At 42.0% G+C, this 144,179-nt stretch overlaps 6 protein-coding genes and 3 long non-coding RNA genes across 11 annotated transcripts; 1 reads left to right on the top strand and 8 right to left on the bottom strand.

The window, feature by feature from the left end:
• Positions 1–15,014: 15,014 nt before the first annotated feature.
• On the bottom strand, positions 15,015–19,172 carry LOC115182201 (piggyBac transposable element-derived protein 4). Of its 2 annotated transcripts, none has more exons than XM_029743813.1 (4): positions 18,951–19,172; positions 18,404–18,442; positions 17,746–17,860; positions 15,015–17,025 (listed from the first exon to the last, which is right to left on the bottom strand). In XM_029743813.1, exons 1-4 carry the CDS (start codon positions 19,093–19,095, stop codon positions 15,228–15,230), a joined length of 2,097 nt encoding a protein of 698 aa, XP_029599673.1. In that variant the 5' UTR covers positions 19,096–19,172; the 3' UTR covers positions 15,015–15,227. The 2 variants fall into 2 exon arrangements, with proteins under 2 accessions (XP_029599673.1, XP_029599674.1); XM_029743814.1 differs by having other exon boundaries at positions 18,963–19,172.
• Positions 19,173–31,001: 11,829 nt separating this feature from the next.
• LOC115182206 (uncharacterized) lies at positions 31,002–42,483 on the bottom strand. 2 transcript variants are annotated; one of them, XR_003873679.1, is made up of 4 exons: positions 42,443–42,483; positions 41,158–41,332; positions 40,260–40,888; positions 31,002–31,038 (listed from the first exon to the last, which is right to left on the bottom strand). It is a non-coding gene; the product is annotated as an uncharacterized LOC115182206 (long non-coding RNA). The 2 variants fall into 2 exon arrangements; XR_003873678.1 differs by lacking the exon at positions 42,443–42,483 and having other exon boundaries at positions 41,158–41,860.
• A 4,979-nt stretch (positions 42,484–47,462) lies between these two features.
• LOC115182204 (zinc finger protein 239-like) lies at positions 47,463–56,326 on the bottom strand (the record flags this gene model as incomplete). Its single annotated transcript, XM_029743816.1, has 2 exons — positions 47,463–49,024; positions 56,305–56,326. Coding segments are annotated over 2 exons (813 nt in total), but the record flags the coding sequence as incomplete, so codon positions are not given.
• Positions 56,327–61,658: 5,332 nt separating this feature from the next.
• On the bottom strand, positions 61,659–65,539 carry LOC115182203 (gastrula zinc finger protein XlCGF17.1). Its single transcript, XM_029743815.1, has 2 exons — positions 65,331–65,539; positions 61,659–62,620 (listed from the first exon to the last, which is right to left on the bottom strand). The coding sequence occupies exons 1-2, from the start codon at positions 65,470–65,472 to the stop codon at positions 61,659–61,661; spliced, it is 1,104 nt and encodes a 367-aa protein (XP_029599675.1). The 5' UTR covers positions 65,473–65,539.
• Positions 65,540–76,099: 10,560 nt separating this feature from the next.
• LOC115182205 (uncharacterized) lies at positions 76,100–76,676 on the bottom strand. Its single transcript, XR_003873677.1, has 2 exons — positions 76,501–76,676; positions 76,100–76,470 (listed from the first exon to the last, which is right to left on the bottom strand). It is a non-coding gene; the product is annotated as an uncharacterized LOC115182205 (long non-coding RNA).
• Positions 76,677–77,931: 1,255 nt separating this feature from the next.
• On the bottom strand, positions 77,932–105,440 carry LOC115182217 (zinc finger protein 2 homolog; the record flags this gene model as incomplete). Its single annotated transcript, XM_029743842.1, has 3 exons — positions 104,722–105,440; positions 103,953–103,965; positions 77,932–79,089 (listed from the first exon to the last, which is right to left on the bottom strand). Coding segments are annotated over exons 1-3 (1,890 nt in total), but the record flags the coding sequence as incomplete, so codon positions are not given.
• Positions 105,441–105,685: 245 nt separating this feature from the next.
• Positions 105,686–111,823, top strand: LOC115182229 (uncharacterized). The gene is made up of 9 exons (XM_029743853.1): positions 105,686–105,882; positions 106,616–107,067; positions 107,153–107,474; positions 107,577–108,381; positions 108,460–108,672; positions 108,776–109,113; positions 109,709–109,968; positions 110,118–110,366; positions 110,458–111,823. Exons 2-9 carry the CDS (start codon positions 106,823–106,825, stop codon positions 111,005–111,007), a joined length of 2,982 nt encoding a protein of 993 aa, XP_029599713.1. The 5' UTR covers positions 105,686–105,882; positions 106,616–106,822; the 3' UTR covers positions 111,008–111,823.
• A 3,694-nt stretch (positions 111,824–115,517) lies between these two features.
• LOC115182216 (zinc finger protein 2 homolog) lies at positions 115,518–116,402 on the bottom strand (the record flags this gene model as incomplete). The annotated part of the gene is made up of 1 exon (XM_029743841.1): positions 115,518–116,402. A coding segment is annotated over one exon (885 nt), but the record flags the coding sequence as incomplete, so codon positions are not given.
• A 14,320-nt stretch (positions 116,403–130,722) lies between these two features.
• Positions 130,723–135,862, bottom strand: LOC115182230 (uncharacterized). Its single transcript, XR_003873683.1, has 2 exons — positions 135,320–135,862; positions 130,723–130,869 (listed from the first exon to the last, which is right to left on the bottom strand). It is a non-coding gene; the product is annotated as an uncharacterized LOC115182230 (long non-coding RNA).
• Positions 135,863–144,179: the final 8,317 nt, after the last annotated feature.

Genomic DNA, 144,179 nt, shown 5'->3' with positions numbered 1-144,179 from the left:
CAATAGCGGCCTACACCGGCCAAGCCCGGACAACGCTGGGCCAATTGTGCGCCGCCCTATGGGACTCCCAATCACAGCCGGTTGTGATATGCCTGGATTCAAACCAGGGTGTCTGTAGTGATGCCTCTAGCACTGTGATGCAATGTCTTAGACCGCTGCGCCTCTAGGGGGCTAGAGAAATGTAACTACTCTCAAATTCATAGACAGACCTATGGATGCAAGGACTAACCATCCATGATATCAACATTATAGTTTTAACATGTTGAGGCTACAGTGTTGGTTTACATTTAGATTGTTCCTAAACATTGGAGTAAAAAAAAGCTTATTTGGGGTTCTGATGGGGTACAACAGTTGAACTAAGCTCATGAGGCATGTGTTATATTCTTCAAGAATCAATAGCTACAAATAAACTATTTAAAAGTCCAAATATGAATGTAGCAATGGCATATTTCCCCTTTAACACCACACATCAGTTCAACAACTGCAGAGGTTGTGCCTCTGTATTTAAGACAGTACTTACTAGTGTTAATCAGGGCCCGGTTTTTCAAAACCATCTTACGGCTGAGTTCATCGTTAGAACCATTGGACGCCTTAAGATGCGTTTGGGAAACCGGGCTCAGATATCCAGTTTCCTCCTCTTCTTCCTCCTCCTTTTTCGATGTGACAGTCATCTCCCCCTCCTCCTCTTTCACTCCAAAAACTGCATCTGCCTCTTCTTTTACTGTAACATCCTCCTCCTCCTCCTTCACTCTGAACGCGTCTTCCTCTTCTTTCACTGAAACGTCTTTCTCTTCTTCTTTCACGGTAACAGCCTCACTCTCTACTTGTTGTTGTATTGTAACATCTTTCTCTTCCTCCTCCTCTTTAACGAGAGTTTCTTTCTCCGTCCAGCAGACCTGCTCTTCTTTAGCAGGAGGAGAGTAGCTTAGTGAACTCATGGTCGGGGATGTTAGCTAGCTAGGCTACTGCTAACTTAACCAGCCCGCTAGTTGACTAATAACAACAACACTGTAAATATGAAATTAAATCTGATAACTAACTAGACGAAAGGAGTGTGTTTAAAACACAGTTGCTAATATACACTAAAGCGTCTAAAGAGCTTTCTTGGTTCGACTATTTTGTGTAGCAAGATACCGAGGTGTCTGACTAACTGTTGTTGCTGTTGAAAGAAGCGTTCCGTCCACTAGATTATACGTCACACCAACAGCATCGCCTTAAAGCCTCAGATCGCCATCTGCTGACTGGAGTGGGTAAAATATCACAGTAAAATATTGTTGTAGCGCCCTCCAGTAACCAGGAGCACAACCCTTCCTTGGTTTTAACTGGCGGCTTTATTCTGTAGTTTAGTCAGAATTATCACCTTCCGTGAGAACTATAAAGTAAATGAAAATACAGTTTAAGCACACTTTTACACCTTCTTGTCTTATGAGTGACTTATTAGCTTGGTATAACTCTGAAGTGCTTACATACATAAACAGTGACTTATTAGCTTGGTATAACTCTGAAGTAATTACATACATAAACAGTTTAGCCGGAGCTATAACAGTATCAGATTGAACACACGAATAAAGGAAAAATACCTCATTGGCTGCTTATTACAGAAGGGAGGAAATCAAAACTTCACACTTATTATTCCTGGCATGAATTCACGCTTCATCTTAACATACACATATCAACCTTTACGAACTACACCCGGTAACATGAAAACGTAACACCATGCGGGAATGCCTTCACCCCCAAAGGTGTGTTGCTACGATAATGATCCCCGTTACAACAGTTATTAGCCACGTAGTTCCACTTGTCTTGTCATTTCCTCCGCATAGCGAACACGTAAACAATTCAAACAAAAAACAACGACATAGACTTACAGATTAATTGTCAGTTACAATTGTTATGATGACTATAACATTTGTTGCTACCTTAAATAATTGCACATTTTCTCATAAAAAGTATATTTCAACACTCTGTCTGCTCAGGCAAATTTGCCGAACTCCTAAACTTGGAACCAATCAGAAGTCCCGTACATACCCCTGGTGATGTAGCCAGCCAATGTCCTGCTATTATCTACGATTTAACTACAGCCTCTTGTGAAACGTGAGTTGCTGTCTGATGAAAAGAAACATATATCTAGTTCCCAAAGACTGAAATAAGATAAATATATGTTTGAGAGTGCATTTAAAATATTCAGCATGCAATAAGAATTCTCTTGATAGTATGAAGAGGTAACTCCACCATTTATCCAATGTATTGAAAGCTAGCCAATGTTACAGTTTGAATAGCCTAGCCAGCTACTGTAAATGTCCATTTGTGTTTCATTAGCTAGCTATCCATGTCAGTTAATTGTATTTTTCATGTTTTGGCCTGATTATATGTCTCATTTCAGGTAACAAGCTGCAGGCTTAAAGATACATTCCAATCATATACTTTCCACAGAAACCCAAATAAAAGCATGTATATAGAAAGAAATGTTTGTGTAATGTATCCTAGAATGGAGGTTTAAAGATGACTGCTGCATATTAGCCAATACATATAGTCTAGCCTACACATATAGCATAGCCAATACATATAGTCTAGCCTACACATATAGCATAGCCAATACATATAGTCTAGCCTACACATACAGCATAGTCTACACATATAGCATACCTTGCAGTACAATCTTCTCTATAAACAGTTGTACAACGACTCCAAAGTGACGCAGCGGTCTAAGGTACTGCATCTACAGACACCCTGGTTCGAATCCAGGTTGTATCACAACCGGCTGTGATTGGGAGTCCCATACGGCGGCGCACAATTGTCCCAGCGTCGTCCGGGTTTGGCAGATGTAGAGCGTCATTGTAAATGAGAATTTGTTTAACTGACTTGCCAAGTTAAATAAAAAAAATATGCTGTGCAATAAGAGTTTTATGTCTAAACCAGATGAGTTCTCAAATAGCAGCTGGCCAGTACCACGGTGGACATGCATAATGCTGGATGGCCAGTACCACGGTGGACATGCATAATGCTGGATGGCCAGTACCACGGTGGACATGCATAATGCTGGAAGGCCAGTACCACGGTGGACATGCATAATGCTGGATGGCCAGTACCACGGTGGACATGCATAATGCTGGAAGGCCAGTACCACGGTGGACATGCATAATGCTGGAAGGCCAGTACCACGGTGGACATGCATAATGCTGGAAGGCCAATACCACGGTGGACATGCATAATGCTGGAAGGCCAATACCACGGTGGACATGCATAATGCTGGATGGCCAGTACCACGGTGGACATGCATAATGCTGGAAGGCCAATACCACGGTGGACATGCATAATGCTGGAAGGCCAATACCACGGTGGACATGCATAATGCTGGATGGCCAGTACCACGGTGGACATGCATAATGCTGGATGGCCAGTACCACGGTGGACATGCATAATGTCGGATGGCCAGTACCACGGTGGACATGCATAATGCTGGATGGCCAGTACGTGCTGGATGGCCAGTACCACGGTGGACATGCATAATGCTGGATGGCCAGTACCATGGTGGACATGCATAATGTCGGATGGCCAGTACCACGGCCAGTACCACGGTGGACATGCATAATGCTGGATGGCCAGTACGTGCTGGATGGCCAATACCACGGTGGACATGCTGGATGGCCAGTACGTGCTGGATGGCCAGTACCATGGTGGACATGCATACTGTCGGATGGCCAGTACCATGGTGGACATGCATACTGTCGGATGGCCAGTACCATGGTGGACATGCATACTGTCGGATGGCCAGTACCATGGTGGACATGCATACTGTCGGATGGCCAGTACCATGGTGGACATGCATACTGTCGGATGGCCAGTACCATGGTGGACATGCATACTGTCGGATGGCCAGTACCATGGTGGACATGCATAATGTCGGATGGCCAGTACCATGGTGGACATGCATAATGTCGGATGGCCAGTACCATGGTGGACATGCATAATGTCGGATGGCCAGTACCATGGTGGACATGCATAATGTCGGATGGCCAGTACCATGGTGGACATGCATAATGTCGGATGGCCAGTACCATGGTGGTCATGCATAATGCTGGATGGCCAGTTCCTAAATCCAGCAGACTGAAAACTCCAAACAGCTGCTCTGAGGCGTCTGCATGGTCCTAAAGCACACCATTGACGCTTGTTGTATCACATTGCAATGATAAAACTGGGGTGGACAAAAGTGCAATTTCAGAATTTGGAAGAAACAGGATATTAAAGTTAATTTCAGGATCTCGTCACGGAATTTCTGTGCATTCAAATTGTCCATAGCGTCTGCCTGCCCATACCATAACCCTACCGCCACCATGGGGTGCTCTGTTCACAACCTTGACATCAGCAAACCGCTCGCCCACATAATGTCATACACGTGGTCTGTGGTTGTGAGGCCAGTTGGACGTACTGCTAAATTCTTAAAAACAACGTTGGAGGCGGCTTGTGGTAAAGAAATGAACATTGAATTCTCTGGCAACAGCTCTGATGGAGATTCCTGCAGTCAGCATGCCAATTGCACGCTCCCTCAAAACTTGACACATCTGTGGCATTGTGTTGTGTGACAAAACTACATTTTAGAGTGGCCTTTTATTGTCCCCAGCACAAGGTGCACCTGTGTAATGATCATGCTGTTTAATCAGCTTCTTGATATGCCACACCTGTCAGGTGGATGGATTATCTGGGCAAAGGAGAAATGCAGGGATGTAAATAAATTTGTGCACAAAATGTGAGAGAAATCAGGTTTTTGTGCGTATGGAACATTTCTGGGATCTTTTATTTCAGCTCATGAAACATGGGACAAACGCTTTACATGTTGCGTTTATATTTTTGTTCAGTGTAGAATGTTCAAATTCCAAACACAATGCCCATCCCGGCAGATCTAAACCTAATTTGAGCACATTGTGACTTTTCTGCATCCAGACCTAATGCAACTTGATCAGATGACAGAAGTCACATTTAAGTGCCAGGTGTAACTGAGGCCGTAGATGCTCCATATCCATTACTTTGAGTGTTTTATATAATATGACTAAATGTGTTTCTTTCTGTGTTGCAGGGACAGACAAGAAATGAAACAGCAAGGCCACAGAACATGACATAAGCAGAGCTGTGGGAGACCACCTCAAGCCCCTGGTAGAGCCGGGGGTGGTGTTTACCACTCCACCACGCCTTCAAAAAGTGGTAGAGATACATCAGTGTTTGTCAGACCATGAGACATCCTGAGAATCAGTCATCCCACAAAAAACATCTGAACAGTTTGAACTAATATGATCCCACTGTGGAAAGGTAAGTCTCTCACCAACACCTACATGTGGATGCCCAGAAGCCTACCCCTTTTTCTCCCTAATACTGACTGTTGGGTCGAAGCGGCTGACTGTTGGGTCGAAGGTGTTGACTGTTGGGTCGAAGGTGTTGACTGTTGGGTCGAAGCGGCTGACTGTTGGGTCGAAGCGGCTGACTGTTGGGTCGAAGCGGCTGACTGTTGGGTCGAAGCGGCTGACTGTTGGGTCGAAGATGCTGCCTGTTGGGTCGAAGATGCTGACTGTTGGGTCGAAGATGCTGACTGTTGGGTCGAAGCGGCTGACTGTTGGGTCGAAGCGGCTGACTGTTGGGTCGAAGCGACTGACTGTTGGGTCGAAGCGGCTGACTGTTGGGTCGAAGATGCTGCCTGTTGGGTCGAAGATGCTGACTGTTGGGTCGAAGATGCTGACTGTTGGGTCGAAGATGCTGCCTGTTGGGTCGAAGATGCTGCCTGTTGGGTCGAAGATGCTGCCTGTTGGGTCGAAGATGCTGCCTGTTGGGTCGAAGATGCTGACTGTTGGGTTGAAGCTGCTGACCTGAAAGCTTGGCTCTCTCACTCCTCCCAGGCTTTTGGGAAGGAAGGTAGCCAATGAGCTTGTCATAGCGGATTTAAGCATCATCCCCATGCTCTCTGGCAGTTTTCATAGCTGGGTTAAGTTATTTTGTCTCTGGCGCACAGCTTCAGAGAAGTCCTTGTTGAGGAATATGTTGAATCCCCTTTAGTTCTTGTCTCTCTCCAAAACAGCCATCTTGTCCTTTAACCTCAGGAACTTGACCACTAATCGTCCTGGTTCTGTCGCCTGGGCTGGTTACAGGTTTTCCAGACCTGTGTGGGTGTGGCTCCACCTCAATCTTTCTATGATCCATCTGCAGATTTTCTGTGATGATACTTTCTCCTCAGACTCCATCCAGGTCTTATGTGAAGACTGATATGACATCCACAACAATGTTATTCCTCCTGGATTGTCCCTCTACATCTGGGGTTGTCAAACTCAAATCAGCAGACGGGCCATATTGATAAAACAACTCATTTTCAGTCATAGACTATGATGTTTGTTATAACAGAAAAACGTGCCTATAACTGGCCAAAACTGGCCATTGATTTATTAGAAAAACTATGGCCCTTTTATAATGTCCACAAATGTACATAGGATGCGGAATATAGACGGTTTCTGACAGTTTGTGCAGAAATTCTTCGTTTGTGCAAATCCACAGTTTCATCAACTGTCCGGGTGGTTGGTCTCAAACACTCCCAGAGGTGAAGAAGCCGGATGGTGTGGTTAAACAAAGTCTGCAGTTGTGAGGCCGGTTGGACATACTGCCAAATTCTCTAAAACGACATTGGAGGCAGTTTATGGTAGAGAAATTAACATTAAATGATCTGTTCTGGTGGACATTCCTGCAGTCAGCATGCCAATTGCATGCTCTGGTGGCTCCCTCAAAACTTAAGACATCTGTTGCATTGTGTTGTGTGACAAAACTGCACATTTTAGAGTTGGCTTTTGTTGTCCCCTTCATAAGGTGCACCTATATAATGATCATGCTGTTTAATCAGCTTCTTGATATGCCACACCTGTCAAATTAAGCACTGGTAGCAACATAGGCTAACACTGGTACTCCACGCAACACTAGCCTGCCCAGCTCGTAAGGCCGATGGAAACTGCAAAAAACAGCAGGAATTTAAATATCCACAAGCACAGGACTAACTGAGGCTAACCGCGTCACGGGATCCAAATTAAACAGGCTAGTATAAACAAAAATATTTTAAAATAAAAACTTTTTCAGAAAGTTTCAAAACTTTCCAAATGCCTAACGCCCGTACAACAGACTATTGACCAATCGAGTTCACGTTTTCATGCTGCGTCACGTGGTTGCTAAGATAGCCAAGAAACCTGCCTATTTTCCTCGAAAGTACATCATGTCACGATTTCAAAACTATATTTCAGATAAGTTAATTATCTCACATCTCTGAAAATATGTTGTGCTTCTTGTTCACGTAGGTTAATTCATGCTAATGTTATTTAGAATGTTATTTAAAATGCTATCTAGAATGTTATTTAGAATGTTACCTAGAATGCTCTTTAGAATGTTATCTAGAATGTTATTTAGAATGTTATCTAGAATGTTATCTAGAATGTTATTTAGAATGTTACCTAGAATGCTCTTTAGAATGTTATCTAGAATGTTATTTATAATGTTATCTAGAATGTTATTTAGAATGTTATCTAGAATGGCGCTGCATTGGAAAGTAGACGTTTTATGGGCTCCTGACCAATTGTGTATTTTGTTTATGCTAATCATAACTTTTTTTGTAAAAATCAAATCAAATTTTATTTGTCACATGTGCCAAATACAACATTTACATTTACATTTAAGTCATTTAGCAGACGCTCTTATCCAGAGCGACTTACAACCTCACTGCAAAATGCTAACTTAAGAGCCCTTAACCAACAATGCAGTATAAGAAAGATATTTACTAAATAATATAAAAGGTAACGTAATAAAATAACAATAATGAGGCTTTATACAGGGGGTACCGGAACCGAGTCAATGTGCGGGGCTACAGGTTAGTCGAGGTAATTTGTACATGTACCAGGCGGTGATGCAACCAGTCAGGATGCTCTCGATGGTGAAGCTGTATAACTTTTAGAAGCTCTGGAGACCCATGCCAAATCTTTTCAGTCTCCTGAGGGGGGAAAGGTGTAATTGTACCCTCTTTACGACTGTCTTGGTGTGTTTGGACCATGATGGTTTGTTTCGTGATGTGGACACCAAGGAACTTGAAATTCTCGGCGCACAATTGGCCCAGCGTCGTTAGGGGAGGGTTTGGCCGTGGTAGGCCGTCATTGTAAAATAGGAATTTGTTCTTAACTGACTTGCCTAGTTAAATAAAGGTTAAATAAGTAAAATAAACATTAAGAATTTTAATTTACTAATATAATATAGCTGCTTCTCAGAGTCGTGGCTGAACAAGGATAATATACGTCTAGCTGGTTTTTCTATATATTAACAGGACAGAACAGCAGTCTGGTAAGATCAAGGGGGACTAGAGAGAAAAACTAGATCAGAACAGCAGAATCTGGTAAGATCAGGGGGGACTAGAGGAAAAAACTAGATCAGAACAGCAGAGTCTGGTAAGATCAGGGGGGACTAGAGGGAAAAACTAGATCAGAACAGCAGAATCTGTTAAGATCAGGGGGGACTAGAGGAAAAAACTAGATCAGAACAGCAGAGTCTGGTAAGATCAGGGGGGACTAGAGGGAAAAACTAGATCAGAACAGCAGAATCTGGTAAGATCAGGGGGGACTAGAGGGAAAAACTAGATCAGAACAGCAGAATCTGTTAAGATCAGCGGGGACTAGAGGGAAAAACTAGATCAGAACAGCAGAGTCTGGTAAGATCAGGGGGGACTAGAGGGAAAAAACTAGATCAGAACAGCAGAATCTGGTAAGATCAGGGGGGACTAGAGGGAAAAAACTAGATCAGAACAGCAGAATCTGTTAAGATCAGGGGGGACTAGAGGGAAAAACTAGATCAGAACAGCAGAATCTGGTAAGATCAGGGGGGACTAGAGGGAAAAACTAGATCAGAACAGCAGAGTCTGGTAAGATCAGGGGGGACTAGAGGGAAAACTAGATCAGAACAGCAGAATCTGGTAAGATCAGGGGGGACTAGAGGGGAAAAACTAGATCAGAACAGCAGAATCTGGTAAGATCAGGGGGGACAAGAGGGAAAAACTAGATCAGAACAGCAGAATCTGGTAAGATCAGGGGGGACTAGAGGGAAAAAACTAGATCAGAACAGCAGAGTCTGGTAAGATCAGGGGGGACTAGAGGGGAAAACTAGATCAGAACAGCAGAATCTGGTAAGATCAGGGGGGACTAGAGGGAAAAACTAGATCAGAACAGCAGAATCTGGTAAGATCAGGGGGGACTAGAGGGAAAACTAGATCAGAACAGCAGAATCTGGTAAGATCAGGGGGGACTAGAGGGAAAAACTAGATCAGAACAGCAGAATCTGGTAAGATCAGGGGGGACTAGAGGGAAAAACTAGATCAGAACAGCAGAATCTGGTAAGATCAGGGGGGACTAGAGGGGAAAACTAGATCAGAACAGCAGAGTCTGGTAAGATCAGGGGGGACTAGAGGGGAAAACTAGATCAGAACAGCAGAGTCTGGTAAGATCAGGGGGGACTAGAGGGAAAAACTAGATCAGAACAGCAGAATCTGGTAAGATCAGGGGGGACTAGAGGGAAAAAACTAGATCAGAACAGCAGAGTCTGGTAAGATCAGGGGGGACTAGAGGGAAAAACTAGATCAGAACAGCAGAATCTGGTAAGATCAGGGGGGACTAGAGGGGAAAACTAGATCAGAACAGCAGAGTCTGGTAAGATCAGGGGGGACTAGAGGGGAAAACTAGATCAGAACAGCAGAATCTGGTAAGATCAGGGGGGACTAGAGGGAAAAACTAGATCAGAACAGCAGAATCTGGTAAGATCAGGGGGGACTGGAGGGAAAAACTAGATCAGAACAGCAGAATCTGGTAAGATCAGGGGGGACTAGAGGGGAAAACTAGATCAGAACAGCAGAATCTGGTAAGATCAGGGGGGACTAGAGGGAAAAACTAGATCAGAACAGCAGAATCTGGTAAGATCAGGGGGGACTAGAGGGGAAAACTAGATCAGAACAGCAGAATCTGGTAAGATCAGGGGGACTAGAGGGGAAAACTAGATCAGAACAGCAGAGTCTGGTAAGATCAGGGGGGACTAGAGGGAAAAACTAGATCAGAACAGCAGAATCTGGTAAGATCAGGGGGGACTAGAGGGAAAACTAGATCAGAACAGCAGAATCTGGTAAGATCAGGGGGGACTAGAGGGAAAACTAGATCAGAACAGCAGAATCTGGTAAGATCAGGGGGGACTAGAGGGGAAAACTAGATCAGAACAGCAGAATCTGGTAAGATCAGGGGGACTAGAGGGAAAACTAGATCAGAACAGCAGAATCTGGTAAGATCAGGGGGACTAGAGGGAAAAACTAGATCAGAACAGCAGAATCTGGTAAGATCAGGGGGGACTAGAGGGAAAACTAGATCAGAACAGCAGAATCTGGTAAGATCAGGGGGACTAGAGGGAAAAACTAGATCAGAACAGCAGAATCTGGTAAGATCAGGGGGGACTAGAGGGAAAAACTAGATCAGAACAGCAGAATCTGGTAAGATCAGGGGGGACTAGAGGGAAAAACTAGATCAGAACAGCAGAATCTGGTAAGATCAGGGGGACTAGAGGGGAAAACTAGATCAGAACAGCAGAGTCTGGTAAGATCAGGGGGGACTAGAGGGAAAAACTAGATCAGAACAGCAGAATCTGGTAAGATCAGGGGGGACTAGAGGGAAAAACTAGATCAGAACAGCAGAGTCTGGTAAGATCAGGGGGGACTAGAGGGGAAAACTAGATCAGAACAGCAGAATCTGGTAAGATCAGGGGGGACTAGAGGGAAAAAACTAGATCAGAACAGCAGAATCTGGTAAGATCAGGGGGGACTAGAGGGAAAAAACTAGATCAGAACAGCAGAATCTGGTAAGATCAGGGGGGGACTAGAGGGAAAAACTAGATCAGAACAGCAGAGTCTGGTAAGATCAGGGGGGACTAGAGGGAAAAACTAGATCAGAACAGCAGAATCTGGTAAGATCAGGGGGGACTAGAGGGGAAAACTAGATCAGAACAGCAGAATCTGGTAAGATCAGGGGGGACTAGAGGGAAAACTAGATCAGAACAGCAGAATCTGGTAAGATCAGGGGGGACTAGAGGAAAAACTAGATCAGAACAGCAGAATCTGGTAAGATCAGGGGGGACTAGAGGGAAAAACTAGATCAGAACAGCAGAATCTGTTAAGATCAGGGGGGACTAGAGGGAAAACTAGATCAGAACAGCAGAATCTGGTAAGATCAGGGGGACTAGAGGGAAAAACTAGATCAGAACAGCAGAATCTGGTAAGATCAGGGGGGACTAGAGGGAAAAACTAGATCAGAACAGCAGAATCTGGTAAGATCAGGGGGGACTAGAGGGAAAAACTAGATCAGAACAGCAGAATCTGGTAAGATCAGGGGGACTAGAGGGGAAAACTAGATCAGAACAGCAGAGTCTGGTAAGATCAGGGGGGACTAGAGGGAAAAACTAGATCAGAACAGCAGAATCTGGTAAGATCAGGGGGGACTAGAGGGAAAAACTAGATCAGAACAGCAGAGTCTGGTAAGATCAGGGGGGACTAGAGGGGAAAACTAGATCAGAACAGCAGAATCTGGTAAGATCAGGGGGGACTAGAGGGAAAAACTAGATCAGAACAGCAGAATCTGGTAAGATCAGGGGGGACTAGAGGGAAAAACTAGATCAGAACAGCAGAATCTGGTAAGATCAGGGGGGGACTAGAGGGAAAAACTAGATCAGAACAGCAGAGTCTGGTAAGATCAGGGGGGACTAGAGGGAAAAACTAGATCAGAACAGCAGAATCTGGTAAGATCAGGGGGGACTAGAGGGGAAAACTAGATCAGAACAGCAGAATCTGGTAAGATCAGGGGGGACTAGAGGGAAAACTAGATCAGAACAGCAGAATCTGGTAAGATCAGGGGGGACTAGAGGAAAAACTAGATCAGAACAGCAGAATCTGGTAAGATCAGGGGGGACTAGAGGGAAAAAACTAGATCAGAACAGCAGAATCTGGTAAGATCAGGGGGGACTAGAGGGAAAAACTAGATCAGAACAGCAGAATCTGGTAAGATCAGGGGGGACTAGAGGGAAAAACTAGATCAGAACAGCAGTTTGATAAGATCAGGGGGGACTAGAGGGAAAAACTAGATCAGAACAGCAGAATCTGGTAAGATCAGGGGGACTAGAGGGAAAAACTAGATCAGAACAGCAGAATCTGGTAAGATCAGGGGGACTAGAGGGAAAAACTAGATCAGAACAGCAGAGTCTGGTAAGATCAGGGGGGACTAGAGGGAAAAACTAGATCAGAACAGCAGAATCTGGTAAGATCAGGGGGACTAGAGGGAAAAACTAGATCAGAACAGCAGTTGGTAAGATCAGGGGGGACTAGAGGGAAAACTAGATCAGAACAGCAGAATCTGGTAAGATCAGGGGGGACTAGAGGGAAAAACTAGATCAGAACAGCAGAATCTGGTAAGATCAGGGGGGACTAGAGGGGAAAACTAGATCACTTTTAGTCCACACACAGAGACACATACAAAGCTCTCCCTCACCCTCCATCTGGTAAATATCAACATTCCTCTATCCTCCTGATTCCTGCTACAAGCAAAACCTGAAACAGGAAGTACCAGCTCAATAAGGAAGTGGTCCGATGAAGCGGATGCTCAGCTACAGGACTGTTTCACTAAAACAGACTGGAATATGTTCAGGGATTCATCCGGTGGCATTGAGGAGTTTACCACATCAGTCAACGCCTTCATTAATAAGGGCATGGATGACATCGTCGCTACAGTGACCGTACGTACATACGTATATCTTTGAGACTGTTTGACAAAAACAATCTTGGTCGACCAACAGCCTGTCGACCAAACAATCGACCAGCTGACTAAATGGGGTCAGCCCTTATAGCCATTGACTCTTGAAGAATTTAACTAAAAATGCCTCAAATGTTTCAACTGTATTACCCCCATCAGAAACCAAAACATAAGCTTGTTTAACGCCACTGTTGGTAAACTAAACACTGTATAGCCTCAATCTGGTTAAAACTATAATTTTGACCTTATGGATGGATTCTAGAAACCTGGTTAAACTATCAATATGACATCATGGATGAATTCTAGAATATACTATATATCCTAGAAATCTGGTTAAACTATTATTATGACATCATGGATTAATTCTAGAATATACTATATATCCTAGAAACCTGGTTAAACTATCATTATGACATCATGGATGAATTCTATAATATACTATATATCCTAGAAACCTGGTTAAACTATCATTATGACCTCATGGGTGGATTCTAGAATATACTACATAGCCTAGAAACCTGGTTAAACTATCAGTATGACATCATGGATGAATTCTAGAATATACTATATAGCCTAGAAACCTGGTTAAACTATCATTATGACCTCATGGGTGGATTCTAGAATATACTACATAGCCTAGAAACCTGGTTAAACTATCATTATGACATCATGGATGAATTCTAGAATATACTATATAGCCTAGAAACCTGGTTAAACTAGCATTATGACATCATGGATGAATTCTAGAATATACTATATAGCCTAGAAACCTGGTTAAACTATCATTATGACCTCATGGATGGCCAGTCTTTGTATTCATAGTGTAGTGAATTCAGGGGGTAGCCCTGAGCTGAACTCAAACCTGGGTCCAGTGACTGTCAAGCCAACACCTTATAACTGTTACGCCAAGATGTCTGAACTTCTTGACGAGGTCGCTAGGTGTTGGGTTACAGTTGCTACAATAGCTTTCTCTATGAATTTGAGAGTGGTTACATTTCTCCTTCCCCCATCCCTCAGCTGTTTACCAAACCAAGTCTCTGGGCAGCCATTTTGTTTCTGTTTAAAACCTAGGTTGTCCGTTTAACCTCTTCTGGATGGGACCCTTCATCTCATCTTAATTTCCACCTAAAATGACCCAAATCTAACTGCCTGTAGCTCAGGACCTGAAGCAAGGATATTGTTACGAATCCCTTTGGCCCTGCAGTCTAGGGGAGATGGAACTGAGACCCGTAACATAAATCATGCAAATTATAATAGTGAAAAGTAACAGTGAGAACAAAAACCATAGACAACTGAAATCTACCGTCAAACACTAAAGGTTTATTGTTTAAACACACGGTAAGGGGGGGGTGTGAGAAAAGGGGCTGAGCGAGACCCAAGCAAAGAAACAATAATCCAAAAACACCCCTAAGCTAGACTAGCCTATTTCCACCACAGCTAGCTAACTAACCAAAAATACAGAGGGTGGTCCACCCAGTTCTAACTAGGGTACTTAGACACAGTATTCCTACGGGTAATGTATGCCCATGGGCGACTTGTCTTGGTACCCCCTTTTCCCACCAAACAAACAAACAGTCAAACAACAAAACTCACAGGATTACCGGACAAATGTGACATGTAGTTGCAAAAACAAAATAGATCAATACAGAGCTAGAGCTGGGGACACAGAGAGAGAGATTGAGAGAGAATGAACACAAAGATTGATCACAGAGTGAGAATGAGCTAGCGAGAAATTGATCTGGGGAGAAAACAACTGACTGGGTTTTTAAACCAAGGGAAAGGGACTGTGATAGGTTGAGGGAAAAAGAACAGGTGTCTTCTGATTGATGACTGATTGGGGAGTGATGATTGTCACCTGTGAGGAGGAGAAGGAGAGAAAAGAAACACACACAGGATCCGTAACAGATATGCATATTCTTGATACCATTTGAAAATAAGTTTGTGAAAATGTGAAATTAATGTAGGAGAATATAACAATATTTTATTTAACCAGGCAAGTCAGTTAAGAATAAATTGTTATTTACAATGACGGCCTACCCCGGCCAAACCCGGACAACGCTGGGCCAATTGTGCGCCACCCAATGGGACTCCCAATCACGGCCGGATGTGATGCAGCCTGGATTCGAACCAGGGACTGCAGTGACGCCTCTTGCACTGAGATGCAGTGCCTTAGACCGCTGTGATACAGCCTGGATTGGAACCAGGGTCTGTAGTACTTCAGACCACTGTGATATAGCCTGGAATCGAACCATGGTCTGTAGTACCTTAGATAAGGGTCAAGTTAGCAGCCAACACTGAACTAATGTCATAAATGCACCACAAGCCACACACAAAGTGAGAAGAGAAAAAAAACTATTTACAATTAGATTATTATTTTTTTAAACCCACAGTCCTCTACACCAGGTTGTGCTGCTGATGCCAAGTCCCATAGCAGTCTCTTTCTGCTGTGAAGCAGAGGGTAACAGAACAAGTAGTGCAGGTGATGGGAGATTTCTTGTGGCACAGAATACAACGACGCCTCCCTGCTTTGCTCTTTTGGCCCTGAGGCACATTCAGGTCTGCAGTGATGTATTTTGGCAGGTGAACACCTCTGGTGACAGGAGTAGAGGGGACAGATGTAGAGCGGACAGAAGGTGCTGCTGTGGACTTTGTGCCGTAGCCAGAAAGCTCCTGGATGAGCAGCTCTCTGAAGGCTAGCTGTGTCATGGGGGTCTGTTCACAGCTCTTAGCCATTTCCTTATGAAGGATGAATGCATTCACCACAGCAATGTCAACGAAGTGATAGAACAATGTCCTGTACCATTTCATTGTCTTGTGGAGAACACTGTTGTAGCCTATCAGAGCGTCTGACAGGTCCACACCTTCCATGCTCTTGTTGTAGTCCTTCACAGCAGCAGGAATGGGGACATCATTTGTGGTCCATGCCCCATTAGCGTCCTTCACACGCCTGACGACGTGATCGCCACTGAAGGATTTGTGGAAGCTGGAGCACATGGCCACCTGTCTGGTATCCATCCACTTTACAAAGAGCAGGTCATCTTTACGAATCCATCGCATGGTACCCCTATCAGCCCTCTTAGGCATGTCATTTACTTTTGTTTTGGGAAAACCTACTCTGTTGGGACAAATGGTGCCACAAGACCATACATTCAGCTTCTTCAGGTCTGTAAACAGGGTAGGGCTTGTGTAAAAGTTGTCCACAAACAGTTTGTAGCCCGTCCCAAGCAATGGAAAATCCAATAATTCCATAACGGAATCATAACTAAGTCCCTTACCAGTGGCTGAGATGGATTTACCCTCATAAACAAAAAAATTCCAAGTGTAGGCACACACAGAATCGGCCAATAAAAACAGTTTGTAAGCCCATTTTGTTGGCTTGTTACGCATATATTGTTTGAGACCAATTCTAGCCTTTGAGGCTACCATCCTGTCATCTATGGACAGGTTCTGGTTGGGCTGAAAATGGGTCTTGCAGGCCTCAACCATGCTGGGGTAGAGAGGTTTGATTTTGCAGAGCCTATCAAAGCTTGCTGTGCCTCTCTTCTTGTCATTGTCCTCATCAACTTGTGGGTCACTGATATGAAGCGCCCGCGAGATAGTTAGAAACCTGTTAGAAGACATGACAGTGGTGGGGAAAGGCAGTTGGTAGAGTGTTGACGATCTCCAGTAGTCCTTCAGGTTTTTCAACTTCACAAGCCCCATGTAAATAACCAGTGAGATGTAACAGTATAGGTCTTGGATGGAAATGGGCTTCCATGCCTCTTTCTTGCCTGCTTGTTTCTTAGCCCCATACTTGTTGGTGTTAGACACCAGCGAATCCAGAACTGACAAGGAGAAAAACATCTGGAAAAGATGAAGGGGGCTGTACTTTGCAGTCATGTCCAGCTGAGGTCCTGGCTGCCTTTTAGGTTGAAATGATGGTGGAAGTGGCTCCACGTCATCCTCTAGCACAGTGTGCCAACGGTCCTCTGCCTCGCTGGTAGTTACCGCTGGTTCACTGGCCCTCCTCCGCCTCTGGGCTGACCTTATCACACCTCTAGATGGCCGGGCCGGGATGGGTGTGGAGCCAGAGACAGCAGCAGCAGGGGTCATACCGGAGGAACCAGTTCCTACGTTTGAATGAGTTGGGGATGGAGGACTGTGGTCTCTTTGGAGTGGCACCCAGAGGTCATCAGAGTCAGAGTCTCTACCACTATTGAGGATTAAAACACATTCAGTTAGATCTCAAATTTACTGTTATTTATTTATTTTAGTAGAGGTGAGCCCTGCATCAATACATTACGGGTGAGCCCTGCATCAATACATCAAATACACATCTATAAACATATATATTATATAGAGTATAAGGAACATACACATATCTATAAACATATATATTATATAGAGTATAAGGAACACAATCACCATGTATAAGGAACACAATCACTAATGAAATATGTTGACCAATAAGACAGTCAAAAAGCCACAGCATGTCATAGCCAACATAACATACAATGTATTAGCATAGCCTATGTGTATACCTCAACAAGGTTGAACAAGGCACACCTGTTAACTGAAATGCATTCCAGGTGACTACCTCATGAAGCTGGTTGAGAGAATGCCAAGAGTGTGCAAAGCTCTCATCAAGGCAAAGGGTGGCTACTTTGAAGAGTCTAAAATATAAATATATTTTTATGTGTTTAACACTTTTTTGGTTACTACATGATTCCATATGTGTTATTTCATAGTTTAGATGTCTTCACTATTATTCTACATACATACATACATACATACATACATACATACATACATACATACATACATACATACATACATTACATACATTACATACATACATAAAAATCTCTCAAATTAATATGCAACCATTTAAACAAATGCATTAGCACGAGAAGCAAAAATCTATTTTACTTACTGATCTAAAAGTGGATCTTTTCCTTCCAAAAACATTTCTTCCGCGCTGGAATCATAACTGTGGTCACTCACAGATTCGTCATCCATTCCATCTGTGTCACTCTCCCGGTCAATTTCTGTAATAATATCATCAAAATGTTTATACTTGGATTTAGTAGCCATGTTTAACTTTTTCAGCTTTGAGAAAAGTTTGTAGAAGAGAACGAACTGCTGCGTAACGTAAACTACCGTACGTCCTGTTTCCGTTCACATACTGCTGGAAAGCCCAGCTTATTGGCTATCTAGCTAGCTATGTTTCAAAACGATAGGTGGTCATTGGACCAAGACACTGTCAATCAAGTGAACACAGCTCGTCTCATTGGTGCGTAATGGTGGTTGACCTTCATGGGATAATTGACATGTTGTGTAGCCAATATGTAATGTAGAATGATGAAACAAGTTTGGTTGTCTTCTAGAGTGTCTGGGCACAGAAACCGGACTTGACCGGGTTAAACAACGTTTTGCAGATTAGATTTTCATAAATTGTTTTGTTGCAAGTTGAAAGAGTCAGGAATTCATGCAAAATGCTGTATACAACATGGATTTTATCAAACAAAACTACTGGGACCCTCAGGATGACAAATCAGAGCAAGATTACTGAATGTAAGTACATTACTTACCGTCAGAGCAGCAACTGTCCAGACTTCGAGACACTGATCCTGTAGAAGTTAAAAAAGCCACAATCAATCAATCTGCAGTTGAAACAATAACAAAGCTGTAATTCCACCACTGTTTTGGTAATAAGATGATGATGGGTCTGGAGAAATGTAACTACTCTCAAATTCATAGACAGACCTATGGACGCAAGGACTGACCATCCATGATATCAACATTATAGTTTTAATCATGTTGAGGCTATACTGTGTTGGTTTACATTTAGATTGTTTCTAAACATTGGAGTAAAAAAAGCTTATTTTGGATTCTGACAGTTTAACTCATGAGACATGTGTTATAGGCATGTGTTATATTTAAGCAATAAGGTACGGGGGGTGTGGTATATGGCCAATATACCACGGCTACGGGCTGTTCTTAGGCACGACGCATCGCGGACACAGCCCTTAGCCGTGGTATATTGGCCATTTACTACAAACCCCCGAGGTGCCTTATTGCTATTATAAACTGTTTACCAACGTAGTTAGAGCAGTAAAAAAATATATTTTATCATACCCGTGGCCTCACCCTCTACTTGTTTTTGTATAGTGACATCCTCCTCTTCCTTTTCCTCTTTCACAACAACGTTCAGCCACAGACCCTCTTTCTCCGTCCAGCAGATCTCCTCTTTAGCAGAAGGTGAGTAGCTTAGTGAGCTCATGGTCGGGGATGTTAGCTAGCTAGGCTAATGCTAACTTAACCAGCCAGCTAGATGACTAATAACAACACCGTAAATGGGATAACTAACTAGACGACAGAAGTGTGTTTAAAACACAGTGGCTAATATACACGAAAGTGTCTAAAGAGCTTTATTGGTTAAGCTATTTTGTCTAGCAAGCTACGGAGGTGGCTGACTAACTGTTGTTGCTGTTGAAAGAAGAGTTCCGTCCACTACATTATACGTCACACTAGCAGCATCGCCTTAAATTCTCACACCGCCATCTGCTGACTGGAGTGGGTAACGCAGTTGAGTAAAACGTATATTATAATTTTCAGACAAGTTAAAGTGTAGGAAGCATGAGTTTTTACCCACCAATGTAACAACAGTGTGGTTAAAGACTTAGTAACGTAGTTGCAGTCACGATCTGGTTTCCTATATGTACAAAAGTACAAATGTTTTGTTACATATTTATTAACTTATTTCCGGCTATCTTCTATTCTACCCACAATGCAATATTTTGCAACGTCATATTGATCTACTCTGTTGGTTTGCAGTTATAATACTGAGAAAGTTCCAGTGAAACTCTCTGCTTTATATCAGGAGCTTTTCTTTTCGTGCTCCTTCATTTATAAGCATAATTTTTCTCCACACATATATTATATATGGAATAATCGGGACATATTATATAAAAATACTTCTTGGTTTTTAGAATATTGTTTCCTAAATAATATCCTATTGGTGAGCCAACTGGTAAATGCAGAGGATCTTTTACTTCATTGTAAGGAATTCTGATCACTTCACCTAAACATTTTGCAATCATTTTAGATGTCATTCCCTCAGGTGTTGCTTTATTATTCAGGAACGTGTCAAGACCTGACCCTTAGAGCCTACCTTCCATTGACCGTGTTGACTCATCAGTAGGATAGATTTGTTTTTCTTTTGGTCCATTCAACAACAATAGATCTATACATGCCTTGTTTCAACAGGATGTTGTGTCTATTCCTTATGTCATGTTGGTCTATTCAACAACAATAGATCTATAGGAACCTTGTTTCAACAGGATGTTGTGTCTGTGCCTTGTCATACCAGTCCATTCAACAACAATAGATCTATACATGCCTTGTTTCAACAGGATGTTGTATCTATTCCTTATGTCATGCCTTATTGGAATGCTTTTATTGATAATATCTGTTGGACAAAGTTTGAATGTTGCCACACACAATCCAACTTATGAACAAAATTAAGGAAGTTTATTTTAAAATTATTCATAAATATTATCCTGCCAACCACTATATGAAGTAAAAAAAAAAAAAAACATTAATTCAAATTGTTGCATCTTTTTTGCATTTTTGGCCTTATATTCATGATGGAATCTGTGGCAAGACACCAGTAGATTCATAATTGACAGTGGTGGAAAAAGTACTCAATTGTCATACTTGAGTAAAAGTAAAGATACCTTAATAGAAAAAGTAAAAGTGAAAGTGACCCAGTAAAATACTACTTGAGTAAAAGTCTAAAAGTATTTGGTTTTAAATATACTTAAGTATCAAAAGTAAAAAGAATTGCTAAAGTGTACTTAAGTATCTAAAGTAAAAGTTTAAACCATTTCAAATTCCTTATATTAAGTAAACCAGACTGCACGATTATTTTAAATGTTTATATTTACGGATAGCCAGGGACACACTCCAACACTCAGAAATAACTTTCAAATGAAGCATTTGTGTTTAGTGAGCCCGCCAGATCAGAGGCAGTAGGGATGACCAGGGATGTTCTCTGTTTAGTGAGCCCACCAGATCAGAGGCAGTAGGGATGACCAGGGATGTTCTCTGTTTAGTGAGTCCTCCAGATCAGAGGCAGTAGGGATGACCAGGGATGTTCTCTTTTTAGTGAGTCCTCCAGATCAGAGGCAGTAGGGAGGACCAGGGATGTTCTCTGTTTAGTGAGCCCACCAGATCAGAGGCAGTAGGGATGACCAGGGATGTTCTCTGTTTAGTGAGCCCGCCAGATCAGAGGCAGTAGGGACGACCAGGGATGTTCTCTGTTTAGTGAGTCCTCCAGATCAGAGGCAGTAGGGATGACCAGGGATGTTCTCTGTTTAGTGAGCCCGCCAGATCAGAGGCAGTAGGGACGACCAGGGATGTTCTCTGTTTAGTGAGTCCTCCAGATCAGAGGCAGTAGGGACGACCAGGGATGTTCTCTGTTTAGTGAGCCCGCCAGATCAGAGGCAGTAGGGATGACCAGGGATGTTCTCTGTTTAGTGAGCCCGCCAGATCAGAGGCAGTAGGGATGACCAGGGATGTTCTCTGTTTAGTGAATCCTCCAGATCAGAGGCAGTAGGGATGACCAGGGATGTTCTCTGTTTAGTGAGTCCTCCAGATCAGAGGCAGTAGGGATGACCAGGGATGTACTCTGTTTAGTGAATCCTCCAGATCAGAGGCAGTAGGGATGACCAGGGATGTTCTCTGTTTAGTGAGTCCTCCAGATCAGAGGCAGTAGGGATGACCAGGGATGTTCTCTGTTTAGTGAGTCCTCCAGATCAGAGGCAGTAGGGATGACCAGGGATGTTCTCTGTTTAGTGAGCCCACCAGATCAGAGGCAGTAGGGATGACCAGGGATGTTCTCTGTTTAGTGAGTCCTCCAGATCAGAGGCAGTAGGGATGACCAGGGATGTAATCTGTTTAGTGAGCCCACCAGATCAGAGGCAGTAGGGATGACCAGGGATGTTCTCTGTTTAGTGAGTCCTCCAGATCAGAGGCAGTAGGGATGACCAGGGATGTTCTCTGTTTAGTGAGCCCACCAGATCAGAGGCAGTAGGGATGACCAGGGATGTTCTCTTGATAAGTGTGTGAATTGGACCATTTTCCTGTCAAAATGTAACGAGTAAAAATTACATAATTTTCTTTAGGAATGAAGTGAAGTAAAAGTAAAAGTTGGCTTAAATAGAAATAGTAAAGTACGGATACCCCAAAAAACGACTTAAGTAGTACTTTACACCACTGATAATTGAACACATTTATGAAGATTTTACACTATTATGGAGAGATGTACTGCTGGGATTCTTTACTTACGATAGAAATAAGTTGATTACAATTTTATGTAAATAATTCAATCATTATTTTGGCCAAATTTCAAATTCACAAATGTAAATGTACAAACAAAACACCACATTTTATTACCTTACAAAAATAAATGTAACTATATTTTAATTAAGACAATGAAATACTTTCCCAACAAAAATCTGTTAGAATTATAACTCTGTGCATGTCCCTTTTAAGGTCCTTGTGTAATGTGATATTGCCCCGCCCATATCCCCCCTAGCCTAAATGTCCTTTGTATATACTTATATATACCATGTACTTTTAATATTGATTTGTTGTTAATAAAAAATAAAGTTTGTATGCTAGCTCGGTAGCTAGCTCAAGATGGCTAATGCCAGCCACACCTCATGCCCTTCACAGACCGTGTGGCCAAATATTTGTATAATTTACCCAAGATAGAAAAGGGCCTGTTGTTTCCAATGTGAGCAAATTAATCATAGTGGACAGAACAAGCAGGGAAGTGGGCAGAGCCAAGCAGGAGCTAGCGAGATCCTATTGGCGCGTTCTACAATTTATTTGCATATTTCCGTTAGGGAACGCCTACTGTGTGAAGTGCGCGTGTCCAACAACTCAATATGTCCTCACACTCCTTCTAAACAACGCAATTTTTAGAAACTTTGGCAAAGGGAAAAGTCTACAACGTAGTCCACTCTGTTTGTTACAGATTCTAGTTATGGAAACAGAAAACTGTATTGAGAGCAAACGTTTCATCGATGAGAAAATGTGCAGAATGTTGGATGTTGGACAAAATCCATCTCACTCTATCATCTTTCACTGGGCTTTCACTGAGTGTGTAAAAAGTCCATCCTGCTCCTCTCCTCTCTACCCAACGTCCCCTTACAGTCCCTTCAGTTTACCTTAAATCCCGTTAGTTTGGCTGCTCAGCCTACCTAAAATATCCCTCACCCATCATAGCCATGCCATTCCCAACCAATCAGAGAGCTTGGAAATGTGCTTCTGGACACTGCACCCGCCCACTCAGGTCAGAGTGTTTTAAAAAAATAAATGTATTTAACCTTATTTACTGTCTTGTTCATGGGCAGAATGACAGACTTTTACCTTGTCAGCTCGGGGATTCAATCCAGCAACCTTTCGGTTACCGGACTAACGCTCTAACCACTAGGCTACCTGCCACATGCGGGACAACCTGTTATCGTCTGGACACTGCACCTGCCCACTCAGGTAAGTGTCATCATTGTCTGAAGGGAGAAGAAGCCTGTTTCTGAGGACTTTTTATTGTCGACAGTAACATGAATGTCTGAATGTTGTCAGTCCATCGAAATGTAAGTTGCAGGAGGGTTTGTCGGTGGTTTTACAGTTGAAGTCGGAAGTTTACATACACCTTAGCCAAATACATTTAAACTCAGTTTTTCACAATTCCTGACATGTAATCATCGTACAAAATTCCCTGTCTTAGGTCAGTTAGGATCACCACTTTATTTTAATAATGTGAAATGTCATAATAATAGTAGAGATAATGATTTATTTCAGATTTTATTTCCTTCATCACATTCCCAGTGGGTCAGAAGTTTACATACACTCAATTAGTATTTGGTAGCATTGCCTTTAAATTGTTTAACTTGGGTCAAACGTTTCAGGTAGCCTTCCACAAGCTTCCCACAATAAGTTGGGTGAATTTTGGCCCATTCCTTCTGACAGAGCTGGTGTAACTGAGTCAGATTTGTAGGCCTCCTTGCTCGCACACGCTTTTTTAGTAATGCCCACAAACTTTCAATAGGATTGAGGTCAAGGCTTTGTGATGGCCACTCCAATACCTTGACTTTGTTGTCCTTAAGCCATTTTGCCACATCTTTGGAAGTATGCTTGGGGTCATTGTCCATTTGGAAGACCCATTTGCGACCAAGCTTTAACTTCCTGACTGATGTCAAGAGATGTTGCTTCAATATATCCACATAATTTCCCTCCTCATGATGCCATCTATTTTGTGAAGTGCACCAGTCCCTCCTGCAGGAAAGCACCCTCACAACATGATGCTGCCACCCCCGTGCTTCATGGTTGGAATGGTGTTCTTCGGCTTGCAAGCCTCCCCCTTTTCCCTCCAAACATAACGATGGTCATTATGGCCAAACAGTTCTATTTTTGTTTCATCAGACCAGAGGACATGTCTCCAAAAAGTACGATTTTTGGCCCCATGTGCAGTTGCAAACCGTAGTCTGGCTTTTTTATGGCGGTTTTGGAGCACTGGCTTCTTCCTTGCTGAGCGATGTCGATATAGGACTCATTTTACTGCGGATATAGATACTTTTGTACATGTTTCCTCTGGCATCTTCACAAGGTCCTTTGCTGTTGTTCTGTGATTGATTTGCACTTTTCGCACCAAAGTACGTTCATCTGTAGAAGACAGAGCGCGTCTCCTTCCTGAGCGGTATGACAGCTGTGTGGTCCCATGGTGTTTATACTTGCGTACTATTGTTTGTACAGAGGAATGTGGTACATTCAGGCGCTTCGAAATTGCTCCCAATGACGAACCAGACTTGTGGAGGTCTACAATTTTTTTTCTGAGGTCTTGGCTGATTTCTTTTGATTTTCCCATGATGTCAAGCAAAGAGGCACCGAGTTTGAAGCTAGGCCTTGAAATACATCCACAGGTACACCTCCAATTGACTCAAGTGATGTCAATTAGCCTATCAGAAGCTTCTAAAGTCATTTTGAATTTTCCAACCTGTTTAAATGCACAGTCAACTTAGTGTATGTAAACTTCTGACCCACTGGAATTGTGATACAGTGAATTATAAGTGAAATAATCTGTCTGTAAACAATTGTTGGAAAAATTATCTGTGTCATACACAAAGTAGATGTCCTAACCAACTTGCCAAAACTATAGTTTGTTAACAAGAAATTGATGGAGTGGTTGAAAAACGAGTTTTAATGACTCCAACCTAAGTATATGTAAACTTCCGACTTCAACTCTACATGCTGTGTAATAATAGGTAATTACCACTAATTACTTACTGTTACTTTGATAGCTTTCAGACATACAGTACCAGTCAAAAATGTGGACACTCATACTCATTCCAGGGTATTTCTTTATATTTACTGTTTTCTACATTGTAGAATAATAGTGAAGACATCAAAACGATGAAATAACACATATGGAATCATGTAGTAACCCAAAAAACTTGAAACAATCAAAATATATTTTATATTCTTCAAAGTAGCCTTGATGACAGCTTTGCACACTCTTGGCATTCAATTCATGAAAAACAACAATGTAAGCTTAGGGTTAGGCATTAGGGTTAGCAGTGTGGTTAAGGTAAGGGTTAGGCATTAGGGTTAGCAGTGTGGTTAAGGTAAGGGTATTGGTATTGCTATCATTTTATTATACGGATTTAAATTGAAAATAAGTGATACAAAATTGTATCACATTACATTTTTTGTCATCTTTGAATATGTTTTAGTTTGATTTTTGGGGTTAGCAGTGTGGTTAAGGTTAGGTTTCAAATCAGATTTTATGATTGTGGTACTAAGTTTGAGCCTATTCCTGGAAACATTGAACCACTGTAGTTTACATCAATTATCATTTCTAAAGTGGAAGTTGGAAAAGTTATATTTGAGTGTTTCAGTGAATGGTTAGTGAGGGAGGCCCTGCTCTCTCGCTTCCCCAGTTGTTTAGTTAATTTTCATTCCAATCTCCTTTGCATTAGCGTAGCCTCTCCCGTAGCCTGTCTACTATGTGTCTGTCTATCCCTGTTCTCTCCTCTCTGCACAGGCCACACAAACGCTTCACACCGCGTGGTCGCTGCCACTCTAACGTGGTGGTCCCAGCGCGCACGACCCACGTGGAGTTCCAGGTCTCCGGCAGCCATGGAACTTCCGGTCTGCGGCCATCAAGGCAGAGTTAATCTCAGCCTATGCTACCCTCCAGTCCCTCGACTTCTTGGCGCTGACGGACACATGGATTACCACAGAAAACACTGCTACTCCTACTGCTCTCTCCTCGTCTGACCACGTGTTCTCGCATACCCCGAGAGCATCTGGTCAGCGGGTTGGTGGCACTGGAATCCTCATCTCTCCCAAGTGGACATTCTTTCTTTCTCCCCTGACCCATCTGTCTATCTCCTCCTTTGAATTCCATGCTGTCACAGTCACTAGCCCATTCAAGCTTAACATCCTTATCATTTATCGCCCTCCAGGTTCCCTTGGAGAGTTCATCAATGAGCTTGACGCCTTGATAAGTTCATTTCCTGAGGATGGCTCACCCCTCACAGTTCTGGGTGACTATAACCTCTATGGGACCGGCGGGACGAATTCGTCCCACCTACGTAACAGCCAGTGTAATCCTGTGGCGCGATTTTCAAAACGTTTGAAATGCTATTACTTCAATTTCTCAAACATATGACTATTTTACAGCTATTTAAAGACAAGACTCTTGTTAATCTAACCACACTGTCCGATTTCAAAAAGGCTTTACAACGAAAGCAAAACATTAGATTATGTCAGCAGAGTACCCAGCCAGAAATAATCAGACACCCATTTTTCAAGCTAGCATATAATGTCACAAAAACCCAGAAGACAGCTAAATGCAGCACTAACCTTTGATGATCTTCATCAGATGACACACCTAGGACATTATGTTATACAATACACGCATGTCTGTTCAATCAAGTTCATATTTATATCAAAAACCAGCTTTAACATTAGCATGTGACGTTCAGAAAAAGCATACCCCCCGCAAACTTCCGGGGAATTTACTAACAATTTACTAAATTACTCACGATAAACGTTCACAAAAAGCATAACAATTATTTTAAGAATTATAGATACAGAACTCCTCTATGCACTCGCTATGTCCGATTTTAAAATAGCTTTTCGGTGAAAGCACATTTTGCAATATTCTCAGTAGATAGCCCGGCATCACAGGGCTAGCTATTTAGACACCCACCAAGTTTAGCACTCACCAAAATCAGATTTACTATAAGAAAAATGTTATTACCTTTGCTGTCTTCGTCAGAATGCACTCCCAGGACTTCTACTTCAATAACAAATGTTGGTTTGGTTCAAAATATTCCATAGTTATATCCAAATATCCTCTGTTTTGTTCGTGCGTTCAAGACACTATCCGAATGGTAAAGAAGGGTGACGCGCACTACGCATTTTGTGACAAAAAAATTCTAAATATTCCATTACCGTACTTCGAAGCATGTCAACCGCTGTTTAAAATCAATTTTAATGCCATTTTTCTCGTAAAAAAACGATAATATTCCGACCGGGAAAGCGTGTTTAGGTTCAAAGACGAAAGAAAATAAAACATGGGGTCGACTCATGCACGCGCCTCAGCCCATTGTCCTCTGATAGAGCACTTGCCAAAAGCGCTAATGTTTTTCAGCCAGTGGCTGGAAATACATCATTCAGCTTTTTCCCGCCTTCTGAGAGCCTATGGGAGCCGTAGGAAGTGTCACGTTACAGCAAAGATCCTCAGTCTTCAATAAACAGAGTCAAGAAGCTCAAGGAATGGTCAGAGAGGGCACTTCCTGTACAGAATCTTCTCAGGTTTTTTCCTGCCATATGAGTTCTGTTACACTCACAGACACCATTCAAACAGTTTTAGAAACGTTAGGGTGTTTTCTATCCAAAGCCAATAATTATATGCATATTCTAGTTTCTGGGCAGTAGTAATAACCAGATTAAATCGGGTACGTTTTTTATCCTGCCGTGTAAATACTGCCCCCTACCCCCAACAGGTTAAGATGATGAACACTCTCTTTATATTACTGACTTGTTGACTGATTGATCCATTCATCCTTCCATCCCTCCTCAGCCTTCCTCTCCTCTGAAGACCCAGTCAGGGTGGAGCTCAGTCAGAGAGCTGTTGAGGGACTGGTTAGGAAGAACACTTCTACAGCCAGAGAGGTGAGAGGTCACACATGGTTTAGATGGTAAATATTTATGTCCCCTTAGTGGTTCATCACATAAGCAAAAGGGAATATGTTCCATCATCTATGTTTATGCCCGCTACCAAAACCTGCGGGCTCTCCTTCACTGCAGTCAACGTGAGTAAAACATTTAAACATGTTAATGCCCGCAAGGCTGCCGGCCCAGACGTCATCCCTAGCCGCGTCCTCAGAGCATACGCAGACCCACTGGCTGGTGTGTTTACGGACATATTCAATCAATCCCTATCCCAGTCTGCTGTTCCCACATGCTTCAAGAGGGCCACCATTGTTCCTGTTTCCAAGAAAGCTAAGGTAACTGAGCTAAATGACTACCGCCCTGTCGCACTCACTTCTGTCATCATGAAGTGCTTTGAGAGACAAGTCAAGGATCATATCACCTCCACCCTACCTGACACCCTAGACCCACTCCAATTTGCTTACCGCCCCAATAGGTCCACAAATGACACAATCGCAATCACACTGCATACTGGCAAAACCCATCTGGACAAGAGGAATACCTATGTAAGAATGCTGTTCATCGATTACAGCTCATCATTTAACACCATAGTACCCTCCAAACTTGTCATTAAGCTTGAGACCCTGGGTCTCGACCCCGCCCTGTGCAACTGGGTCCTGGACTTTGACGGGCCGCCCCCAGGTGGTGAGGGTAGGAAACAACATCTCCACTCCGCTGATCCTCAACACTGGGGCCCCACAAGGGTGCGTTCTCAGCCCTCTCCTGTACTCCCTGTTCACCCATGACTGCATGGTCATGCACACCTCCAACTCAATCATCAAGTTTGCAGACAACACTACAGTGGTAGGCTTGATTACCAACAACGACGAGACATCCTACAGGTAGGAAGTGAGGGCCCTCGGAGTGTGGTGTCAGGAAAATAACCTCACACTCAATGTCAACAAAACAAAGGAAATTATCGTGGACTTCAGGAAACAGCAGAGGGAGCACCCCCCTATCCACATCGACGGGAGAGAAGGTGGAAACGTTTAAGTTCCTCGGCGTACACATCACGGACAAACTGAAATGGTCCACCCACACAGACAGCGTGGTGAAGAAGGCGCAACAGCGTCTCTTCAACCTCAGGAGGCTGAAGAAATTTGGCTTATCACCAAAAACACTCACAAATTTTTTCAGATGCACAATCGAGAGCATCCTGTCGAGCTGTATCACTGCCTGGTACGGCAACTGCTCCGCCCACAACCATAAGGCTCTCCATAGGGTAGTGAGGTCTGCATAACGCATCACCGGGGGCAAACTACCTGCCCTCCAGGACACCTACACCACCCGATGTCACAGGAAGACCAAAAGGACAACAACCACCCGAGCCACTGCCTGTTCACCCCGCTATCATCCAGAAGGCGAGGTCAGTACAGGTGCATCAAAGCTGGGACCGAGAGATTGAAAAACAGCTTCTATCTCAAGGCCATCAGACTGTTAAACAGCCATCACTAACATTGAGTGGCTGCTGACAACATACTGACTCAAATCTCTAGCCACTTTAATAATTAAAAATTGGATGGAATAAATGTATCACTAGCCACTTTAAACAATGCCACTTTATATAATGTTTACATACGCTACATTACTCATCTCATATATATATATACAGCAAGGCCACAGAACATGACATAAACAGAGCTGTGGGAGACCACCTCAAGTCCCTGGTAGAGCCGGGGGTGGTGTTTACCACTCCACCACGCCTTCAGCAGACTGGAAACGTGGGATTGATCTGTTTGATCCATTTGTTTGTTTTCATTTTCAACATAAATGCACTGGATTCGTTAAGGTCAGTTATATTGGGTTAATTTGTTTTGCAAATTTTGTTCAAATCAAGATTTATTTATATAGCACATTTCAGACATGGACTAATAAAAACAATGAAAATAAAAACTGAAATATTTATTACACAACAAACATAAGACGATTAAAAAAACAAAAATAGTGCAAGAACTTTTTTTTTGTTAATCACATAAATATAATATAAATAGTATTCTTTCAATTCAGAGACTGGATTTTTCCGTGAGGCTAATATCCATATCATGCTGCAATCAATAGAACAGGGGGCAAACGTTTAGGGTTCTACATTGTGACATTATTAATTAAAATACTCCTCCTACAATGTTAAAAGCATTCAACTCCTTCATGTATGAATTGTCTGATGTTTAATCAGATATTTTATCAGAGTATCTTTTGTCACGTTGTTTTCGGCTATGAGACTTCTCTCCTGTGTGTGTTCTCTGGTGCTTAGTCAGCTGACTAGATTCAGTAAAACCCTTCCCACATTGATCACAGCTATAAGGTTTCTCTCCTGTGTGTGTTCTCTGGTGTACTATCAGGCTGCTTGAGTGACTAAAACTGTTGTCACATTGATCACAGCTATAAGGTTTCTCTCCTGTGTGTATTCTTTGGTGTGATTTTAAATATCCTGATATAACAAAACTCTTTCCACAGTCAGAGCAGTTGTAAGGTTTCTCTCCTGTGTGATTGCTCTGGTGTATAGTCAGCTGGCTAGATGAAGTAAAACTCTTCCCACATTGATCACAGCTATAAGGTTTCTCTCCAGTGTGAATTCTCTGGTGTGCTTTTAGTGAATCTGATCTTGAGTAACTCTTCCCACAGTCTGAGCAGTGGAAAGATTTATCTCCTGTGTGTTTTCTTTGGTGTATAGTCAGCTTGCTAGATGTAGCAAAACTCTTCCCACATTGATCACAGAGATAAGATTTCTCTCCAGTGTGAATTCTCTGGTGTGCTTTTAGTGAATCTGATCTTGAGTAACTCTTCCCACAGACAGAGCAGTGGTTAGTTATCTTCCCTGTGGGTGTCTGCAGCTGTTTCTTGAGATGTTCTGATGTGGAGAGACTCTTCTCTGCCTCGTCAGCTTCATGCCGTTGTTGAGGCTCCCCAGAGGATCCACAATAGTCACGTCTCTCTCCTGTGTGAACAACAAAGTCAGACAGATGGTTAAAGGCCACAACAGCAGAAATCCACTGTTTATTTTAGCTAAAAGGTGATGCCCATGACGTACAATAATTTGTCCTTAATGTTTAAATGCTTTTATAAACTTATTTGACAATTGTCTTAGTCAAGTGAGCAACAATAGCCATTCTGTCTTATTTCTTTCCTATTAGCAGTAAAGTGGATGATTGTAGGCTAGAAATCATTTATTACAGTTGCTGAAACCCTAAGCAGACTTTTAGTCACCAATATAGGCCCCTCCAATGTAGACCCCACCAATACATGCCCATCCAATTCAGGCCCCTCCAATATAGGCCCCTTTCTGTAATTGCAAAAAAATTGCGGCATTAAGATCTGTGTTGCTATTCACGAATTCACCACCTGGGGGAAAACTCAGGGGAGTTCTCATAGGCTGCCAGCAAAAATAGCCTCCATTTACAGATTGCTTATGAGTGCATTTCACACTACTTTTGAATTACAATTGTAAGGCTCATTTGAATGTCCTGCTTAATACGTTTGTGTCATCGTCGCAGATCAACTCCTTTAACTCTTCTGACTTCAACCAATAAAATGCTCTTTGGCTAGCTTTGCTACCAGCCTATGTCAATGAGCGTTAGCATTCAAGCTAACAGCTGCTGCATCCAAAATACATATTTTGCAACTATCACAACTTAGAAAAAGAGCTGATCTTTTTGTTGCAGGTGCCTGGTATCAATGGAATAACATGAGAGAAAAAATAAGTAACTCCCACACTGCTCTTTATTAAGCTTTACGTATCGGCCTCAAACCTTCGACAGAGCTTCTAAATGGCGTATCATAACCTGTAGTTGGAGGAAACATGAGGAAGTAATGCAGCTTTATTTATTTACATTTTTTAACCCCCAATTTCGATCTTGTCTCGTCACTGCAACTCCTTGGGAAGTCGAAGGTCGAGTCATGCGTCCTCCAAAACATGACCCGACAAACTGCGCTTCTTAACACCCACCAGCTTAACCAGGAAGACAGCCGCACCAAAGTGTCGGAGGAAACACTGTTCACTTTATGACTGAGCTCGGCCTGAAGGCGCCCGGCCCGCCACAAGGAGTCACTAGAGCGCGATGAGCCAAGTAAAGCCCCCCCAGCCAAATCCTCCCTTAACCTGGACGACGCTGGGCCAATTGTGCTCCGCCCTATGGGACTCCCGATCACAGACGGTTGCGATACAGCCCGGAATCAAAACCGGGTCTGTAGTGACGCCTCTAGCAGTACCGCTGTGCCCTCTAACGCAGCTTTAAAAAGGTGATACACTTAGAATCCCATTCAGGAAAAAAGGCATTCAAACATTTAGCTGTGATTTTCACACTTTCTCTACATTAATGGGAAACATATTTAGAAAAGGAATATTTTCACCAAATTGCCTGAGAGCAGTTTATTTTTATTTTATTAAATAGACATTCAAAGCTGTACACCATCAATAACATGAATTGACCCCCAAGTCCAAGCAATAAGCTCAGAGTACAAAGACAAAATACCTGAAGTATTACTTGTTTACCCTCGACCATCTCTATGTACTGGTAGACAAATTACAGAAAAATAGGTTAAAACATGAATTAATTAATGTTCTATAGCTTGTTATTACCTGTTGACTGCGGTACTCAAATGCCCTGTTCACACTTAACCTGCTTCCAGCCCAACAATGGCAATGCAGACAAGATAACTAGCTAGATTTAGCAAACATTTAGCTTCATAATTACCAGCTAGCTGAACATGCAAAATATCTACCTCAATCAATAACCCAATAGCTAGCTATTTAGCTATCATTTCATAATGTCTAGCTAGCCAGCCAGCTAGTTGAACATGTAAATAAACTACCTCAAGCTATAACCCAATAGCTAGCTTTTTAGCTATAATTGCATAATGTCTAGCTAGCTAGCCAGCCAAATTAGCATGTGTCCCAATCAACATTAACAGCATAACGCAACTGGCCAGCTCAGCTAGCTGTCTAAACGTTGCTTTATCCCGCAACGAGACATCTGTAAACAATGGCAAGCTTTAACGGTACCTGTATGCAACTGTCTAGGTAGCAATGAAAATGACTTTGATACAGTTGAGACAATAACGTATGTACCTGTAGGTATCTTGGCATTTAGAGGTGGACCGATTAATCGGCATGGCCGATTAATTAGGGCCGATTTCAAGTTTTCATAACAATTGGTAATCGGTATTTTTGGCCACCGATTTGCCAATTAAAAAATAATAATAATAAATGTACACCTTTATTTAACTAGGCAAGTCAGATTAAGAACACATTCTTATTTTCAATGACGGCCTAGGAATGGGGGTTAACTGCCTTGTTCAGGGGGGATTCGGGGATTCGTTTTTGTAACCTTCCGGTTACTAGTCCAACGCTCTAACCACCTGCCTTACGTTGCACTCCACGAGGAGCCTGCATGGCAGGCTGACTACCTGTTACGCGAGGGCAGCAAGAAGCCAAGGTAAGTTGCTAGCTAGCATGAAACCTATCTTATAAAAAACTATCAATCTTAACATAATCACTAGTTAACTACACATGGTTGATGATATTACTAGTTTATCTAGCGTGTCCTGCGTTGCATTTAATCGATGCGGTGCCTGTTAATTTCTCATCGAATCACAGCCTACTCGACAAACGGGTGATGATTTAACAAGCGCATTTGCGAAAAAAGCACTGTCGTTGCACCAACCATAAACATCAATGGCTTTCTTTAAAATCAATACACAAGTATATATTTTTAAACCTGCATATTTAGTTAATATTGCCTGCTAACATGAATTTGTGTCACTTCTCTTGCGTTCCGTGCAAGCAGTCAGGGTATATATAGCAGTTTGGGCCGCCAGGCTCATTGCGAACTGTTTGAAGTCCATTTATTCCTAACAAAGGCCATAATTATTTTGCCAGAATTGTACATAATTATAAATTAACATTGAAGGTTATGCAGTGTAACAGGAATATTTACACTTAGGGATGCCACCCGTTAGATAAAATATGGAACGGTTCCATTATTTCACTGAAATAATAAACGTTTTGTTTTCGAAATGATAGTTTCCGAATTCGACCATATTAATGACCAAAGGCTCATATTTCTGTGTGTTATTATGTTATAATTAAGTCTATGATTTGATAGAGCAGTCTGACTGAGCGATGGTAGGCAGCAGCAGGCTCATAAGCATTCATTTAAACAGCACCTTCGTGCGCTTTGCCAGTAGCTCTTTGCAATTCTCCGTGCATTGCGCTGTTTATGACTTCAAGCCTATCAACCCCCGAGATTAGGCTGGTGTAACCGATGTGAAATGGCTAGCTAGTTAGCTAATGGCGTTTCAAACGTCACTCACTCTGAGACTTGGGAGTGGTTGTTCCCCTTGCTCTACATGGGTAACGCTGCTTCGAGGGTGGCTGTTGTCGATGTGTTCCTGGTTCGAGCCCAGGTAGGAGCGAGGAGAGGGACGGAAGCTATACTGTTACACTGGCAATACTAAAGTGCCTATAAGAACATCCAATAGTCAAAGGTATATGAAATACAAATCGTATAGAGAGAAATAGTCCTATAATTCCTATAATAACTACAACCTAAAACTTCTTACCTGGGAATATTGAAGACTCATGTTAAAAGGAACCACCAGCTTTCATATGTTCTCATGTTCTGAGCAAGGAACTTAAACGTTAGCTTTTTTACATGGCACATATTGCACTTTTACAACACTTTGTTTTTGCATTATTTAAACCAAATTGAACATGTTTCATTATTTATTTGAGGCTAAATTGATAGTATTTAGGTATTAAGTTAAAATAAGTGTTAATTCAGTATTGTTGTAATTGTCATTATTACAAATAAATAAATAACAATCGGCCAATTAATCGGTATCAGGTTTTTTTTGGGGTCATCCAATAATCGGTATCGGCGTTAAAATCATAATCGGTCGACCTCTAATTTTAACTGTAGACTCTTACTGGTGTATGGATTATGATGATTCACAGCAAACAAAAACACTTTCTGAATAATCCTTCCCACTCAGCTTCAACCAGTTCAGACTGCTGTGTTGATAAAAGCAGCTGAAAGATGTAGCAACACTTTGCTTGTAGTCCAAGATGACAATATTAATAGATCCAAATGGATCTTTGAAATACCACGATAACAGGGGGATGTGCAATTTGACAGAGAAACCTTGAGTCACAGAATGGACTCTTTCTCGTGAATGTCCCAGCCCCCTCATTATCTCAACCAATCATGGCTGTGCTACATTCTGAATTTTCTAAACAGCTTTGTGAAATCACATTTTATTTATATTTCCAGATTACATAATAGTTTGTTAGTAAAGTACATGAAAGTTCACATGTTCAAGGAGGAATTTCTGCCCAAAAAAAGAGACATTTTGATAAAAATTGTAGTTTTTTATGTTCAAATGCCTCTCCTGTGAAATAGTGACGTGCGAAATACACCCAGCTTTCTGTAACGGATCACACGTGACCGACCGGCTCGATTCTGTCTTATGTAGCAACATTAGAAATTGTGTTTTTAACATTGGATAAAAGTAGAGACTCAAGAGCTAGAAAATGGTATATCATACACTACAGTTGAGGAACAATGGGAAAGTAATTCTGCTTTTAAAGTTGATAAACTTGTAATATGGCCCTTGAATGTTTTGTTACACCTACTGGATAGCTCTTCTTTGTCTACACCCATTCACAAATATCTCCTACAGTCAAACCTTTAAATATTGCCCAAGACGTTGCCAGACTGTTGGTGGAGTAGGCGCGTACACAGCTAGGTAACCTTTGACCCTTGCTGCTATACGCCAGTGGGAGAGAGGCTGCTTAGGGAGTGCCCTACCATGACCCTGAATATCCACAATATTTTCCATGACCCTTCTGTTTAAAGGTTATCCAAGCTTGGACAGTTCCAGAACATACGGATGATATCACCTGTACTTGACTGACATCTCCAGCATAGGTTGGATTCTATCAAACCCATTCTGATCTGCCTCAGAGGAGTCCAATAAATCTGATTGAACACTTTAAATTGAATCAGCTTGGACCAGGCATCTCTCATAGGGAGGAGCATCCAACACTACTCACTCTGCCCCTACTCAGATGGTATTGCGCCGTCGCAACCTTCGCTCTCTCTCTCCTGCTACTCTCTCCTCTTCCATCCTATCATCTCTTCCCTCTGCTCAATCCTTCTCCAACCAATCTCCTGATTCTGCCTCCTCAACCCTCCTCTCCTCCCTTTCTGCATCCTTTGACTCTCTATGTCCCCTATCCTCCCGGCCGGCTCGGTCCTCCCCTCCTGCTCCATGGCTTGACGACTCATTGCGAGCTCACAGAACAGGGCTCCGGGCAGCCGAGCGGAAATGGAGGAAAACTAGCCTCCCTGCGGACCTGGCATCTTTTCACTCCCTCCTCTCCACATTTTCTTCCTCTGTTTCTGCTGCTAAAGCCACTTTCTACCACTCTAAATTCCAAGCATCTGCCTCTAACCATAGGAAGCTCTGTGCCACCTTCTCCTCCCTCCTGAATCCTCCTCCCCCTCCTCCCTCTCTGCGAACGACTTTGTCAACCATTTTGAAAAGAAGGTTGACGACATCCGATCCTCGTTTGTTAAGTCAAACGACACCGCTGGTCCTGCTCACATTGCCCTACCCTATGCTTTGACCTCTTTCTCCCCTCTCTCCAGATGAAATCTTGCGACTTGTGACAGCCGGCCGCCCAACAACCTGCCCGCTTCTTCTCAAAAAACCTATACTCGATCCCTCCGATGTCAACAACTACAGACCAGTATCCCTTCTTTCTTTCCTCTCCAAAACTCTGGAGCGTGCCGTCCTTGGCCAGCTCTCTTGCTATCTCTCTCAGAATGACCTTCTTGATCCTAATCAGTCAGGTTTCAAGACTGGTCATTCAACTGAGAATGCTCTTCTCTGTGTCACGGGGGCTCTCCACACTGCTAAAGCTAACTCTCTCTCCTCTGCTCTCATCCTTCTAGACCTATCTGCTGCCTTTGATACTGTGAACCATCAGATCCTCCTCTCCACCCTCTCCGAGTTGGGCATCTCCGGCGCGGCCCACGCTTGGATTGCGTCCTACCTGACAGGTCGCTCCTACCAGGTGGCATGGCGAGAATCCGTCTCCGCACCACGTGCTCTCACCACTGGTGTCCCCCAGGGCTCAGTTCTAGGCCCTCTCCTATTCTCGCTATACACCAAGTCACTTGGCTCTGTCATATCCTCACATGGTCTCTCCTATCATTGCTACGCAGACGACGCACAATTAATCTTCTCCTTTCCCCCTTCTGATAACCAGGTGGCGAATCGCATCTCTGCATGTCTGGCAGACATATCAGTGTGGATGACGGATCACCACCTCAAGCTGAAACTCGGCAAGACGGAGCTGCTCTTCCTCCCAGGGAAGGACTGCCCGTTCCATGATCTCGCCATCACGGTTGACAACTCCATTGTGTCCTCCTCCCAGAGTGCTACGAGCCTTGGCGTGACCCTGGACAACACCCTGTCATTCTCCGCTAACATCAAGGCGGTGACCCGATCCTGTAGGTTCATGCTCTACAACATTCGCAGTGTACGACCCTGCCTCACACAGGAAGCGGCGCAGGTCCTAATCCAGGCACTTGTCATCTCCCGTCTGGATTACTGCAACTCGCTGTTGGCGGGGCTCCCTGCCTGTGCCATCAAACCCCTACAACTCATCCAGAACGCTGCAGCCCGTATGGTGTTCAACCTTCCCAAGTTCTCTCACGTCACCCCGCTCCTCCGCACACTCCACTGGCTTCCAGTTGAAGCTCGCATCTGCTACAAGACCATGGTGCTTGCCTACGGAGCTGTGAGGGGAACAGCACCTCCGTACCTTCAGGCTCTGATCAGTCCCTACACCCAAAGAAGGGCACTGCGTTCATCCACCTCTGGCCTGCTCGCCTCCCTACCTCTGCGGAAGCACAGTTCCCGCTCAGCCCAGTCAAAACTGTTCGCTGCTCTGGCACCCCAATGGTGGAACAAGCTCCCTCACGACGCCAGGACAGCGGAGTCAATCACCACCTTCCGGAGACACCTGAAAGCCCACCTCTTTAAGGAATACCTGGGATAAGATTAAGTAATCCTTCTACCCCCCCAACCCCCAAAAAAGATATAGATGTACTATTGTAAAGTGGTTGTTCCACTGGGTATCATAAGGTGAATGCACCAATTTGTAAGTCGCTCTGGATAAGAGCGTCTGCTAAATGACGTAAATGTTACAGCCTTATTCTAAAATGGATAAAATAAAATCCTAAGAAATCTACACACAATACCCCATGCTGACAAAACGAAAACAAGTTTATATTTTTGCGAATGTATTTCAAAATAAAAAACAGAAATACCTTATTTACATAAGTATTCAGACCCTTTTCTATGAGACTTGAAATTGAGCTCAGGTGCATCCTGTTTCCATTGATCATTCTTTCCACAACTTGATTGGAGTCCACCTGGTAAATTCAATTGATTGGACACGATTTGGAAAGGCACACACCTGTCTATATAAGGTCCCACAGTTGACAGTGCATGTCAGAGCAAAAACCAAGCCATGAGGTTGAAGGAATTGTCCGTAGAGCTCCGAGACAGGATTGTGTCAACGCACAGATCTGGGGAAGGATACTAACAAATATCTGCAGCTTTGAAGTTCCCCAAGAACACAGTGGCCATCATTCTTAAATGGAAGAAGTTTGGAACCACCAAGACTCTTCCTAGAGCTCGCCGCCCGGCAAAACTAAGCAATCGGGGGAGAAGGGCCTTGGGCACCTAAAGACTCTCAGACCATGAGAAACAAGATTCTCTGGACTGATGAAACCAAGATTGAACTCATTGGCTTGAACGTCACGTGTCAATTCTGGAGGAAACTTGGCACCATCCCTACGGTGAAGCAAGGTGGTGGCGGCATCATGCTGTGGGAATGTTTTTTAGCGGCAGGAATTGGGAGACTAATCAGGATCAAGGGAAAGATGAACCGAGCAAAGTACAGAGAGATCCTTGATGAAAACCTGCTCCAGAGTGCTCAGGACCTCAGACTGGGACGAAGGTTTACCTTCAAGACGGACAAGACCCTAAGCACATAGCCAAGATACTGCAGGAGTGGATACGGGACAAGTCTCTGAATGCCCTTGAGTGGCCCAGCCAGAGCCCAGACTTGAACCCGATCGAGCATCTCTGGAGAGACCTGAAAATAGCTGCGCAGCAACACTCCCCATCCAACCTGACAGAGCTTGACAGGATCTGCTGAGAAGAATGGGAGGAACTACCGAAATACACGTTGGCCAAGATTGTAGCGTCATACCCAAGAAAACTCAATGCTGTAATCGCTGCCAAAGATGCTTCAACAAAGTACTGAGTAAAGGGTCTTCAATACTTATGACAATGTGATATTTCATTTTTTTTAAATTATATTATATTTATTATGCAAACATTTCTTTAAGACACTGTTTTTGCTTTGTCATTGGGGTATTGTGTGTAGATGAGGGAAAAAAACATTGAATCCATTTTTAGAATAAGGCTGTGAATGTGGAAAAAGAAAAAAAAGGAAAAAGGTCAAGGGATACACAGTGTTTCCTCTGGGGGAAAGTTGGTGGGGGCATTTAAGGGGAGTTCCGGGGGCCTCCCCCCAAAACAAAAATGTATAAGTCCTCAAAAGCTTGGTTCTGGTGACGTTTTTTAAAGGAAAAAACTCAAACAAACCATCTAAAATATAATTTCCATCCCCAGAAATGAGCTCAATAACGTATTGGTAAAATTATTATAGTATACAGGATGCAATTTAAGATTGAGTACTGCAGCTTTCTAAAGAAACACAACAGAGACCTTCTTTCTGAGGTAAAGTTGGATTTATATTCACACATTCAGACATTCAACAGACATTGGCCAAATGCCATTTAAAATGGTAAAAATCAATAACTAATTAATTGATTGTCACAGAAACATCAAACTAGGTATGATTTATTCTATAAATGTCTAGCCTACTTTTACCACCTTTGTTTTGAATAAAAATTACAGTTTTGATTTTATAGAAATACATAAAATCTATATAATGCTTCATTTCAATTCAGATTCATGCTACTGAAAAGAAAATAAGTGATTAATAACTAGTTTGTTTTAGTTTATCCAACACATTGGTTTCATTCACAGCATTTAAAAACAAAATGTTTTTACCTCCTCTCTGAACAGAGCCCAGAACTGCTCCCTGGTCTTTGGTCTTCTCCACCTGGCCTCTCCCTCTCCTCCTCCTCCTTGATGTTGAATGGTCCCAGACCCATTAGGTCATCGAGGTCCTGGTGGAGTTGGCTCAGAAATAAACACATAACGCTGTCGACTAGTTCAGACTAAATATGCACCAACATGTTTAACCCTTCGCCTAATTAAAGGAAATGTGACTCACCATGTGGCGTATTATAAAGCCAAGGCTTCAGTCTTATCAATTTTAAGCCACTTTGGGTTCCATATGGGTTGGCGGTGGTGCTCACTTGGCCTTCCTCCTCTCTCCTCCTCTCCTTTTATCTACTCCTATTTCTTCTCCTTCTCTACTCTCCTCTGTTCCACTCTGTCCCTCATGCATCCCTACCTCTTTCCCAGGATTCTGCCTCTTCTCTGTCTAGAAAAGTAAGCCATACACTTGTTATAAAAATGATAGCTTAAGCTTTTAAAAGAGTTAACTAAAGAAAGTTTCATTTAATTCAGGCTGATTTGAGGTTAGCTAGCTAAGTTAACATTACCTGACACTCTTGTCCAAGCTCCCCCTTTCTCTTTCGCAGCTGTGCCTGGAAATATTTCAATAAACTCATCTGAGAAAAAAAAAATGAATGGAAGACAGATAAATGTAGCTATCTTGCTTGCGCTTGATACAGTTCCAAAACAACTAGCTAGCTAACTTGCTAGCCAAGTAACGTTAGTTAACAATGTATCCATCATCAACATACTGGTGGATATTAGATAGTTAAAGTTACAATATCATAGATCTGAATGATGTTTGTAGAGTTTGTAGGTTATAGCTAGCTGATGTAGTTAACTAGCTGGCTAGCTAACGTTAGTCAAACAAAACAAGCTAATGTACCTTTATTGCAGTTTCTCACCCAGGAGCACTCTGAGGTTGATTCAAGGCAATTGTGTTTCGCGCAGCAGAGCTTCTGTACTACGAACCGGTCACTTGCGCACTGGTCACTGGCGTGCTGTGTTTCTTGAGTTGCAGGCTGCCTGCCACAGCTCACAGAGCTAAATAACCTTCAGAACTGTGTTGAACCCAGACAGATTATCTATTTACCAAGAAAAGCAAATGTGCTTTACAGAACTTTATTGAAACTATGTTTGGTAGAAATAGGATGTTTCTTTTGGTGTGGCGGCAACGATTCTATCGTGGCGCAGAGACACACTTAAATGAGTAAACACTGACTGTATATTTGCGACTGTTCAACCAACAGCCTGTCGACCAAACAATCAACCAGTCGACTAAATGGGGTCAGGCATTATAGCAATTGATTCTTGAAGAATATAACTTAGAAATGCCTCAAATGTTTCAACTGTATTTCCCCATCAGAAACCAAAACATAAGCTTGTATAACGCCACTGTTCATAAACAAGCACTGTATAGCCTCAATCTGGTTATACTATCGTAATGACATCATGGATGGCCAGTCCTTGTATTCATAGTGTAGTGAATTCAGGGGGTAGCCCTGAGCGGGACTCAAACCTGAGTCAGTGACTGTCAAGCCAACACCTTATAACTGTTATGCCAAGATGTCTGAACTTCTTGAAGAGGTCGCTAGGTTTTGGGTTAAGGTTGCTACAATAGCTTTCTCTATGAATGTGAGAGTGGTTACATTTCTCCAGCCCCATTCCTCAGCTGTTTACCAAACCAAGTCTCAGGGCTGATATTTTGTTTCTGTTTAAATCCTAGGTTGTCCCTTTAAAAAAGCCACAATCAAATCAACCAACCTGCAGTTCAAACAGTAACAAAGCGTCACTCTGCCACTGTTTAGGTAATAAGATGATGGGGCTGGAGAAATGTAACTACTTTCAAATTCATAGACAGACCTATGGATGCAAGGACTGACCATCCATGATATCACCATTATAGTTTTAACCATGTTGAGGCTACACAGTGTTGATTTACATTGTTTCTAAACATTGGAGTAAAAAAAAGCTTATTTGGGGATCTGATGGGGTACAACAGTTGAACTAAGCTCATGAGGCCTGTGTTATATTCTTCATGAATCAATAGCTATATATAAATAATTTAAAAGTCACAATATGGACGTAGCAATTGCAGATTTCCCCTTTAACACCAAACATCAGTTCAACAACTGCAGAGTTTGTGCCTCTGTATTTAAGACAGTACTTACTAGTGTTAATCAGGGAACGGTTTCCCAAAACCATCTTATGGCTAAGTTCATCATTAGAACCATTGGACGCCTTAAGATGCATTTGGTAAACCGGGCCCAGATATCCAGTTTCCTCCTCTTCTTCCTTTTTCACTCCAAAAACTGCATCCTCGTCTTCCTCTTCTTTCACTGTAACGTCTTTCTCTTCATCTTTCACTGTAACAGCCTCACCCTCTACTTGTTGTTGTATTGTAACAGCCTCCTCTTCCTCCTCCTCTTTAACGAGAGTTTCTTTCTCCGTCCAGCAGACCTCTTCTTTAGCAGGAGGAGAGTAGCTTAGTGAACTCATTGTCGGGGAGGTTAGCTAGCTAGGCTAATGCTAACTTAACCAGCCCGCTAGCTGACTAATAACAACAACACCGTAAATATGAAATTAAATCGGATAACTAACTAGACGACAGAAGTGGGTTTAAAACACAGTGGCTAATATGCACGAAAGCCTCTGAAGAGCTTTATTGGTTCGGCTATTTTGTCTAGCAAGCTACCGAGGTGGCTGAATAACTGTTGTTGCTGTTGAAAGAAGCGTCCCGTCCACTAGATTATACGTCACACTAACAGCATTACCTTAAATTTCCACACCGCCATCTGTTGACTGGAGTGGGTAACGCAGTTGAGTAAAATCTATATTTTATTTTCAGACAAAAAGTTAAAGTGTAGGAATCATGAGTTTTACTCACCAGTGTAACAACACAGTGTGGTTAAAGACTTAGTAACTTAGTTGTAGTTACGATATGGTTACCTATAAGTACAAAGAATTATTTTTGTTTTTATTACATATTTCTTAACTTATTTCCAGATATCTTCTAAACTACCCAGAATGTACAATTTTGCAATGTAAAATTGATGTACTCTGTGCTACGGAGGTCTTATACTAACTAAAACTCTGTTTATTACATATTCTAGTTATGGAAACAGAAAACTGTATTGAGATCATCAATGAGAAATGTTTGCAGAATGTCGGCCAGAATCCATCCGGCTACTTCTTCTCCCACAGGGTTTCCTCTCATCACCATATTTGGTAGTGAGTGGAAACGCCAACCGGATGTTTCACATTTATTCCTCAGGTGAAATATCTGGCTCATTGTTCTATCTGTAGTGGTTGTGTTATTAGGTGGTGGGCCGAAGCTGAAAATAGTGAAGTTAATCGGTCCCAGTCGAGGTAGGACCAGATTTTTTTGTATATGACCGTAAAATATTGTTATGAAGACTATAGCATTTGTTGGCACCTTCAATTCTTGCACATTTGCTCATAAAAAGTACATTTCAACAGTCTTCTCAGGCAAATTTGACCAACTCCTAAACTTGGAACCAATCTGAAGTCCCTTCTTATGGAGGCAGCCAATGGCCTGCTTTTATCTACTATATAACTACAGCCCCTTGTGAAAACGTGAGCTGCTGTCTGATGAAGAGAAACAGATAAATCTATCTCCCAAAGACTGAAATATTCAGTACAAGAATTCTCTTGATAGTATGAAGAGGTAACTACACCATTTATCCAATTTATTGAAAGCTAGCCAATGTTACAGTTTGAATAGCCTAGTCAGCTACTGTACATGTCCATTTGTATTTCATTAGCTAGCTATCCATGTCAGTTAATAGCATTTTTAAAAATCATGTTTTGGCCTGATTATATGTCTCATTTCAGGTAACTAGCTGCAGGCTTAAAGATACATTCCAATCATATACTTTCCACAGAAACCCAAATAAAAGCATGTATATAGAAAGAAATGTTTGTGTAATGTATCCTAGAATGGAGGTTTAAAGATGACTGCTGCATATTAGCCAATACATATAGTCTAGCCTACACATATAGCATAGCCAATACATATAGCGTAGTCTACACATATAGCATAGCCTACAGATATAGCATAGCCTACACATATAGCGTAGTCTACACATATAGCATAGCCTACAGATATAGCATAGCCTACACATATAGCATAGCCTACAGATATAGCATAGCCTACACATATAGTGTAGTCTACACATATAGCATAGCCTACAGATATAGCATAGCCTACACATATAGTCTAGCCTACACATATAGCATAGCCTACACATATAGCGTAGCCTACACATATAGCATAGCCTACAGATATAGCATAGCCTACACATATAGCGTAGCCTACACATATAGCATAGCCTACAGATATAGCATAGCCTACACATATAGCATACCTTACAGTACAATCTTCTCTAAAAACAGTTGTACATTGTGCTGTGCAATAAGATACCCAAAGTTTGATTTCTAAACCACATGAGTTCTCAAATAGCAGTTGACCAATACCATGGAAACTGATAAAGAGCCGGTAGGATTACAGAAAAAGCAGTTGGGAAATTCATGTTTGAGTTTCAAATACTAACTGTTCTGTGAATGTGAGTATATTTAGGTGGTTTACATGGTTTGGCTGGGGTAGGCCGTCATTGTAAATAAGACTTCGTTCTTAACTGACTTGCCTAGTTAAATAAAAGTTAAATAAAAATAAAATACAAAATTCACTTTCCTCCACACAAAATCTTACCAATCCATGCATTATTCTACTAACTATGACTGAGTGTGAGACATGATTTCCAGAATGTATGTTTCATGCATATACAGTGCCAGTCTAAAGTTTGGACAGACCTACTCATTTAATAAAAAACTGGTGCTTCCTGCTTTAGTTTTTGCTTGGTTTTGCTTGTAAGCAGGAATCATGAGGATAGAATTATGGTCAGTTTTGATAAATGGAGGGCGAGGGAGAGCTTTGTACGTGTCACGTATCTCAAGGAGCAGGAAACGGGTGAGTCAGGCGCAGGAGATGAAATGTCCGTAGAATACATATTTAATAATGTCCAGAGTGAATACAACGACTAGGCAGGGTGCAAACCACAACCAAGAAGGAGAACAGCTCCAAACTCAAAAATACACGGGGCGCAGCCCGGCAACCCTATAGCCTATCAACAATGTTGTGTAAATAAAACACATAGGAAAAAACATCCAGCCCTTAACCTTAACGTAACACAGAACAATCCCGCACAAATCCCAAACAAGAAACAGACAAACTAAATACTCTCCCACTAATTACAAACAAGGAACAAGTGCGTACTAAACAGACATAACCAACAGACACATGAAACATGGATCGGGGGCAGCTAGTAGGCCGCCGAGCGCCACTCGACCGGGGAGTGGCGCCACCTTCTGTGGACGTTATGACAGTACGTGTCTCTGTGTATGGAGTAAAGGTGGTCTAGTTTTTTCCCCTCGTTGCACATTTAACACGCTGGTAGAGATTAGGTAGAATGGATGAGTTTCCCTGCATTAAAGTCCCCAGCCACTAGGAGTGCTGCCTCTGGATTAGCATTTTCCGGTTTGCTTATGGCCTTATACAGCTCATTGAGTGCGGTCTTAGTGCTAGCATCGGTGTGCAGTGGTATATAGAACAGCTATGAAAAATATAGATGTAAACTCTCTAGGTAGATAGTGTGGTCTACAGCTTATCATGAGATACTCCACCTCAGGTGAGCAAAACCTCGAGACTTCCTTAGATTTCGTGCACCAGCTGTTGTTTACAAATATACATAGTCCGTCGCCCCTTGTCTTACCAGAGGCAGCTGTTCTATCCTGCCGAAAAAGCTTAATCATGTCGTCGTTCAGCCACGACTCGGTGAAACATAAGATATTCGTTTTAAATGTCCCGTTGGTAGGATATACGTGCTCATAGTTTGTGTATTTTATTATCGATTGATTGTACTTTGGCTAATAGGACCAATGGTAAAGGTAGATTAACTGGTTATGGGATCGTAAAATGACAGCCATCTCCTTCGGCGACATTATTATCTCTATACTATTCTGAGTGGTGACGCAAGGCTCACAACCGTGGCTAAATCCACTGGATTCTATTATGGGCCCTATAGCATTCACATGATAATGGAGTCAGATTGATGAATGTAGTTTATTATTATTATTCAACATCATTATTACACATCTACAAAATGGAGACACCTCATCCTCAGTCGATGGGGATTTCCACCAAGCTACAAAATGGTTGGATCATTTCCACCAACCTACATAATGGTTGGATCATTTCCACCAACCTACATAATGGTTGGATCATTTCCACCAACCTACATAATGGTTGGATCATTTCCACCAAACTACATAATGGTTGGATCATTTCCACCAACCTACATAATGGTTGGATCATTTCCATCAACCAACATAATGGTTGGATCATTTCCACCAACCAACAATGGTTGGATCATTTCCAAACTAAATGGTGACTCAGCCAGTTGATGAGTATTTCTATATTACACTACAATTTCAAAATGTTCAACAAAAATGTACTGGATTGGTTGAAAAGTGATAGGGAACTAACATACTATGCACTATTTAGATATACTGAATATATACTGTTTTTCATTTTTTTAAAAACATCATTTTTTCAATTTGACCTTTTATTTAACGAGGCAAGTCAGTTAAGAACAAATTCTTATTTACAATGAAGATGGGGAAGAGTGGGCTAACTGCCTTGTTCAGGTCGACAGAGTTGTACCTTGTCAGCTCAGGGATTTGATCCAGAAACCTTTCGGTTACTGGCCCAACGCTCTAACCACAAGGCAACCTGCCACCCTATACTGAATTTATAGTTTATCATACTAAGATGGACCAAGATATGTGTTGCTTTTACACACATTTGTTCATTGGTTTTGAAAGAATATGTTGATTGGTCGGTCATTCATTGGGTTCATTTGTTTTACAATATGCTCAAATCAAATCAAGCTTTATTTATATAGCACATTTCAGACATGGATGCAACACAATGGCTTCACAGGGAAAATGTAATAAAAAAAACTATGAAAATAAAAACTGAAATATTTACTACACAACAAACACAAGAGGATAAAAAAAAAAAATAATAACAATAAAACTGAGACTAATGAGCATTCTAAGGAAATGCCATTGATTAAAATAGTAAGACTAGGATGTAATATCCAACCCAAAATATAAGCTTGTTTTACATTGTTTTATAAACATTTATAAAAATTGTCATTTGGTTGCAAATGTTACATAAATTGAAAATGTTATGAAATATTTAATATCAAAGCCAAATGTACACCCCTTTGTTAATAGGTATTAGCAATAATGAACTTAATGGTGAGTAATGGAATAATAAAACATGTATATTTTGTCAGACTGGATGTTTGAAATATGAGGTGATTTGAGTCATGTTTCTTCAGTAGTGGAATAACGACAATTTGCAGAAGACTGTCATCTACATTTTGGAGTGATGCATTTAAATGTAGGGGTCCCCAAAACTAAGAGAAATGCAACACTTATTTGTCATCACTCATATCGATATCACTTGGAAATAAATTTCACGAGAGGAGGGAGATGAGGTTGCACGTCCTGTTAAAACTAACAGATCAAAAACCACACGGAATCGGTGAATAATGTGTACATCACTGGTTAGAGCACAATTTGTAGCAAACAGCTAGCTACATTTTGAAATGTTGCATTTTAATTCAAGTGGGTCACCAATGAGGTAAATGTAACGCAACACTTTTTATGTTAAATAGTACTCTTTCAATTCAGAACCTGAATTTTTCTACAACGTTAAAACATTCTACATTGTGACATCATTAAAATACTCCTTCTACAATGTTAACCTCTTTTAAAACATTCTACATTGTGACATCATTAAAATACTCCTACTACAATGTTAAAACATTCTTCATTGTGACATTATTTAATTGATATCATGGAACAACTCCTTCATGTATGAATTGTCTGGTGTTTAATCAGAGATCTTTTATCAGAGTATCTCTTGTCACATTGTTCACAGCTATGAGATTTCTCGCTAAGAGATTTCTCACTTGTGTGTGTTCGCTGGTGTCTTTTTAGTGAATCTGATCTGGGGAAACTCTTCCCGCAGTCAGAGCAGTGGTAAGGCTTCTCTCCTGTATGCGTTCTCTGGTGTGATATCAGGTTCTTTGACTGAGTAAAACTCTTCCCACATTGATCACAGCTATGACATTTCTCTCCTGTTTGGATTCTCTGATGTCTTTTGAGGTCTGATAAAGTGGTGCATCTCTTCCCACAATCAGAGCAGCTGTGATATTTCTCTCCAGTGTGTATTCTCTGGTGTGATATCAGGTTGCTTGACTGAGTAAAACTCTTCCCACATTGATCACAGCTATAAGGTTTCTCTCCTGTGTGTATTCTCTGGTGTGATTTTAAATGTCCTGACAAAAAAAAACTCTTCCCACAGTCAGAGCAGCTATAAGGTTTCTCTCCTGTATGGATTCTCTGGTGTACTTTTAGGTTCTCTGCTCTTGAGAACCTCTTTCCGCAGTCAGAGCAGTGGTAAGGCTTCTCTCCTGTGTGTGTTCTCTGGTGTGATATCAGGTTGCTTGACTGAGTAAAACTCTTTCCACATTCATCACAGGTAAAAGGTTTCTCTCCTGTGTGTATTCTCTGGTGTGATTGTGATTTTTTCTCTGCCACATCAGCTTCATGATGTTGTTGAGGCTCCCCAGAGGATCCACAATAGTCACATCCCTCTCCTGTGCGAACAACAAAGTCAGACAGATGGTTAAAGGCCCACAACAGCAGAAATTGACTGTTTCTTTTAGCTAAAAGGTGATGCCCATAAAGTTGTACAACAATTTACGTCCTTAATGAATGTTTAAATGCTTTTACAAACTTATTTGTAGTAGTTATAGTATAGTGGATGATTCTTGACTATAATAAATTATTGAAGTTGCTGAAACCCGAAGCAGTGTGCCAGATTACTTTTTGTCTATTGTTGTACAGCTACAGTGCTGCTCTTTGTTCACAAAACATTAATCCTTGGGAAACGTATTATTTAGAAAAGGAATACTTTCACCAAATTTCCTAACTGGATTCTCTGAACATTATCTCACCAGGTTCCCCCATTAGGCAAACCATTAACAGTATTACATTGTCTATTGTTGTATATCTTCAGTGCTGCTCTTTGTTCACGCCCATTTATCATCTTTCACACCCTCTAGAGCCTTAGACCCGCCCATCTCTTAAAGAATTCACATTGGAACATGAGAATGTGGCCACATGATAAAGCAGTGAGGCTTAAAAAAAAAAATATTTCAACAATAAAATACTTTATTAACTTCAAGTAGTAAAAGGTAGTAGCCTACAATTAGGAAAAACCTAAAACACATGAAGGTCAAACCAATATCTAGACTGAGGACTATATCATCAGATCCTTTGAGTAACTCTGGTTCAGGTTATTAAATGAACAAATTCATCTAGCCTGAGAGCATATTTCTGTCCTGCCCTTTGGACCAGGACATGTAATGTCCATGGCCTTTTCATTGAAAAGTGAAAAGGCCGGGTCGTGTCCAGCCATGGGGATGCTTTCACCTCTCTGGGAGGAAGGACGTCAACAATGAGCAGCAGCTGAAACCTGGTTCCATCTGAGTGAAAGCTCCATGGCCACAACAACACCAGGCTACAGACAATTAAAACTGTAAAGGAGGAAAGTACACTAAAATAGTCATTCAAAGCTGTATACCAGCAATAACATGAATTGACCCCCAAGTCCAAGCAACAAGCTCAGAGTACAAAGACAAAATACCTGAAGTATTACTTGTTCACCCTCGACCGTCTCCTTGTACTGGTAGACAAATTACAGAAAAATAGGTTAAAACATGAATTCATTAATGTCCTATAGCTTGTTATTGCCTGTAGACTGCTGTACTTAAATGCCCTTTTCACACTTAACCTGCTTCCAGCCCAACAATGGAAATGCAGACAAGATAACTAGCTAGATTGAGCCAACATTTAGCTTCATAATTACCAGCTGGCTAGATGTAAAAGGTATTCATCTAGCTAGCCAGCTAGTTGAACATGCAAAAAAAACGATCTCAAAATCTATAACCCAATAGCTAGCTAGCTATTTAGCTATCACTTCATAGTATCTAGCTAGCCAGCCATCTTAGCATGTGTCCCAATCAACATTAACAGCAGAATGCAACTGGCCAGCTCAGCTAGCTGTCTTAACGTTGCTTCATCCCGCAACGAGACATCTGTAAACAACGGCAAGCTATAACGGTACCTGTATGCAACTGTCTAACTAGCTCTATAGCTAATATGAAAATGACTTTTTGATACAGTTGAGACAACACCATATGTACCTGTAGGTATCTTGGCATTTTAACTGTAGACTCTTACTGGTGTATGGATTATGATGATTCACAGCAGACAAACACTTTCTGAATAATCCTTCCCACTCAGCTTCAACCAGTTCAGACTGCTTTATCCACAGTAGACAGAGCTGTGTTGATACCAGCAGCTGTACTCCGCTTCAACCAGTTCAGACTGCTTTATCCACAGTAGACAGAGCTGTGTTGATACCAGCAGCTGTACTCAGGACAACCAGTTCAGACTGCTTTATCCACAGTAGACAGAGCTGTGTTGATACCAGCAGCTGTACTCAGGACAACACTGGTATTGAAATATGTAGCTACACTTTTCATGTAGTTCATGATGACAATATTAGTAAATCCAATGGATCTTTGAAATCTCCACGGTAACAGAGAGCAGGATGTGCCATTTGACAGAGAAGCCTTGAGTCACAGAATGGACTCTTTCTCGTGAAATTCCCAGCCCCCTCATCATCTCAACCAATCATGGCTAGGCAATATATTGTATTTTCTCCATGTCTAAACAGCTTTGAGAAATCACAGTGTATTTATAATTCACAGACAGTGATGATGTCATCTGTAATAATAATAATTCACAGACAGTGATGATGTCATCTCACGGAAACATACAGTTTGTTGCCATCTTGCTGCAAGTCTCTTTCAGGACATGAACCTCTCCCTGGGAGACCTGCAAACTGTTCTTAAGGTCTTGGACCTCTCTGGTCAGATCGTCCCTTCTTTTGTTAGTTGAATCCACCAGAATTTGGACAAGGCTGTTGAAGCTATTTTCCTATTGCTGTAAAAATTGCCTGTAGACATATTTTTTTGTACCAGGCTAAACACTCCCTACTTTCTTTGAAGTTGGAGTACGTTGGTACTCGACACAATTCCAGTCACACCTCGTAAAGCCGATGGAAATCACAACAAATAGCAGGAATTTAAACAGACACAAGCCCGGGACTAACCGCGTTACGGGATCCAAATTAAACAGGCTAGTAAACAAAAATGTTTTAAATGAAACCTTTTCAGGAAGTTTCATAACTTTCCAAACGTCTAACGCCTGTCCAACAGACTGTCGACCAACCGCGTTCACGTTGTCATGCCGCGTCACACCGTTGCTAAGCCAATATTCACGAAAAATCCCTTCTAAATTTCAGGGTATGAGTCGAGAAACCTGCTTATTTTCCATGAAAGTACATCATGTCATGATTACAAAGCTATGCTATATTACAGAAGGTAATTATCTCACATCCAATAAAATATGTTGTTCCTTGTTCACGTTAAGAATGTTATTAAGAATGGCGCTGCATTGGAAAGCCGGCCATCTTATGGGATCCTAACCAATTGTGCTATTTGGAGTGTTTGCTTTTTCTTCCCTGATCACAACTTTGTAGATAAAACTATAATAAATATATTCACGTCACCAAATAATAGATTAAAACACACTGTGTTTCAATGAAGGTCTACAGTAGCCTCAGCAGCACTCTGTTGGGTAGCACAAGTGTTGGAATAAAAGTACCCAAATTGTCATACTTGAGTAAAAGTAAAGAGACCTTAATAGAAAATTACTCTAGTAAAAGTCACCCAGTAAAATTCGACTTGAGTAAAAGTCTAAAAGTATTTGGTTTAAAATATACTTAAGTATCAAAAGTAAAAATATACATCTTTTCAAATTATTTATATTAAGCAAACCAGATGGCAACATTTTCTTGTTTTTTATTTATTTACGGAAAGCCAGGGGCACACTCCAACATAATTTACAAACAAAGCATGAGTGTTTAGTGAGACCGCCAGATCAGAGGCAGTAGAGGCAGTAGAGGCAGTAGACAACATGTCAGCATGAGCTGACATGTTGTCTACCCAATCAAAGGATCAGAGAATTAATCTAGTACTGAAATCATAACCTACAACTAGCTAGCACTGCAGTGTATAACATGTGGTGAGTAGTTGACTCAAAGAGAGAAAGACAATAGTTAAACAGTTTTAAACAAATGTATTTCTTAAATTAAGGAGAAGCAAGTGTGTCATTTTTTTCAGTTTGACTTTCTTAGCTAGCAAATGCAGCTAGCTCGTTTAGTCTACTCAAACACCCTGCTCAAACAGAGGGATGCTATGTTAGCTAGCTGGCTATCCAACACAAAATTGAACTCTTCTAAATCAAAGGTAAGCTTTAAGTTTTACAAAGGAAAACCACCATGGCATGCCGGTGTAACTGCTAAACTGCTTACTGACTGTACACTGTAAAGTTACTGCATGATTGTAGCAGGTTTACTAACGCGTTAGTCCTATTAGCTATGTTGACTATGACGTTACTTTAGCTAATATGGTGACAACGATGTAGGCTGTGTGTAGCGGTTATGATATGGTTTGGCTTGGAATTAGTTTTTTATCCTGGTCACATACAGCTGATGTGTTGTGCATTGAAGTCCACAAACGAAGGGAAAAGGTGAGAGGAGGAGAGCGTGTTGATGCGAGAAGGAATAACTCAAGTGTTTCTCTCAACCTGTGCACCCTACGTTGTTGTAAACTTTCATTTGTGATGGGTAGCAACCTCATGATGGGTACAGTGAAAATTTTAGTACCATCTACTGGGAGAATGAAATATGACATCATCCAATATGCTCTTAGTTTCACGCGCCGGTGAGATCCAAACAGACACAGGAAGTAATCTGGCCTATTTTCTGATGTCTGCAATGAATCAGAGGACGACTTATATATATTTTGTTATCTAAAAGGGAACGACCTAAATCTGCTACATTGAGGAACTATTGTAATTCTCAATGGATGTAAAAGCAGACTTTGTTTACTTTCTGTTTGAGGTGAAGAAAAAAATACTTTGAGAAGCTCTACAGATCATTAGTGGTGGTGCGTTAAGACAATCAGAAATACTATCAGACATCCCCAAATGGGCCCATTTATAGGTCTACATTTGGGGGCCAGGCAGCCTGGGCCTGCTTCTATGTGTAATCAGGTGAGTGTCCTAGGCCTGCTTCTATGTGTAATCAGGTGAGTGTCCTAGGCCTGCTTCTATGTGTAATCAGGTGAGTGTCCTGGGCCTGCTTCTATGTGTAATCAGGTGAGTGTCCTGGGCCTGCTTCTATGTGTAATCAGGTGAGTGTCCTTATTCAAGATTGACAGGAGCGCTACAAATAAAAAGACAATTAATAAATTGACAAAACTAATAAATGGAATGAAATAAACCAACATGTTTCTCACCAGTGAGGCATAGGTTATAAGCTCTGTAAACAAGGTGTCCACTCTGACAATGACAAATAATAATAATAATATATGGAATGCATTAACAGAAGTTGCCGTAACCAAACAAACTTTGTAGATGATACATGATGGGAATTAATGGTAAATGTAGAACTGGTGATATATGTATTGGGGAACTGATAGACACTAACAATCAAAAGGGCAAACAATTCACACCATGAAGTTAGGAAACAATGAATGAGCACCAATTGGTGGGAGGGAATCTGGAGAGAGACATGCCATAAGCATCTTATTTAGATTTTCTTTTAATGTATTTAAAATAAAAGTTAAGAGGAAAGTCATTTAAGAACAAACTCTTACTTACAATGACGGTCTACACCGGCCAATTCCGGACAACACTGGGCCAATTATGCGCCGCCCTACGGGACTCCCAATCACGGTCGGGTTGTGATACAGCTTGGATTCGAACCAGGGTGTCTGTAGTGACGCCTCAAGCACTGAGATGCAGTGCGTTAGACCGCTGCGCCACTCAGCACTACAGATCCTAACATCTGAGCCTTAAACATTAACATTAAATCACATTAAACAAGAGTCTTTCCTCTAGCTCCTCATGCTGTCTTATAAACGTTTATGATGTAACAATGACGTGATGATGTAATTAGATTGTTGACGTAGCTAGAACTAGCTGTGGCTCAAAGCAGCCGCATAAACCTTTTCAGTCAGACATTCACCCTTACACTACAGAGTTCAAATATCTACCAAACATTTTGAATAACATTGCTTGTGAACATCAAAGCTGTAACGATTTCACACTGGCTTTGGTTAAAGGCAAATACAAACACATACTAGTAGTCATCTCTCCTGCTGGAGTCTACACAACGTCATCATCTCCATGGCTTCTTCTCTGGCGAGCTCTCATTGGCTATTTCTGATCACCGTTCTCAAAACATGTCATTGCACATCTCACCATCTACAATGCTTTTGTAATTAGGGCCGATAAAATCAAACATGTTTTGAAAAATATTGGGACATCTGGGACTGCTCAAAGACGTGATTGGTAGCCCTCAGATTGTGTCTCTGACCAGCTCACATTAGACGAGCGTCAGTGACGGCTGCACACCCCGAGTAGGCAACGACATGGGGATTTTGTCTCCAATCACAAAAGCTTGACACAGCTAAATCAGGGCCAAAAGCATGTAGTGTACACGCCCCTTCTTGGACTGCGCCATCCCCGCAGCCTCATCAATGGATTAGTCCACTGAGACAGGAACGAATCAGACAAGTGTCTCTTGTGCCATAAAACATGTATATAATTTGCGACTGCTCAACAAAAAGATCTTGGTCGACCAACAGCCTGTTGACCAAACAATCAACCAGTCGACTAAATGGGGTCAGGCATTATAGCAATTGATTCTTGAAGAATATAACTTATAAATGCCTCAAATGTTTCAACTGTATTTCCCCATCAGAAACCAAAACATGAGCTCCTATAACACCACTGTTTGTAAACAAACACTGTATAGCCTCAACCTGGTTAAACCTCATTTTGACCTTCTGGAAGGTCCTTGTATACATAGTGAATTCAGTGATTGTCAAGGCAACGCCTTATAACCGTTAGGACCCCTACTTTTAAATGCATCACTGAAATGTAACGTACTGTCTTCTGCAGATGCTCGTAAAAAAAAATACAATTAATATGATTCCTGTTGTGGTATGTTTGTCATTTTACTACATTTTATGTTTAAATTTTCTGCATATTGGTTATTACATTTACATTTTTAGTCATTTAGCAGAGGCTCTTATCCAGAGCGACTTACAGTAGTGAATGCATACATTTCATTTCATTATTTTTTTCCTGTGTGTGTGTGTACTGGCCCCCCGTGGGAATCAAACCCACAACCCTGGCGTTGCACACACCATGCTGGCGTTGCAAACACCATGCTCTACCAACTGAGCCACAGGGAAGGCTATCATCCTGTGGGTAGATGCCCATTTTTCATTCACCACCACTAGGGTTGCAAAATTCTGTTAACGTTCCCCAAATTCTCAGGTTTTCTAAGATGTCTGAACTTCTTAACGAGGTCACTAGGTTTTGGGTTAAGGTTGATACAATAGCTTTCTCTATGAATTTGAGAGTGGTTACATTTCTCCAGCCCCCATCCCTCAGCTGTTTACCAAACCAAGTCTCAGGGCTGATATTTTGTTGCTGTTTAAATCCTAGTTTGCCCCTTTAAAAAAGCCACACATCAACCAATATGCAGTTCAAACAATAACAAAGCTGTCATTCCAAATTCATAGAGAGACCTATGGATGCAAGGACTGACCACTGGCTATATATATCAATGATTTAAAAGTACAAATATGGATGTAGATTTCCCCTTTAACACCACACATCAGTTCAACAACTGCAGAGTTTGTGCCTCTGTTTTTAAGACAGTACTTACTAGTGTTAATCAGGGAACGGTTTCTCAAAACCATCTTACGACTAAGTTCATCATTAGAACCATTGGACGCCTTAAGATGCGTTTGGGAAACCGGGCCCAGATATCCAGTTTCCTCCTCTTCTTCCTCCTCCTCCTTTTTCGATGTGACAGTCATCTCCCCCTCCTCCTCTTTCACTCCAAAAACAGCATCCTCCTCTTCCTCCTTCTCTTTCACTCTGAACGCGTTTTCCTCTTCTTTCACTGAAACGTCTTTCTCTTCTTCTTTCACTGTAACAGCTTCACCCTCTACTTGTTGTTGTATTGTAACAGCCTCCTCTTCCTCCGCCTCTTTCACCAGAGTTTCTTTCTCCGTCCAGCAGACCTCCTCTTCTTTAGCAGGAGGAGAGTAGCTTAGTGAGCTCATTGTCGGAGATGTTAGCTCGCTAGGCTAATGCTAACTTAACCAGCCAGCTAGCTGACCAATAACAACGTAAATGTGACAGTAAATGGTATTACTAACTAGACGACAGAAGTGGGCTTAAAACACAGTGGCTAATATACACTAAAGCGTCTAAAAAGCTTTATTGGTTCGGTTATTTTGTCTAGCAAGCTACCGAGGTGGCTGACGAACTGTTGCTACTGTTGAAAGAAACGTTCCGTCCACTACATTATACGTCACACCAGCAGCATTGCCTTAAATTCCACATCGCCATATGCTGACTAGAGTGGGTAAAATATCACAGTAAAATATTGTTATGATGACTATAACATTTGTTGTCACCTTCAATTGTTGCACATTTTCTCAAAAAAGTATATTTTAACACTCTGATCAGGCAAATTTGCCAACTCCAAACTTGGAACCAATCAGAGGTCCCGTACATACCCCTGGTGATGTAGCCGGCCAATGTCCTGCTTTTATCTACTATATAACTACAGCCCCTTGTGAAAACGTGAGCTGCTGTCTGATGAAGAGAAACATATATATCTAGTTCCCAAAGACTGAAATAAGATTTATATTTATAAAACATATATTTATATCTGAAATATTCAGCATGCAATAAGAATTCTCTTGATAGTATGAAGAGGTAACTCCACCATTTATCCAATGTATTGAAAGCTAGCCAATGTTACAGTTTGAATAGCCTAGCCAGCTACTGTAAATGTCCATTTGTATTTCATTAGCTAGCTATCCATGTCAGTTAATAGCATTTTTTTTTATCATGTTTTGGCCTGATTATATGTCTAATTTCAGGTAACTAGCTGCAGGCTTAAAGATACATTCCAATCATATACAGAACCAGTCAAAAGTTTGGACACACTTACAAGGGTTTTTCTTTATTTTTACTATTTTCTACATTGTAGAATAATAGTGAAACAATACAAAATATATTTTATATTTCAGATTCTTCGAAGTAGCCAAACTTGACTGAAAAACACCCCTACAGCATGATGCTGCCATCACCATGCTTCACAGTAGGGATGTTGCCAGGTTTCCTCCAGACGTGACGCAATCGGGGGAGAAGGGCCGTTTTGGATAGTATTCAGACCCCCTTGACTTTTTCCACATTTTGTTAGGTTACAGCCTTACTCTAAAATATATTAAATAGCTTTTTTTCTCTCTCATCAATCTACACACAATATCCCATAAAAAAAGCAAAAACAGGTTTTTAGAAATGTTAGCAAATTAATAAAAATAAAAAACAGAAATATCAGACCCTTTGTATTCCATAGTAGTCAGACCTTTTTCTATGAGACTCATAATTGAGTTCAGGTGCATCCTGTTTCCATTGATCATCCTTGAGATGTTTCTACAACTTGATTTCCGTCCACCTGTGGCAAATCCAATTGATTGGATATGATTTGGAAAGATACACACCTGTCCATATAAGGTCCCACAGTTGACAGTGCATGTCAGAGCAAAAACCAGAGCTCCGAGACAGCATTGTGTCGAGGCACAGATCTGGGGAAGGGTACCAAAAAAAATTCTGCAGCATTGAAGGTCCTCAAGGACACAGTGGCCTCCATCATTTCTAAATGGAAGAAGTTTACAACCACCAAGACTCTTCCTAGAGCTGGCCGCCAGCCAAACTGAGCAATCAGGGGAGAAGTGCCTTGGTCAGGGAGGTGACCAAGAACCCGATGGTCACTCTGACAGAGCTCCAGAGTTCCTCTGTGGCGATAGGATAAACTTCCAGAAGGACAACCATCTCTGCAGCACTCCACCAATCAGGCCTTTATGGTGGAGTGGCCAGACAGAAGCCACTTCTCAGTAAAAGGCACAATGTCAGCCCGCTTGGAGTTTCTAAAAAGACCCCTAAAGGACTGTCGTGGAAATTCAACAAAGGGACACTCGAAGTCAATAGTTAATTAATCATTCTTTATTGTCAGCTTGCTGGAGAGGTTCCAACCAACTCAATGCACCATAGTACATGTCTATCAGGAGCTCTACAGGAGCAGTCCTGTTAGTTCTCTTATATACTGCAGACAAGTTATATTTGAATGATTTAGCTTATTCATAATTCATAATTGATTAACGTTTGCTTCATTCATCTGACCAACCAATACTGGTTTATGCATGTGACAGACCAATACCTCACACGGCTTCTTCTCTCTAATCTGAGACCTTGAAACTGAGATATCTTTCGTTCTCAAAACAAGGGTCTGGGCGTACTGCCAAATTGAATATACTGATAGTGAGGATTTGTTCAATCAGTCACTTGCATGAACACAGAAATTGGTTCATTGGTCACCAGAAATTGGTTAATTGGTCACCTCTGGTGTGCCACAATATCTGTTTCTCATTCACATGTCCACCCAAAAAGTTGTCTTCAGTGACACTCTGGACACTGGGTATGCAGACGACGCAGGGCTGTCCCGAGCCATACCATAACCAGCATCAAAAGAGGACATTTCCATGGGCTTGGAGGTAAAGCAGCTGGAAGAGTGGGCCACATCCAACAACATGGTCCTGAATGGGGAAAAAGTCTGTGGAAATTCAGATGTTTTTCTAGAGACCATCCATAACCTGCACCACTAATCCTAGGAGGACAGGAAATACCAGTGGTAATAACAACTAAGTATCTTGGTTTTCATCTAGACTCTAACCTCAGTGGTGACACACGTGGAGCAGTCACTCAGGAAGGCCTCAAAACACCTGCACTTTTTGACTGTTCTTGCCCGAAATTGCCTACCCACTGAAGATCTGGTCACAGTCTATACTACACTGGTCAGGCCTTGTCTGGAATACAGTGGAGTGCTGTTAGTTGGATGCAGTGAAAAGCAGCAGGTCCAACTAGGCAGGCTGCAGAGGATGGCCTTGAGGATCATCTCCAGAGGTGGAGCAGTCCAACCACAGCTCCCCTCACTGCAGAGCAGGCTAGAGCAGGCTGCAGTGCACCTGGTGAAGGACATGCACACTCTTGACCATCCACTGAATGACCTGCTCCCTCCAACAAGAGGTAACTGCACCACCAGGCTCCTGAGAAACAGCCACGAACTGTCCTGTATAACTGCCTGTATGAACTGCCTGTGAAACACCACTCTACCCACTACTATCAGACTGTATAACTGTCCAGTAATACTGTCCTGTATAACTGTCCTGTATAACTGCCCGTACGAACCACCTGTGAAACTCCACTCTACCCACTACTATCAGACTGTATAACTGTCCTGTATAACTGCCTGTATGAACTGCCTGTGAAACACCACTCTACCCACTACTATCAGACTGTATAACTGTCCAGTAATACTGTCCTGTATAACTGTCCTGTATAACTGCCCGTACGAACCACCTGTGAAACTCCACTCTACCCACTACTATCAGACTGTATAACTGTCCTGTAATACTGTCCTGTATATCTGTCTGTACGAACTGTCTGTGAAACACCACTCTACCCACTGCTATCAGATTGTATATCTGTCCTGTATATCTGTCTGTACGAACTGTCTGTGAAACACCACTCTACCCACTGCTATCAGACTGTATAGTAACTCTAGCTCTTAAATGGTCCTCCCAAAAAGTATTTTTTAAATCACATTTTAATATTTAAATTTCCATCGTGAAAAATGTCCTGTAATGTTTACAATTGTTAAATATTCTATTTATGTCACGTATTATGTGTTATGTATTTTAAATTAGTGTTTTCTACATTGTGATATCATTAAAATACTTCTACTACAATGTTAAAACATTCTACATTGTGACATCATTACAATACTCCTGTTGTTTTATGTTTTTCAATTATTAGCATATTCTGCATTTCTTCAGTTTCATCTGTGAGAAAGAATATATAAACTCAAACTTTATAGAAAAGCATATAAATAGCACACAGAAATTGGTTAATAGAAAAACACAAACATAACAATTTCCATCACATGAACCAAGATTCTCTGGTCTGATGAAACCAAGATCGAACTCTTTGGCCTGAATGACAAGGCTGCAAGAAAAATACATATTTTCAACTTTGACTTTCAACCAAAACAAACGCAGATTGGACGTCGGGCAGAGTCTTATTTTCAACAACATTTTGCTAGGTGGGAAAGCCCAATGTCAAAACACAGTTTTAACGTGTCCAAATCAATAACCTTCCCTGTAGCTCAGTTGGTAGAGCATGGTGTTTGCAACGCCAGGGTTGTGGGTTCGTTTCCCACGGGGGGCCAGCACAGGAAAAAAAAAATGTATGAAATGTATGCATTCACTACTGTCAGTTGCTCTGGATAAGAGCCTCTGCTAAATGACTAAAATGTAAATGTAATAACCAATATGCAGAAAATTTAAACATAAAATGTAGTAAAATGACAAACATACCACAACAGGAATCATATTAATTGTATTTTTTTTTACGAGCATCTGCAGAAGACAGTACGTTACATTTCAGTGATGCATTTAAAAGTAGGGGTCCTGAAAACTAAGAGAAACGCAACACTTATTTGTCATCACTCGTTGAAATCAATTGCGCGAGATGAGGTTATAAACCACACAGAATCTGGGTATATCACTGGTTAGAAGACAATTTATAGAAAACAGCTAGCTATATTTACAAGTGTTCCATTTTGATTCAAGTGGGGCACCAATGCGGTAAGTGAAACGCAACACTTTGTTAATCACTTTTTGTTTATCAAATAAATATTATAAATAGTACTCATTCATTTCAGAGCCTGGATTTGTCCCCTGATGAGGCTAATATCCATATCATACTGATATCAATAGAACAGGGTGAAAATGTTTAGGGTTCTACATTGTGACATCATTAAAATACTATTTCTACTAAAATGTTAAAACATTCTACATTGTGACATCATTAAAATACTCCTTCTACAATGTTAAAACATTCTACACTGTGACATTATTTCATTGATATCATGAAGCAACTCCTTCAGGTATGTATTTTCTGATGTTTAATCAGAGATCTTTTATCAGAGTATCTCTTGTCACATTGATCACAGCCATAACGTTTCTCTCCTGTGTGTGTTCTCTGGTGTAATTTTAAATGTCCTGATGAAACAAAACTCTTTCCACAGTCAGAGCAATAGTAAGGTTTCTCTCCTGTGTGTTTTCTCTGGTGCAAAGTCAGCTGTCTAGATTCAGTAAAACTCTTCCCACATTGATCACAGCTATAAGGTTTCTCTCCTGTATGGATTCTATGATGTACTTTCAGGCTGCCTGATTGACTAAAACTCTTCCCACATTGATAACAGCTATAAGGTTTCTCTCCTGTGTGTGTTCTCTGGTGTGATTTTAAATGTGCTGACAAAAAAAAACACTTCCCACAGTCAGAGCAGCTATGAGGTTTCTCTCCTGTATGGATTCTCTGATGTATTTTAAGGGATGCTGAAGAGGTGCATATCTTCCCACAATCAGAGCAGCTGTGAGATCTCTCTGAAGTGTGTCTTCTCAGGTGTGATATCAGTGTGTTTGAGTGAGAAAAACACTTCCCACATTGATTACAGCTATAAGATTTCACTCCTGTGTGGGTTCTCTGGTGTGCTTTTAAATAACCTGAGAAAACAAAACTCTTTCCACAGTAAGAGCAAAGGTAAGGTTTCTCTCCTGTGTGTTTTCTCTGGTGTATAGTCATCTGTCTAGATTCAGTAAAACTCTTCCCACATTGATCACAGCTAAAAGGTTTCTCTCCAGTGTGAATTCTCTGGTGTACTTTTAGTGAATCTGATCTTGAGTAACTCTTCCCACAGTGAGAGCAGTGGTGAGATTTCTTCCCTGTGGGTTTCCGCTGGTGTTTCTTGGGGTGTTCTGATTTGGAGAGACTCTTCTCTGCCTTGTCAGCTTCATGATGTTGTTGAGGCTGCCCAGAGGATCCATGATAGTCACATCTCTCTCCTGTGTGAACGACAAAGTCAGACAGATGGTTAAAAGCCCACAACAGAAATCCACTGTTTATTTTAGCTGAATATGTGACCCACCGTCTCTATTCAGTCTTATCTAGCAACCTTTCAAATTGTGTTTTTTACATTGGATAAAAATACAGACTGAGCTTCTAAACGGCGTATCATAATCTGTAGTTGAAGGAAACATGGGGAAGTAATGCATCTTTAAAAAGGTGATACACTTAGAATCCCATTCAGGACAAAAAGGCATTCAAACATTTTGCTGTGATTTTCACAGCAAAATCCTTAGGAAACATATATTTAGAAAAGGAATACGTTCACCAAATTACCAAAATGGCTTCTCTGAACATTATCTCACCAAGTTACCCCATTAGGCAAACCATTAACAGTATTACATTGTCTATTGTTGTATATCTACAGTGCTTCTCTTTGGTCACGCCTATTTAGCATCTTTCACACCCTCTAGAGCCTTAGACCCACACATCTCTTAAAGAATTCACATTGAAAAATCAAATCAAAAACACATGGTTAGCAGATGTTATTGCGAGCGTAGTGAAATGCTTGAACATGTGAATGTGGCCATGTGATAAAGCAGTGAGGCTTAAAAAAACTAAGAAAATATCTCAACAATAAAATACTTTATTAACTTCAAGTACTAAAGGTAGTAGATTACAATTAGGAAAAACCTAAATCACAAAAAGGTAAAAACAATATCTAGACCTAGGCCTATATCACAAATTACGTTTCACTATATTGGATCGAAGGTTACATATGTAACCCCGGTTACGTTTCAGTATACTGGATCGAAGGTTACATATGTAACCCCGGTTACGTTTCACTATATTGGATCGAAGGTTACATATGTAACCCAGGTTACGTTTCAGTATATTGGATCGAAGGTTACATATGTAACCCCGGTTACGTTTCACTATATTGGATCGAAGGTTACATATGTAACCACGGTTACGTTTCACTATATTGGATCGAAGGTTACTATGTATGTAACCCAGGTTACGTTTCAGTATATTGGATCGAAGGTTACATATGTAACCACGGTTACGTTTCACTATATTGGATCGAAGGTTACATATGTAACCCCGGTTACGTTTCACTATATTGGATCGAAGGTTACATATGTAACCACGGTTACGTTTCACTATATTGGATCGAAGGTTACATATGTAACCCCGGTTACGTTTCACTATATTGGATCAAAGGTTACATATGTAACCCCGGTTACGTTTCACTATATTGGATCGAAGGTTACATATGTAACCACGGTTACGTTTCACTATATTGGATCGAAGGTTACATATGTAACCCCGGTTACGTTTCACTATATTGGATCAAAGGTTACATATGTAACCCAGGTTACGTTTCACTATATTGGATCGAAGGTTACATATGTAACCCAGGTTACGTTTCACTATACTGGATCGAAGGTTACGTATTAAAACCCGGTTATGTGAGCAATATTGGATCACTCCAATATATTGGTATCACTCCGAGGCGGAGGGATACATCCGAGGTGAGTATTTACAGATTCACTCCGGTGTACAACTGTGTCACGGCTGGGGTCCGACCCTGTATATTAACCCCATGGCGGCGACACACGTTCTCTTTCATTTTATTGGCAGACGTCCGTATGGTTTGAGGTACAACATTTCTGAAGTTCGCTTTGTAAGTCACTGGTAAGTGTAATATCTTACGTGGAAGGAAACTCCCTGGCTGTTTGCAGCCTGGAGCAGCTGGCCACAATACTACAACTCGGCGTGTATCCATTAGTATGGTGGCGCTTGCTGCCACAAACTGTAATTGACCTTTTACACAACTTGACGACTGGCTTGTTCTATGTGTGTGTTGTGAATTGCTTTAACATGTTGCTCCGGGTTCTGCTCCGCCGTAGCGTGGGTTCTCTGCTAATTACTAATTACTGAACGACGGTGGGGTCCCTCTCCTGCCCCATCGTCTTGTGCTGGGGGACGACAGAGGGGGGGGGGGGGGGGGGCACTGCGTGCAGTGGAGCTACGACCTGTCAACCGTCACCGCCATAGGGACGTGCCTGGGGGACCCAGGCACTCGGGGCGCCAGAGGAGAGATGGGCCTCGGCAGGACCCCTGACACACCCTTCCCTGGCCTCGGCCGCTTTTCCCAGTCTCAAAGGGCAAATTGGGAGGAGGGTGTGGAGTTCCCCTGGGGTATTGTCCACAATGCTCGAGGGGTACCGACTACAAAATCATGTAGTGTACACGCCCCTTCATGTACTGCGCCACCACCGCAGCCTCATCAATGGATTAGTCCACTGAGACAGGAACGAATCAGACAAGTGTCTCTCGTGCCATAAAACATGTATATAATTTGCGACTGCTCAACTAAAAACATGTTGGTTGACCAACAGCCAGTCAACCAAACAATCGACTAGTCGACTAAATGGGGTCAGGCATTATAGACATTGATTCCTGAAGAATAGAACTTATAAATGCCTCAAATGTTTCAACTGTATTTTCCCATCAGAAACCAAAACATAAGCTTGTATAACGCCACTGTTTGTAAACAAACACTGTATAGCCTCAATCTGGTTAAAACTATCATTTTGACCTTATGGATGGCCTGCCCTAAATATATATATATTTCCCCTTTAACACCACACATCAGTTCAACAACTGCAGAGTTTGTGCCTCTGTATTTAAGACAGTACTTACTAGTGTTAATCAGGGAACGGTTTCTCAAAACCATCTTACTGCTAAGTTCATCATTAGAACCATTGGACGCCTTAAGATGCCTTTGGGAATCCAGGCCCAGATATCCGATTTCTTCCTGCTCCTTTTTCGATGAGACAGTCATCTCCTCCTCTTTCTCCTCTTCTTTTACTGTAACATCCTCCTCTTCCTCTTTCACTCTGAACGCGTCTTCCTCTTCTTTCACTGAAACGTCTTTCTCTTCTTCTTTCACTGTAACAGCCTCACCCTCTACTTGTTGTTGTATCGTAACATCCTCCTCTTCCTCCTCCTCTTTAACGAGAGCTTCTTTCTCCGTCCAGCAGATCTCCTCTTCTTTAGCAGGAGGAGAGTAGCTTAGTGAACTCATGGTCGGGGATGTTAGCTAGCTAGGCTAATGCTAACTTAACCAGCCAGCTAGCTGATTAATTACAACAACACCGTAAATATCAAATTAAACCGGATAACTAACTAGACGACAGTAATGGGTTTTAAAACACAGTTGCTAATATACACGAAAGCGTCTAAAGAGCTTTATTGGTTCGGCTATTTTGACTAGCAAGCTACCGAGGTGGCTGACGAACTGTTGTTGCTGTTGAAAGAAACGTTCCGTCCACTACATTATACGTCACACTAGCGGCATTGACTTAAATTCCACATCGCCATATGCTGACTAGAGTGGGTAAAATATCACAGTAAAATATTGTTACGATGAATATAATATTTGTTTTCATCTTCAATTCTTGCACATTTTCTCATAAAAAAATATATTTGAACACTGTCTGATCAGGCAAATTTGCCAAACGCCTAAACTTGGAACCAATCAGAAGTCCCGTACGTACCCCTGGTGATGTAGGCAGCCAATGGCCTGCTTTGATCTACAATGTAACTACAGCCTTTTGTGAAAACGTGAGCTGCTGTTTGATGAAAGATATATGTTTTAGAGTGCATTTGAAATATTCATCATGCAATAAGAATTATCTTGATAGTATGAAGAAGAAAAAGGAAGTAAAGACATTACCTTGTTATTTCTAGCAGCTTGAAGAGGCTGGTGGGAGAGAGAGGAGCGAGGGTATAATGGTGCTCCTAGAAATAGAACTTGAGGTTTGCTCACAGCGTTTGATGACTCACCAGGTTAATGGTTTCTCTAGGCTGCAGACGGGAAGGGAAGAGGCTGGTGGGAGAGAGAGGAGCGAGGGTATAATGGTGCTCCTAGAAATAGAACTTGAGGTTTGCTCACAGCGTTTGATGACTCACCAGGTTAATGGTTTCTCTAGGCTGCAGACGGGACGGGAAGAGGCTGGTGGGAGAGAGAGGAGCGAGGGTATAATGGTGCTCCTAGAAATAGAACCTGAGGTTTGCTCACAGAGTCTGATGACTCACCAGGTTAATGGTTTCTCTAGGCTGCTGACAGGACTGGAAGAGGCTGGTGGGAGAGAGAGGAGCGAGGGTATAATGGTGCTCCTACAAATAGAACTTGAGGTTTGCTCACAGAGTCTGATGACTCACCAGGTTAATGGTTTCTCTAGGCTGCAGACAGGACGGGAAGAGGCTGGTGGGAGAGAGAGGAGCGAGGGTATAATGGTGCTCCTAGAAATAGAACTTGAGGTTTGCTCACAGCGTCTGATGACTCACCAGGTTAATGGTTTCTCTAGGCTGCAGACGGGAAGGGAAGAGGCTGGTGGGAGAGAGAGGAGCGAGGGTATAATGGTGCTCCTACAAATAGAACTTGAGGTTTGCTCACAGAGTCTGATGACTCACCAGGTTAATGGTTTCTCTAGGCTGCAGACGGGACGGGAAGAGGCTGGTGGGAGAGAGAGGAGCGAGGGTATAATGGTGCTCCTAGAAATAGAACTTGAGGTTTGCTCACAGCGTCTGATGACTCACCAGGTTAATGGTTTCTCTAGGCTGCAGACAGGACGGGAAGAGGCTGGTGGGAGAGAGAGGAGCGAGGGTATAATGGTGCTCCTACAAATAGAACTTGAGGTTTGCTCACAGCGTCTGATGACTCACCAGGTTAATGGTTTCTCTAGGCTGCAGACGGGACGGGAAGAGGCTGGTGGGAGAGAGAGGAGCGAGGGTATAATGGTGCTCCTAGAAATAGAACTTGAGGTTTGCTCACAGTGTCTGATGACTCACCAGGTTAATGGTTTCTCTAGGCTGCAGACGGGAAGGGAAGAGGCTGGTGGGAGAGAGAGGAGCGAGGGTATAATGGTGCTCCTACAAATAGAACTTGAGGTTTGCTCACAGCGTCTGATGACTCACCAGGTTAATGGTTTCTCTAGGCTGCAGACGGGAAGGGAAGAGGCTGGTGGGAGAGAGAGGAGCGAGGGTATAATGGTGCTCCTAGAAATAGAACTTGAGGTTTGCTCACAGCGTCTGATGACTCACCAGGTTAATGGTTTCTCTAGGCTGCAGACGGGAAGGGAAGAGGCTGCTGCTAACTGTCTCTTATAAAAGTTGAAAATCTTACCAGTCATTTTTCTACTAACTATTTAAAATATATATATTTAACCTTTATTTCACTAGGCAAGTCAGTTAAGAACAAATTCTTATTTACAATGACGACCTACTCCAGCCACTGGGCCAATTGTACGCCGCCCTATGTGACTCCCAATCACAGCCAGATGTGATGCAGCCTGGACTCGAACCAGGGACTGAAGTGACACCTCTTGCACTACAGATGCAGTGCCTTAGACCACTGTGCTACTTAGGAGCTATGACTGAGCGTGAGACATGATTTCCAGAATGTACGTTTCATGCATTTACAGTACCAGTCTAAAGTTCGGATCTACTCAGTTAAAAAAAATACAAAATTCTACTATGAAATAACCCGAACCCATTCTTAAATGGAAGAAGTTTGGAAACACCACTGACACGTCCTAGAGCTCTCCGCCCGACCAAACTGAACAATCAGGGGAATAGGGCCTTGGTCAGGGAGGTGACCAAGAACCTGATGGTCACTCTGACAGAGCTCCAGAGTTCCTCTGTGGAGATGGGACAACCTTCCAGAAGGACAACCATCTCTCCAGCACTCCACCATTCAGGCCTTTATGGTAGAGGGGCCAGATGGAAGCCACTCCTCAGTAAAAGGCACATGAGAGCCCACTCAGACCATGATAAAAAAGATTCTCTGGTCTGATGAAACCAAGATTGAACTCTTTACCCTGAATGCCAAGCGTCACATCTGGAAGAGACCTGGCACCATCGCTACGGTGAAGCATGGTGGTGGCAGCATCATGCTGTGGGGATGTTTTTCAGAAGCAGGGACTGGGAGACTAGTCAGGATTGAGGGAAAGACGAACGGAAAAAAGGACAGAGAGATCCTTGATGAAAACCTGCTCCAGAGTGCTCAGGACATCAGACTTGGGCGAATGTTCACCTTTCAACAGAACAACAGCCCTAAGGACACAGCCAAGACAATGCAGGAGTGACTTCGGGACAAGGCTCTGAATGTCCTTGAGTGGCCCAACCAGAGCCCGGACTTGAACAGAAAATAGCTGTTCAGCCACGCTCCCCATCCAACCTGACAGAGCTTGAGATGATCTGAAGAGAAGAATGGGAGAAACTCCCCAAATACAGATGTGCCAAGCTTGTAGCGTCATACCAAAGAAGTCTCAAGGCTGTAATCGCTGCCAAAGGTGTTTCAACAAAGAGTAAAGGGTCTGAATACTTATGTTAATGTTATATTTACGTTTTTAGTTTTTTATAAATTAGCAAAAAATCTAAAAATCAGTTTTTGCTTTGTCATTATGGGGTATTTTGTGTAGATTGATGAGGATTATTATTATTTTTAATCCATTTTAGAATAATTAGTTGATTAATAAGACCCGTTTAGAATAACAACAATAATATGTGGGGAAATTATATTTATGTATATTTATTTATTATTTTTATGATATTTCAAACACACTGTACATAGCATATATGCTCAGTCTCTAACTGTGCATCTCTGAGCTAAGGTTAACTCAATAATTTAATGCTAATACATCAATTGAAAGATATTAGCTCCTTGTTCCTCAACTTAATAATAATTGCATAATGGTAATCCTAGACACTTGCATCTTATATCAAATCAAATAAATGTTTATTGTCACATGAGCCGAATACAACAGCTGTAGACCTTACAGTGAAATGCTTACTTACAATCCCTAACCAACAATGTTTAAGTTTTAAGAAAAAAAAAGTTACAAATAATTAAACAACAGCATTAAAATAACAGTAGCGAGGCTATATGCAGGGGTACCGGTACAGAGTCAATGTGCAGGGCACCGGTTAGTTGAGGTAATTGAGGTAATATGTACATGTAGGTACAGTTAAAGTGACTATGCATAGATGATAACAACAGAGAGTAGCAGCAGCGTAAAAGAGGGGTCTGGGTAGCCCTTGATTAGCTGTTCAGGAGTCTTATGGCTTGGGGGTAGAAGCTGTTAAGAAGCCTTTTGGTCCTAGACTTGGCGCTCCGGTACCGCTTGCCGTGCGGTAGCAGAGAGAACAGTCAATGACTGGGGTGGCTGGGGTCTTTGACCACTTTTAGGGCCTTCCTCTGACACCGCCTGGTGAGGTCTTGGATGGCAGGAAGCTTGGCCCCAGTGACGTACTGGGCAGTACACACTACCCTCTGTAGTGCCTTGTGGTCGGGGGCCGAGCAGTTGCCATACCAGGCAGTGATGCAACCAGTCAGGATGCTCTCGATGGTGCAGCTGTAGAACCTTTTGAGGATCTGAGGACCCATGCCAAATCTTTTCAGTCTCCTGAGGGGGAATAGGTTTTGTCGTGCTCTCTTCACGACTGTTTTGGTGTACTTGGACCATGTTAGTTTGTTGGTGATGTGGACACCAAGGAACTTGAAGCTGTCAACCTGCTCCACTGCAGCCCCATCGATGAGAATGGGGGCGTGCTCGGTCCTCTTTTTCCTGTAGTCCACAATCATCTCTTTTGTCTTGATCATGTTGAGGGAGAGGTTGTTGTCCTGGCACTACACGGCCAGGTCTCTGATCTTCTCCCTATAGTCTGTCTCATCGTTGTCGGTGATCAGCACGCACCCCTGAGGAGTCCCCTTTATGAGGATCAGCGTGGCGGATGTGTTGTTCCCCACCTTTATCACCTGGGGGCGACCCGTCAGGAAGTGCAATATCCAGTTGCAGAGGGAGGTGTTTCGTCCCAGGATCCTTAGCTTAGTGATGAGATTTGAGGGCACTATGGTGTTGAACACTTGAGCTGTAGTCAATGAATAGCATTCTCACATAGGTGTTCCTTTTGTCCAGGTGGGAAAGGGCAATGTTGAGTGCAATAGAGATTGCATCATCTGTGGATCTGTATGCAAATTGGAGTAGGTCTGGTTCCCGTACCCCTTCTAACATTCAACCTCCAGCTGTACCCCCTCTAGCACCAGGGTCAGCGCACTCTCAAATGTTGTTTTTTTGCCATCATTGTAAGCCTGCCACACACACACTTTTCGATACATTTATTGAACATAAGAATGAGTGTGAGTTTTTGTTACAACCCGGCTAATGGGAAGTGACAAAGAGCTCTTATAGGACCAGGGCACAAATAGTAATATAATAATAATCAATAATGTTGCTCTTTATTTAACCATCTTACATATAAAACCTTATTTGTTCATCGAATAACTCACCACAGGTTAATGAGAATGGTGTGCTTGAAAGGATGCACATGTTGGGTTGTATTGGAGAGAGTCTCAGTCTTAAATAATTTTCCACACACAGTCTGTGCCTGTATTTAGTTTCATGCTAGTGAGGGCTGACAATCCCTTCTCACATAGGTAGGTACGTGGTTGCGAAAGGCATCAGTGTCTTAATAGTGCGATTTGCCAAGGCAGGATACTCCGAGTGCAGCCCAATCCAGAAATCTGTCCGTGGCTTCTAATGAAATTACATTTTCACAGAACCGCTTGTTGCAATTTCGATGAGGATTTTTTGTTCAGATATCGGTAAGTGGACTGGAGGCAGAGCATGAAAGGGATAACGAATCCAGTTGTTTGTGTCATCCGTTTCGGAAACGTACCTGCATAATTGCGCACCCAACTCACTCAGGTGCTTCGCTATATCACATTTGACATTGTCCGTAAGCTTGAGTTCATTTGCACACAAAAAAATCATACAATGATGGAAAGACCTGTGTTTTGTCCTTGTTAATGCAGACAGAGAAGAGCTTCAACTTCTTAATCATAGCCTAAATGTTGTCCAGCACATTGAATATATTTGCGAAGAGTCCCTGTAATCCTAGATTCAGATCATTTTGGCAAGAAAAAACATCACCCAGATAGACCAGTTGTGTGAGAAACTCGTCATCATGCAAGCAGTCTGGTGAGTGAAAATGATAGTCAGTAATGAAAACTTTAAGCTCGTCTCTCAATTTAAAAAAATGTGTCAATACTTTGCCGCTTGATAACCAGCACACTTCTGTATGTTGTAAAAGCGTTACATGGTCGCTGCCCATATCATTGCATAGTGCAGAAAATACACGTGAGTTCAGGGGCCTTGCTTTAACAAAGTTAACCATTTTCACTGTACAGTCGTGACACAAATATTAATTTCCACAAAGTCTGCTGCTTCAGCGTCTTTAGAAATTTTTGTCAGATGTTACTATGGAATACTAAAGTATAATTACAAGCATTTCATAAGTGTCAAAGGCTTTTATTGACAATTACATGAAGTTGATGCAAAGAGTCAATATCTGCCGTGTTGACCCTTCTTTTTCAAGACCTCTGCAATCTGCCCTGGCATGCTGGGCCACATCCTGACTGATGGCAGCCCATTCTTGCATAATCAATGCTTGGAGTTTGTCAGAATTTGTAGGTTTTGTTTGTTCACCCGCCTCTTGAGGATTGACCACCTGTTGTCAATGGGATTAAGGTCTGGGAAGTTTCCTGGCCATGGACCCAAAATATCGATGTTTTGTTCCCCGAGCCACTTATTAATGATCACTTTTGCCTTATGGAAAGGTGCTCCATCATGCTGGAAAATACATTGTTCATCACCAAACTGTTCCTGGATGGTTGGGAGAAGTTGCTCTCGGAGGATGTGTTGGTACCATTCTTTATTCATGGCTGTGTTCTTAGGCAAAATTGTGAGTGAGCCCACTCCCTTGGCTGAGAAGCAACCCCACATATGAATGGTCTCAGGATGCTTTACTGTTGGCATGACACAGGACTGATGGTAGCGCTCACCTTGTCTTCTCCGGACAAGCTTTTTTCCGGATGCCCCAAACAATCGGAAAGGGGATTCATCAGAGAAAATGACTACCCCAGTCCTCAGCAGTCCAATCCTTGTACTTTTTGCAGGATATCAGTCTGTCCCTGATGTTTTTCCTGGAAAGAAGTGGCTTCTTTGCTGCCCTTCTTGACACCAGGCCATCCTCCAAAAGTCTTTGCCTCACTGTGCGTGTAGATGCACTCACACCTGCCTGCTGCCATTCCTGAGCAAGCTCTGTACTGGTGGTGCTCCGATCCCGCAGCTGAATCAACTTTAGGAGACGGTCCTGGCGCTTGCTTGACTTTCTTGGGCGCCCTGAAGCCTTCTTCACAACAATTGAACCGCTCTCCTTGAAGTTCTTGATGATCCGATAAATGGTTGATTTAGGTGCAATCTTACTGGCAGCAATATCCTTACCTGTGAAGCCCTTTTTGTGCAAAGCAATGATGACGGCACGTGTTTCCTTGCAGGTAACCACGGTTGATAGAGGAAGAACAATGATTCCAAGCACCACCCTCCTTTTGAAGCTTCCAGTCTGTTATTCGAACTCAATCAGCATGACAGAGTGATCTCCAGCCTTGTCCTCATCAACACTCACACCTGTGTTAACGAGAGAATCACTGACATGATGTCAGCTGGTCCTTTTGTGGCAGGGCTGAAATGCAGTGGAAAGTTTTTTGGGGGTATTCAGTTCATTTCCATGGCAAAGAGGGACTTCATCTGATCACTCTTCATAACATTCTGGAGTATATGCAAATTGCCATCATACAAACTGATGCAGCAGACTTTGAGAAAATTAATATTTGTGTCATTCTCAAAACTTTTGGCCACAACTGTAGTGTCCAAAACATATTTCAAGCTGTCAGGCATTCCCTTGGCAGCAAGAGCCTCTTGGTGGATGCTGCAGTGTACCCAAGAGGCATGGGGAGCAACTGCTTGCACACGTGTTACCACTCCACTATGTCTCCCTGTCATGGCTTTTGCGCCATCATTACAGATACCAACACATCTTGACCACCAAAGTCCATTTGATGTCACAAAGCTGTCCAGTACTTTAAAAATATCCTCTCCTTTTGTCCTGGTTTCCAGTGGTTTGCAGAAGAGGATGTCTTCCTGAATTGACCCCCCATAAACGTAATGGACATATACCAGGAGCTGTGCCAGGCCCGCCACATCTGTTGACTCATTCAGCTGTAATGCATAGAATTCACTGGCTTGTATGCAAACCAGTAATTGTTTCAAAACATCCCCTGCCATGTGACTGATAAGTCGTGAAACAGTGTTGTTTGATGAAGGCATTGTCTGTATAGTTTTTTTGGCCTTTTCCCTGAGCATTGTCCTAGCCATATCCACGGTAGCAGGAAGAATTAAGTCCTCCACAATAGTACGGGGCTTGCCTGTCCTAGCCACTCGGTAGCTCACCATATAAGACGCTTCTTTTTTCCCCTTTTTTAAAATTTAAGTAGACGCTTCTAGCCCCTTCTTATTAATGGTATCTGTTGCTGTTATGCATGTCTTACTACATGAAAGTCATCTTAATTCTCGCTCCAAAAAAACTAGTGGCTTATTTTTCGCTTTGCCTGTTTGATGGTTCGTCGGAGGGTATTGTTGGGGTAGGTTCCTTGTTCCTTGTCAATCATTGGCTTATTGGTGAAATCAGCAATCAGACAATATCTTCTTTAAGTAAATCAATCAAACCTTTATTAATGCAATTGCAGACAGAAGTTGACAACGGAAACACAGCACATATGTTTCAGAGTAAGTTCTGCAAAATAAAAAAGGTCCAAGTTGTTTTAATATGCTTGCAGTCAACCCCTAGTGATGTAACTGCTTACGTCAACACCTTCTACTCATGAGACCAAGCCCATGCATATACAGTTATACAAACTTGCAGGAGAGAACAATAGTCCAGTGTTTTCTAAGGGCTCAGCAGTAATGTTCCATTCCTGTGTGGCTTACAGTGGTATGTCTGACTTGTCTCTTATCTCTTTCACTCCCCTGCAGGGTTCTGTGTCTTTGAATCTCTTTTAGCCTTGAGGCGCTTTCTCACAGAGGCTGCAATATCTGACTACAATATCTCACACATCTCTCAGACCATTTCATATGAGGCAGAGACTAGAAAAGAACCGTGGAACAGTATTTAAACCTTATAATGCATATATATATATATATATAATATATATATATATATATATATATTGTTAATCTGTGGTCCAGGACCCAATAAATGTAGTGGGGGAGGGTCTTATTGCCCTTCACCTTCTAGTAATTCAACATAAGCATAATCAATTATTATAATACATCAATCATTTGGTGCAGCCCCTATCATGACCCCAAGGTGACCCCATCAGTATAGCGGGATTCCTTATAAGCTTCCGGGTTAGAGTCCCGCTCCTTGAAAGCGGTAACTCTACCCTTTAACTCAGCGCGGATGTTGCCTGTAATCCATGGCTTCTGGTTGGGGTATGTACGTACGGTCACTGTGGGGGGGACGTCGTCGATGCACTTATTGATGAAGCCAGTGACTGATGTGGTGTACTCCTCAATGCCATCGGAAGAATCCCGGAGCATATTCCAGTCTGTGCTAGCAAAACAGTCCTTAGCATCTGCTTCATCTGACCACTTTCTTATTGACCGAGTCACTGGTGCTTCCTGCTTTAGTTGTTGCTTGTAAGCAGCAATCAGGAGGATAGAATTATGGTCAGATTTGCCAAATGGAGGGCGAGGGAGAGCTTTGTACGCGTCTCTGTGTTTGGAGTAAAGGTGAGCTAGAGTTTTTTCTCTTGTTGCACATTTAACATGCTGATAGAAATTAGGTAGAATGGATTTCAGTTTTCCTGCATTAAAGTTCCCAGCGACTAGGAGCGCCACCTCTGGATAAGCGTTTTCCTATTTGCTTATGGCCGTATACAGCTCATTAAGTGCGGTCTTAGTGCCAGCATCGGTCTGTGGTGGTATATAGACAGCTACAAAAAATATAGATGTAAACTCTCTTGGTAGATAGTGTGGTCTACAGCTTATCATGAGATACTCTACCTCAGGCGAGCAAAACCTCGAGACTTCCTTCGATTTCGTGCACCAGCTGTTGTTTACAAATATACATAGCCCTTCGCCCCTTGTCTTACCAGAGGCTGCAATTCTATCCTGCCGAAAAAGCTTAAAACCCGCCAGCTGTATGTTAATCATGTCGTCGTTCAGCCACAACTCTATGAAACATAAGATATTACAGTTTTTAATATCCCGTTGGTAGAATATATGTGCTCGTAGTTCCTCTATTTTATTATCGATTGATTGTACGTTGGCTAATAGGACCGATGGTAAAGGTAGATTACCCTCTCTGCGACGGATCCTTACAAGGCACCCAGACAGTCGTGCACAATATCTCTGTCTTTTCCTCCTGTGAGTGACGGGGATGAGGGCCTTGTCAGGCGTCCGAAGTAAATCCTTCCCATCCGACTCGTTGAAGAAGAATTCCTCCAGTACGGGGTGATTAATCACTGCCCTGATATATAGCATTCACAGAATAATGGAGTCAGATTGATGAATGTAGTTTATTATTATTCAACATCATTATTACACATCTACAAAATGGAGACACCTCATCCTCAGTCGATGGGGATTTCCACCAACCTACATAATGGTTGGATCATTTCCACCAACCTACATAATGGTTGGATCATTTCCAAACTAAATGGTGACTCATCCAGTCGATGGGGATTTCCACCAAACTACATAATGGTTGGATCATTTCCACCAACCTACATAATGGTTGGATCATTTCCACCAACCTACATAATGGATGGATCATTTCCACCAAACTACATAATGGTTGGATCATTTCCACCAAACTACATAATGGTTGGATCATTTCCACCAACCTACATAATGGTTGGATCATTTCCACCAACCTACATAATGGTTGGATCATTTCCACCAACCTACATATTACACTACAATTTCAACATTTTCAACAAAAATGTACTGGATTGGTTGAAAAGTGATAAACTTACATACCATGCACTATTTTTACACAATGGAAAGTATTTTTTTCTTTAACCTTTATTTAAATAGGCAAGTCAGTTGAGAACAAATTCTTATTTACAATGACGGCCTACCAAGGAACAGATTTTTACCTTGTCAGCTCTGGGATTCGATCCAGAAACTGTTCGGTTACTGGCCCAACGCTCTAACCACAAGGCAACCTGCCACCCTATACTGAATTTATACTTTATCGTACTAAGATGGACCAAGACATGTGTTGCTTTTACACATATTTGTTCTTTTGTTTTGCAAGAGTCTGTTGATTGGTCGGTCAAAAATTGGTCGGTGCTTGGGTTATTTTGTTTTGCAATATGTTCAAATCAAGCTTCATTTATACAGCACATTTCAGACATGGCTTCACAGGAAAAAAACTCATGGAAAACAATGAAAATAAAAACTAATATTTCCTACACAACAATCATAAGGATAAAAAAACTAAAGAATAACAATAATATCTGAAAGACTAATGAGCATTCTAAGGAAATGCCATTGATTAAAATAGTAAGACTAGGATGTAATATCCAACCCAAAATATAAGCTTGTTTTACAAACATGTATAAAAATTGTAATTTGGTTGCAAATGTTACATGAATTGAAAATGTTATGAAATATTCAATATCAAAGCCAAATGTACACCCCTTTGTTAATAGGTATTAGCAATAATGAACTTAATGGTGAGCCATGGAATAATAAAACATGTATCTTTTGTCAGGCTGAATGTTTGAAATATGAGGTGATTTGAGTCATGTTTCTTCAGTAGTGGAATAACGACAATTTGCAGAAGACTGTCATCTACATTTTGGAGTGATGGATTTAAATTTAGCGGTCCCCAAAACTAAGAGAAATGCAACACTTATTTGTCATCACTCATATCGATATCACTTGGAAATAAATTGCGCGAGAGGGGGGGAGATGAAGTTGCACGTCCTGTTAAAACTAACAGATCAAAAACCACACGGAATCTGGGAAAAATGTGTACATCACCGGTGAGACAACAATTAGTAGCAAACAGCTAGCTACATTTTCAAATGTTGCATTTTAATTCAAGTGGGTCACCAACGAGGTAAATGTAACGCAACACTTTTATGTTAAATAGTACTCTTTCAATTCAGAACCTGAATTTTTCTACAACGTTAAAACATTCTACATTGTGACATCATTAAAATACTCCTACTACAATGTTAACCTCTTTTAAAACATTCTACATTGTGACATCATTAAAATACTCCTACTACAATGTTAAAACATTCTACATTGTGACATTATTTCATTGATATTATGGAACAACTCCTTCATGTATGAATTGTCTGATGTTTAATCAGAGATCTTTTATCAGAGTATCTCTTGTCACATTGTTCACAGCTATGAGATTTCTCACCTGTGTGTGTTCTCCGGTGTCTTTTTAGAGAATCTGATCTGGAGAAACTCTTCCCGCAGTCAGAGCAGTGGTAAGGCTTCTCTCCTGTATGTGTTCTCTGGTGTGATATCAGGTTGTTTGACTGATTAAAACTCTTTCCACATTGATCACAGCTATAACATTTCACTCCTGTGTGGATTCTCTGGTGTATTCTAAGGGTTACTAAAGAGGTGCATCTCTTTCCACAATCAGAGCAGCTGTGATATTTCTCTCTTGTGTGTGTTCTCCGGTGTGATATCAGGTTGCTTGACTGAGTAAAACTCTTCCCACATTGATCACAGCTATAAGGCTTCTCTCCAGTGTGTCTTCTCTGGTGTGATTTTAAATGTCCTGACCAAAAAAACCTCTTCCCACAGTCAGAGCAGCTATAAGGTTTCTCTCCTGTATGGATTCTCTGGTGTACTTTTAGTGTATCTGTTCTTGAGAAACTCTTACCGCATTCAGAGCAGTGGTAAGGCTTCTCGCCTGTGTGTGTTCTCTGGTGTGATATCAGGTTGTTTGACTGAGTAAAACTCTTCCCGCATTGGTCACAGTTATAAGGTTTCTCTCCCGTGTGTATTCTCTGGTGTGATTTTAAATGTCCTGACCAAAAAAACCTTTTCCCACAGTCAGAGCAGCTATAAGGTTTCTCTCCTGTATGGATTCTTTGATGTATTTTAAGGGTGACTAAAGAGGTGCATCTCTTCCCACAATCAGAGCAGCTGTGACATTTCTCCCCAGTGTGTTTTCTCAGGTGTAATATTAGTGTTTTTAAGTGAGCAAATCGCTTTCCACATTGACTACAGCGATATGTTCTCTCTCCTTTGTGAATTCTTTGGTGTACTTTTAGTGAATATGATCTTGAGTAACTCTTTCTAAAGTCAGAGCAGTGGTGAGGTTTCTTCCCTGAGGGTCTCTGCTGGTGTTTGAGATGTTCTGATGTGGAGAGACTCTTCTCTGCCTTGTCAGCTTCATGATGTTGTTGAGGCTCCTCAGAGAATCCACAATAGTCACGTCTCTTTCCTGTGTGAACAACAAAGTCAGACAGAAGGTTAAAGGCCCACAACAGCAGAAATCGACTTTCTTTTAGCTAAAAGGTGATCCCCATGATGTTGTACAACAATTTACGTCCTTAATGAATGTTTAAATGCTTTTACAAACTTATTTGACAAAAAAAAACAGTCAAGTGAGCAACAATATACATATTTTGTCTTATTGTTTTCACAGTAGTATAATGGATGATTCTAGGCTATAAATAAATTATTGAAGTTGCTGAAACCTGAAGCAGTGTGCCAGATTACTTTTTATCTATTGTTGTACAGCTACAGTGCTGCTCTTTGTTCACAAAACATTAATCCTTGGGAAACGTATTATTTAGAAAAGGAATACTTTCACCAAATTGTCTAAATGGCTTCTCTGAACATTATCTCACCAGGTTCCCCCATTAGGCAAACCATTAACAGTATTACATTGTCTATTGTTGTATATCTTCAGTGCTGCTCTTTGTTCACGCCCATTTATCATCTTTCACACCTTCTAGAGCCTTAGACCCGCCCATCTCTTAAAGAATTCACATTGGAACATGAGAATGTGGCCATGTGATAAAGCAGTGAGCTAGTGGTTAAAAACACAAAGATTTCAACAATAAAATACTTTATTAACTTCAAGTAGTAAAAGGTAGTAGCCTACAATTAGGAAAAACCTAAAAACACATGAAGGTCAAACCAATATCTAGACTGAGGCCTATATCATCAGATTCTTTGAGTAACTCTGGTTCAGGCTATTAAATGAACAAAATCATCTAGCCTGAGAGCATATTTCTGTCCTGCCCTTTGGACCAGGACATGTAATGGCCATGGCCTTTTCATCGAAAAAGTCCCGATCTTCTCCAAAATATATGTTCGCTGGATTGTGTCCAGTCAAGGGGATGCTTTCACAGCAGAATGCAACTCGCCAGCTCAGCTAGCTGTCTTAACGTTGCTTCATCACGCAACGAGCCATCTGTAAACAACGGCAAGCTATAACGGTACACTGGTATTGATGTAGCTACACTTTGCAGCAGTTTATTTACAAGTAATAACCTGGTAAATCTAGACTGTTGAATGGTCCCAGATGGTGAACAGTTTATTTAGTAATAACCTGGTAAATCTAGACTGTTGAATGGTCCCAGATGGTGAACAGTTTATTTAGTAATAACCTGGTAAATCTAGACTGTTGAATGGTCCCAGATGGTTAACAGTTTATTTAGTAATAACCTGGTAAATCTAGACTGTTGAATGGTCCCAGATGGTGAACAATTTATTTAGTAATAACCTGGTAAATCTAGACTGTTGAATGGTCCCAGATGGTTAACAGTTTATTTAGTAATAACCTGGTAAATCTAGACTGTTGAATGGTCCCAGATGGTGAACAGTTTATTTAGTAATAACCTGGTAAATCTAGACTGTTGAATGGTCCCAGATGGTGAACAGTTTATTTAGTAATAACCTGGTAAATCTAGACTGTTGAATGGTCCCAGATGGTGAACAGTTTATTTAGTAATAACCTGGTAAATCTAGACTGTTGAACGGTCCCAGATGGTGAACAGTTTATTTAGTAATAACCTGGTAAATCTAGACTGTTGAATGGTCCCAGATGGTGAACAGTTTATTTAGTAATAACCTGGTAAATCTAGACTGTTGAATGGTCCCAGATGGTGAACAGTTTATTTAGTAATAACCTGGTAAATCTAGACTGTTGAATGGTCCCAGATGGTGAACAGTTTATTTAGTAATAACCTGGTAAATCTAGACTGTTGAATGGTCCCAGATGGTGAACAGTTTATTTAGTAATAACCTGGTAAATCTAGACTGTTGAATGGTCCCAGATGGTGAACAGTTTATTTAGTAATAAACTGGTAAATCTAGACTGTTGAATGGTCCCAGATGGTGAACAGTTTATTTAGTAATAACCTGGTAAATCTAGACTGTTGAATGGTGCCAGATGGTGAACAGTTTATTTAGTAATAACCTGGTAAATCTAGACTGTTGAATGGTCCCAGATGGTGAACAGATTATTTAGTAATAACCTGGTAAATCTAGACTGTTGAATGGTCCCAGATGGTGAACAGATTATTTAGTAATAACCTGGTAAATCTAGACTGTTGAATGGTCCCAGATGGTGAACAGTTTATTTAGTAATAACCTGGTAAATCTAGACTGTTGAATGGTCCCAGATGGTGAACAGTTTATTTAGTAATAAACTGGTAAATCTAGACTGTTGAATGGTCCCAGATGGTGAACAGTTTATTTAGTAATAACCTGGTAAATCTAGACTGTTGAATGGTCCCAGATGGTGAACAGTTTATTCAGTAATAACCTGGTAAATCTAGACTGTTGAATGGTCCCAGATGGTGAACAGTTTATTTAGTAATAACCTGGTAAATCTAGACTGTTGAATGGTCCCAGATGGTGAACAGTTTATTTAGTAATAACCTGGTAAATCTAGACTGTTGAATGGTCCCAGATGGTGAACAGTTTATTCAGTAATAACCTGGTAAATCTAGACTGTTGAATGGTCCCAGATGGTGAACAGTTTATTTAGTAATAACCTGGTAAATCTAGACTGTTGAATGGTCCCAGAAGGTGAATATCAGTTGTTTTCCCCCACGGTGGTCATTCTACTTGTTTATGACGTGACTCTGAGTCATCAGGTTGCCATTGGCTACATGGGGTGTTTTGGTTTCACTCTGGGTTGAGTAGACAAACAGAGAGAGGACAAAGACTCTCCTATTTCAGTGGCTGATAATACAGGGGGCGATCCAGGATTGGTCCATTTTAGTTTTAAACTAATACTATACTGTATATGAGTCTTTCTATTAATAAAGAGGACAATGTGGGACATTGGGATCACATTTCTAAATGACTGGAAACTTAAACACATTTCATGCAGTTCCACATGTGAACTTACCGGGACAGAAGACTTTATACACTGAGTGCACAAAACATTAGGAACACCTGCTCTTTCCATGACAGACTGGCCAGGTTAAAGATATGATCCTTATTGATGTAACTTGTTAAATCCAGTCCAATCAGTGTAGATGAAGGGGAGGAGAGTTGATGTCTGCACCCCCCCTGAAAACAAATTAGCATAATACAACCCCCCCATAAAAATCTATCTGTTTAAGTTGTGGTGAAAGAGCTACAGCGATGTTTGTCAAACAGTGAGACATCTAACAATCAAAGGGCAAACAATTCACACATTGAAATTAGGAAACAATGAATGCGCACTAATTGGGGGGAGACAGAGCGATTGTGTCTCTGACCAGCTCACATTAAACGACCGTCGGCGATGGCCTTCTGGCCGTCTTACCAACGTAGTGGTGGTGAGCAAACTGACCATCTGTCACATTCTACAAGATTATTCACTTGGTCTAGTCTTACCAACGTAGTGGTGGTGAGCAAACTGACCATCTGTCACATTCTACAAGATTATTCACTTGGTCTAGTCTTACCAACGTAGTGGTGGTGAGCAAACTGACCATCTGTCACATTCTACAAGATTATTCACTTGGTCTAGTCTTACCAACGTAGTGGTGGTGAGCAAACTGACCATCTGTCACATTCTACAAGATTATTCACTTGGTCTAGACTTACCAACATAGTGGTGGTGAGCAAACTGACCATCTGTCACATTCTACAAGATTATTCACTTGGTCTAGTCTTACCAACGTAGTGGTGGTGAGCAAACTGACCATCTGTCACATTCTACAAGATTATTCACTTGGTCTAGTCTTACCAACGTAGTGGTGGTGAGCACACTGAACATCTGTCACATACTACAAGATTATTCACTTGGATCAAGATGGCGCCAGAAGAAATGGCAGCAGTTTTACGGGCGCCCAACCAACTGTGCTATTATGTGTGTTTTTCTGCGTCAATTGTAACTTACTTTGTACATAATGTTTCTGCCACCGTATTTTAGGGCAAAAAAAGAGCTTCTGGATATCAGGACAGCGATCACTCACCTCAGATTAGACAAAGGTTTTTCTTCAACGAGCAGGAAGCACAGGATGTACATCAGACACCCGACAAGGCCAACATACCCGTCATTGGCAAGAGAAAGAGACGCAGGTATATTGGAAGGATCAGCCGACGGCAAGAAATCTGCCCTTACCATCAACATTCCTTGCCAACATTGGACAATACATTAGACTACGATCACAAATATCCTACCAACGGGACATCAAAAACTGTAATATCCTATGTTTCACCAAATCGTAGCTGAATGATGACATGGAAAACATTCAGCTAGCGGGAAATATGCTGCACCGGCTAGACAGAACAGGGGGGCGGTCTGTGTATATTTGTAAACAACTGCTGGTGCACGAAATATAAGGAAGTCTCGAGATCTTGCTCGTCTGAAGTAGAGAATCTCATGATAAGCTGTAGACCACACTATTTGCCAAGAGAGTTTTCATTAAAAAAGAAATGTGGCTCTTTATTTACCACCACAGACAGACGCTGGCAGTAAGACCGCACTGAGTCAGCTGTATAAGGAAATAAGCAAACAGGAAACCACTCACCCAGAGGCGGCGCTCCTAGTGGCCGGAGACTTTAATGCAGGGAAACTTAAATCAGTTCTACCAAATCTCTATCAACATGTTAAAATGTGCAACCAGAGGGGGAAAAAAATTCTAGATCACCTGTACTCCACACACAGAGACGCGTACAAAGCTCTCCCTCGCGCTCCATTTGGTAAATCCGACCACAACTCTATCCTCCTGATTCCAGCATACAAGCAAAAATTAAAGCAGGAAGCACCAGTGACTGTCTATAAAAAAATGGTCAGATGAAGCAGATGCTAAACTACAGGACTGTTTTGCTATCACAGACTGGAACATGTTCCAGGATTCTTCCGATGACATTGAGGAATACACCACATCAGTCACTGGCTTTATCAATAAGTGCATTGAGGACGTCGTCCCCACAGTGACTGTACGTACATACCCCAACCAGAAGCCATGGATTACAGGCAACATTCACACTGAGCTAAAGGGTAGAGCTGGCGTTTTCAAGGTGCGGGACTTACAAGAAATCCCGCTATGCCCTGCGACGAACCATCAAACAGGTAAAGCGTCAATACAGGGCTAAGATTGAATCATACTACACCGGCTCCGACGTTCGTCGGATGTGGCAGGGCTTGTAAACTATTAGACTACAAAGGGAAGCACAGCCGCGAGCTGCCCAGTGACACGAGCCTACCAGACGAGCTAAGTCACTTCTATGCTCGCTTCGAGGCAAGCAACACTGAGGCATGCATGAGAGAATCAGCTGTTCCGGACGACTGTGTGATCACGCTCTCCGTAGCGGACGTGAGTAAGACCTTTAAACAGGTCAACATTCACAAGGCTGCGGGGCCAGATGGATTACCAGGACGTGTGCTCCGGGCATGTGCTGACCAACTGGCAGCTGTCTTCACTGACATTTTCAACATGTCCCTGATTGAGTCTGTAATAACAACATGCTTCAAGCAGACCACCATAGTCTCTGTGCCCAAGAACACAAAGGCAACCTGCCTAAATGACTACAGACCCGTAGCACTCACGTCCGTAGCCATGAAGTGCTTTGAAAGGCTGGTAATGGCTCACATCAACACCATTATCCCAGAAACCCTAGACCCACTCCAATTTGCATACCGCCCAAACAGATCCACAGATGATGCAATCTCTTTTGCACTCCACACTGCCCTTTCCCACCTGGACAAAAGGAACACCTATGTGAGAATGCTATTCATTGACTACAGCTCAGCGTTCAACACCATAGTACCCTCAAAGCTCATCACTAAGCTAAGGAACCTGGGACTAAACACCTCCCTCTGCAACTGGATCCTGGACTTCCTGACGGGCCGCCCCCAGGTGGTGAGGGTAGGTAGCAACACATCTGCCAAGCTGATCCTCAACACTGGAGCTCCCCAGGGGTGCGTGCTCAGTCCCCTCCTGTACGCCCTGTTCACCCACGACTGCATGGCCAGGCACGACTCCAACACCATCATTAAGTTTGCTGACAACACAACAGTGGTAGGCCTGATCACCGACAACAACAAGACAGCCTATAGGGAGGTCAGAGACCTGGCCGGGTGGTGCCAGAATAACAACCTATCCCTCAATGTAACCAAGAATAAGGAGATGATTGTGGACTACAGGAAAAGGAGGACCGAGCACGCTCCCATTCTCATCTACGGGGCTGTAGTGGAGCAGGTTGAGAGCTTCAAGTTCCTTGGCGTCCACATCAACAACAAATTACAATGGTCCAAACACACCAAGACAGTCGTGAAGAGGGCACAACAAAGCCTATTCCCCCTCAAGAAACTAAAAAGATTTGGCATGGGTCCTGAGATCCTCAAAAGGTTCTACAGCTGCAACATCGAGAGCATCCTGACCGGTTGCATCACTGCCTGGTACGGTAATTGCTCGGCCTCGAACCGCAAGACACTTCAGAGGGTAGTGCGTACGGCCCAGTACATCACTGGGGCAAAGCTGCCTGCCATCCAGGACCTCTACACCAGGCGGTGTCAGAGGAAGGCCCTGAAAATTGTCAAAGACCCCAGCCACCCCAGTCATAGACTGTTCTCTCTACTACCACATGGCAAGCGGTACCGGAGTGCCAAGTCTAGGCTTCTCAACAGATTTTACCCCCCAAGCCATAAGACTCCTCAACAGGTAATCAAATGGCTAACCGGACTATTTGCATTGTGTCCCGCCACTCCCCCTCTTTTACGCTGCTGCTACTCTCTGTTTATCGTCTATGCATAGTCACTTTAACTATACATTCATGTACATATTACTTCAATTAGCCCGACTAACCGGTGTCCCCGCACATTGACTCTGTACCGGTACCACCTGCATACAGCCTCCACATTGACTCTGTACCGGTACCACCTGTATACAGCCTTCACATTGACTCTGTACCGGTACCTCCTGTATACAGCCTCCACATTGACTCTGTACCGTAATACCCTGTATATAGCCTCCACATTGACTCTGTACCGTAATACCCTGTATATAGCCTCCACATTGACTCTGTACCGTAATACCCTGTATTTAGCCTCCACATTGACTCTGTACCGTAATACCCTGTATATAGCCTCCACATTGACTCTGTACCGTAATACCCTGTATATAGCCTCCACATTGACTCTGTACCGTAATACCCTGTATATAGCCTCCACATTGACTCTGTACCGTAATACCCTGTATATAGCCTCCACATTGACTCTGTACCGTAATACCCTGTATATAGTCTCCACATTGACTCTGTACCGTAATACCCTGTATATAGCCTCCACATTGACTCTGTACCGTAATACCCTGTATATAGCCTCCACATTGACTCTGTACCGTAATACCCTGTATATAGCCTCCACATTGACTCTGTACCGTAATACCCTGTATATAGCCTCCACATTGACTCTGTACCGTAATACCCTGTATATAGCCTCCACATTGACTCTGTACCGTAATACCCTGTATATAGCCTCCACATTGACTCTGTACCGTAATACCCTGTATATAGCCTCCACATTGACTCTGTACCGTAACACCCTGTATATAGCCTCCACATTGACTCTGTACCGTAATACCCTGTATATAGCCTCCACATTGACTCTGTACCGTAATACCCTGTATATAGCCTCCACATTGACTCTGTACCGTAATACCCTGTATATAGCCTCGCTACTGTTATTTTCACTGTCATTTTACAGTTTTTTTTAAATTGTATTTCTACCTTTCTTTTTACTTAAAAATTGCACTGTTAGTTAGAGCCTGTAAGTAAACATTTCACTGTAAGGTCTACCCTACACCTGTTGTATTTGCGCATGTGACAAATAAACTTTGATTTTATTTACCACCACGCTGTCTCTCTAAAACAATGACGTGATGATGTAATTAGATTGTTAACCTCTTACATATACACGCTAGCGGAACGTCTGCTCCAATATCCAATGATGGGCGGGGCGCGAAATACAAACTCCTCTAAAATCCGAAAACTTCCATTTTTCAAACATATGACTATTTTACACCATTTTAAAGACAAGACTCTCCTTTATCTAACCACACTGTCCGATTTCAAAAAGGCTTTACAGCAAAAACAAAACATTAGATTATGTCAGCAGAGTACCCAGCCAGAAATAATCAGACACCCATTTTTCAAGCTAGCATATCATGTCACATAAACCCAAACCATAGCTAAATACAGCACTAACCTTTTATGATCTTCATCAGATGACACACCTAGGACATTATGTTATACAATACATGCATGTCTGTTCAATCAAGTTCATGTTTATATCAAAAACCAGCTTTTTACATTAGCATGTGACGTTCAGAACTAGCATTCCCACCGAACACTTCCGGTGATTTTACTAAATTACTCACGATAAACGTTCACAAAAAGCATAACAATTATTTTAAGAATTATAGATACAGAACTCCTCTATGCACTCGATATGTCCGATTTTAAAATAGCTTTTCGGATGAAGCACATTTTGCAATAATCTAAGTACATAGCCCAGCCATCACGGGCTAGCTATTTAGACACCCAACCAGTTTAGCCTTCACCAAAATCACATTTCCTATAAGAAAAATGTTCTTAACTTGCTTGTTCTTCGTCAGAATGCAGTCCCAGGACTTCTACTTCAATAACAAATGTAGGTTTGGTCCCAAATAATCCATCGTTATGTTCCATCAAGACGTTTTGTTCGTGCGTTCTAGACTCTATCCCAACGCTAAATCTCGGCCACGAGCATGACGCAGAATGTGACAAAAAATTTCTAAATATTCCATTACCGTACTTCGAAGCATGTCAACCGCTGTTTAAAACCAATTTTTATGCAATTTATCTCGTAGAAAAGCGATAATATTCCGAACGGGAATCTGCCTGTCTGTATACTGAGGGAAAAACCGAAAGCCGGGGGCGGGGTGGGTCGCGAGCGTAAGGCTTAGTCCACTGAGTGACCACTTAGCTTTTGCTCTCCTTTGTTTCAGCCAGGGCTTTGAATTACGTCATTTCTGTTTTTCCCGGGCTCTGAGACTTCATTGGAGACGTGGGAAGTGTCACGTAACAGCAGAGATCCTTAGTTTTTGGGAGAGATGTCAAACAAAGAAAATAAAAGGTCTGACAGGGTACTTCCTGAACAGAAGCATCTCAGGTTTTTGCCTGCCATAGGAGTTCTGTTATACTCACAGACACCATTCAAACAGTTTCAGAAACTGTGGAGTGTTTTCTCTCCAAAGCTAATAATTATATGCATATTCTAGTTTCTGGGCAGGACTCATAATCAGATTAAATCGGGTACGTTTTTTATCCAGCCGTGAAAATACTGCCCCCTAGCCATAAGAGGTTAACGTAGCTGGAACAAGCTGTGGCTCAAAGCAGCCGCATAAAACTTTTCAGTCAGACATTCACCCTTACACTACAGAGTTGAAATATCTACCAAACATTTTCAATAACATTGCTTGTGAACTTCAAAGCTGTAACGATTTCCCACTGGCTTGCGTATATCCTACCACTGGGGGCGCCACAGCGCATTTTGGAAAAAAATCGTTCCCATTTTCAACGGCCTACTAATCAAACTCAGAAGCTAGAACATGCATATACTTATTTTATATGGATAGAAAACACCCTAAAGTTTCTAAAACTGTTTGAATGGTGTCTGTGAGTATAACAGAACTCGTATGGCAGTCAAAACCCCGAGACCGATTGAAACAGGAAGTGGGATTCTGAATTGTGGACTCGACTTCACAGCCTTCCCTGTAATTCACAACGTGAAAAATCGATAATTGAGCACTTTCTAGTGCTTCCACTAGATGTCCCCAGTCTTTACAAAGTGTTTTGAGGCTTCTACTGTCGAAACTCAGTGTAGGAGACGATGTGGCAATTGGTCACAGTAGGAGGGCCATCAGCATTGTGACGTCGGCGGCCGTGTCTACCCCCACCTTTGGAAACGTTTTGAAACACAATGAAATCGTCCCACTCGAATCTTATTGGCTCTCTTGTTGAAACAGGCCCTGAAGATTAATGTTATACAACGTTTGAACGAACCTAAAGGAGGGAAAAAAGTCATTTTTCGTTAGCCAAGTCCCGCGCCCGACGGAGCATTTGGTTACAGCCTTCGGACGCGCTAACAACAGCAAGCTAATGGAACATAAAGGATGGACTTTTTCGACCGAAAATACATTTGTCGTGGACCTGGGATTCCTGGAAGTGCTTTCTGATGAAGACAACTAAAGGTGAGGGATTATTGATGATATTATACAAGATCAGATGTGATTTGCGATTGTTCCAAGATGGCACCGAGCTAGGTTTTCTGGCAGATTTTCTGAGTATCGCATCCCCTTTTATCTCAAAGTGTAATTACCCTGTAAAGTTAATTTAAAATCTGTTATGACGGGTGTTTTCAAGAGATATTCATCTATAAATCTTAGATTGACAATATAAAATAAAAAAATCGTTTTCGAATAGTAATTTATGAAAAAGTAGCACTGTTTCCCGGGACGCATTTTATGGGAAAATAGTTAGTCAACGTCAGGTGCCGATGTAAAATGCTGTTTTTATATAGAAATATGACCTTTATTGAACAAAAGATTGCATGCTGTGTGTAACATGATGTCCTAGGTGTGTCATCTGATGAAGTTTGTAAAAGGTTAGTGCTGCATTTAGCTGTTTTTTGGTTATATGTGATGCATGTGCTTGGTCGGAAAATTCATATGATGCTACTTTTACCATGTACTCCTCTAACATAATCTAATATTGTGCTTTTCCTGTAAAACCTTTTTGAAATCGGACAACGAGGGTCGATTCAAGAGAGGTGTATCTATAAAACGATATGAGACAGTCCTATATTTGAAAAAATATATATATTGAATTTCGTTATGCTAATGTCGCTAGAAGTTTTTCGCTGGAAAATGATTCCGCTAACGGGATGAGACGCTCAAGAGGTTAAAGGCAAATACAAACACATACTAGTAGTCATCTCTCCTGCTGGAGTCTACACAACGTCATCATCTCCATGGCTTCTTCTCTGGCGAGCTCTCATTGGCTATTTCTGATCACCGTTCTCAAAACATGTCATTGCACACCTCACACTACAAGAGCATTGCATATTATGTGCAGATAAAATCAAACATGTTTGAAAATATCAGGACATCTGGGACTGCTCAAAGATGTGATCAGTAGCCCTCAGATTGTGTCTCTGACCAGCTCACATTAAACGAGTGTCGGTGACGGCTGCACACCCCGAGTAGGCAACGACATGGGGACTTCGTCCCGATCACAAAAACTTGTCAGACAGCTAAATCGGGGCCAAAATCATGTAGTGTACACGCCCCTTCTTGTACTGTGCCACCCCCACAGCCTCCGCAATGGATTAGTCCACTGAGACAATTGATTCTTGAAGAATATAACTTATAAATGCCTCAAATGTTTCAACTGTATTTCCCCATCAGAAACCAAAACACAAGCTTGTATAACGCCATTGTTCATAAACAAGCACTGTATAGCCTCAATCTGGTTATACTATCGTAATGACATCATGGATGGCCAGTCCTTGTATTCATAGTGTAGTGAATTCAGGGGGTAGCCTTGAGCAGGACTCAAACCTGGGTCCAGCGACAATCAAGCTTATGACAGTACTGTGCAGCCGTCTTCATCGACCTGGCCAAGGCTTTTGACTCTGTCAATCACCGTATTCTTATCGACAGACTCAGTAGCCTTGGTTTCTCTAATGACTGCCTCGACCTGGGTCACCAACTACTTTGCAGACAGAGTTCAGTGTGTCAAATCGGAGGGCCTGTTGTCCGGAGCTCTGGCAGTCTCTATGGGGGTGCCACAGGGTTCAATTCTCGGGCCGACTCTTTCTCTGTATATATCAATGATGTCGCTCTTGCTGCGGGTGATTCCCTGATCCACCTCTACGCAGACGACACCATTGTGTATACTTCTGGCCCTTCCTTGGACACTGTGCTAACTAATCTCCAAACAAGCTTCAATGCCATACAACACTCCTTCCGTGGCCTCCAACTGCTCTTAAACGCTAGTAATGTTTTTCAACCGGGCGCTGCCCGCACCTGCCCAACTAGCATCACCACCCTGGACGGTTCTGCCCTAGAATGTGGACAGCTATAAATACCTAGGTGTCTGGGTAGACTGTAAACTCTCCTTCCAGACTCATATTAAACATCTCCAATCCAAAATCAAATCTAGAATCGGCATTCTATTTCGCTCCTTCACTCACGCCGCCAAACTTACCCTAGTAAAACTGACTATCCTACCGATCTTCGACTTCGGCGAAGTCATCTACAAAATAGCTTCCAATACTCTACTCAGAAAACTGGATGCAGTCTATCACAGTGCTATCCGTTTTGTTACCAAATCACTTTATACCACCCACCACTGCGACCTGTATGCCCTAGTCAGCTGGCCCTTGCTACATATTTGTCGCCAGACCCCCTGGCTCCAGGTCATCTATAAGTCTATGCTAGGTAAAGCGCCGCCTTATCTCAGCTCACTGGTCACGATAACAACACCCACCCGTAGCACACATTCCAGCAGGTATATCTCACTGATCATCCCCAAAGCCAACACCTCATTTTGCTGCCTTTCCTTCCAGTTCTCTGCTGCCAATGACTGGAACCAATTGCAAAAATCGCTGAAGCTGGAGACTTATATTTCCCTCACCAACTTTAAACATCAGCTATCGCTGCAGCTGTACATAGTCCATCTGTAAATAGCCCACCGAATCTACCTACCTCATCCCCATTCTGTTTTTATTTACTTTTCTGCTCTTTTGCACACCAGTATCTCTACTTGCACATCATCATCTGCTCATTTACCACTCCAGTGTTAATCTGCTGAATTGTAATTATTCGCTACTATGGCCTATTTATTGCCTTACCTCCTCACGCCTTTTGCACACACTGTATATAGACTTTCTTTTTTTTCTACTGTGTCATTGACTTGTTTATTGTGTTATTGGCTTGTTTATTCCATGTTATTCCATGTGTAACTCTCTGTTGTTGTCTGTGTCACACTGCTTTGCTTTATCTTGGCCAGGTCGCAGTTGTAAATGAGAACTTGTTCTGGTTAAATAAAGGTAAAATAAAAAACATTAAAAAAACTTATGCCAAGATGTCTTAACTTCTTGACAAGGTTGCTACAATAGCTTTCTCTATGAATTTGAGAGTGGTTACATTTCTCCAGCCCCCAGCTGTTTACCAAACCAAGTCTAAGGGCTGCCATTTTGTTGCTGTTTAAATCCTAGTTTGCCCCCTTAAAAAAAGCCACACATCAATCAACCAATCTGCAGTTCAAACAATAACAAAGCTGTAATTCCACCAGTGTTTTGGTAATAAGATGATGGATGGGGCTGGAGAAATGTAACTACTCTCAAATTCATAGACAGACCTATGGATGCAAGGACTGACCATCCATGATATCAACATTATAGTTTTAACCATGTTGAGGCTATACAGTGTTGATTTACATTGTTTCTAAACATTGGAGTAAAAAAAGCTTATTTGGGGATCTGATGGGGTACAACAGTTGAACTAAGCTCATGAGGCATGTGTTATATTCTTCAAGAATCAATGGCTATATATATAAATCATTTAAAAGTCAAAATATGGATGTAAGTGCAGATTTCCCCTTTAACACCAAACATCAGTTCAACAACTGCAGAGTTTGTGCCTCTGTTTTTAAGACAGTACTTACTAGTATTAATCAGGGACCGGTTTTTCAAAACCATTTCACGGCTAACTTCATTAGCCGGCTTAAGTTGCCTTTGGGAAACCGGGCTCAGATATCCAGTTTCCTCCTCCTCCCCTTTCGATGTGACAGTCATCTCCCCCTCCTCCTCTTTCAATGTGACAGTCATCTCCCCCTCCTCCTCTTTCACTCCAAAAACTGCATCATCCTCAGTCTCTTCCTCCTCTTCTTTAACTGTAACTTCCTCCTCCTCTTTCACTCTGAACGCGTCTTCCTCTTCTTCCTTCACGGTAACAGCCACAACCTCTATTTGTTTTTGTATTGTAACAGCCTCCTCTTCCTCTTTCACGAGAGCTTCTTTCTCCGTCCAGCAGGCCTCCTCTTCTTTAGCAGGGGGAGAGTAGCTTAGTGAGCTCATGGTCGGAGATGTTAGCTAGCTAGGCTAATGCTAACTTAACCAGCCAGCTAGCTGACCAATAACAACACCGTAAATATCAAAATAAATCGGATAACTAACTTGACGACAGAAGTGGGTTTAAAACACAGTGGCTAATATACACTAAAGCGTCTAAAGAGCTTTCTTGGTTCGACTATTTTGTGTAGCAAGATACCGAGGGCTGACTAACTGTTGTTGCTGTTGAAAGAAGCGTTCCGTCCACTAGATTATACGTCACACCAACAGCATCGCCTTAAAGCCTCAGATCGCCATCTGCTGACTGGAGTGGGAAAAATATTGTTATGATTATAACATTTGTTGTCACCTTCAATTATTGCACATGTTCTCATAAAAAGTATATTTCAACACTCTGTCTGCTCAGGCAAATTTGCCGAACTCCTAAACTTGGAACCAATCAGAAGTCCCGTACATACCCCTGGTGATGTAGGCAGCCAATGTCCTGCTATTATCAACGATATAACTACAGCCTCTTGTGAAACGTGAGCTGCTGTCTGATGAAGAGAAACATATGTCTAACGCCCAAAGACTGAAATAAGATAAATATATGTTTTAGAGTGCATTTTCAATTTTCAGTATGCAATAAGAAGAGGTAACTCCATGGACCATTTATCCAATTTATTGAAAGCTTGCCATTGTTGCAGTTTGAATAGCCTAGCCAGCTACTGTAAATGTCAATTTGTGTTTCATTAGCTAGTTATCCATGTCAGTTATAGCATGTTTAATCATGTTTTTGCCTGATTATATGTCGAATTTCAAATAAATAGCTGCAGGCTTGAAGAATCATTCCAATCATATACTTTGAACAGAAACCCAAGTGAAATTCCCCCATTGTATTTACCCAAGGTCTCTATAGCGCCAGAAGAGAGACTCTCACACTGAAAACGCCTCCATTAATTGCCACAGTTTAGACTACCAAATAGAACAGCTTTCTAACTCCCCCTTGTTGTAGTCTGGTGAAATGACAGAATGCCACCGTCTACCACTAACAGTCACTGCATAAACTCATAACTTTTAAAGGAAGAACCACTATATGCCAATGTTGTTGACTGTGTGTGTGACTGTGTGTCCAGGTGCTGCGGTCTCTGTGCCAGGCCTGGGCCAACACCCTTTGTAGCAGCAGCCCTATGTGAGCAGGCTCTGCTGCTGCTGTGAGACTACTGAGTGGTGCAGAGATACAGTACAGGTCAGCACCTCAGGAGTAAATGTCAGTTGGCTTTTCATAGCCGATCATTCAGAGTACCTCTACCGCTCCTGCTGTCTCTAGAGAGTTGAAAACAGCAGGTCTGGGACAAGGTAGCACGTCCGGTGAACAGGTCAGGGTCCCATAGCCGCAGGAAGAACAGTTGAAACTGGAGCAGCAGCACGACCAGGTGGACTGGGGACAGCAAGGAGTCATCAGGCCAGGTAGTCCTGAGGCATGGTCATAGGGCTCTGGTCCTCCTCCTCCGAGAGAGAGAATTAGAGAGAGAGAGAGAGAGAGAGAGAAAAACAAACAGGCAGGATATAACCCCACCCACTTTGCCAAAGCACAGCCCCCACACCATTAGAGGGATACCTTCAACCACCAACTTACTATCCTGAGACATGGCCGAGTATAGCCCACAAAGATCTCCCCCCACGGCACAAACCCATGGACCGAGTACTGTATCTCTGCACCACTCAGTAGTCTCACAGCAGCAGCAGAGCCTGCTCACATAGGGCTGCTGCTACAGAGGGTGTTGGCCCAGGCCTGGCACAGAGACCGCAGAACCTGGACACACAGTCACACACACAGTCAACAACATTGGCATATAGTGGTTCTTCCTTTAAAAGTTATGAGTTTATGCAGTGACTGTTAGTGGTAGACGGTGGCATTCTGTAATTTCACCAGACTACAACAAGGGGGAGTTAGAAAGCTGTTCTATTTGGTAGTCTAAACTGTGGCAATTAATGGAGGCGTTTTCAGAGTGAGAGTCTCTCCTCTGGCGCTATAGAGACCTTGGGTAAATACAATGGGGGGAATTTCACTTGGGTTTCTGTGCAAAGTATATGATTGGAATGACTCTTCAAGCCTGCAGCTAGTTATTTGAAATTAGACATATAATCAGGCCAAAACATGATTAAACATGCTATAACTGACATGGATAACTAGCTAATGAAACACAAATTGATATTTATCTTATTTCAGTCTATGGGCGTTAGACATATCTGTTTCTCTTCATCAGGCAGCAGCTCACGTTTCACAAGAGGCTGTAGTTATATCGTAGATAATAGCAGGCCATTGGCTGGCTACATCACCAGGGGTATGTACGGGACTTCTGATTGGTTCCAAGTTTAGTAGTTCTGCAAATTTGCCTGAGCAGACAGAGTGTTAAAATATACTTTTTATGAGAGAATGTGCAATAATTGAAGGTGACAACAAATGTTATAGTCATAACAATATTTTACTGTAATATTTTACCCACTCCAGTCAGCAGATGGCGTTCTGGGAATTTAAGGCAATGCTGTTGGTGTGACGTATAATGTAGTGGACGGAACGCTTCTTTCAACAGCAGCAACAATTCGTCAGCCACCTCGGTAGCTTGCTAGACAAAATAGCCGAACCAATAAAGCACTATAGACGCTTTAGTGTATATTAGCCACTGTGTTTTAAACACACTTATGTCGTCTAGTTAATTATCCAATTTAATTTCATATTTACGGCGCTGTTGTTTTTAGTCATCCAGCTGGCAGTTAAGTTATCACTAGCCTAGCTAGCTAACATCCCGACCATGAGGTCACTAAGTTACTCTCCTCCTGTTAGAGAAGAGGAGGCCTGCTGGACGGAGAAAGAAGCTCTGGTTAAAGAGGAGGAGGAAGAGGAGGCTGTTACAATACAACAACAAGTAGAGGGTGAGGCTGTTACAGTGAAAGAAGAGGAAGCCGCGTTCAGAGTGAAAGAGGAGGACGATGCTACAGTAAAAGAAGAGGAGGATGTTACAGTTAAAGAAGAGGAGGATGTTACAGTTAAAGAAGAGGAGGATGTTACAGTTAAAGAAGAGGAGGATGTTACAGTAAAAGAAGAGGAGGAAGCTGTTTTTGGAGTGAAAGAGGAGGGGGAGATGACTGTCACATTGAAAAAGGAGGAGGAGGAAGAAGAAGAGGAAACTGGATATCTGGGCCCGGTTTCCCAAAGGCAACTTATGGCGTCCAACGATGAACTTAGCAGTGAAATGGTTTTGAGAAACCGTTCCCTGATTAACACTAGTAAGTACTGTCTTAAAAACAGAGGCACAAACTCTGCAGTTGTTGAACTGATGTGTGGTGTTAAAGGGGAAATCTGCACTTACATCCATATTTGGACATTTAAATAATTTATTTATAGCCATTGATTCTTGAAGAATATAACACATGCCTCATGAGCTTAGTTCAACTGTTGTACCCCATCAGATCCCCAAATAAGCTTTTTTTACTCCAATGTTTAGAAACAATGTAAATCAACACTGTATAGCCTCAACATGGTTAAAACTATAATGTTGATATCATGGATGGTCAGTCCTTGCATCCATAGGTCTGTAGATGAATTTGAGACTAGTTACATTTCTCCAGCTCCATCAATCATCTTATTACCAAAACACTGGTGGAGTAACGCTTTGTTGTTGTTTGAACTGCATATTGGTTGATTGATGTGGCTTTTTTAAAGGGACAACCTAGGATTTAAACAGCAACAAAATGGCTGCCCAGAGACTTGGTTTGGTAAACAGCTGAGGGATGGGGGAAGGAGAAATGTAACCACTCTCAAATTCATAGAGAAAGCTATTGTTGGAACCTTAACCCAAAACCTAGTGACCTCGTCAAGAAGTTCAGACATCTTGGCGTAACAGTTATAAGGTGTTGGCTTGCAAGTCGCTGGACCCAGGTTTGAGTCCTGCTCAGGGCTACCCCCTGAATTCACTACACTATGAATACAAGGACTGGCCATCCATGATGTCATTACGATAGTTTAACCAGATTGAGGCTATACAGTGCTTGTTTATGAACAGTGGCGTTATACAAGCTTATGTTTTGGTTTCTGATGGGGAAATACAGAAATACAGTTGAAACATTTGAGGCATTTATAAGTTATATTCTTCAAGAATCAATGTCTATAATGCCTGACCCCATTTAGTCGACTGGTCGATAGGCTGTTGGTCGACCAACATCTTTTTAGTCGAGCAAATTATATATGTTTTTTATGGCACAAGACACCTGTCTTGCGCTGTCTCAGTGGACTAATCCATTGTGGAGGCTCTGGGGGTGGCACAGTACAAGAAGGGGCGTGTACACTACATGATTTTGGCCCCGATTTAGCTGTCTGACAAGTTTTTGTGATCGGGACGAAGTCCCCATGTCGTTGCCTACTCGGGGTGTGCAGCCGTCACCGACACTCGTTTAATGTGAGCTGGTCAGAGACACAATCTGAGGGCTACTGATCACATCTTTGAGCAGTCCCAGATGTCCTGATATTTTCAAACATGTTTGATTTTATCTGCACATAATATGCAATGCTTTTTTTAGTGGTGAGATGTGGAATGACAAGTTTTGAGAACAGTGATCAGAAATAGCCAATGAGAGCTCGCCAGAGAAGAAGCCATGGAGATGATGACGTTGTGTAGACTCCAGCAGGAGAGATGACTACTAGTATGTGTTTGTATTTGCCTTTAACCAAAGCCAGTGTGAAATCGTTACAGCTTTGATGTTCACAAGCAATGTTATTCAAAATGTTTGGTAGATATTTCAACTCTGTAGTGTAAGGGTGAATGTCTGACTGAAAAAGTTTTATGCGGCTGCTTTGAGCCACAGCTTGTTCTAGTTACGTTAACCTCTCTAGGGTAGGTGGCACCAAATCGTCCCACCTACGTAACAGCCAGTTGAATCCTGTGGCGCGATATTCAAATACCTTAGAAATGCTATTACTTCAATTTCTCAAACATATGACTATTTTACAGCATTTTAAAGACAAGACTCTCGTTAATCTAACCACACTGTCCGATTTCAAAAAGGCTTTACAACGAAAGCAAAACATTAGATTATGTCAGCAGAGTACCAAGCCAGAAATAATCAGACACCCATTTTTCAAGCTAGCATATAATGTCACAAAAACCCAGAAGACAGCTAAATGCAGCACTAACCTTTGATGATCTTCATCAGATGACACACCTAGGACATTATGTTGTACAATACTTGCATGTTTTGTTCAGTCAAGTTCATATTTATATCAAAAAACAGCTTTTTACATTAGCATGTGACGTTCAGAACTAGCATACCCCCCGCAAACTTCCGGCGAATTTACTAACAGTTTACTAAATTACTCACGATAAACGTTCACAAAAAGCATAACAATTATTTTAAGAATTATGGATACAGAACTCCTCTATGCACTCGATATGTCCGATTTTAAAATAGCTTTTCGGTGAAAGCACATTTTGCAATATTCTAAGTAGATAGCCCGGCATCCCAGGGCTAGCTATTTAGACACCCAGCAAGTTTAGCCTTCACCAAACTCCGATTTACTATTAGAAAAGTTTGATTACCTTTGGTGTTCTTCGTCAGAATGCACTCCCAGGACTTCTACTTCAATAACAAATGTTGGTTTGATCCCAAATAATCCATAGTTATGTTCCAACAGCGGCATTTTGTTTGTGCGTTCAAGACACTATCCGAATGGTAAATAAGGGTCACGCGCACGGCGCATTTCGTGACAAAAGATTTCTAAATATTTCATTAACGTACTTCGAAGCATGTCAACCGCTGTTTAAAATCAATTTTTATGCCATTTTTCTCGTAAAAAAGTGATAATATTCCGACCGGGAATCTGCAATTAGGTAAACAGACGAAAGAAAATAAAGCATGGTGTCGACTCGGGCACGCGCCTAAGTCCATTGTCCTCTGATCGGCCACTTGGCAAAGGCGATAATGTGTTTCAGCCAGAGGTTGCCTCGATATCGTTCAGCTTTTTCCCGGGCTCTGAGAGCCTATGGGAGCCGTAGGAAGTGTCACGTTACAGCTAAGATCCTTAGTCTTCAATAAACAGAGGCAAGAACAACAACACCTTGTCAGACAGGCCACTTCCTGCATGAAATCTTCTCAGGTTTTTGCCTGCCATGAGTTCTGTTATACTCACAAACACCATTCAAACAGTTTTAGAAACTTTAGGGTGTTTTCTATCCAAAGCCAATAATTATATGCATATTCTAGTTACTGGGCAGGAGTAGTAACCAGATTAAATCGGGTACGTTTTTTATCCGGCCGTGTAAATACTGCCCCCTAGCCCTAACAGGTTAAAGACGTTCCGCTAGCGGAACACCACTCCAATATCCAATGATAGGCCATGGCGCGAAATACAAACTCCTCGAAAATCCGAAAACTTCCCTTTTTCAAACATATTACTATTTTACACCATTTTAAAGACAAGACTCTCCTTTATCTAACCACACTGTCCGATTTCAAAAAGGCTTTACAACGAAAGCAAAACATTAGATTATGTCAGCAGAGTACCCAGCCAGAAATAATCAGACACCCATTTTTCAAGCTAGCATATAATGTCACAAAAACCAAAACCACAGCTAAATGCAGCACTAACCTTTGATGATCTTCATCAGATGACACTCCTAGGACATTATGTTATACAATACATGCATGTTTTGTTCAATCAAGTACATATTTATATCAAAAAACAGCTTTTTACATTAGCATGTGACGTTCAGAACTAGCATTCCCACCGAACACTTCCGGTGAATTTACTAAATTACTCACGATAAACGTTCACAAAAAACATAATTATTTTAAGAATTATAGATACAGAACTCCTTTATGCAATCGCGGTGTCCGATTTTAAAATAGCTTTTCGGTGAAAGCACATTTTGCAATATTCTGAGTAGATAGCTCGCCATCACGGGCTAGCTAACTTGACACCCACCAAGTTTGGTACTCACCAAACTCAGATTTACTATAAGAAAAATTGGATTACCTTTGCTGTTCTTCGTCAGAATGCACTCCCAGGACTTCTACTTCAACAACAGATGTTGGTTTGGATCCAAATAATCCATAGTTATATCCAAATAGCGGCGTTTTGTTCGTGCGTTCAAGACACTATCCGAAGGGTGACGCGCGGACGCGTATCGTGACAAAAAAATTCAAAATATTCCATTACCGTACTTCGAAACATGTCAAACGCTGTTTAAAATCAATTTTTATGCGATTTTTCTCGTAAAACAGCGATAATATTCCGACCGGGAGTCGTTGTTTTCGTTCAAAGACTGAAAAAGTAAAATGGACTCTTCACGTGCGCACCCGTCTCATTGTTCTCAGATCGACCACTTACCAAATGCACTACTGTTTTTCAGCCAGTAACTGCAGAGTCATCATTCAATGTTCTGGCGCCTTCTGAGAGCCTAATAGTTGCCTTAGAAAGTGTCACGTTACATAAGAGATCCTTTGTTTTGGATAGAGATGACAAAGAAGGCCAAGAAATGGTCAGACAGGGTACTTCCTGTACAGAATCTTCTCGGGTTTTGGCCTGCCATTTGAGTTATGTTATACTCACAGACACCATTCAAACAGTTTTAGAAACATTGGAGTGTTTTCTATCCAAAGCTACTAATATTCTAGTTTCTGGGCAGGAGTAATAACCAGATTAAATCGGGTACGTTTTTTATCCGGCCGTGAAAATACTGCCCCCTATCCATACCAAGTTAAAACAGGTCAACGTTCACAAGGCCGCTGGGCCAGACAGATTACCAGGATGTGTGCTCCGGGCATGTGCTGACCAACTGGCAGGTGTCTTCACTGACATCTTCAACATGCCCCTGATTGAGTCTGTAATACCAACATGCTTCAAGCAGACCACCATAGTCCCTGAGCCCAAGAGCACTAAGGTAACCTGCCTAAATGACTACAGACCCGTAGCACTCACGTCCGTAGCCATGAAGTGATTTGAAAGGCTGGTAATGGCTCACATCAACACCATTATCCCAGAAACCCTGGACCCACTCCAATTTGCATACCACTCAAACAGATCCACAAATGATGCACTCTATTGCACTCCACACTGCCTTTTCCCACCTGGACAAAAGGAACACCTACGTGAGAATTCTATTCACTGACTACAGCTCAGCGTTAAACACCATAGCGCCCTCAAAGCTCATCACTAAGCTAAGGATCCTGGGACTAAACACCTCCCTCTGCAACTTGATCCTGGACTTCCTGACGGGCGCCCCCAGGTGGTGAGGGTAGGTAGCAACACATCTGCCACGTTGATCCTCAACACTGGAGCCCCTCAGGGATGCGTGCTCAGTCCCCTCCTGTACTCCCTATTCACCAACGACTGCATGGCCAGGCACGACTCCAACACAATCATTAAGTTGGTGCCAGAATAACAACCTATCCCTCAAAGTAATCAAGACAAAGGAGATGATTGTGGACTACAGGAAAAGGAGTACCGAGGACGCCCCCATTCTCATCGATGGGGCTGTAGTGGAGCAGGTTGAGAGCTTCAAGTGTCCACATCACCAACAAACTAGAATGGTCCAAGCACAACAAGACAGTCGTGAAGAGGGCACGACAAAACCTATTCCCCCTCAGGAGACTGAAAAGATTTGGCATGGGTCCTCAGATCCTCAAAAGGTTCTACAGGGGCAACATCAAGAGCATCCTGACTGGTTGCATCACTGCCTGGTATGGCAACTGCTCGGCCTCTGACCGCAAGGCACTACAGAGGGTAGTGCGTACGGCCCAGTACATCACTGGGGCTAAGCTGCCTGCCATCCAGGACCTATACACCAGGCGGTGTCAGAGGAAGGCCCTAAAAATGGTCAAAGACCTCAACCACCCCAGTCATAGACTGTTCTCACTGCTACCGCATGGCAAGCGGTACCAGAGCGCCAAGTCTAGGCATCTCAACAGATTTTACCCCCCAAGCCATAAGACTCCGGAACAGGTAACCAAATGGCTAACCGGACTATTTGCATTGGGTCCCGCCACTCCCCCTCTTTTACGCTGCTGCTACTCTCTGTTTATCGTCTATGCATAGTCACTTTAACTATACATTCATGTACATATTACCTCAATTAGCCCGACTAACCAGTGCCCCCGCACATTGACTCTGTACCGGTACCCCCTGTATATAACCTCCACATTGACTCTGTACCGTAATACCCTGTATATAGCCTCCACATTGACTCTGTACCGTAATACCCTGTATATAACCTTGCTACTGTTATTTTCACTGTCATTTTAGTGTTTTTTTAATTGTCTATTTTTTACTTAAAAATTGCACTGTTGGTTAGGGCCTGTAAGTAAGCATTTCACTGTAAGGTCTATCTATACCTGTTGTATTCGGCGCACGTGACAAATAAAATTTGATTTACCACCATGTTCTCTCTAAAACAATGACGTGATGATGTGATTAGATTGTTAAGGTCTTACTCACATCAGCTACGGAGAGCGTGATCACACAGTCATCCGGAACAGCTGATGCTCTCATGTATATCTCAGCGTTGCTTGCCTCGAAGCGAGCATAGAAGTGATTTAGCTCGTCTGGTAGGTTCATGTCACTGGGCAGCTCGCGGCTGTGCTTCCCTTTGTAGTCTGTAATAGTTTGCAGGACCTGCCACATCCGACGAGCGTCGGAGACGGTGTAGTACGATTCAATCCACAGTCACTGTGGGAACGACGTCCTCGATGAACTTATTGATAAAGCCAGTAACTGATGTGGTGTACTCCTCAATGCCATAGGAAGAATCCCGGAACATATTCCAGTCTGTGCTAGCAAACAATCTTGTAGTTTAGCATATGCTTCATTTATTTTTTGTTATTTCTCCCCAATTTCGTGGTATCCAATTGGTAGTAGTTACAGTCTTGTCTCATCGCTGCAACTCCCGTACAGACTCGGGAGAGGTGAAGGTCGAGAGCCATGCGTCCTCCGAAACACAACCCAACCAAGCCGCACTGCTTCTTGACACAATGCACATCCAACCCGGAAGCCAGCCGCACCAATGTGTCAAAGGAAACACCGTACACCTGGCGACCTGGTCAGCGTGCACTGTGCCCGGCCCGCCACAGGAGTCGCTAGTGCGCGATGAGACAAGGATATCCCTGCCAGCCAAACCCTCCCTAACCCGGACGACGCTGGGCCAATTGTGCGTCGCCCCATGGACCTCCCGGTAGCGGCCGGCTGCGACAGCCTGGGCTCGAACCCAGAATCTCTAGTGGCGCAGTGGTCTAAGGCACTTTATCGCAGTGCTAGCTGGGCCACCAGAGATTCTGGGTTCAAGCCCAGGCTGTCGCAGCCGGCTGCGACCGGGAGGTCCATGGGGCGATGCACAATTGGCCCAGCGTCGTCCGGGTTAGGGAGCTACACTCTAGCTACTTGTGAGACACAGCTAGCACTGCGATGCAGTGTCTTAGACCACTGCGCCACCTGGGAGGCCAGCATATGCTTCATTTCACCTCTTTTTTTTTTTTAGACCAAGTCACTGGTGCTTCCTGCTTTCATTTTTGCTTGTAAGCAGGATAGAATTATGGTCAGATTTGCCAAATGGAGGGCGAGGGAGAGCTTTGTATGCGTCTCTGTGTGGAGTAAAGGTGATCTAGAATTTATTTCCCCTCTGGTTGCACATTTAACAAGCTGATAGAAATGAGGTAAAACTGATTTCAGTTTCCCTGCATTAAAGTCCCCGAACACTAGGAGCGCCGCCTCTCGGTGAGCGGTTTCCTGTTTGCTTATTTCCTTATACAGCTGACTCAGTGCGGTCTTACTGCCAGCGTCTGTCTGTGGTGGTAAATGAAGAGCCACGAACAATGTTTATGAAAACTCTCTTGGCAAATCGTGTGGTCTGCAGCTTATCATGAGATACTCTACTTCAGGCGAGCAAAATCTTGAGACTTCTTTAGATTTCGTGCACCAGCAGTTGTTTACAAATATTCACAGACCGCTCCCCCCTCATTTTACCGGAGTGTGCTGTTCTGTGTAGCCGGTGCAGCGTATATATCCCGCTAGCTGAATGTTTTCCAAGATATTACAGTTTTTGATGTCCCGTTGGTCGGATATTCGTGATCGTAGTCTAATTTATTCTCCAATGTTGGCAAGTAATGTTGATGGTAAGGGCAGATTGGGGGTAAAAGCAGATCTCAAAGTTGTAATTCTATACTATTTAATTGACTATTTACTTTCGTTTTTTGATGGCATGCGTTATGCGTTTGAAGTGTATCTAGTTGAATGCATTCTATGATATGTGACAACCTGATGGTCATTGGGGCAAACGTGTCTTTCTTTGTAAACTGAATTAAACTGCATATGAAGTAAGGATCAATTCGGACGCAGAGCTGGTCAAAGCAGCTGCTGACATGTATGTTTTTACTTCACTATTAATTGACAAAGGACATTTGGTAAGTTTTGATAAGTATTCAGTTAAAGTATTAAAGTGTTTTCAATTTTTTCCTATCATCAGCCCAAGGAAATGTATTGGTAAGAGTCATCTGGGTTTAAAGGAGAATCACTGCATGTATGCACTATTAAATATCTTACCTTGTTGCTGTCATCCTCCATGTAGCTGTCATCCAATATGTTGCTGTCATCCTCCATGTGTCATCCTCCATGTAGCGGTCATCCTCCATGTAGCGGTCATCCTCCATGTAGCTGTCAACCTCCATGTAGCTGTCATCCTCCATGTAGCTGTCATCCAATATGTTGCTGTCATCCTCCATGTGTCTGTCATCCTCCATGTGTCTGTCATCCTCCATGTGTCTGTCATCCTCCATGTGTCTGTCATCCTCCATGTAGCGGTCATCCTGCATGTAGCGGTCATCCTCCATGTGTCTGTCATCCTCCATGTAGCGGTCATCCTCCATGTAGCGGTCATCCTCCATGTAGCGGTCATCCTCCATGTAGCGGTCATCCTCCATGTAGCGGTCATCCTGTATGTAGCGGTCATCCTCCATGTAGCGGTCATCCTCCATGTAGCGGTCATCCTCCATGTAGCGGTCATCCTCCATGTAGCGGTCATCCTGCATGTAGCGGTCATCCTCCATGTAGCGGTCATCCTCCATGTAGCGGTCATCCTGTATGTAGCGGTCATCCTGTATGTAGCGGTCATCCTGTATGTAGCGGTCATCCTCCATGTAGCGGTCATCCTCCATGTAGCGGTCATCCTGTATGTAGCGGTCATCCTCCATGTAGCGGTCATCCTCCATGTAGCGGTCATCCTCCATGTAGCGGTCATCCTCCATGTAGCGGTCATCCTCCATGTAGCTGTCTGTATGTCACGTAATCATGAGTTTCTCTTTTCCATTTTAATCACTAATTTCATTTCAGTTTTACTCTCAAACTTGACCAACACTCATTTCATTCTTTTGTTACATCCTGTCAGTGATTGATATTCATGTGGGCATGTTTGAATGTGCTATTAATTTAATCAATGTAATCTAAATTTGTGATATGTCTTCATTCATTCATGCATGCATTTATTTTATTTATTCATTCATTCAACTTATTTATTTCTGTGTCACTTCAAAAGCCGTAGCCCTACAGGTCCCCCCATCGCTCCCTCGGCCTCTGCCTCCAACTGACCAAGTCCCGGCCCCGGTTCCTGCCCCGGCCCCTGCTCCTGCCCTACTGGGGCAGAGCGAAGAGGAGGATTTGCCCCGGCAGTCCTTCCTGCCTCCAAGGCCTGCCTCAGAAAGTGCTGAGGTAAATTCATCAACTGTAATGACACCACACAGTTAAGATATTAAACAGTATGCCATGGTAGGCCATTCTACACAGTTGTCTTGTCTCCTGCATACTCTCTCCATACTCTCTCCATACTCTCTCCATACTCTCTCCATACTCTCTCCCTGTCTGTTACCATTACCAGCACTTCCTTTCCCCCTCACTCTCCCCTCACTCTCCCCTCACTCTCCCCCCACTCTCCCCCCACTCTCTCCTCTCACTCTCCCCCCTCACTCTCCCCCCTCACTCTCTCCTCTCACTCTCCCCCCTCACTCTCTCCTCTCACTCTCCCCCCTCACTCTCTCCTCTCACTCTCCCCCCTCACTCTGACCTCTCACTCTCCCCCCTCACTCTGACCTCTCACTCTCTCCTCTCACTCTCCCCCCACTCTCTCACTCTCTCCTCTCACTCTCTCCCCATCACTCTCTCCCCATCACTCTCTCCTCTCACTCTCCCCCCTCACTCTGACCTCTCACTCTCTCCTCTCCCTCTCCCCCCTCACTCTCTCCTGTCACTCTCACTCTCTCCTGTCACTCTCCCCCCTCACTCTCTCCTCTCACTCTCTCCTGTCACTCTCCCCCCTCACTCTCTCCTCTCTCTCCTCTCACTCTCACCCTCACTCTCGCCCCTCACTCTCTTCTCACTCTCCCCCATCACTCTCCCCCATCACTCTCCCCCATCACTCTCCCTCTCACTCTCTCCCCTCACTCAGCTGCTGCTTCCAGAGAGTTGGCGTTCATCTCTTACCAAGGAGCAGCAGCGGTGGATCGGCCGCACGCTGTTCACCAGGAACAGCTTTGGGAGGTCGACACTCACCACTGACCTGGTCACGTGGTGGACGCCTCCCCAACCGCGGCCGATCTACAATCAGCCACCCGCATCCCCCGACCCCTTCTTCGCATGTCAGCTGTTCCTTTGGATGCCTGTACGTATATGGGCATACAAGCTGGCATGCCCCCAGTCTGGGTGCAGAGGCACACTCTGCAAGGCTGGGCTCTACAAGACCATCCGGAGGGTCTTGGACATCGACCGCTGGTATCTCATGGCCACTGAGTACCTGGAATGCGGTCGGTGTAAGAAGAAGGTCGCGGGGTGGTCACGGGACCTTGTCAGTCAGCTGGACGCTCGGCACCGCTGCCAGTTCCCAGCAATATTGACATACAAGTAAGTTCACAAGATTTTAAGTAATTAAGTAATTAAGTAAAATGAATGCATGTCATTCATATGCTTTATCTCTCTCTCTCTCTAGGCTGTCCTGTGACCTGCGGGTTGTGAGGATGCTGAGGTCGCGCACTTTGGGGAACAGTGCGTCACAGACCTACAGCAAGCTGTGTGAAAGTCACAGCGAGTCCTGGATGCGGAGTTGTATACGGTACCTCGGGGAGTGCGAGCAGTTTCTGGCCTTGGGCTCTGGGCGGCAGTTCACTGATCCACCGGAGATGCCCCCGGTGCCCTCACCCGTCTGGCTGCTGACAGTCTACAGCCATGACGTGCTGTCGCAACTGGACGAGCTGAAGGCCAGGGTCACCTCCATCTTTGGGTCCATCTTAAAGATGGACTCTACCAAGAAGGTGAGTTTTCACTTAAAAATGTAAAGATAAGTCATGTCTGATTTTGTATATCTATATTTAAAAAATGTCTTTACCTTTCTGTCTTTGCGTGTCTGTCTCAAGGTGACTAAAAAGCTTGCGGGTACCGCTGCAGACACGGCCGCCTGGGTTACCAACGTCGGTAACGAGCATGGCCAGGTCCTCGTCAGTGTCCTCACTGCCGGTGAGAGCGAGGGCCTGCTCCCCATGGCGGCTGGTCTCATGGAGCGGTACCGGCTCGCCGGGGTGGCGCCCCCCCAGCTCATGTACGTGGACCGAGACTGCTGCTCCAGCTTCGGCAGATCAAAGACAGCTGCCATGTACAATGAGTGGGACCAGCTGGTGGTTCGGCTAGACATCTGGCACCTGATGCGGCGGTTCGCGTCAGGTGTCACCACTGAGAGCCACCAGCTCTACGGTCCCTTCATGCGGCAGCTGTCAGCTTGCATCTTTGAGTGGGATGCAGGCGATGTCCGCCGACTGCTGGAGGCCAAGAGGTCTGAGCTGGAGGGGAAGCACGGGATGGTCGGCCTCACCGAGGCGGAGGTTTCGAGGCAGATCGGCAGGAAGGAGATGGCACTTCACTGTCGGCGTCGTACGCGTGGAGCTGCGGTGACCGAAGTCCTTCTCCTTGACCTCCTCGAGACCTTCAACAGCGAGAAGCGGGTCGACACCCTGGGCATCCCGTTGCTGGACTCCATCCGCATCCAGGCAATCTGGAAAGAGCAGAGGCGCCACCTCCACTGCATACAGGACCCATCCGGTGTACAGCTGTACACCGAGACCGGCAAAATCACCAAGGGCGGCGTGATTTTGCCGGTTTATCGCTGCGCACGGGGCTCTACATCCTTGGAGTCATTCCACCTCCACCTCAACCGGTTCATCCCAGGTAATTGACATTGTGGAGCTTAAAGTTTAATGTTAACAGCAACAGCTCTCCCACCCTAATCATGCATTGTTCTCTCAGGTACCAGGGCAAATGCCATGCATTTCCAGGCATTCCTGTTGGATGGACTGGTGAGGTGGAACGAGGACCGTGCGCAAGCGGCAGTGGAGGGAAAGAACAGGCAGCCCCTGCTCTCCTACAGTGGCCATCTGCAGCACATCCTTAACCTTAGCAGCCAAAGGGTGCTTGGCAAGGAACAGGTTAAGGACTACACCAAGCCTAGCGAGTACACGGGTAAGTCGAGTAAGAGAATGACCATTTACATCAATTGCATTAATTACATCCCATTAACACTTCCCTACTCTGCTTTTGGCTGATTTTTTTTGTGCTTTAATAGGGGAACTCCTCGGAGTGGAGTACCTGTACTCGCAGACTGGCAGAGTGCTGCAGGATGTCAGCGCGGACCCTGACCTTCCGGAAGAGGCAGCCGCCGTCGAGCAGCTCGACGAGGAGGATGAGGGCTTTCAGGAGGAGGATGTGGACCCAACAGTCCACATCCCTCATGTTACTCCTATGAGCGCCCCGTCCTCCAGCTCAGCGGCACCTCTATCAGGGGAACCCGCTGATGCACCCAGGTCTGGGCCATCCAGTCCCACCACCCCTGAAGACGGAAGCTCTCCTGAGGCCCCTGATCGACACGGTTCTCCTCACCCTGACCACTCCTCTGATCCAGAGGTAATTATAATTTACCTTTTGTGTTGTTGAAAAGAAAAATGCTATTGCAACCTCTTTGACGTAAGGAATTGAGACAAAAAAACTCTAGACAATTTTCAGGTCTTTAATAATACCAAGGATGCCATCAGCTGAGTGCATACATTTAGAAAGCTCACAACACATCTTATTCTCTTCCCTTGCAGGCGTCAACTCCCCAGCTATACATTTTATGACCCCAATGACTTTCCCCTCCTTTCCCCTGTGGAATGTCCATGGTCCTCTCTTTGTTTAGCTATCCATCTTCTGGGCCTGACCCTGAGCTCTGATCCTAGGCAATTTCCTCTTATCTGATTAGGTCATGGTTTCTAAATTAGCAAACACAAAGTTTCATGACCTGAACTCCATTAATACTCACAGTAATCATTCACTAAACAGGTTACAAACAAACTACAGTTTAACTTGAAACATGTTACATTTTAACAGAATCCATCAGTGTGACTTTCAGTTACATAATATAAAATAACATCTCCTATTTCCTTTGTAGAAGAATCTTATGTGTTACCCCTAAATGTGTGACATTGTCCTCATCGATTTTTCCATGTCTCTTTATCTTCAGGGGGAGACGCAAGGCCCTGATGCAATGCCGGGCTACCAGCATGTCTGCAGGCTTGCCAGGGCCTTGGTGAGGGTGAGGAACCATCAGGGGCTCTCGGACCGCAGGGTAGACGGTCTGGTGGCGCTGTGGCTGGCGTTGCCAGACTTCGAAAAGCAACGTTTGATCAACCCTGCCCGACACCAGGAGAGGATCGTTCAGGGGCAGTTCAAGGCAACGAAGGGGAAGTCGTCCATTATCCTAGGAAAAGACTCTCTCCAACGGTATGTTGTTAGTGTTCATGTCCTCCACCTTACTATTATATTGCCTGCCTCTACATTAAATGCATATGAAGGTCAGGCGATGGCTATCATTATACTTTGGCTATCATTATTTTTCAATGTTCTCTAATTATTTATCTCCTCTGTTTCAGTTGCCTTCTCGGACTCAACTTGGGCCCTGCAAGTTGGCCGGGCACCAGCCGTTTGGTGGAGGCAATTTGCAGACAGCTCTGTCAAATCCATCCCAGTGCCACGCAGTCTGCCGGCGTCAAGAAGAGCAGGTGGGCGCTCATTCTGGCAGACTACGTGGCCATCAGGGAGGCAGTGCTGAACAGCCCGAGGTTGATGGCCCAGACCAACCTTCAGCTCTTTGAGCTGAATCAAAAGACCATCAGTCAGTGGTAAGACATTAACTTATGGAAGACTTGTTACATATGTGACTAATGACAATCTGAGTGACAGCTTTGTGTTTGTTTTCTCTCCCTGTTTCAGGTACTCCCGGTGTCAGAGGGAGAGGATGGTGCTGCAGCAGGGATTGGGGCTCGCTCCTGCCCCCAGCGTCACCGCCCAGCCCCTCCCTGCAGCCAAGCCACTCCACTACCAGCGGGAGGGAATCCAGGCACTCTTCCCTTTCCCTACGCCGCCCCCCCCGGTCCCACGCCAGACCACCCAGCAAGGAGGGCCCGCCCACACGCCCATTCTGCCAGCCCACCTGGAGCAACAACCCCCCGCACTTCCCGGCCCCTCCCAAGCCCTGCAAGCCCAAGGACCACAGACGGGCTCCTCTTTACCTCCTCCGGTGCCAAGGACAACGGCTTGGAGGAGGAAGAGGATGGCGGAGGACAAAGAGGAGGGGACAGCTGGGAAGAGAAAGCAACGCGAGCAGTACGTCTGCTCCAAATGTGGGTTGCCGAAGCGGCGGGAGACGGGGCACAGCCGCTTCGGCGGAGTGGGATTCTGCTCTGTTGCTGCGGGAGGTAAGACCGTGGCCCAGTGGCTGGCGGAAATGAAGGACGCTAAGGGGCGAGGTGAAGGACACTGAGCCGCTGGCTGGGTGGTCGGACGTTTTTATTGTAAATAGTTCCCTGTTCCCCTCTACCTGGACCGAGACCTTGAACGCGGTGTAGAGGCTTGTGTGTGTTGAGGACCCTCAGAGCTATATTGTCTGTAGTCTATAAGACTACTGGTAGGTTAACCCATGGTAAGCAGTCCTGAGGCGAGACACCAGACTAACGTCGGTCCGTTCCCAAGCAAAATGCACGTTTTATGAGCACATGAACATTTTATTTACATAGTTCAATAAAAGGACTGTGTAGCAAAGACAGACAGGATCGTGATGAACCTGTAAAAAAAAGGGATAGACATTAAAATATACATGTATAAATCAAACATGATTTATCAATACATCTTCAAGTGAAAACTCAACTTCTTGGTAGATCTAATGTTTTTTTTCTACAGCAGTAGCTATAACACATAGGTAAAACAATATAAGGCATGAATAACTTACCTTTTGCAAGTATAGAAATTTCTGTCCACAGGTCAGTGGCCCAGATGCACTTCAAACTGCTCTTGATGGTGTAACGCCAATCAATCAATGCTCCAGGCGCCCCATCACTGCGAATGATATACATACACCTGACGGTTAAAAGAAATAGCCTGTATGCATGCAAATGTCCCATGTACTAAGGCATACACACATACACAATACATTAGAGCAATTATGGTGTGTTATTTTGTGTACAGAGATTGCTGACATTATTATTTAATGTTTATTGGATTTACATTGCAATAATTATCTTTCATTTGATCCTGTTTCCCTATGTATACTCTGGTTCATCATTAAAACTCCTAGACTGGGCTTCTGTGTCTGTCATCACTGTTTTGACCTGGTGCTCAAAGCACATGGCTACTTAATATGCTCCTCTCACCCAGCAACCCCCCCCATTTCCCCTCCTCATTGGACTGAGAAGAATGGGCAATTTCTTCCTGTAATCCTTTCACGCATTCCTCTCTGTTTCCGATTGTCCAAATTGTTCCATTACTCCTCTCCTCCAATCAGATGCTTCAGCTTGTTCCAATTCAGAGAAAGAGAGCAAAAACCCGCCAATGAAGAGCCTAGCTTGTTCCAATTGGTTTTAAGCCAATCAACTACCTCCGAAATGTTCGTAACGTCACTTCATCACAAAATATTTTTTTGGGGGGGCAGCCATTGATGATACCCGGTGAGTATATGAGGGAAATGGGCTTAATTTGCAATGAATGTAACATCGACGACTAAATGTGATTAAATATGACAATAACAGCGTAACAAAAGCCATTGCACGAAACCCCACCAACCGAAACCTACACACTAGAAACATGCTCTGCAGCTGCATTCACAATACGTCCTTAAGCAAAGACTAGCAGGGAATGCTGGGTAGCCTACGTAAAAAAAATACTGTAACGTGATTTAAAAACTCTTGAATCCTATGTGAAAATGTATAATTTGTTTTGTTGGGAAGTAGAACAACTATGAAAAGCAGCTTATTTGTGACATTTAGACTTTATTTCTAGATGTAGAACTGACCTAGAAAATACATTGTATTCCCATATCACCTCTGATTCAATATTCTACCCTATCACCGACCTAGACGGGACATATATCATATTCCATATCACCTCTGATTCAATATTCTACCCTATCACCGACCTAGACGGGACATATATCATATCCCATATCACCTCTGATTCAGATGCTAGAACAGCAAGACACAAAAGGTTCATTCAAAAATACAATACTCTCCCTACCAGCCTTCTGTGGGAATATTCTAGTGGTGGTTTCTGAGGGTCTGAAGGTCAGTTTGAAACCTGTTGGACCCCAACCATGACCAGAACCATCATTAGGGTTAGCAGTGTGGTTAGGGTTATTTAAGGTAAGGTCCAGGACAAGGTAGGCATTAGGGTTAGCAGTGTGGTTAAGGTTAGGGTTATTTAAGGTAAGTTCCGGGACAAGGTAGGCATTAGGGTTAGCAGTGTGGTAAAGGTTAGGGTTATTTAAGGTAAGGGTTAGTTAGGCATTAGGGTTAGCAGTGTGGTTAAGGTTATAGATTTTATGACTGTGGTATTAACTTGAACCTCTTGAGGAGAAAGTAATCTAAAAATAACTGAAAGTAATCAGATTACGTTACTGAGTTTGGGGAATCCAAGTTACTTTACTGATGACACTTTTAGATAGGTTACTAGTAACTTAACGGATTACATTTAGAAAGTAACCTACCCAACCCTGGATACAGTATATAGGTCTCTCCATGGGTGGGAGATGGACATTTAAGATGATGAACACTCTCTTTATATTACTGACTTGTTGACTGATTGATCATTCATCCTTCCATCCCTCCTCAGCCTTCCTCTCCTCTGAAGACCCAGTGAGGGTGGAGCTCAGTTAGAGAGCTGTTGAGGGACTGGTTAGGAAGAACACTTCTACAGCCAGAGAGGTGAGAGGTCACACATTTCTCCTGTTTATCTGGTGTCCTGTGTGAATTTAAGTATGCTCCCTCTAATTCTTCCATCTCTCACTCTTTCGGAGGACCTGAGCCCTAATCCCGACGTATGGTCCTTTCTGGCCTGATCTCCTGGCTGTCCCCAGTCCACCTGGGCTCCTGATCCATTTTCAACTGTTCTTCCTGCGGCTATGGAACCCTGACCTGTTCACCGGACGTGCTACCTTGTCCCGGACCTGCTTATTTGATCAATTTGTTTGTTTCAGTTTTCAGTAGTTGAATCCTTTGACGTATTGTACTGGAGTGGTTGAAAAGTAATACTAAACTTACATAACATGCACAATTTTGACACAGCGGAAGATATACTGGACTTATACTGTCTTTCATAGTAAGATTCACCAAGATATGTGTTGCTTTTGCAAATATGTGTTCATTGGTTTTGCAAAAGTCTGTTGATTGGTCAATCATTGGGTTCATTGTTTTACAATATGTTCAAATCAAGCTTTATTTATATAGAACATTTCAGACATGGATTCAACGCAATGTGCTTCACAGGAAAAAAATTATAAAGCAATGAAAATAAAAACTGAAATATTTACTACACAACAAACATAAGAGGGAAAAAAAGAATGAATAACAATTAAAAAATGTAAGACTAATGAGCATTCTAAGGAAAGGCCATTGGTTAAAACAGTAAGATCAGGATGTAATGACTCCTGGCACAAACTATAAGCTTGATTTACTACATTGTATGTTAGTTGCATAAATAATTATGATTACTAAATGTTACATTACATTTATGGAATATGAAATATCAAAACTGAATGTACACCCCTTTTGGTAATATGTTTTGGCAATAATTAATAAAGACAATTAGCAATTGAATGTTGTAAAGAAATACTGTGTGTGTAAATATTGGGAGTGATGTAAAATTGTTCCTGAACCAATTTTCTACACTGCAAGTACGTTAAAATTAGGTTGATCCAATGGAGTCGTTGAAACGACTTGAAAAATAAGTCTATTCAACGTTCAACCAAAAGCGACTGACGTCGTTAAACAGTCGTCTTTTCAAAGACATGAAAAAATATTTATTTTCCAAGACCTAAAAAAATCTGTCTTTTCACTTTCAACCTAAACCGAATGTAGATTGGAAGTTGTTATCCTATCCCACCTAGCAACAGGAACAATGACCTGTTGCTAGGTGGGATAGCCCCAATGTCAGAACAGTTTTAACGTGTCCAAATCAACAACCAATATGCAGAAACCGTTTGTGATATATTGAAAAACTAAACATAACATGTACTATCGACACAATCATATTACTTGTATTTTTTAAAACACCTTATAAACTGCACAAACACCAAACACACTTGTTATACAAGTAGCAATAAATCACGGATATAGATTAGTTGGGAAATCAGGTTGTACTGTTGAAACTAATGCAACTAAAAATGGAAACGGGAGATATCTTTTTCCTCACTGGTTAGAGGACAATCTGCAGAAAACAGTCAGCTACCTTTTGGAGTGATGCATTTACATGTAGGGGTCCCTAAAATGAAGAGAAATGCAACACTTATTTGTCATCACTCATATCGATATCACGTTGAAATCAATTGCGAGAGAGGGGAGAGATGAGGTTGCACATCCCGCTCAAACACCACACAGAATCTGGGAATAATGTGTACATCACTGGTCAGAGCACAACTTGTAAAAAACAGCTAGCTACATTTTGAATTGTTGCATTTTCATTCAAGTGGGTCGCTAATGCAACTTTTTTGTGTTAGTCACTTTTTGTTAAATCACATAAATAGTAACTCTTCCATTTCAGAGCCTGGATTTTCCCCCTGAGGCTAATATCCATATCATGTTGAAATCAATAGAACAGGGGACAAACGTTTAGGGTTCTACATTGTGACATCATTATAATACTCCTACTACAATGTTAAAACATTCTACATTGTGACATTATTTCATTGATATCATGAAGCAACTCCTTCAGGTATGTATTTTCTGATGTTTAATCAGAGATCTTTTACCAGAGTATCTCTTCCCACAATGATCACAGCTATGAGGTTTCTCTCCTGTGTGTGTTCTCTGGTGTATAGTCAGATGGCTAGACGTAACAAAACTCTTCCCACATTGATCACAGCTGTAAGGTTTCTCACCTGTGTGTATTCTCTGGTGTGATTGTAATGTATATAATTTTGAAAAGGTCTTCCCACAGTCAGAGCAGCTATAAGGTTTCTCTCCAGTGTGAATTCTCTGGTGTGATTGCAATGTAGATGATTTTGAAAAGGTCTTCCCACAGTCAGAGCAGCAATAAGGTTTCTCTCCAGTGTGAATTCTCTGGTGTGTTTTCAGGCTGCTTGTATCATTAAAACTCTTCCCACAGAGATCACAGTTATAAGGTTTTTCTCCAGTGTGAATTCTCTGGTGTGTTTTCAGGCTGCTTGTGTTATTACAACTCTTCCCACATTGATAGCAGCTATAAGGTTTCTCTCCAGTGTGAATTCTCTGGTGCACTTTCAGTGAATCTGATCTTGAGTAACTCTTTCCACAGTCAAAGCAGTGATGAGGTTTCTCTCCTGTGTGTGTTCTCTGGTGTATAGTCAGATGGCTAGATGAAGAAAAACTCTTCCCACATTGATCACAGCTATAGGGTTTCTCTGCGGTGTGTATTCTCTGGTGTGCTTTCAGATTACTTGTACGAGTAAAACTCTTCCCACATTGATCACAGCTATAAGGTTTCTCTCCTGTATGGATTCTAAAATGTTTTTTAAGGTCTGCTGAAGAGGTGAATCTCTTCCCACAGTCAGTACAGCAGTGAGAATTCTCTCCTGTGTGTATTCTCAGGTGAAGTTGTAATGAATCTGATCTTGAGTAACTCTTCCCACAGTCAGAGCAGCAGTGAGATTTCTTCCCTGTGAGTCTCTGCCGGTGTTTTTTGAGGTGTTCTGATGTGGAGAGACTCTTCTCTGTCTCTTCAGCTTCATGATGTTGTTGAGACTCCCCAGAGGATCCACGATAGTCAAGTCTCTCTCCTGTGTGAACACCAAAGTCAGACAGATGGTTAAAGGCCACAACAGCAGAAATCCACTGTATCTTTCAGCTAAAATGTTTACAAGCTTTTTATAAACTTATTTGACAATTGTCTTAATATGACAGTCAGCGATCAACAACAGTTATATTAAGTCATATTCTTTCACTTTTGTAGTAAAAAGTATGATTCTAGGCTAGAATATAGGCACCTTTCTGTGTTTGCTAAAATTGCGGAAAGGAGGGCGATGTGCACGCATGGTTGCAGAAACTCGTCCCTGCTAATACAGAAACCATTAGGTAAGGATGTAGTAAATCTGCATGGAGCAATTTATTTTTTGCCATCGTCTCAAATCAACTGCTTTATACTTAAAAAACACTTCAACTGGTAAAATTATCTTTGGCGAGCTTTGCTACTAGTTTGTCAATGAGCATTAGCATTCAAGCTAACAAGTGCTGCATCCAAAATAGGTATTTCGCAACTATCAAAACCAAATATTATCTTAGCGACTGTTCAAGCAATAATCAAAACAACAACTGTAAGCCTGAGAACCCAACAAAGTAATAACCTGGTAAATCTAGACTGTTGAATGGTCCCAGATGGTGAACAGTTTATTTAGTAATAACCTGGTAAATCTAGACTGTTGAATGGTCCCAGATGGTGAACAGTTTATTTAGTAATAACCTGGTAAATCTAGACTGTTGAATGGTCCCAGATGGTGAACAGTTTATTTAGTAATAACCTGGTAAATCTAGACTGTTGAATGGTCCCAGATGGTGAACAGTTTATTTAGTAATAACCTGGTAAATCTAGACTGTTGAATGGTCCCAGATGGTGAACAGTTTATTTAGTAATCCTGGTAAATCTAGACTGTTGAATGGTCCCAGATGGTGAACAGTTTATTTAGTAATAACCTGGTAAATCTAGACTGTTGAATGGTCCCAGATGGTGAACAGTTTATTTAGTAATAACCTGGTAAATCTAGACTGTTGAACGGTCCCAGATGGTGAACAGTGTATTTAGTAATAACCTGGTAAATCTAGACTGTTGAACGGTCCCAGATGGTGAACAGTTTATTTAGTAATAACCTGGTAAATCTAGACTGTTGAACGGTCCCAGATGGTGAACAGTTTATTTAGTAATAACCTGGTAAATCTAGACTGTTGAATGGTCCCAGATGGTGAACAGCAGTTGTTTTCCATTGCTGTTGTACTTGTTTATGACGTGACTTTAGTTTTAAACTAATACTATACTGTATATGAGTCTTTCTATTAATAAAGAGGACAATGTGGGACATTGGGATCACATTTCTAAATGACTGGAAACTAAAACACATTTCATGCAGTTCCACATGTGAACTTACAGGGACAGAAGACTTTATACACTGAGTGTACAAAACATTATGAACACCTGCTCTTTCCATGACAGACTGACCAGGATTAAGATATGATCCTTATTGATGTTATTTGCTAAATCCAGTCCAATCAGTGTAGATGAAGGGGAAGAGACAGGTTAACCACCTAGAGCTGAAAACGAATTAGCATAATACAAAACCCACCATTTACAAGTAGGCCGTCATTGTAAATAAGAAAAGTTCTTAAATGACTTTTAAATAAATATATATAAAAATGTGTCTGTTTAGGCTGCAGTGAAAGGTGGTAGAGATACATCGGTGTTTGTCAGACCATGAGACATACTGAAAATTAGAGGTCGACCGATTAATTAGGGCCGATTTCAAGTTTTCATGACAATCGGAAATTGGTATTTTTGGACGCCGATTTGGCCGATTTTTATATATATATATATATATTTTTTTTTAAAGACCTTTATTTAACTAGGCAAGTCAGTTAAGAACACATTCTTATTTTCAATGACGGCCTAGGAACGGTGGGTTAACTGCCTTGTTCAGGGGCAGAAAGACAGATTTTTACCTTGTCAGCTCTGGGATTCAATCTTGCAACCTTACGGTTAACAAGTCCAATGCTCTAACCACCTGCTTTACATTGCACTCCACGAGGAGCCTGCCTGTTACGCGAATGCAGTAAGAATTCCAAGGTAAGTTGCTAGCTAGCATTAAACTTATCTTATAAAAAACAATCAATCAATCATAATCACTAGTTAACTACACATGGTTGATGATATTACTAGTTTATGTTTATCTAGCCTGTCCTGCGTTGCATATAATCGCTTAGGTACACGTTGCTCCAACCATAAACATCAATGCCTTTCTTAAAATCGATACACAAGTATATATTTTTAAACCTGCATATTTAGTTAATATTGCCTGCTAACATGAATTTCTTTTAACTATATTATTAAACCTGCATATTTAGCTAAATGAAATCCAGGTTAGCAGACAATATTAACCAGGTGAAATTGTGTCATTTTGCGTTCATTGCACGCAGTCAGGGTATATGCAACACTTTGGGTAATTTGTCAGAATTTTACGTAATTATGACATAACACTGAAGGTTGTGCAATGTAACGTTTTGTTTTCGAGATGAGAGTTTCCGGATTCAACCATAATAATGACCTAAGGCTCGTGTTTCTGTGTGTTATTATGTTATAATTAAGTCTATGATTTGATAGAGCAGTCTGACTGAGCGATGGTAGGCAGCAGCAGGCTCGTAAGCATTCATTCAAAATAGCATTTTCGTGCGTTTTGCCAGCAGCCCTTCGAATGCAATGCGCTGTTTATGACTTAAAGCCTTTCAACTCCCAAGATTAGGCTGGTGTAACCGATGTGAAATGGCTAGCTAGTTAGCCGGGTGTGCGCTAATAGCGTTTCAAACGTCACTCACTCTGAGACTTGGAGTAGTTTTTTCCCTTCCTCTACGTGGGTAACGCTGCTTCGAGGGTGGCTGTTGTCGATGTGTTCCTGGTTCGAGCCCAGGTAGGAGCGAGGAGAGGGACAGAAGCTATACTGTTACACTGGCAATACTAAAGTGCCTATAAGAACATCCAATAGTCAAAGGTATATGAAATACAAATCGTATAGAGAGAAATAGTCCTATAATTCCTATAATAACTACAACCTAAAACTTCTTACCTGGGAATATTGAAGACTCATGTTAAAAGGAACCACCAGCTTTCATATGTTCTCATGTTCTGAGCAAGGAACTTAAACGTTAGCTTTTTTACATGGCACATATTGCACTTTTACTTTCTTCTCCAACACTTTGTTTTTGCATTATTTAAATCAAATTGAACATGTTTCATTATTTATTTGAGGCTAAATAGATTTTTTTGATGTATTATATTAAGTTAAAATAAGTGTTCATTCAGTATTGTTGTAATTGTCATTATTACAAATAAATAAATAAATAAATACCGGCTGATTAATCGGTATCGGCTTTTTTGGTCCTCCAATAATTGGTATCGGTGTTGAAAAATCATAATCGGTCGACCTCTACTGAAAATCACTCTTCTCACGAAAACGTCTAAACAGTTTGGGCTACACACTAATATGATCCCTCTGTGGAAAGGTAAGTCTCTCACCAACACGTACATGTGGACGCCCAAACCAAGTCTCAGGGCTGACATTTTGTTGCTGTTTAAATCCTAGGTTGCCCCACATCAATCAATCTGCAGTTGAAACAATAACAAAGCTGTCATTCTGCCACTGTTTTGGTAAACATCTAAGGGATGGGGTCTGGAGAAATGTAACTTCTCTCAAATTCATAGAGAAAGCTTTTGTATCAACCTTAATCCAAAACCTAGAGACCTCTTCAAGAAGTTCACACATCTTGGCATAACAGTTATAAGGTGTTGACTTGACAGTCGCTCAAATTCATAGACAGACCTATGGAGGCAAGGACTGACCATCCATGATATCAACATTATAGTTTTAACCATGTTGAGGCTGCAGTGTTGGTTTACATTGTTTCTAAACATTGGAGTAAAAAAAGCTTATTTGGGGTTCTTCAAGGATCAATGGCTATAAATAAATAATTTAAAAGTACAAATATGGATGTAGCTATTGCAGAGTTTGTGCCTCTGTATTTAAGACAGTACTTACTAGTGTTAATCAGCGCCCGGTTTCTCAAAACCATTTCACGGCTAAGTTCATCCATCTCCTCCACTCCAAAAACGGAATCCTCTTTCTCTTCCTCCTCTTCTTTTACAGTAAAATCCTCCTCCTCTTTCACTCTGAACGGATCTTCTTTCACGGTAACAGCTTCACCCTCTACTTGTTGTTGTATTGTAACAGCCTCCTCTTCCTCCTCCTCTTTCACCCTGAACGCGTCTTCCTCTTCTTTAACTGAAACGTCTTTCTCTTCTTCTTTCACGGTAACAGCTTCACCTTCTACTTGTTGTTGTATTGTAACAGCCTCCTCTTTCTCATCTTCTTTCACTAGAGCTTCTTTCTCCGTCCAGCAGGCCTCCTCTTCTTTAGCAGGAGGAGAGTAGCTTAGTGAGCTCATTGTCGGAGATGTTAGCTAGCTAGGCTAATGCTAACTTAACCAGCCAGCTAGCTGACCAATAACAACGTAAATGTGACAGTAAATGGTATTACTAACTAGACGACAGAAGTGGGCTTAAAACACAGTGGCTAATATACACTAAAGCGTCTAAAATGCTTTATTGGTTCGGTTATTTTGTCTAGCAAGCTACGGAGGAGACTGACTAACTGTTGTTGCTGTTGAAAGAAGCGTCCCGTCCACTACATTATACGTCACACTAGCAGCGTCGCCTTAAAGTCTCATTCCGCCATCTGCTGACTGGAGTGGGTAACGCAGCTGTGTAAAATGTATATTTTATTTTCAGACAAAAAGTTAAAGGGAAAGGGCGACACCGAGTCAGTTGTACAACTGAATGCATTCAACTGAAATATGTTTTCCGCATTTAACACAACCCCTCTGAATCAGAGATTGGGGAGCTGCCATAAAGGGTAGGAAGCAAAACTCAATGTAACAACACAGTGTGGTTAAAGATTTAGTAAATTCATTGTAGTCACGATCTGGTTACCTATAAGTACAAAGAGTTATTTTTGCTTTATTACATATTTATTAACTTATTTCCGGATATCGTCCCACAATGCAGTATTTCTCTACTTCACCTGGTTAAATAAAGGTGAAATAAAAATAAAAAAATACACTAAAATATGGATCTAGTCTGTGCTACCGAGTTCATATGCTCGCAGAGACGCTGTTTATAGCTGGGAGGGCCAAGATGGCTGCGCACCATAATAAAAAAAATAAAAATAAATAGTTTCCAGTCATTCCTATCATTGGTTTTATTTGTTCAGGATATGAAGAACTTCCCTGTGATTGGAATGATAACTGGATAATTTATTTCGGCTTGTCCATGCGAAGTCTAACTAGCCGCTCTGTTGCTAAGCAACAAGAGAGGAACGTGCTTGTTAAAGACAACTGCTTTCGCTGTGCTTACCCTATATGGAAAATCTCACACTTTCGACAGCTGTTGAAAATTATGAGTTCCCCTCTTTACCGGTTACTCCGTGCAAACTTCCAGTTTCCAAGAAAACAACATGCACTTCGTGGCTACCCTCTCTTTTACTCATCAACGCCATTGAGAAAATGGTAGGCGTAAACACCATGGTAATCGAAGGCTGGAAAAAGACTGGAGTTTGCATGTAGTATTATCAAGGATGTGAAAATCAAAGTGCCTAAAGTTGAAAAAAGTGTGGAAAAGGTGGAATCATAGACATCTCACTGATCTGGAACAATACACAAGAAGATGGATCCTAAGACTCTATGGTGTGCACGAGGTGGAGAATGAGGAAGTGAGGCTCGAGGCTATCCGCATCTGCCAATAAGTTATGCCTGCGGAGAAAAACTAAGTTGCTGATACCATTGACATTGTGCATTGCCTCGGCAAGAAGAAACAGCAAAACGCCAGATTCTACAGGGATGCTGTCTGGAAAGCTGCTAGGGAAAGAAACGCATTCCTTCAGAGCCATGGTCCGCGTTTCGCTGAGCATCTCAGCCCAGAGGACATAGAGAAGAGGAACAATTTGTGGCCAACGAACAAGAAAGCACGACATCAGGGAGAGGCTGCCTAATTTGTCGGCTTCTGTTCTGAAATCAATATTCCTCCATAGAACCTCAACAGCAGGACCAGATTTATACTCTCAGCCATGGTATTCAAAACATTTTGTACTGACTACCTAACCATCGTTGGGTGACTATTTTTTGGACTACTCAGGTACCTCAATCATTTAGTAGCTTTTTGGAGCGCCTCTTCAACCTTAGGCAAACTCGAAGTGGGCAGTCATGTGCCTTTTACTGTGCCTTTTACTGAAGACTGGCCACTCTACCATAAAGGCTTGATTAGTGGAGTGCTGCAGAGATAGTTGTCCTTCTGGAAGGTTCTCCCATCTCCATAAACAAACTCTGGAGCTCTGTCAGAGTGACCATTGGGTTCTTGGTCACCTCCCTGACCAAGGCCCTTTCCACCCGATTGCTCAGTTTGGCCAGGCGGCCAGCTCTAGGAAGAGTCTTGGTGGTTCCATACTTCTTGTAGAGTGGAGACAATTATGGGAGTGGCTGGGCTGACTCGGGGAGTAACGGCAACACGATGTAATGCGATGATGAAGGCTCTAGCCGGGAGGTCCTAGAGCAGTGGCGGTCAGGAGAATAGCAGCGGTAACGGTGCTCCCGCGGCGGTGACTCAGGCCGGGTATGACCTCCTGACCTCTTTCCTCTCATAGAGCCTCGTAGTCCCTCTGTAGCTTCCAACTGGAGAGGGTGTGGTCGCTCCATGACCTCTGAGGAGGCCTGGAGCAGGGAGTGTAGTAGTCTCTTAGATGAGATCGGGGTTGTAAGGCCTTGCAGCTCATCTTCCTCAGGTGCATGATGGCTTCGTGGGGCGGTGTGGGCTGAGGTGGTTGGTGACCAGTGGTTCGTGGTGAGATCAACTAACTCCTCTTCAGGGTACCTAAACATCTCAAATGTAGCAGGTCAGAATCCAGCGATACGAAGGACCATAAAAAAAACTGTTGGAGCTGGTCTGAGTGGTTGGCTTCTGAGCCCTCACCCGCAATTAACTTATGCTCACTACAATGTTGTCCGGTTAGAACAACATGTTGAGGCCCATTACTGTAATTTGGTCACCAACACACACACATGCGGACACAGCTGCTTCCATTGAAGGGTTTAATATTGGTGTGTGGTATTCCTAGGGACGCACAACACTTTAGTAAGGAAACAGAATGTTTTAGTAAGGTCCATCAGCATCAAACACTTATTTTCTCTAGATGGCAAAACACCCTCTAACGCAAGGTGTGCAGGCGCAGAGCCCCGGAGTGTGTCCACGAGCCCTGATTGGTTGGAATAAATCAGTAACCTTGATGGAGTTTCCTTCCACTAAGGCTTCAGTTTAGTCCTTCACCTCAGTAACTGTATTGCAATTCACTACACCCAAAAGGTTCCAGAAGAGCTCTCTTGTGACATAAACAGACAGTCATGCAGCGAACCTCAAAAATACAGAGTTGACTGCCCACTGGGCACACAGTGGTTGAATCAATGTTATTTACATGTGATTTCATTAAAACTACATTCAATCAAATGTTGTTTTTTTCCTTCACCTTTACACACCAGACAGTATCAATCAAACTCATTTTCAACCTATGTTCTTTGTTAACTAGTCTGAGTCTGGGGCCGCCTCTAGGGGTGGCATGGATTCCCCAGATAGAATTTGTATTTGTGCCCCCCCCTCCTCCCCTAGTTTTATTTCCCATAAACAATGGAATCAGAATCAGAGAATGGAATCAGAATCAGAGAATGGAATCAGAATCAGAGAATGGAATCAGAATCAGAGAATGGAATCAGAATCAGAGAATGGAATCAGAATCAGAGAATGGAATCAGACATTTCTCATGTGTGATATTATTAAGGCACTTTTAATTCTAACTAAATAATAATACAGAATCAAAATGTGTACCAATAAGTAAATATGCTTTTAATTTATCTAAATGTTGATAATACGATCTGTATGCTCTATTGATGTCTGATCTGAGTTTTGATTGATTTTACCTAAGAATTCCTATCGGGTCGCTCGGGGCTTCCCAGCTCATTCATTAGTGACTTGAAGCCGTAGCTATATATCCATGTCATTTATTTCCATATATCTTCCTTTTAGGTATGAACGCGATTTCAAATGTATTTATTCATGTCAGAATGTTACAGATGTTACTGTGTGTTATTTAGTCAGTAGCAAACATGTTTAAAACAATGTCAAATGTGTTATTTGTATGTTTAGACAACTTGGAAATGAGCCATTAGCCGTTTTGCTAGCTACCTTGCTAAAAGGCTGCTCACCGACTTCGTGCCCGACAGAGACCGTATGCTCAGCTCCTGTGTGTGTGGGTGAATGGGAGCAATGGAAAACTGAATGTTGTTGTAATCTAAAAATGAAAACAAGGTTATACATGTTGTCTTTGTTATTAGGATGGTTATACATTTAAAAAGAGGGACAATAAACATGTATTAATTGAGCCATTGTAATGTATAATGAGACAATACTGGTTTATTGAACAATTGTAACAGCTATGTAATTTGAGAGAAAATATTTTGTGCATTTGTGAAACATTCTCTGTGGGATTTATTTGTATATTTCCACCTTTCAGGGGTATAACAGAGGCAAGTCTGGTGGGGTAAGTATGTTGTCAGAGCTATATGTAAGTTGATTATACAGACAATTTGGATATTTCCACACAATATTTCTCACAAAAAGAAGAATTGATGCAGTTATTCTCTCGTCAATCTTCAACCAGGAAAGACTGGCATGCATGTTGTTTGTTCTGTATGTGCAGTTAAGGGCAAGGCGCGCTGCTCTGTTTTGAGCCAGCTGCAGCTTTGCTGGATCTTTCTTTGCTTCATTTGACCATATTACCATATCACCTGACCATATTAACATATCACCTGACCATATTAACATATAACCTGACCATATTACCATATCACCTGACCATATCACCATATGACCTGACCATATTACCATATCACCTGACCATATTACCATATCACCTGACCATATTACCATTTTACCTGACCATATTACCATATCACCTGACCATATTACCATATCACCTGACCATATTACCATATCACCTGACCATATTACCATATCACCTGACCATATTACCATATCACCTGACCATATCACCTGACCATATTACCATATCACCTGACCATATTACCATATCACCTGACCATATCACCTGACCATATTACCATATCACCTGACCATATCACCTGACCATATCACCTGACCATATCACCTGACCATATTAAATGACCATATTACCATATCACCTGACCATATTACCATATCACCTGACCATATTACCATATCACCTGACCATATTACCATATCACCTGACCATATCACCTGACCATATCACCTGACCATATCACCTGACCATATTAAATGACCATATTACCATATCACCTGACCATATTACCATATCACCTGACCATATTACCATATCACCTGACCATATTACCATATCACCTGACCATATCACCTGACCATATTACCATATCACCTGACCATATCACCTGACCATATTACCATATCACCTGACCATATCACCTGACCATATTACCATATCACCTGACCATATCACCTGACCATATGACCATATCACCTGACCATATTACCATATCACCTGACCATATTACCATATCACCTGACCATATTACCATATCACCTGACCATATTACCATATCACCTGACCATATTACCATATCACCTGACCATATCACCTGACCATATTACCATATCACCTGACCATATTACCATATCACCTGACCATATCACCTGACCATATCACCTGACCATATCACCTGACCATATCACCTGACCATATTACCATATCTCCTGACCATATTACCATATCACCTGACCATATTACCATATCACCTGACCATATTACCATATCACCTGACCATATTACCATATCACCTGACCATATCACCTGACCATATGACCATATCACCTGACCATATCACCTGACCATATCACCTGACCATATTACCATATCACCTGACCATATCACCTGACCATATCACCTGACCATATTACCATATCACCTGACCATATCACCTGACCATATCACCTGACCATATTAAATGACCATATTACCATATCACCTGACCATATTACCATATCCCCTGACCATATTACCATATTACCTGACCATATTACCATATCACCTGACCATATCACCTGACCATATGACCATATCACCTGACCATATTACCTGACCATATTACCATATCTCCTGACCATATTACCATATCACCTGACCATATTACAGGACCATATTACCATATCACCTGACCATATTACCTGACCATATTACCATATCACCTGACCATATTACCATATTACCTGACCATATTACCATATCACCTGACCATATTACCGTATCACCTGACCATATTACCTGACCATATTACCATATCACCTGACCATATTACCATATCACCTGACCATATTACCTGACCATATTACCATATCACCTCACCATATTACCATATCACCTGACCATATTACCGGAGAGTAATCAAGACAGGACAAGACCAGAGCCCGAACAACTGGTACAGTTCATTTGTGTAAAAAAATGCAGAACATATTTTTTATAACAGATATACCCCTCCCCATCTTCACAACAACTCTGTCAATATGACTTGACCATGGTAATTGAGTGTCCAATGTTATACCCAGGAGTTTAGCTTCCTCAACTTGCTCAATGCTCACAACCTTTATACACAACTCCAGTTGAGGTTTAGGTCTTAAGAATATGTTTTGAACCAAATACATCAGCTTTTACAGTAGTTTTAGATGCATTTAAGACCAGTTTATTACCCATTCTGATACTGACTGTAACTCCTTATTTAGAATGTCAGTGAGGTCACAGGCTTTGGGTGCTGCCATATAGAGCATGGAATCATACATAGTCATTCTAGCTTTGTGGTGTCATCATTTATTTAAAAAAAATAGAGAAGAGTAACGGCCCAAGGGTACTGCCCTGAGGGATACCGCACTGTACATATCTGATGTTAAAGACGTTTCCATTGAAGAACATTCTCTGGGTTCTATTGGATAAATAACTCTGCAACCATGTGGTGGCATGTGATGTATCGCCATAGCAAGTGAGTTTCTTCAATAGCAATTCATGATCAATAACATCAAAGGGCTGCACATAAACTATCATCTTATTATCCATTTCCTTTAACCAGTCATCAGCCATCTGAGTCAGTGCAGTACAAGTTGAGTGCCCTTCTCTATATGCATGCTGAAAGTCAGTAGATAACTTGTTCTCTGAAAAATAGCATTGTATTTGGTCAAACAAAAATTCTCTCAATCAGTTTACTAAGAACAGGCAGCAAACTGATTGAAGAACTGTTAGGGCCTATTTTTAGGAAGTGGAATGACTTTAGCTTTCTTCCACGCCCTGTGTGGACACACTCCTTTAGGCTTTGGTTAAAGATGTAGCAAATAGGGGTGACAATACAGTCTGCTACCATTCTCCATAGTTTCCCATCCAGGTTGTCTATACCTGGTGGTAATACAGTCTGCTACCATTCTCCATAGTTTCCCATCCAGGTTGTCTATACCTGGTGGTAATACAGTCTGCTACCATTCTCCATAGTTTCCCATCCAGGTTGTCTATACCTGGTGGTAATACAGTTCTGCTACCATTCTCCATAGTTTCCCATCCAGGTTGTCTATACCTGGTGGTAATACAGTCTGCTACCATTCTCCATAGTTTCCCATCCAGGTTGTCTATACCTGGTGGCTCATCATTATTGGTGGTTAACAATAGTTTTCCACGTCTCCCACACGAACTTGACCAAATTTAAAACAGCAATCCTTCTCTTTCATTATTTGATCTTTTATACAAAAAAATATTATGGTTCACTGTTGTCATTTCACTTGTGAGTTTTTCCACTTTCGAAGTGAAATAGCCTTTGAAATGATTGGCAAAATCACAAAGTTTTGTTATAAATGACCCATCAACTTCAATGAACGATGGAGAATAATTGTGTTTTCTGCCCATGATACCATTTAAGTTACTCCAAAGTATTTTTTTATTGTTTGGAATTTATCTTGGTTTGGTAATATAATTTATTGTTCTTTTTGTTAAGTTCACTCACAGCATTTCTAAATTGACAGTATGTTAACCAATCAGCTGAGCAGCCTGACTTGTTTGCCACCTCTTTTGTGTATTTATGTATTTATATAACAAGGCGTCTGGGGGGGGCGTAGCAAATTGACGAGGAAGTGTGTGGCGTTACGCATGCAAATAGCGTGCATATCAGAACCAATCAAAAAGTAGCTCAAAGTAAATAAGAATTGTGTGTGTGTGATGTGGGGCTGAAGCTACTGACCTGGAAGTTGAAGGAAAATACATTTAATTTCCAGACAAAGGTTTTTAAATTTAATTTAACTAAATAGCTAACAATAATGTATTGAGACGTACAAAGAGAAGCAAGTGTTGATTGATTAGTGAAGGTTTTTAATGAGTGAGAATAAAATAAAAAAAATGTAACATCTACCACAGATCTGCAATTAAGGCAATTTCTTATTCAGTCATTCAAACAAACAGATAGCATCAAAATAAGCAACTAGCTCTATACTGCTCCTACATGGTGTAACAATACATAGATGTATATAATGAACAGACTAGCTCTATACTGCTCCTACATGGTGTAACAATACATAGATGTATATAATGAACAGACTAGGTCTATACTGCTCCTACATGGTGTAACAATACATCATGTAGATGTATATAATGAACAGACTAGGTCTATACTGCTCCTACATGGTGTAACAATACATAGATGTATATAATGAACAGACTAGCTCTATACTGCTCCTACATGGTGTAACAATACATAGATGTATATAATGAACAGACTAGGTCTATACTGCTCCTACATGTAACAATACATTGATGTATGTATATAATGAATGTTCACTAATGGCGTTCCACATTTTATTTATATTCAGATTTTTTTTTTGCATTAATCAAATGTGTTTTACAATCAGCACATGTGTTATCTCTGACATGGTGGAATAATACTGATGGGAACATTGATGAAGGGACAACCACATGGTCACAGTATGTGTGGACACCACTTCAAATTAGTGGATTTTGCTATTCAGCACACCACTTGCATTTACATACATTTCTCAGGTAGTCAGACGCTCTTATCAGAGCGACTTAGACTATAGGTGCATTCACCCTTATTATACCAGTTGGAAACAAACCACGTTATACAGACATTAGCTAAGTCTTTGCTCACAGGTGTAATAAAATACAAGTAGACATTATTTGGGTATGACTTTAACTGAATATGAACTTTGAAAAGTTAGATTTCCACTAGGCAATTACTTATAAAATAACTTAACCCGGTTCCCAAGCTTTTCAAAATAACGGTTCTGTTCTGGAACAGTGGAGATCACTTTCGTTATCGGTTCTGTTCTGTTCCTCAAATGTTTTGCTCTTTTTCCGGTATTTAGGTTCTGTTCCCTGAACCGGATTTCCAACTCCTGTTCCTCACTGGGCGCATTGGAAAGAGTGTGTGTATTCTCTCCTTCCTTTTCTAGGTTCCCTAGCCGTGTAAAATCCTTTCCACACAGAGAGCAATGGTAAGACTGTCTCCCCTGTATGTGTCTTTTCATGCTCCTTCAGGTTCCCTAACTGTGTAAAAGCTCTTTCCACACTGGGAGCACTGGAAAGGCTTTTCTCCTGTGTGTGTTTTCTCATGCATATTCAGGTTCCCTAACAGGGTAAAACCTTTCCACACTGGGAGCATTGAAAAGGTCTCTCTCCTGTGTGTATTCTTTTATGTTCCTTCAGATGCCCTAACCGTGTGAAACCTTTTCCACACTGGGAACATTGGAAAGGTTTCTCTCCTGTGTGTATTCTTTTATGCACTTTTAGGCTCCCTAACTTGGTGAAATCCTTTCCACACAGAGAGCAATGGTAAGAGTTCTCCCCTGTGTGTGTCCTTTCATGCTCCTTCAGGTTCCTTAACTTGGTAAAACCTTTTCCACACTGGGAGCATTGGAAAGGCTTCTCTCCTGTGTGTGTTCTCTCATGCTTTTTCAGGTTCCCTAATCGTGTAAAACCCTTTCCACACTGGGAGCATTGGAAAGGCTTCTCTCCTGTGTGTATTCTCTCATGCCTTTTCAGGGTCCCTAACTGGGTAAAACTCTTTCCACACTGGGAGCATTGGAAAGGCTTCTCTCCTGTGTGTATTTTCTCATGCCTTTTCAGCTTATATAACCACTTAAAATTCTTATTACACTGGGAGCAGTGGTGTGGTCTTGCTGGTTTGGGCGTCTCTGGGTCTTGTTTCCCTGAAGGACCCTTTCCACTGTCAGAGTGAGAGTCTGGTCTCTCGCCTGCCAAAGACAACCATAATATTAGGTTAAAAACAGAGAGACTTAAATTAAATCTCCACATGATAAAACAGTCTTCCTATGAGGTAACTGCAAAATACACAGGCAATGAAAATATTGATCGGGGAACTAGTTGCTGAGGAAAGTGGCTGTTGTAAAAAATAGCTTTTAACAGTAAAACAACAGTATGTGCAGGAGGGGATAAAAGATGGGCTTGTCGAGTAACCCCGCCCCCCTCTAATGGTGATACATCACACAGATTCAGCAGTGTGGACAAACAAAAACTACATGCAGAACAGATAAAGGAATAGAACATCTAAACAGAGTCAAGCTACTGAGGGTGTAGAACATTATCAAATAGAACTAATAACCGGTGGCCAGAGTTTATAGAACATTAACTAATAACCGGTGGCCAGAGTTTATAGATGTTATATATATTTTTATTTTATTTCACCTTTATTTAACCAGGTAGGCCAGTTGAGAACAAGTTCTCATTTACAACTGTGACCTGGCCAAGATAAATCAAAGCAGTGCGACAAAAAACAACACAGAGTTACACATGGAGTAAACAAAAGTACAGTCGATAGCACAATAGAAAAATCTATATACAGTATCATATACACAATCATATCAGTCCGTCTTACCTAAAAACTATATAATATATATATGTATCATATACATTCATATCAGTCCATCTTACATTTTATATATATATATATATATAGTTTTTAGGTAAGATGGACTGATATGATTGTTTATGTACACATATATATATATATATATATACATATATATACACACACACATATATATATATTTACACACATATATATATATATATATATATACATAAATACATACATACATACATACATACATACATACATACATACATACATACATACATACATACATACATACATACATACATACATACATAGTTTTTAGGTATCATATAAATAATCATATCAGTCCGTCTTACCTAAAAATCATATAACATAATACACACTACCAGTCAAAAGTTCTAGAACACCTACTCATTCAAGGGTTTCTCTTTATTTTTACTATTTTCTACATTGTAGAATAATAGTGAAGACATCAAAACTATGAAATAACATGTATGAAATCATGTAGTAACCAAAAAAGTGTTAAAACAAATCAAAATATATTTTATTTGAGTTTCTTCAAATAGCCACCCTTTGCCTTGATGACAGCTTTGCACACTCTTGGCATTCTCTCAACCAGCTTGACCTGGAATGCTTTTCCAACAGTCTTGAAGGAGTTCCCACATACGCTGAGCACTTGTTGGCTGCTTTTCCTTCAACTCTTTCAGTCCAACTCATCCCAAACCATCTCGGTTTGGTTGAGGTCAGGGGATTGTGGAGGCCAGGTCATCTAATGCAGCACTCCATCACTCTCCTTCTTGGTAAAATAGCCCTTACACAGCCTGGAGGTGTGTTGGGTCATTATCCTGTTGAAAAACAAATGATAGTACCACTAAGCCCAAACCAGATGGGATGGCGTATCGCTGCAGAATGCTGTGGTAGCCATGTTGGTTAGGTGTGCCTTGAATTCTAAATAAATCACAGACAGTGTCACCAGCAAAGCACCCCAACACCATAACACTTTATGCTTTACTGTGGGAAATACACATGCGGAGATCATGCATTCACCCACACCGCATCTCACAAATACACAGCGGTTGGAACCAAAAATGTCAAATTTGGAATCCAGACCAAAGGACACATTTCCACCAGTCTAATGTCCATTTCTCGTGTTTCTTGGCCCAAGTAAGTCTCTTCTTCTTATTGGTGTCCTTTAGTAGTGGTGTCTTTGCAGGAATTCGACCATGAAGGCCTGATTCACACAGTCTCCTCTGAACAGTTGATGTTGAGATGAGTCTGTTACTTGAACTCTGTGAAGCATTTATTTGGGCTGCAATTTCTGAGGCTGGTAACTCTAATGAACTTATCCTTTGCAGCAGAGGTAACTCTGGGTCTTCCATTCCTGTGACGGTCCTCATGAGAGCCAGTTTCATCATTGCGTTTGATGGTTTTTGCGACTGCACTTGAAAAAACTTTCAAAGTTCTTGAAATTTTCCGTATTGACTGACCTTCATGTCTAAAAGTAATGATGGACAGTCGTTTCTCTTTGCTTATTTGAGCTGTTCTTGACATAATATGGACTTTGTCTTTTACCAAATAGGGCTATATTCTGTATACCACCCCTACCTTGTCACAATACAACTGATTGGCTCAAACGCATTGAGGAAAGGAATTACACAAATGAACATTTAAGACGGCACACCTGTTAATTGAAATGTATTCCAGGTGACTACCTCATGAAGCTGGTTGAGAGAATGCCAAGAGTGTGCAACGCTGTCATCAAGGCAAAGGCTGGCTGTTTGAAGAATCTCAAATATAAAATATATTTAGATTTGTTTTAACACTTTTTTGGTTACAACATGATTCCATGTGTTATTTCATAGTTTTGAAGTCTTCACTATTATTCTACAATGTAGAAAATTGTAAAAATAAAGAAAAACGCTGGAATGAGTAGGTGTTCTAAAACTTTAGACCGGTAGTGTATATGTATCATATCAGTCTGTCTTACCTAAAAACCATATATATATACACATACACACACAAAATCATGGACACTCTTACTGACAGTTGTGGCTGCTAAGCGTGATGTATTGTTGTCTCTACCTTCTTGCCCTTTGTGCTGTTGTCTGTGCCCAATAATGTTTGTACCATGTTTTGTGCTGCTACCATGTTGTTGTCATGTTGTGTTGCTACCATGCTGTCATGCTACCATGTCATCTTAGGTCTCTCTTTATGTAGTGTTGTCTCTCTTGTCGTGATGTGTTTACTCCTATATTTTTTATTTCATTTATGTTTAATCACAGCCCCCATCCCCACAGGACGCCTTTTGCCTTCTGGTAGGCTGTTATTGTAAATAAGAATTTGTTCTTAACTGACTTGTCTAGATACATTCAGATTGAAATATAATTATATATTTTTTATTTAATCATGTCAGTCTGTCTTACCTTAACTAAAAACCATATAACAATTTTATATGTAAAGCTTCAAATCATGTTTAAAAATTATAATTTTGCTTTCATGGGATGTCGAAGTGTAGAGACTGATCAAAGCACTACAGAAAATATATATGTTTAAGGGAGATTATGTTATGTCTAGTCTGTGAGACCAGGCTGTAAACCGAGGTAGTTGTGATCAATATGATGAATCCCGTTTTCACAACATTTAAGAACCGGGTGATAGAAAACAGTGTGAATGTAATAATGACAAGGGACTTACTCAGGAGTAATTTAGCTAACTGGTAGCGTTTTCATTTGACTTAGAAAGAGTAGGACCACAACGATTTCAATTGATTGTAGCAATATACCTGAGAACACAGCGTTTAAGTCAGTCAGTAGTCTCAAGTCAGACTGAGACATTCACTTGATGTCCTGGAAATCAATCTTCTTCCCATCAATAAATGCAAAAGGACAGTTGAAAGATGCTCTCTTCCTAAGCCTTTTCTTTATGGTTTTTGAGAGACGGGGTTCGAGGTAGATGGCCTGGTGTAGGATCCTTTAGGGCCAAATTAGTGGGATGGCCTGGTGTAGGATCCTTTAGGGCCAAAAGTAGTGGGATGGCCTGGTGTAGGATCCTTTAGGGCCAAAGTAGTGGGATGGCCTGGTGTAGGATCCTTTAGGGGCCAAAGTAGTGGGATGGCCTGGTGTAGGACCTTTAGGGGGGAGGTGACCAAGATGTGCAAACCACACTCTGACCTGTGAAAGGCATCAATACAGCTTCTTCATGTGCTTGGCTCTGATTATAAAAAGAAGATATGGGTGTTTTTATAATTCCAAAGCCTAGGACCAAGAGGCATGGAGAGGCAGCCTTTAGTTACTATACCCCCAGCCTCTGGAATAGCCAGTCAGAGAACCTGAGGGAGACCAAGAGGCATGGAGCGGGCCAGCCTTTTTTTAGTTACTTATACCCCCAGCCTCTGGAATCAGCCAGTCCAGAGAACCTGAGGGGGACCAAGAGCATGGAGAGCAGCCTTTAGTTACTATACCCCCAGCCTCTGGAATAGCCTGTCAGAGACCTGAGGGGAAGCCAAAACTGTGAACATATTTAAAAGAGAGTCTTAAAACACCTTTTAGCTTTGCTTTTCCTTTAAAGTAGCGTTTTTATTGTAACTCTTTTGTTTTTTAATCCTCTGTTTGCTGTGTAGTAAATATATATATATATATATATATATATATATTGTTTCATTCGTTGTTATTTCCTGTAATGCACACTCTGTTGCATTCCATGTCTGAAATGTGCTGTATAATAAATATTGATTTGATAGTGGGAGTGTGACTGTTACTGTGTGACCTTGCCACTTTAGTTCAACAACTGGAAATTGTGCTTCTGGTTTAAGACAGTAAGTAACTTACTGGGCTTAATCAGATGTCCAATATCCTCCTCTTCCCAATATGACAGTTATCTCTCCCTCCTCTTTCTCTTCCTTCACTGCAACATCCTCATCCTCTACTTTTGGTTACTGTGACATCCTCCTCTTCCTTCTCCTCTTTCACGAACAACGTTCAGCCACAGACCCTCTTTCTCCGTCCAGCAGACTGCCTCTTCTTTAACAGGAGAGTAGCTTAGTGAGCTCATTGTCGGGGATGTTAGCTAACAGTTAGCTAGCTAGGCTAGTGAATTCAACCAGCCAGCTACGTTAGCTGACTAATAACAACAACGTAAATATGAAATTAAATGGGATAACTAGCTAGACGACAGAGGTGAGTTTAAAACACAGTGGATAATATACATGAACGCGTCTAAAGAGCTGCAATGTTTCAGCTAGCAAGCTACCGAAGTGGCTGACCACTGTCGTTTAACTATAACATAACATGGCTGTCTAGCTGGGTTGTCACTAGTTACCACAGCCACAAAGTCAACATTGGCTGTCGTAAACATGTATGAAAACAAACATTTTATTTTTTTCTTCATTTAAGGTTAGGGTTAGCAATGTGGTTAAAGGTTGGTTTAAAAATCCCATTTTAAGAATATAAGTTGTAGAAATGGGCGAGGTTTAGCCATAATTAAGACTTTGTGACTGTGGTAACTAGTGACGACCGACTAGCTGTTGTTGTTTAAAGAAGAGTCCAATTCTCCACCACGTCACATTCTGGCAGACTTGCCTGAAAGACCTACAGCGCCCTCTGCTGATTGGAGTGGGAAACGCAGTTGAGTGAATGTTTTATATTTTAACTAAAAGTTCAAACAATTTCAATGATTGGTTTTATTTTATTTCCAAGAATAATATTATATCACATTATATGAAAGGAACCTCCAAGTTCAAATTGTATCTGCTAAATATCATCCTATATTCCTCTCTCTGTCTCTCTCTCCATCTGTCTTTGACCTTTTCTCTCCCTCTCTATTTTGACCCTCTCTCTCTCAGGGTCAGAGAGAGAGGGAGAGAGAGGGTCAAAGAGAGAGGGAGAGAGAGGGTCAAAGGGAGAGGAAGGTAGAGGGAGAGAGAGGGTGAAAGAGAGAGGGGAGAGAGGGTCAGATAGAGAGGGATAGAGTGGGTAAGAGAGTGAGAGAGAGGGTCAGATAGGGAGAGAGGGTCAGAGAGAGATGGATAGAGTGGGTAAGAGAGAGAGAGAGGGGGTCAAAGAGAGAAGGAGAGAGATGGTCAAAGAGAGAGGGTCAAAGTATGAGGGTCATATAATATTATTCGTGAAAATTATTAACTTTTTGTCTGAAAATAAAAAACATTCCCTCAACTGCGTTAAACACTCCAGTCAGCAGATGGCGACGTGGGTCTTTCAGGCAAGTCTGCCACAGACTGACGTATTAGCAAAGATTGTTATAACTAAACCAAGATAGACCACAGCCCATCGTTTCAAACCGGAACAAATGAGTCATAGTGGGCAGAACAAGCAAAGGAGGTGGACAGAGCCAAACACGAGCAACCAATATCCTATTGGCCCGTTCTAGCGTACATGCGCATATTTCCGTTATGGAATGCCAACTCCATGAAGGGAGCGTGTGCAATAACCCAATTCGCCATTGCCCTCCTTCTAAACATCGCCATTTTTTAAAACGTTGGCAAAGGGTAACGTTTACAAAACTTAGTCCACGCTTTTCGTAACATAAAACTGTTTTGAGATCAAATGTTTAATCGATGAGAATATTAGCATAATGTCGGCCACAATCCATCTCGTTCCATATTTTCCCACTGCGGCCACTGGGCTTTCAATTCAAGGGGCTTTACTGGCATGGGAAACATATGTTAACATTGCCAAAGCAAGTGAAGTAGATAATATACACAAGTGAAATAAACAAAAATGAACAGTAAACATTACACTCACAGAAGTTCCAAAATAATAAAGACATGACATTATTTTGTAGCGAGTGTAAACGCCAAGAGGATGCTTCATATTTATACATCCGGTGAATTATCTGTCTCATTGTTCGGTGGTGATTCTTTCAACAACAGCTAGTCGGTCTTCACTAGTTACCACAGTCATAAAGTCATAATTATGGCAAAACCACCATCCATTTCTACAACCTTTCTCTTCTTAAAATCTGATTGTTAAAACCTAACCTTAACCACACTGCTAAGATTATGCCTAATCCTAACCTTAATTAAGACCAACAAGTAAAATTCTGTTTTCATACATGTTTTTGCCAATGTTGACTTTGTGGCTGTGGTAACTAGTGACAAGCCAACTAGTCAGACCGTTCCCAGGCCGTTGTTTCTCCTCCCTAACTTAAGGAGGCTTCTTCTCCTGTTCCTTTCCCAAGGTCGTCTTATCAACTCTGCCCTGCTCATTTTAACAGTGTCTTATTCACACAGTATTGGAATAGAGTTTTTAACCCATTATTATAGCCTTATTTCCAATACATTTCAACAGGTTATAAGGTTTCTGAGTGAAATCATTTAGTCAAACCTTTCATTACATCCACCCGATTGGCTAAATATTTCACATACATTATAACAAATCTATTTTTGTTGGATTCAGAAATTTCACACAAAATCAAACTAATTCAGGAAACTCTAAAGATGGTCTCATCTAACATGGGCTCCTCATAATTGAATGAATCCTCCACCAGGCTCGGCGGTAGGTATTTGTCGTCCCACTGATCTGAACTTGGACTCGGTCCGTATCTCATCATCTGCTCCGTTATCGATCTCTCCAGAACCCTGGAAATGAGACCTCTCGCACAAGGGACCAAACAACAACCACACAACCCAAACACACTCATACAGGTGAAAGCAGCCCACACCACAATGATTACAACATTTTTCCATTTTCCAAAGGTACTATCGAACCACCCCGTGAGGGCAGTGTCCACCCGGAGTTTTCTGCTAACTCTTGAGCTAAATTGTTTAGACCGGCCAGGGCCTTGGTCACTGATCCATCTGGAGCTGTGTTATCAGGAATGTACGTGTAGCGCTGAACCTAATCATTCTACCTACACCGCCCTCTTCTGCCAATAACATATCGAGAGTCAGTCTATTTTACCAGGTCATGAGGGAGGTGGCGGATAATTGGTCAGAGAACCTCTTTACTGCATCCCCGGTTTCATTCATGAATCTGTTGATTATAAAATATGTCATTAATCCAATCCACATTTTTATTTATTGTCAACCACCAAAATAATGTAGTGTTAAAGCCTTCACATATTTGATTCATAGCTTTGTGTTCATCTGGAACTTCCCTGAGGATGCCAATAGCATCCATCTAGACAAAGCTACTCCCATCCTGGTCAAAACTCCTCCTGTGCCTACTTAGCCTCCTTATAACTGGTCCTCTGATGACTAACTCGAACTGGTTGACCAATAACCCCAGGGCGCAAGCTCCTAACCACCCTTGTGGTATTTTCTGCGTATGCGTCCTTTGCTGTACTAGCCCACCCTTCATCAGTTATAGGTGCTGTGAGGTTAAGAATTTTCTATTCATCTTTCAAACCTAATTCAGTCACATTAACGATTACTTTCAGCCATGAAAATCATCTAAGTTCTCGGTTGCCATTCTTGTATCTATAACACTGGTACTCATCAGGAGTTAAGGTGAACCGAGGTGGGTTGGCTAAGCACTTCTATCTGGCCAACCCCAATTCCATGTACAGTAGTCTGCTTCCCAGGAAATTGTTTAATGTTTTACCTTAAATTCTTCATCTTGATTTTCTTTAACATTGCCTTATTCTGTATGTCACTCATCAGTGTATTATATAGTTTATCTTTTCATTCTTATAAATGACAACGGTGTCGTATGATTAGTACCGGAAGGTGGTGGATCTGAATGTATCAGAAAGATTAGACTATGATGCAGCTCTACTCTTCCCAAAAACCGCAAAACCCTCACCATGCCCTTAGTCTCTCTGCTAGGTACCACCCCATACTCACACTTCTAGGAGCAACACACAGTGATGACGGTCGGGATAGAAATCTTCGTTAAGGAGGTAACTCCCGGACCTTATTGGTTCTCGGTTCTTCTCCTAACTCTGTGTGTGATCAGCAGTGCTCATATGTGTACATACCACTTGCAGTGGATAACGTGGACCCAAGTGACTCTCTCAGCTTTCTAATGGCAAAGGCAATGGTTTAACAGAACCTGGTATGGGCCTTCCCAACGGGACTGCTTCCAGTCTTTTCTCCTCAGGGACTGGATCCACACCCAGTCTCCTGGTTGGATTGAGTGAATCACCTTCTCCTGTAATTCACCTGTTGGACACAAAATCTTGGACATACGGGTTTGGTTAACAAACAGTCTTCTCATGTGTTCTGTTAGTATTTCTTCAACTTCTATGTCTACCTGTTCTGGTATCTCTAACTCTGGCATTATGTAGGCTCTACCTGATTAGCTAAACTGTCATCCATCATTTAAAGAGATGGCTCCTAGTAAACCAACTCTAGGGATATATCTTGACTTAATATTAGCTACCATAATCATGTCCACCAAGTAAGTTGTGAACGCTTCTACCCATTTGCTATACTTATCTGTTATTGTTAAACACCCCTTCTTGCCCTCAATTCGGAATAGTTCAACTAAGTCCATTTCCAAATGTTGGAATGGATATTCTACAAAAAATGTTTTTGTTAAGTAATTATCCTAACCTGTTCTATCGCCTGCCCCTACCATACTCCCCCTATTTATACATGGCTCAAGCCATGTATCAATATTGCTGCATATCTAAACAAATTATCCTTATGTCAGCCCTTCTCATTGTAGGATTGCCCCCTTTCATTTTCCACATGTCCAAGTCTCCCTGGGGCAGTCATCCTTAGCTACTCTGTAACAATTCTCTGTCAAGTGTCTTATTTAATTTGTCTGTGCTGCTTTGTATGGTTTTAAATGACCATGTGCTTGTCTGTGTAAATAGTCATATCTCTTCTTAGCGAATTTACCAAACATAAACTTCAAATCAAAAGTAAAAAACATGCCAAATGAAGCCGATAGGATATTAATTCATGGAGAGACTAACTAAGCGAACCAAACTAAATTCTCTTCCTATCTTCTATTCTTATTATGTCTTTTCTGTCTCTCCCAGTGTTATTTCTGTCCTCACCTGTTTATAATTTAACTATGCTGGTCTCCACTCACTAACCGTTATCTAATTCTTCTGTGTCCCTTTTATCTTCTCTTCCTTGCTTATGCTCTCCTCCTGCTACCAACCCATCAAGGTCTCAGCAGTGCAGGGGTACTAGAGGTCTCATTGTCTTATTCCATAGCTACTTAAATGTATCTCGATACCCTCAATGATCCTGGATCACCTACAGATGTCATATATTCCTGTCCCGTTGGCTTAGAATATATCCTGAAACTTGACACAAGTCTACCATTATTAAACTTATTCAACAACAAAATATAATAATACTATTATATTAATTCCACAGCCTTGTTGTGTTAAATCTCTTCCACTGCTTTCAACCTCAGCTGACTTCCTAAGGGAAAATAAACGTATCTAGATCATGTAAAAAATACCCCTGCTATTGGTCAAAATATTTTCAAATAACATAATCAGATCAAAATGACTAATCTGATTTACTCCACCAAGAAACATTATTGTACCCTTATTGTTCTATGAAAATACACTTAAAGAAGCCTACCCTTAGTCTAAGGCTTTGCGCTTTTAGTCTTCTCATTGGTTCAAATTTTCAAGAACTTTAACTCCATCATAATTATCAGTTCTACAAATTCCCTTAAAATCAATATCACCAATGACCTTAAATTCACTATCCAAATGGCTTTTCAATGTGGCTGATCAGACCACACAGGGAAGCCCAGAGGGGTCAAAAGTCATACCACTTTCAGAACCGTGTTTCTTACTACATTAGACAAATGAAGGCTAAGAACTTTATCCACATTTTGTATCCCAGGTTCCCAGAACATTCCCTATCAAAAGAATTTCACGTGTTTAATTAAAACTCAGAAAACCAAACTTCCAAAATGCCATGTGTGTCTACCCCTTTAAGATATCCTGTCCCTAGGAATTTTTCCCATAGAGCTAAGCGCTCCTTTTTCCATAAAATAACCACAAACATTTGGTCATCATTCCTTGTACTACACCGATTCAGAAACCCAAACGTTAACTACAAAAAAAAACTAAAAATACTTATAATTCCATTATACTCCCTTCAATCATTAGTTTTAATCTTCATCAATGTATGTGTATGCTTAACTGCACATGCGCTACCATTAGATATAATTATCCTGGTATCAATACTAGACCGATGTCCAACAAATATGTGATAGCTTTTTCACCTTTGGATTGTTCCTGCTACCCCACTAAATGAAACTAAATTCTGTCACAAATCTAGTAAATTTCTCCACATAAGGAATCAGCAATATTTAATCCCAGGCATTTAACAAAAATGTTGTTTGAGACGTGTTCTCCCATGTCTCCTTTACATACATATTTCAGTTGACTTCCATCCGTCCTGGAGGAAAGAATCCTACTCAAACACATCAGACAATACAATGTTTAATTAAGTGAAATCAACACCAAAATAAACACTAAACACTAAACAAACCCATAACCCCTTAACAGCAATCAAATCACTTCAACTTGTTGCATAAATTTAGTAAAAACAATTAATGATCTTCCTTCTGTCTGTACAGGGTCTGAAGTTCCAATGTATGCAGATATCTTGATCAATGCATGCTAATCACAAACAAGCTATACAAGAACTCACTACTGTAATTGTTCAGATGACAAAGTTGCTTAGAGACTCAAGTTTGCATCTCAATAATAAAAAAATATAAAAAAAACACAAAACACAGTCTGCATGTTTCTCACAAAGAAAACAACTGATGCCCCTGAGACAGATGTCTATGTATCAGGGGAAAAGTTCCATGTGATATCTGATTTTAAGTTCCACGGCCTCATACTTGATTCCAACCTCTCTTTTAAAAAGCAAATGAAAAAGGTACTTCAAATAACCAAATGCAACCTAGCTAATTTCCAAAGCATATGTAATTGTTTTACTACAAAGGTACCAAAACTATACTTCAAGGGCTCAGAGCGAGTGACGTCACCGATTGAAACGCTATTAGCGCGCACCACCGCGGTTACACTCACCCCCCTTACAAAGAGCGCGTCCTCACGTTAGCTTGCGACTCTACGTCCTACAGGAACGCGCACGCCGGCCAGGCACACGCACAACTGTGATTCATGTGCACTGTTCCTGCGAAATAAAATAAACTCACCCTGCAATCCACCTTTCTGACCTGACATCGTTTCATGCAATGGAAATATTATAATGTTAGCATACATTCACTTCCCGTTCAATTCACTGGTGTTACTAAACAATCAAACCACGGATCAATAACCAGAATTTATCACAAAACTTTTACGATTCCATTATTCAGACCAGAATCGCTTCCAGCCACATATAGTCCAGTGCTCACAACCAACTCTCCTCGTTTTACCCGTAGGAAAAAATATTACCTATTTTCAAACAGCGTTCTGCCTTTCCTCTATCGTAAGATTAAAACCAATGTTACAACTGTATCTCTCTTTCGGCTTCACACTTATGAAATGTCTATGACCTTATATGTACCATGTAAAACGCCAAATTTATAATACTTAATACAACTTAATACAACTCCCTTCAAACCTATCCGCTCATTATAATTCATTCGATTTCGGTAACTGTCTCTTCAATTTAAACTAAACAAACCATCAAAACGTTCAGTTTATATCTTAAACAACCACTAACAACCGTATCTTTCCAGGCAAAACATACCAACAGCTGAATAACAATCAGCACCTAAAATTTGTATCCACTGATGCATAGGCTGAGAATCGAACCCGAGCCTCCCCAATGGCAGGCGAGACTTCTACCACAGAACCACCAACGCGCTATTGAACTGACGGACACTCCTCACTCCTCAATGTCTGTAGTCGTACAATTAGGCACGTACTATCGATACAATTTCCAGAACATAGCCCTAATGTAAATGTCGAAGCCTTTCTCCTGCGACCGTTGACTCTGCCTCTCTCTCTTTCTACACTTTCCTTCTTCTGCGGGCTTCAGACAGCCACACCCTGGCTATGTCTAACCCTCGACATGCTGTTTCCCTGTCTTGTCCCCACATACCTTATGCATCTTCCTTACCATTAATCCCAACTTTTCCACATCCAAATCTCCATCAAATTCCTATTTCCTTCTCCACATTGGACCGAAATAAATATTTATTTTATAACATTTAACTCCATGTATCGCTCATCTCCCGTTAATTCCTGCACCTCCTTTGAGGATTTACTACCCATGTTTGTTAAATTACTATCGTAGTTATTCTGCTCATTCTCCCACTCTAGAATTTTTAGAAGGAGTATTTGTATGAATCTTAAATTATCTTTCATTCTATGTGTTTTTTAAAACTCTGATTCAATTACAATCTGTGTGTACTTGCTATTGATCTCTATGTGTGTGCTGTATTTTCCTTTGTCCATGTCCTACTGGTAATTTCCTCTAGGATCCCAGAACAATTACTTTCATGACTTTTGATAGATCCATTAGGTCTCACATGTATATGGCTTTTGACCCTCTTATCCATCTCACACGCAATTATCCTCTTACCCCTGTGGAAATTTCCCAATGTGTCTATGTGTTGTACAATCTGTGTATCTCTTTCTTGAAACTTTATCTTTTGAGGTGACTTTTGATCGGACATTAGGTCGCATACGTATGCAACTATAAGCTATTTTCCAGGGGTCGTAAAGCCCTAGTTAACAGCCTATTTATCTGTTGCTCCTTGTAACTTTTGACAATAATATCTGTATCTCACT

The sequence above is a fragment of the Salmo trutta genome, unplaced genomic scaffold (assembly GCF_901001165.1).
Source record: "Salmo trutta unplaced genomic scaffold, fSalTru1.1, whole genome shotgun sequence".
In the NCBI taxonomy this organism is placed as follows: domain Eukaryota; kingdom Metazoa; phylum Chordata; class Actinopteri; order Salmoniformes; family Salmonidae; genus Salmo; species Salmo trutta.
Note: the sequence above shows the minus strand (reverse complement) of the source record. Positions and strands in the feature narration are given on the sequence as shown.

Bases quoted from the DNA above. Each gene is read 5' to 3' on its own strand.
- LOC115182201 (XM_029743813.1), bottom strand. From the start codon at position 19,095: ATGAGCTCACTAAGCTACTCACCTTCTGCTAAAGAGGAGATCTGCTGG. The intron at 18,443-18,950 runs GTATGATAAAAT...TAACTTCTACAG, and splicing joins AGTAGAGGGTGAGGCCACGG to GATCAGTGTCTCGAAGTCTG. The intron at 17,861-18,403 runs GTAAGTAATGTA...ATATTATTACAG, and splicing joins GGACAGTTGCTGCTCTGACG to AAATTGACCGGGAGAGTGAC.
- LOC115182203 (XM_029743815.1), bottom strand. From the start codon at position 65,472: ATGACTGTCTCATCGAAAAAGGAGCAGGAAGAAATCGGATATCTGGGC. The intron at 62,621-65,330 runs GTAAGTACTGTC...TCGTTCACACAG, and splicing joins CCGTTCCCTGATTAACACTA to GAGAGAGATGTGACTATCAT.
- LOC115182229 (XM_029743853.1), top strand. From the start codon at position 106,823: ATGCCTGTACGTATATGGGCATACAAGCTGGCATGCCCCCAGTCTGGG. The intron at 107,475-107,576 runs GTGAGTTTTCAC...GTCTGTCTCAAG, and splicing joins AGATGGACTCTACCAAGAAG to GTGACTAAAAAGCTTGCGGG. The intron at 109,114-109,708 runs GTAATTATAATT...CTTTATCTTCAG, and splicing joins ACCACTCCTCTGATCCAGAG to GGGGAGACGCAAGGCCCTGA.